Raw genomic sequence first — 141,502 nt, 5'->3', positions numbered from 1 at the left:
GGAGAGGGACGGGGGCTTGAGACCCTGGAGAGCCACTGCTGGTCAGGGGAGGGACGGTGGCTCAGTGGTAGACAATCTGCTTGGGAAGCAGAAGGTCCCAGGTTCAATCCCTGGCATCTCCAAAAAAGGGTCCAGGCAAATAGGTGTGAAAAACCTCAGCTTGAGACCCTGGAGAGCCGCTGCCAGTCTGAGTCGCCGACAGGTCGAGCAGCAGCAATACCGCTGAGCCGCCCCGATCCAGTTGCCGCTGGAGGTCATCCATGAGGGCCAGTCTATATGGCCGAGGACCTGCCTACCTTAGGGACCGCCTCTCCTCATATATCCCCAGGAGAGCGTTAAGATCTAGCTCCCAAAACCTCCTACAAATCCCTGGGCCAAGAGAGGCCAGAATGAAGATAACTCGGGAGCAAGCCTTTTCATTAGTGGCCCCTCGCTGGTGGAACCAACTCCCAGAGGGGGTGCGAGCCCTGCGGGACCTGAACCAGTTCCGCAGGGCTTGCAAAACCTCTCTTTTCCAGCTCGCATTTGAATTAGGACCAGACTAAACTGATTAAATCATCGTAACTTTAGCCATCTTATGTGCAATTGTAACTGATGTTTGATAGTATGTAATTGGGACGACAGAATTTATAGCACCTATTTTTATCTATTTTAATCTATTTATGTAACTGTATTATATTAAAATGTTGTTTATTTGTTTTAATTGAAATCATGACGTGTCATGTCTGTGAGCCGCCCTGAGCCCGCCTTCTGGTGGGGGAGGGCGGGATATAAGAATAAAATTTGATTTGATTTGATTTGAGTAGACAATACTGACTTTGATGGACCAAGTGGGTCTGATTCAGTATAAGGCAGCCTCATATGTTCATATATGTTCAACACCACCTACACACAGTCACGCCACCTATATAGCGTAGCCTGGATATCACTATTGCCTTTGAACCGTGACTCTAGAATTCACTTCGGTCTTTAAGATAAGCCCCCTCAGGCTTCCGTCACCGCTTGCCCTACTGTGTCGCTGCTCCGTCCGCTCCAACGCTGCTTTCTAGGGCAAGGCCGACTGCTCCGGCCCCCTTCTTCCCCGCACCTCAGCGCCCCCTTCCGGGCCACTTCAACGCAACACCTCCTGCGCGGCGCGGCTCTCGCACCCTCGTCGGGCAGCTGCCTCAACCGTACCGAAGGCCGGATCGTGACTCACCTGAGCACGCGGTTAGGTCGCCGCGGGTCCGCCATGTTATTGCTGGACATCCCAGCCCGTCCCAAGCGGCTCCAGACAGCCTCTCCAGCCGCTCCCACTTCCGCTTCCGGTCAGCGCGTGGGGGGCGACAAACGTTGTAACACCTCAGCGCTCCAGAGCTTTGGTTCCGCGAAGGTGACGCGACCTCGGACGCCGACGCCCCCGGAGTCCCGGTTCGTTTCATTCCCTCGCCGCTACCGATCCAGATAACTTTGGAACAGGCTTTTCTGGGGAAAAGATCCGCGGTTGCTCTACTGAAACGAAAGGAGGGGAGAGAGAAGAGCCGCGGAGGAAAAGCGGAAGTGGTCCTTGCGCCCTCTAAGGAGCCGCGGAGGAAAAGCGGAAGTGGTCCTTGCGCCCTCTAAGGAGCCTTGTGGGCTTCCTGGAGTTCCCCTCGCTCCTTGGTTAGAGATGGGTTGCAGAAGGCATTAAAGGTTTAAGAAAGCCTTTTAGAAAGGTGGCAATTAGAATATTCTCTACTAGAGCTTGGGTCTGTTGGAAAATATCTGTAGAAAGGTCATATAGTTGGCTTCAGCTGGTTATAGAGTGGGGAAATTGGGGTAAAGGGAGAGTTCTCAGGGAATTCCCGAAAAATATAAGAAGACATCCTAGATATGTATGAAATGTGTACAAAAATGTTGTAAACTAGTTTGGAGCAGGATGGTGGGAAGAGGATCTAGATGACTGACCGATATAAGGCAACATGAGGCGATCTGGAGGAGAGATGTGAAAGCAGGGGGGGGGGGACCTGAAAACCGGTTTTTTCCCCCCGTTTTTTCCCCTGAAACCTTTTTTTTTCTGGAAAAATTTTAAAAGTAAAAAAAAAAAAATGGTTATGGGGTGTTTAATTTTAACATGATGAATAAAATGTTTTAAGACAAGATGTTCAAATATTTTCCAAATCATTTCTAAAAAATCTGTATGGTATCAGATTATTCTAATTTCTGTGCACTGAGGACAAGCAAGTTGTAGGTCATGCCCATTCATTGAAACTACACTCCCTTCTATACAGGCCCCCGCCCCCTCTGCAATTCGTTTTATGAGAATGAGGTGTTTTTTTAAATTTAATACTCTGGAGAGGAAATATGAATAATTGTTACTTCTGGATTTTTAAAAATTGTTTTGTGGAGGTTTTCTGGGTCTTTTCCACAAACTAGTTAACAGTTCAGGAGATTGTTGCTCCATTTGTTACAATTACAAATAAATATTCTTTTAAAAAGTAAATTCTGTTTGTAATAATTGTTTGGATGCACTGTATTTTTAATATGCTAGTTGTGATAATTTCATGCCAAGTAAAATTGTCCATAGTCATATTTTATGTTCCTAAAGTAACAGAATGTCTTTTAATCTGGAAAAGAAAAAAGAAGTGCTAATGTAGCATTTTTTCAAATTTTTCCAAAATTTTTCAGTTTTTCCCAGAAAATTCCAGAAATTTTACATCTCTAGTCTGGAGCAGATACTCCTTTGCCATTTTTACTTTCTTGAGATGCATTGCCTCTAATCCTATTCACCACTGTAAGGAAAATTGTAGCTTGATTGGGGGTTAGAGCTGAGGATTTATTTTGATCCCTGTGGTATGTTTGTTTTGTAATAAGGTGGTGTTCCAAGATGAAAAATCTACCAGAAGCAAAACATTCCTAACCGTTCGATCCAGTCTGAGATATTCATGGTGCATGAAACTTTCGTGGATGTTGCTTTGTCATCAAGTGTATGGGAGCATCGCTCGCAACGTATGTGTGAAACCAGTCACTTTTCTTCCTAATGGCTTTTCCAGAGCCAAAACCAAAGAAACCTGAGCTGCCTAAGAAACTGCTGGGCACATTGCAATGTAAACAGGGAGCTGTCAGAGCTATAAGGTTTAATGGTGAGTGCATTCTTCAATCCTGCATTCATACATAATTGTTAGGGCTGAAGAAGCTAGGAAAGAGAGGCTTTTTTATGGTCTACAAGGAAACTGAGATCTACTGTGTGATGTGACCCCAGGTTTTTAGTGATTTGTCCAAGAAAGCTATTGCAATGGATGGGAGGAGATGCTGAGAAAAAGGTTTTTGACTGTGTGGGAATGGTTCGGTCTGTGTAACTCAAATAATATTGTAGGCTGTAACATGACTTGTGGTGTTCTTAGTAATAACAGCTGTGGACGTACTCCGTATTGGGAGACAAGTCTGGTAGCACAGAAATGAGGAAGTAAAAGGGAGGAGATTTGACCTGGGCCTAGTTTATTTTGCCAAGCGATGCAGCATTTGTTTTGTTTTGCTTGTTTAACTTAAACGACAAAGCTGGTTTTGAACTTGTACTCAGTTGCTTGATGTAGCAGAAACGTAGTGATTCTTAGCCCTTGTCTCTCTTTCCCCAAGTGGATGGGAATTATTGTCTTAGTTGTGGCAGTGACAAGTCACTCAAGCTCTGGAACCCCCACAAAGGGACTCTCCTCAAGACATACAGTGGCCATGGCTACGAGGTGCTGGATGCAGCAGGGTAAGAGATCAACTTCTGTTAGAGAAGGAAAGGACATTTGCTGTGGAATAATGAGATGTTCAGCATCCCCTTGTTTAGGTTAAATCATCGTTTTTGTGCTTTGTCCATAGCTTCGAGAGGACAGGGCTGTGTATAAAAATCTGCAGTGTTAAAAAGCCGAAACCTGTGATCTTAGTATTGGGCAAATTAAGCAGATATATGTTCATAGGCTTGGATCCCACTTAAAATTTCCATAGTGCCCCCACCACCCATATGAAACACCAGATTCACCTGTCTCTCAGGAGCAGCATCTTTAGGATTGCTTTGGTCTGCTGCAGGGGAAGGGAATCTGCAAAAACTGCACTTCCTTTTGTACCTGCAGAAATTATAGACAGGATCCAATCTTTATTTTTACTTTGAAAAATATGTTTTATCCCTGCTATTTAACCAGGTGAGACAGACAGCTGTGAAAATAGGCGGGACTGTTGTAATCAGGGCTTTTTATTGGTCGCCCTGATTCATGCAAGTGAGTTTTCCCACTGAGGGAGCAGGAGGATTGGTAAGCCTTTCCTTCATAATTGTGTGGATCTGTATTGCACACCTGTGCACCACCTTCCCAGTTCTTCATTTGGAGCAAGGGCTTCATCTCCTGCAGGAGCCAATGAGGTTTTTTCTCACCCTCCTGTGGCAGCCATTTTGAGATGGCTCCTTACCCCCTTCTCAAAATGCCAAACGTATCTGCAGGCTCAAAAGGTTTGGAACCCTTGCCCTAATGCTACCCACTGATCACCAAAAAAGGAAGTCCTGTTTTGCTTTTAAGACTAACAAATTAATTGACTAATTAATTTAAGACTAACAAATTGTAACAAGCATTATCAGATACAGTAAAATGTACTTTTGCTATGCAGGATTCACCAAGAGAAAATTAAAAAATATATATATATGAATGTTGTGTTAATATGCCTAATATGCCAATGTGGCCAAGTGCAAAGTAATGCACATTGGGGCCAAGAATCCCAGCTACAAATATAAGTTGATGGGGTGTGAACTGGCAGAGACTGACCAAGAGAGAGATCTTGGGGTCGTGGTAGATAACTCACTGAAAATGTCAAGACTGTGTGCGATTGCAATAAAAAAGGCCAACGCCATGCTGGGAATGATTAGGAAGGGAACTGAAAACAAATCAGCCAGCATCATAATGCCCCTGTATAAATCGATGGTGCGGTCTCATTTGGAGTACTGTGTGCAGTTCTGGTCGCCGCACCTCAAAAAGGATATTATAGCATTGGAGAAAGTCCAGAAAAGGGCAACTAGAATGATTAAAGGGCTGGAACACTTTCTCTATGAAGAAAGGTTGAAACGCTTGGGACTCTTTAGCTTGGAGAAACGTCGACTGCGGGGTGACATGATAGAGGTTTACAAGATAATGCATGGGATGGAGAAAGTAGAGAAAGAGGTACTTTTCTCCCTTTCTCACAATACAAGAACTCGTGGGCATTCGATGAAATTGCTGAGCAGACAGGTTAAAACGGATAAAAGGAAGTACTTCTTCACCCAAAGGGTGATTAACATGTGGAATTCACTGCCACAGGAGGTGGTGGCGGCCTCAAGTATAGCCACCTTCAAGAAGGGTTTAGATAAAAATATGGAGCACAGGTCCATCAGTGGCTATTAGCCACAGTGTATGTGTGTATATAAAATTTTTGCCACTGTGTGACACAGAGTGTTGGACTTGATGGGCCGTTGGCCTGATCCAACATGGCTTCTCTTATGTTCTTATGTTATGCCTAGTTTGTGATATAACCATTCGCTTTCTTCTGTGGGCCCCTCCATATACACATTCAAATCTATATTTCCTACTTTTGTGACTTTAAAAAAAATGATGCTCTGTCAGAATTTTGTACCTACTGCTGAATTCTGTGCTGTCTCTGTTCAGTTGAGAGAACTTTGGGACTTGGCTTCCTTTGAATTAGAGTAGGAGATGTTGAAACCCAAGAAATGACATTTCTGTTGGTGCTGTTACCCCTCCTCTGTTTCTCTTCTGCCATAGGTCATTTGACAACAGCCAGCTATGCTCATGCGGATCAGACAAGACTGTTGTGCTATGGGATGTGGCTACAGGTCAGGTGATTCGCAAGTTCCGTGGCCATGCAGGAGTAAGACGTGTTCTGTCCTTTTTGGGTTCTGGGAAATCTCCACTCTTATGTTTAAAGAAGTGAATTCCTCTGGCCTTTCCATGAAGGTTAATAGCTCTGTACCGTCTTGCTAGATCAGGCTGTGTTAGTGATTTTGTCTCTTTGAAAACCATAGCCTTAGAATGCACATGATATTGCTGACCCATTGTCCATTACCATGGAAGAGGTGTGTATGGAGGAGACAGAGAGAGTTTTAAGGATAATTTAAGCCTTTTGTGGGATTTCCAGGCTACTTAAACACACTGAGAGATTTAGACAATGAAACTGAGAACATAGGTACAGAGAGCATGGGCTATCTGTGACCATCTCCCCCACAAAAAAAGATACCAGTTGCTTTGCTAGTTGAGGGTGAAATTAAAAGTTACTCTGTGTTGCCTGTAAGAGTACTTTGTATGTTAACATTATGTAATGGGATGAGTACTGGTGGCTAGAGATCTGTAGGAATAACACAAGTATGAAGGGTTGAAGGGATCAGTGAGAAGGAAAGTAAGAAATGACTTTTACAAAAGGTCATACTCAAAAGTGTACTTGAGTCTGATTCGCAGGATAAGGAATTTCATATGTAGCCTTTGGGGAAGCACTTGTCCCTAATCTCTTCCTGTCTGTTGTTGGGCAGAAGGTAAACTGTGTCCAGTTCAATGAAGAGGCTACTGTGATCTTGTCAGGTAAAGAATGCTTCTTTCCTTGGCAGTTGTTTCCAGATAATTGGTTTCCTGGTTTTATCTAGTTGGGAGGTTTGCTTGTTTGTTTGTGGTCCTGCAGGATCTATTGACTCCAGCGTCCGCTGCTGGGACTGCCGTTCACGCAGACCGAATCCCATCCAGATACTCGATGAGGCCAAAGATGGCATCTCCAGTCTGAAAGTGTCCGATCATGAAATCCTTACAGGGTGAGGAGAAATAAGGTGGAAGAGCTGTCTGGAGCTGGAGAAAACAAATTGCTTGCTCTGCTGAGAACTAACCAAACTCTTAACTCTCATGGAACCTATGAAACACTCCCAGGCCCTTTTGGCTCATCTATAGCAGGCTAGGAGAACCAGGGGGTTGGGAGACAATGACTCATATGAGTGAAACTGGAATACAGCATTCAAAAGGGCAGTCGAGGGGCAGTGGCTCAGTGGTAGAGCTTCTGCTTGGTAGGCAGAAGGTCCCAGGTTCAATCCCCGGCATCTCCAAAAAAGGGTCCAGGCAAATAGGTGTGAAAAACCTCAGCTTGAGACCCTGGAGAGCCATGAATGGGACTGTGGCTCAGTGGTAGAGCATCTGCTTGGGAAGCAGAAGGTCGCAGGTTCAATCCCTGGCATCTCCAAAAAAAGGGTCCAGGCAAATAGGTGTGAAAATCCTCAGCTTGAGACCCTGGAGAGCCGCTGCCAGTCTGAGAAGACAAGACTGACTTTGATGGACCAGGGGTCTGATTCAGTATAAGGCAGCTTCATATGTTCAAAATATTATCTTTTAACATACAATTTTGTAGCATATACATATTTTAGAATTTTGGCTTTTTATGCAGGTCAGTTTCTACTAAATGCTAAGAAATCCGAGGAGATGAGTGCAGATCAGTAAACACCTTTAATGTATTTGTTGCTCTGTTGTTTTTTTACATTCCTTTCCAATAAAAAAGGTTACTTTAAATTTTTGTTCACATAATAAACCTTTGAACAACTTTTTAAACTACAAGCTCTTTTAAACAAAAGGCTTGATCCAATCCACCGTTTGCCCAGCCGTTACATGACAGGCTGTTTCCCCCTCTGCCCACTGTCAAAAACAAATTACTTCCGAATTTTAGCTGACAGTTCATGGCATTTGGGTACCAAATGGCCTCAGTTTTGTTACTTTCCTCCTTTGAGGAGGAAGCTGGAAAGAGTATTGAGGGAGCTTTTCTCTGGTGCACTCTTGCTCTCTTTTTCCTTCTCCCTTGCTTCCTCCTCAAAGGAGCGAAGAGAGGCTTGGCAATGCAGCAGCAGCAGCCCCAGAGGAGGAAGCAGGAGAGAACAGAGGGAGCTTTTTTCTGGTGTGCATGGCCTCTCTCTTTGTCCTAAAGGAGGAGTAGAGGTTTGACGACACAGCAGCAGTAGCAGCCAGGAGAAGGAAGCAGAAGAGAGCCAGCTTCTTGCGGAATGGATACCAACCCTGCAGGGGCCGGATCTGTCCCGCAGGCCACATGTTTGACAACTCTGGCCTAGTCCTTGGAGCAAATGTTTTGCTTTCTGGAATGTTCTTTGTTTCTTGTCTTCCGTTTTCAGGTTATCTATTCATGTTTATTATTTTCTGCTTTGCCATTCTTGACCAAGTAAAAAGTTTTCTCTCTATGCAGTGTTCCCTAGACTCAAGCCTGCGCCCTGCCCAAAATGCTCAGCTGAAGTCCCCACCCCTCCACATGGAGTAGTGGGAGAAGAACCAAGCAAAAAATAAAGATTCTGTTGCATTCTTTAGTGGTCCTTTAGGGGCTCTCTATTGGCAGGGCCCCACTCCTGCCTTCTGCCTGGCCAGCTTTGGCAACTCGCAGAAGATGCATTTTACTCACGTGAGGAATGAGTTGAACTGCAGTCTTGGGTGATCATGGGAATATTTTTACTTAGCAAGTGCTGCTCCTCCCTCCTCTTAGCTCCCCCCCCGCCCTTTCCGCTTAAATTGCTCAAAATGATCACAAAGACCTGTTATATTTCACCAACAGATTAGCTCTGCATGTAGACTTTTTGCAAAATTTGCAATTTATACACATTTGTATAAAAGTTGCAAACAGTAAATATATGCAGCAGTTTTTTTCCCCCATCTCAACATTTATGGTCTGTAATTTTAGAATTAGAGGGCTTATAGTACTGAATTTACTATCATATATATATATATATATAGAGAGAGAGAGAGAGAGAGAGAGAGAGATGCACGCACACGCACACACAGTATGTCACAGAAGTGAGTACACCCCCTCACATTTTGTAAATATTTAAGTATATCTTTTCATGTGACAACACTGAAGAAATGACACTTGGCTACAATGCAAAGTAGTGAGTCTACAGCTTGTATAACAGTGTAAATGTGCTGTCCCCTCAAAATTACGCAACTCACAGCCATTAATGTCTAAACTGCTGGCAACAAAAGTGAATACACCCCTAAGTGATAATGTCCAAATGGGCGCAAAGTTTTGGAGGTGTGTTGCTACAGAGGTTGAAGGGGTGGGGGGCCAGCCTGTCAGTGCTCAGACCGTACGCCACACGGTGCATCAAATTGGTCCGCAGGGCTGTCGTCCCAGAAGGAAGCCTCTTCTAAAGATGATGCACAAGAAAGCCCGCAAACGGTTTGCTGCAGACAAGCAGACTAAGGACATGGATTTCTGGAACCATGTCCTGTGGTCCGATGAGACCAAGATAAACTTATTTGGTTCAGATGGTGTCAAGCGTATCACCTGGCGGCAACCAGGTGTAAAAGGCAAGTGTGTCTTGCCTACATCAAGCATGGTGGTGGGAACGTCATGGTCTAGGGCTGCATGACTGCTGCCGGCGCTGGGGAGCTACAGTTCATTGAGGGAACCATGAATGCCAACATGTACTGTGATATACTGAAGCAAAGCATGATTCCCTCCCTTCGGAGACTGGGCCGCAGGGCAGTATTCCAACATGATTACGACCCCAAACACACCTCCAAAACGACCACTGCCTTGCTAAATAAGCTGAGGGTAAAGGTGATGGACTGGCCAAGCATGTCTCCAGACCTAAATCCTATTGAGCATCTGTGGGGCATCCTGAAACGGAAGGTGGAGGTGCGCAAGGTCTCTAACATCCACCAGCTACGTGACGTCATGGAGGAGTGGAAGAGGACTCCAGTGGCAACCTGTGAAGCCCTGGTGAACTCTATACCCAAGAGGGTTAAGGCAGTGCTGGAAAATAATGGTGGCCACACAAATTATTGACAATTTGGGCCCCATTTGGACATTATCACTTAGGGGTGTACTCAGTTTTGTTGCCAGCAGTTTAGACATTAATGGCTGTGAGTTGCGTAATTTTGAGGGGACAGCACATTTACACTGTTATGCAAGCTGTAGACTCACTACTTTACATTGTAGCCAAGTGTCATTTCTTCAGTGTTGTCACATGAAAAGATATACTTAAATATTTACAAAATGTGAGGGGGTGTACTCACTTCTGTGACATACTGTTTGTGTATATATATATGTGTGTGTGTGTGTGTGTGTGTGTGTGTATGAAGCTGCCTTATACTGACTCAGATCCTCAGTCAATCAAAGTCTTCTAGTTCTGGTTCTTATAGCCAGCTTCAAGAGGGGATTGGATAAACATTTGGAGCAGAGGTCCATCAGTGGCTATTAGCCACAGCGTATTGTTGGAACTCTGGGACAATTGATGCTCTGTATTCTTGGTGCTTGGAAGGGGCAACAGTATTCTAGTGTCCTGGCCCCACTGATGGACCTCCTGATGGCACCTGTTTTTTTGTTTTTGTTTTTTGGCCACTGTGTGACACAGAATGTTGGACTGGATGGGCCTTTGGCCTGATCCAACATGGCGGCTTCTCTTATATTCTTAGTCAGTATTGTTTACTCAGACTGGCAGCAGCTCTCCAGGGTCTCAAGCGGAGGTTTTTCACACCTACTTGCCTGGACCCTTTTTAGTTGGCGATGAGCCAGCATCCATCCTTGACTATCCTGGTTAATTACCAATGCATCTCCTTTCTTAGTTCTGTAGATGGACGTGTCCGACGTTATGACTTACACGCTGGGGAGCTCTGCTCAGACTACATTGGAAGTGAACCTGGGACTTTCTGCTTACCAAGCAAATGCTCCACCACTGTCCCTCCCAAAATCTTTAATATGAACATATGAAGCTGCCTTCTACTAAATCAGACCCTCCTGGGTCCATCAAAGTCAGTATTGTCTACTCAGACTGGCAGTGGCTCTCCAGGGTCTCAAGCTGAGGTTTTTCATGCCTATTTGCCTGGACCCTTTTTAGTTGGAGATCCCAGGGACTGAACCTGGGACCTTCTGCTTACCAAACAAATGCTCTACCGCTGAGCCACCGTTCATCCCTGACTATCCTGGTTAATTAACAATGCCTCTCCTTTCTCAGTTCTGTAGATGGACGTGTCCGACGTTATGACTTACGCGCTGGGGAGCTCTGCTCGGACTATATTGGAAGTGAGTACACTGAACTCCATCTGCAAATTTGGTGCCTCTTGTTATTTGTCTCTGACTCCGTGTTGTAGAAGCAGCACTGGCTGTCTCTGTTCTGTTCAGTAGACTTAGTGCAGATTCAGCATGAAGGGTTGTTGTGAAGCCACGTCTTTCATCTACTCCAGACAGAATGCAGTTGACTTGATCCCTGCAAGCCCCTATCCCTGTGTGTTTTCCTTTGAAATTTTTGGCCCTGGGCAAAATGCCATCACAGTCCTAGGAGCACATTTCAAAGGCTTTGCTCACTGTCTTTCTCCTCCCTACACGCACACATGTGTATACACACTTGAAATGATGGGACTCAACACCGTTAATTCTTATTATAGGTCCCATCACTTGCGTGTGTTTCAGCAAAGACGGACAATGTACGCTGACTGCTGCTTTGGACTCCACACTACGCTTGCTGGACAAGGACACCGGCGAGATGTTGGGAGAGTGAGTAATAAATGCAGAAGCCCTACTATTGTCAGGACACGATGCAGGGACTGGATCAGTCAATCCAGTGCTGAAAGATCTGCACTGCCTGCCAATTTAGTTCTTCTAAGCTGCTGAGCTCAGGCAGGTTTCTGAATAGGTGGCATAAAAATTTTCTAAAATCAATAATAAAGTCTGATGTTGCTCCCCATGTATCTTGACTTACGGGAACCGTAATTATATCAGATTGGCTGTCCTATATTGGAGAAATGTTCTTCTCATTCTCATTTGACCCCCCCCCCCCCCGCCCAATCTCTAGATACACAGGCCACAAGAACATAGCCTACAAGATGGACTGCTGCCTGAGCGAGAGAGATACGCATGTTGGGAGCTGCTCTGAGGATGGCAAAGTATATTTCTGGGACCTGGTTGAGGTGAGCATAATTGCTCAGGGACATTGTGGGCATTCTTTTAACACTTTTTTTTTTTTAAATCAGGGTACAGGAAAAAAGTAAATGGGAAATTGAAAAAATATAAAGAAAATATACAGTGTTTATAGCTATATATGAAAGCATACGTGTCAAATAACACATTTGAGAATGTTTCCTTTCTCAACCTTACAATTCTTATAATTGTAGCTGCATCAGAAATAGTGAGAGGGAAACAAGATGAAGTAAAAAAAAATTCAATTTCCATACACTATACCCGTTTATTTAAAAGACTATATTAGATTAAAATGAGTGATTTTATAATCTTCAATAATCTTTCAAGGTTAAACATTTAACCTTAAAATACCATTGCATTGCTTTCTTCTAAATTAAACCATATCATTTCTTAGATGATTTTAAAGTATTTTCTTAAACTATAACCGCAAAACTAGATATGTCAGTGAAACATTTTAGTAAAGTAGGCATATATAAGAAATATTGACTATATTGATATAGATAACTCTATATAGATAACAGATATTCAGTTACTTTGCACAGCTCAGACCCATTTTGATAGTTGTTTATAGCTCCTTTCTTCAAGCTTCATCTAATATAGACATGATAGGCTTTCTGGTTTTCCTTTAATTCTTTGGGGTTTTTATTTATATAGTTCAGTTTGAAATCCCATGGTCTGTGGGAAAGGACACATTTCTACTCCTTAGCCTGGTTGGGGGAAGGAACAGTAAGTAGGTGGTTTGTCTGACCTTTGCTGTCTTGGCAGGACTGCTAACAACATAAGTAGGTTGGCAGCAGAGTTTATGCAGAATATTTTTAATTCTAGGAGTTGCCAGTCATCCACCAGTTATGTTACAAAGCACTTGATTGTGGGTAAAGTCTTGTCAAGTCCACCGTTTTGATCCATGCAGGGCAAATAACATCTCCATAGCCATTGAGGTTCATGCACAAGTATGCATCACTTCTGTTGCCTGGCACTGGATATTTTAAATTTGGTTGCTTCTTCCCAATCTTGCTTGTTCAGTGATAACAGAGATTCTGCTTGGCTCTCTTCATCCTGTAAAATTATAGGGAGGGGAGAGAGGTGATAGCGTTGTGTGTTCTGGCTCCACTTTTGCCATGTTGAGGTGGCGGCCAGACATTGGAGATTGAGATGGTTTTCTTTACAAAATTCCTCCGATTTCACTAACTCCCTTCTAGTTACTGAGATGCCTTTGTCTGAATGGTTGAGGGATGTGGCCCTCTCAGGATGGGCTCCATTTTGTTTGAGTCTCTTACAACATTAACAGGTAATGGATGATCTCTCCTAGCATGTAAGCAATGACAACTGCAGCGTACGATTGGTGTCTCAATTTGAGTCTCTGTGAGGAAAGCAGACTATAAATGAGATAAATAGTCCAGATCTGGTGGCACGTGTAGCCTTCAGAGTTCGTGTCTTCCTAATGTCTGCAACTGTTTCGCTCACAGGGATCCTTGGCTATGAGTTTACCTGTCAGCAACAGTGCAGTCCAGTCTCTGTCCTTCCACCCAACTGAGGCTTGTTTACTCACTGCAGCAGAGGGCCTTGTGCAGCTTTGGAGGGAAGAATCGTATGTGGCAGAGGAGGAAAAGCCACCTGCTTGATCTTCATCGCTGGGTAGCTGGAAGAGAGAACTTCAGATGTGGGATTTGGGACGCTCTTAACATATTGCATGCAAAGTATTGCCCTGAGCTCACTGTCTTCGGAAAGGGGGGGTGGCATCAGACTATGGCTGTTCATACACGCTAGACATCACATCTTCAAGAGGGCTAGGCCTTTTGGTGGTTTAAGAAGAGAGGCCCCTTCCTTGGCTAAAGTTGAAATACGCCCTAAGGCTTTGGGCTGTCCCTGTATTACAACTATTAATTCAAGCACGTGTAGCTTACGTTGGTCTGTTACAAGAAAATTGAACAGGAGCCCAGCAGCACCTTTCAAACACTAACAGTCTGTATTCTAGTGTAAGCTTTTGTGTGTCGAAACTCACTTCACCAAATGTGATAAAGTTACTGTGACTCAAGAACGCTTATGCTGAAATATATAGCATTAGTCTTCGAGGTCCCCCTGGGCTCTTGCTTAGTCCCTCTTTGTGATGGGTTTGATTCTTGGGTCGTGCTGCAGCAAAGTCACTTGGCTAAAGTCAAAACACAGAAGCCCTATTAACTAGGTTGATACAAGTGAACATGCATTCCTTTGTATGACTTTTCACAATCAATGAGTTTAATATGCTAGAGAATGTAAGAGTCGTCTTTGAGCTACAGCTGTTTAGAACCGTCTCGTTCCTTAAAGGGTTGTAGTATTGAAATGATTAGAAAGAAACAACCTCTGTGCTTGGGGTCCTTTTGGGCTTACAAAACATACCATGGTGTAGTTTTCTGCATAATTTTAAATGTATTTTTTCAGTGCTACAGATAATTTTGCTATGTTAATATCCTACTTTTTTGTTTTTGAACAATACTAATAAAAATCAAATTGTTTATGAGGCAGAGAAGATTTTTTTTCTGTGGTGGAATTCAAAACCCACATGAATTACTGTGGAGAAAACAGGGATGTCTGCTATTAACGTGTAATTGTATATTTTCCCTTCCCTCACAAAAAACCCTGGAGGTGTTCTTCCCTCATCCAGGTTTTCTGTCTGCCAAATGAGCTGCCTGAGTGTTATGATCGGAGAAGCCATGCTTCCTTCCTTGTGTGCATTTGCCTGTCCAAAGGGTATGCATTTGCACAAAAGCATTCTACTGCCATATGTAGTATTCCCAGGTGTATGGGAATTAGAGGGCTCCTTCATAGAGGGATGGGTCCTGTGCCTTTGTTCCTTCCCATGTTTTATAACTAATGGAGATATTGGCGGCATGCCAGCTTCCATGTGTTTTGTTTCATCAAAACGTTATCCCACCTTTCTTGCCATAAACGATAACTTCAAGGTAGCATACAAAGCTAGCAAACAAAACAATATTCACAAAATTTTAACAATTTTATTAGCCACAGCGTGACACAGAGTGTTGGACTGGATGGGCCATTGACCTGATCCAACATGGCTTCTCTTATGTTCTTATGTGACACAGAGTGTTGGACTGGATGGGCCATTGGCCTGATCTAACATGGCTTCTCTTATGTTCTTATGTGACACAGAGTGTTGGACTGGAGGGGCCACTGGCCTGATCCAACAGGGCTTCTCTTATGTTCTTATGTGACACAGAGTGTTGGACTGGATGGGCCACTGGCCTGATCCAACATGGCTTCTCTTATGTTCTTATGTGACAGAGTGTTGGACTGGATGGGCCATTGGCCTGATCTAACATGGCTTCTCTTATGTTCTTATGTGACACAGAGTGTTGGACTGGAGGGGCCATTGGCCTGATCTAACATGGCTTCTCTTATGTTCTTATGTGACACAGAGTGTTGGACTGGAGGGGCCACTGGCCTGATCTAACATGGCTTCTCTTATGTTCTTATGTGACACAGAGTGTTGGACTGGAGGGGCCACTGGCCTGATCTAACATGGCTTCTCTTATGTTCTTATGTGACACAGAGTGTTGGACTGGAGGGGCCACTGGCCTGATCTAACATGGCTTCTCTTATGTTCTTATGTGACACAGAGTGTTGGACTGGAGGGGCCATTGGCCTGATCTAACATGGCTTCTCTTATGTGACACAGAGTGTTGGACTGGAGGGGCCATTGGCCTGATCTAACAGGGCTTCTCTTATGTACTTATGTGACACAGAGTGTTGGACTGGAGGGGCCACTGGCCTGATCCAACAGGGCTTCTCTTATGTTCTTATGTGACACAGAGTGTTGGACTGGATGGGCCACTGGCCTGATGCAACAGGGCTTCTCTTATATTCTTATGTTACACAGAGTGTTGGACTGGAGGGGCCACTGGCCTGATGCAACAGGGCTTCTCTTATGTTCTTATGTGACACAGAGTGTTGGACTGGAGGGGCCACTGGCCTGATCTAACATGGCTTCTCTTATGTTCTTATGTGACACAGAGTGTTGGACTGGATGGGCCTTTGGCCTGATCTAACATGGCTTCTCTTATGTTCTTAGGACTGGGACTCATAAATGTAAAGAGAGTGTTTTAGAGCAGAGTGCAGGGTGTGCAGTCAGGTTTGAAGAGCCTCCTGAAATGCCTTATGGGAGACAATTAAACAGAGAGACCTAAGCAAAATCCGGCTACCTTACAGAACTGCCCCATCTTGCCTATAATTCCGCCATAAAAACTAAAACTAGGAACTTCCTGAAGCACAGGAAGCACCATGCAAGTTCAGGTCATCAACAGAAAATACAGTAAAGATCAGAATGAGGTGGAGCCTGGAGATGAGGGCTCCCAAGTGGCCTTTGCTTGCTAGATTACCAAGAAAAATGTAGGCGTTCCAGTTGCCAGCATGTGCGGCAATACTTCATTTCCCCAACGAAGAATGAACCCTTGTTCCTCATTGCAGTAGGAATAGCTTAGAACGGAGGTGTCAAACTAGTTTGTTATGAGGGCTGGATTTGACATAAATATCACTTTGTCAGGCCCAGTCAGTGGACCATAAAATGTAATGCCAGGTGTAACGGTCCGACCCCTATGACCGAGACCAGGCGGGCCGTTAGAATGGTGGCTCAAACAAAAATCCAAATATCCAGGCCCAAAACCGGATCCTGGGGTAAACTGCCACCAGGCTGGATTACTTTTTACACTATGAGATCCCAGCCCAACCTCAGAGTTTTATCCTCTAAGACCAGGGAAAGCCCAACCACAGCAGATGTGGCCGGGAGTTCCCCAGACAAGGTATTTTTTCTTATTTGGTAGATTAGGCGACCTTCGGGGCGGTCGAGTAAGCTTTTGGCATGTTGCTACAACCCCCCACACAAAGCGACAAGAAAGCTCTTTTTTAAAACCAAAAAAGTTTATTTAAAGATAGGCTTAAAAATTATCATTAAGAGCAGTGAGCCAAAACAATAACGTTGCAAAATATACTTACCTAAAGGCACCATGTGGTTCCAAAGAAATCAGGCAACAAAGTCCATTGAATCCACAAACAGAGAGCCCCAGCGTAGAGTCTAGGGTTCCAGAGTCTAGTCCAATCGTCCCGTAGAGGGCCCACAGCAAAGAAAAAGGTAATCTTTTATTCTTAAGGAGCCCTCGTGGTTAGATTCGAAAAACCCAATCAGAACTCAACTTCACAAAATAACATTAATGAGACCCAGATAAGGGTGTCAGCCACAGGTGTCTCCCTTCAGTTCCCTGGGCAACAAATCTACAGGTGCACCAACTCAAGGCCCTCTCTAATGGGCCTGACCTTTAGGTTCTAGGGCTTTGCCAAAAGAAAAATTAAAACACTTAAAAATTTATAAGCAGGCCTCGAGCCTGCCCAAACTTAAAATTTAAGAGGAACCATATATAATCTTGGTCCACAGCATTACACCAGGTACCAGAGCTACACACTTTTTAAAGGACAGCAGCTGAATTGGTGTGTCCTCATTGCATGGCCTCAGGAGCTGCAGGTTTGCTACAGAAGAAAACCCGCATGGACAGTTTGGAGAGCCAGTGGTGCAGTGCTGGGCAGACACCCCCATGCTGCCTGGAGGGGGGACAAATCCCTTCCTCAGTCCTCTGCCAATGCTGTGAACCTGGGCCCCAGGGTAAAAACACAAAGCAGCTTGGTGCGAGCGCCCCCTGCCCGAGTCACCATAGAAGGGACCTGGGAAGATAAGTAGAACTAACTCCCCTGCCTGAGGAAGTGGAGAGGGGGGGTGGCCCAGGCCAAGCAAAGTCCAATAAGATGGAGATGCTCGTACAGCAACAGCCACCTCTGGCCAAGGCTGCCATGCAATCCATGGCGGGGCAATGTTGGGGGTTCACACCAGAGATCACCGGGAAACTGTCCATCCCCATGTAGTGGAAGTCGCCTCAGGCCAAAGGCTACTAGACTGTCTGATGGGGGAATGGACACAGCAGGCACAAGGTCATGCATGTGGCAGAGGCTGCAGGCAACTCAGTGACCAGTATAGCTGGAGATTGCTACCACTGCCCCACTCATGAGGCAGGAGCCATCTGTGGCTGAAGGCCACCAGGTATTCCATGGGGGAGGGAGGCCTAGCCACTGAGTTGCATGCTTGGTGGCAGGACTAGGCCCCCCGATGTATGGAAGAAACTGCCAAAGGATGCTCCCCATGGGCCAAAGCACAGCTGCTGCATTGGGGGGTGGGGTTTGAATATGGCAGAAGCACTGGCCACCAACAGAGGACCATCTATGCTCCACCCCCCCAAGTACAAACACCAGTCCTTGCAGCCATTCGGAACTGCATCTCTGGAGCTACAGGCTGAGCAGAGGCGTGCTTTTCCAGATCTTGTATATAGTTGACCAACATGATAGCCCCAAATCGTTCAACTCAAAGCACGGTTACAGTTTTCCTTCCTCTAACCAGAAAATTGGACACTGTAGATAACATCACATAAAAGTGAGTTACTAAACTATTTCAACTATTACTAAACTACTCCACATACTTTCCTGTTGCAGTGTGTGCATCTAGATATGTTATATTTAATATATATTTGTTCTGGATCGTGTTCTGGATTTTTAACTGTTATCTCCCATCACTGGTCTAGGGCAAGACAAAATGGAAGTGACTAAACACAAAATGTTTTCGCTAAAACCTCTACTGCTACTTAAAACATGTGGTAAGTTAGGGTTGCCAAGTCCAATTCAAGAAATATCTGAGGACTTTGGGGGTGGAGCCAGGAGACTTTGGGGATGGAGCCAGGAGCAAGAGTGTGATAAGCATAACTGAACTCCAAGGGAGTTCTGGCCATCACATTTAAAGGGACAGCACACCTTTTTAAATGCCTTCCTTCCATAGGAAATAATGAAGGATAGCAACTTGGAACTTGGGGGGTATTTTGGGGAGAGGCACTAGGTGCTATACTGAAAATTAGGTGCCTCTACCTCAAAAAATCAGGGGATCCCCCACTGGGGCCTGGGGATTGGGAAGCCAATGGTAAGTACTTCCATTATGAAAGCATGACTCTATAAAATCTTGCAGCCCTCCCTGCAATTTCTGCCTTGGGAAAGCATCAAGCATCATCAGCATATGGAAAGATATCCTAGCTATGTACTGTTCAGCTCCTCCAATCACTCCCCATCTCTAGCCATACAAAAGATAAAGCAGAGCCTTCCCCATTCCTCTAGGAGAGCCAGTTTGGTGTAGTGGTTAAGTGTGTGGACTCTTATCTGGGAGAACCGGGTTTGATTCCCCACTCCTCCACTTGCACCTGCTGGAATGGCCTTGGGGCAGCCATAGCTCTGGCAGAAGTTGTCCTTGAAAGGGCAGCTGCTGTGAGAGCCCTCTCCAGCCCCACCCACCTCACAGGGTGTTTGTTGTGGGGGAGGAAGGGAAAGGAGATTGTGAGCCGCTCTGAGACTCTTCGGAGTGGAGGGCGGGATATAAATCCAATATCTTCATCTACCTCACAGGGTGTCTGTTGTGGGGGAGGAAGGTAAAGGAGATTGTGAGCCGCTCTGAGACTCTTCGGAGTGGAGGGCGGGATATAAATCCAATATCTTCATCTCCCTCACAGGGTGTCTGTTGTGGGGGAGGAAGGTAAAGGAGATTGTGAGCCGCTCTGAGACTCTTCGGAGTGGAGGGCGGGATATAAATCCAATATCTTCTTCTTCTTCTTCTATGCCAGCAGTGGCTATGGAAAGGTAAGATGGCCAACCTCCAACATTCAGCTACTCAAGTTAGGTTAATACTGAGTGCTTCATTCGCCTCTTCTTTGAAAAACCACTATAATAAAAGTGGTTGTGCATCTACTAGGTGTGCACTAATAACCGCCAGCAGTTAGTGGGAGGAGAGCTTTCTTTTCCGGGGGGGGGGGGGGGATTGCACAAATGGTTATTGTGGTTATTTCCTTAGGGTTCTTGTCTCAGCTGGCTGCAGATGTATTTCCCAATTTTAAAAAAAATTGCTTTCACTGACATGCCATGACTAAAATCGTGCTCAAGCTTTCTGAAAGTGTCTGCAAGGTTTCAGTCTTGACTTGGGATGGATCACTAAAACCTGTTCCAGGAAAGAGCTCCAATGGACTTGCCAGAGTCAGGCAGACAGGACTGCTTCAGAATGAGAGCCAACAGGAATGGAACACAAGCATACTCAGCAGGGTCCGAGACATCTGCACTGTGGGGGTGCAATTTGATGAACTATTGGGTTGCATTAGACTAGTTATCCACTTAGTTCAATCATCTGTCTTAAACAGCAGCACACCTGGGTGCTTCACTGCAAACCTATAAGCAGGGCCACTCTTGGGTGCCCCCCAACACTCTGAGTCACATAAGAACATAAGAGAAGCCCTGTTGGATCAGGCCAGTGGCCCCTCCAGTCCAACACTCTGTGTCACATAAGAACCTAAGAGAAGCCCTGTTGGATCAGGCCAGTGGCCCCTCCAGTCCAACACTCTGTGTCACATTAGAACATAAGAGAAGCCCTGTTGGATCAGGCCAGTGGCCCATCCAGTCCAACACTCTGTGTCACATTAGAACATAAGAGAAGCCCTGTTGGATCAGGCCAGTGGCCCCTCCAATCCAACACTCTGTGTCACATAAGAACATAAGAGAAGCCCTGTTGGATCAGGCCAGTGGCCCCTCCAATCCAACACTCTGTGTCACATAAGAACATAAGAGAAGCCCTGTTGGATCAGGCCAGTGGCCCCTCCAGTCCAACACTCTGTGTCACATAAGAACATAAGAGAAGCCCTGTTGGATCAGGCCAGTGGCCCCTCCAATCCAACACTCTGTGTCACATAAGAACATAAGAGAAGCCCTGTTGGATCAGGCCAGTGGCCCCTCCAATCCAACACTCTGTGTCACATAAGAACATAAGAGAAGCCCTGTTGGATCAGGCCAGTGGCCCCTCCAGTCCAACACTCTGTGTCACATAAGAACCTAAGAGAAGCCCTGTTGGATCAGGCCAATGGCCCCTCCAGCCCAACACTCTGTGTCACATAAGAACATAAGAGAAGCCCTGTTGGATCAGGCCAATGGCCCATCCAGTCCAACACTCTGTGACACAGAGTGGCCAAAATTTTTTTTATATATATATTCATACACACACACACTGTGGCTAATAGCCACTGATGGACCTCTGCTCCATATTTTTATCTAACCCCCTCTTGAAGGTGGCTATGCTTGTGGCCACCACCACCTCCTGCGGCAGTGAATTCCACGTTAATCACCCTTTGGGTGAAGGACTTCCTTTTATCCGTTTTAACCAGTCTGCTCAGCAATTTCATCGAATGCCCACGAGTTCTTGTATTGTGAGAAAGGGAGAAAAGTACCTCTTTCTCTACTTTCTCCATCCCATGCATTATCTTGTAAACCTCTATCATGTCACCCCGCAGTCGACGTTTCTCCAAGCTAAAGAGTCGCAAGCGTTTCAACCTTTCTTCATAGGGAAAGTGTTCCAGCGCTTTAATCATTCTAGTTGCCCTTTTCTGCTATAATATCCTTTTTGAGGTGCGGCGACCAGAACTGCACACAGTACTCCAAATGAGACCGCACCATCGATTTATACAGGGGCATTATGATAACTGGCTGATTTGTTTTCAATTCCCTTCCTAATAACATTAAGTCTTATTTCTAAACCAAGAAAACATGAGACAGTGGCATTTAGGAAAGCAGGTTAAAAGCCATGAGAAATAAACTGCACCACCTCCATGGATCAACCACCACAAGAAAACACATTTAATTTAAACCGTAAACATGGATCAGTATTGGGTGGCTACAGAGTCATTTTTAGCTCCAGCCTCTATGTCACCCCTCCATCTCTTGTTCAAACTGATGCTCCCAGGGCTAGAGTGGTCCTTGGAATGTTGTAGCTGTTCAGCTGCAGGACCAGCTATGTGACTCAACTGGCAGCTCTCTTCCGGAATGTGCAGCCAGCTTAGCAGAAAGTGTCCACCCAGGAGAGGCAGAGAGCAAGTAAGCACCACACTAGGGAGACACAGTAGCTGGTAGCGGGGTGGGGCTTGGATGTGCACTGATCTGTGTACGAGTCTGGGACAAGCTCAGGCTGAAGCTTCAACCCCCTCTGACTGCACAAATACATACAGCAAACAGAACTAAAATCTCAACAGGCGCTGGGACTCTAGACCCCAGGAGATGTCCGAGGCAAAGAATTCAGCACCCCTGTAGTTGAAGACGTGGATCCGTAACTGGCTCTTCATCACACATGGAGCCTCCAGACTTCCAAAGAGAGACCACCTGAGGCAGCTACAGCTATGTTCCCTGCAACGCTGATCTGCAAGAGAAAAGGAGAGGGATGGTGGGAAGGAATCAGCCCAGTAGATGGTGCTAATATCACAGTCCCACATAGACTTGGGTGCCTAACCTCATGGGGAAAAGACAGCTGCAGACACTTCTGTCCACCACCTTCCCCAATTCTAAGTGCTCCTTGGTTCCTAGGTGGGGCTCTAACAGCATTGCCATTCCCCATCCAATTGTCCTTACCCCACTTAGCATGTAGCTGTGCGTCCGTGAACAGATAGCCTTTGGTGGATCTGTGGGGACATGGATCTGGGAAGAGAAACAAAAGGGATTCAGGGTTTGAAGCTGGAAGTCTGATAGAAATAGGTTGCTTTTACTGTAGGAAACACAAAGAGAGGAACAAGAAGTAATGGCAGATGAGTCCTGTATCACAAGAGGTTTGAACCAGCACAACTAGGACAGAGCTCAGCTCCACAAAAGGACATGAGACTGATGGAGTATGCTCTGGAGGCATCGGCCTGCAAACAGAGACGAGGTGGCCAGCTTAAGGTGGCCCATGCTCTCCTTTATGGTTTCTATTCTAAGTCAGTTGTCCTTAAACTCCTTTCACAATTCACCACTGGTGAACAAGGTTCTGGTTCTCTTCAGCCAAGGGACATCTTTCTTCCTGTACCAAGCTGAGGAAGATAGAGAAATTTATCTTTGCTCCCTCACATGCAGGATGAGGGGGACTAAGCCTGTCTATGGGTCACAAATCTGTAACGTAGTTCCCATTCTTACCCGCAGTGTCTTGTCAGTGGAAGCTGTGTACAAAGTGCCCAGTGAGTGTTGGACTCCAGTGATCTGAGAACGGTGGCCCACGTCAAAGTACTGTGGAGAGAAGGAACAGTGAGACTCTAAACGTGCCAAGGCAGCCAATATATGCAAACTTACAGAACCTGGATTGCCCACAGTAAGGTCCTTTCATTTTGAGGAAACTGTTTTCTAGTTTAGTTCTAGCTTCTGTTGCGGTTGGCAGAACAAAAACTGCCCCAACTGTTCAAAGCTCATGGTATTTCTATTGTGAATCTTAGTAGTGTTCTAAAATTCGGCCGCAGTCAACTTCAAGCAGTATCTTATCTAAGCTTATAGAGGCACAACTTATTTTGTGGCGGACAATGAAAAGCGTGCCATCTTTCCCTGCCTCCCTGAGATCCAGATTCTGCCAGCATACCCTTATATGCTGAAAGCTGCCTCCTCGATTCTGAAACACATACAGCCGCCCGTAGTTGTCTCCAGCCCACAGCTGACAACCCTGGTATGACATGGTGAGGAGATAGGAGTCCAGCTAGAAGGAAATAAACAGACGTCGCTGCCAAAAGTAGGAATAAAGAAGCTGTACAAAATATCTGCAGGTAATTTAGTAAAGCAACTAGATCAAGCCACACGTGGTGCAGTGGAAAATAAAAGATGCTCAGAAATACCTGCCAATACTAACTCGAGGGGAAATTTTGGCACTAAAAATGACAACCAGCAGGATTCGGAAGAAAACAGAAGACCTTCTCTCTACAGGGGACAAAACTCAGAATAGGGAACAGATGGGTGAGAGCACAAGCAAATACCACTGCACATATTCTTTCTGCCCAAACCACAACTGCAGTGCCACTGAATAATAACAACAACAGTTGCCAAGCTAGACACAACAGAGACAAAGCTTCGCTTTATGGCGGAACCCTTCCACGAGCTCAGAAATAATCCAACATCCAAATTTAGAAAGCAGGGCCAAAAATCCTCATTACAAGTTCAAGAGAAAACATGGACAAACCATTGAATGTTGGGCTATCCTCGTTAGGAAAACGAGAGCCATGGGTCTCTCTCTCTCACCTGTAGCCTCTGGAGGACACTGTTGGCCCGTCTGTCAAAACACACTAGAGTCCGATCCTCACTGCCAGAGATGATGAAGCGCTCGTCAGCTACAAGGGACAGGACTGCACTGGAATGGAGCTTGCGGCTCTTTACTAGGGGTTGAGAAGCTGTGGGAGAGGGTCCAACAGATGCATCACACGAGCGCAGCCACTGACAACAGGGCTTCACAGAACTAATGGCTTGATCAGCTAACACCTTCACATGTGGTCTCTCCCCAGGAGGCCAGAGTACTCCAGTTGACATTACTTTCTTTTCACTGGGAAGCAAACTGCAAGCAGAAGAGAGAATGGAGCTTCCTCTGGGTGAACTCTTGTAAGCTCCTCCCACCTAATTTGAGGCTAGCCCACAATAGAATGTTACCTTTTCCTAGCCCAAGCAAGGGCACTTAAGAACCACTATCTTCCCACATTAAATTTTCTAATTAAGAAAGAAGTGTGATAGAACTGAATGAGGGGAGGGACGGTGGCTCAGTGGTAGAGCATCTGCTTGGGAAGCAGAAGGTCCCAGGTTCAATCCCCGGCATCTCCAAAAAAGGGTCCAGGCAAGTAGGCATGAAGAACCTCAGCTTGAGACCCTGGAGAGCCATGAATGGGGCTGTGGCTCAGTGGTAGAGCATCTGCTTGGTAAGCAGAAGGTCCCAGGTTCAATCCCCGGCATCTCCAAAAAAGGGTCCAGGCAAATAGGTGTGAAAAACCTCCGCTTGAGACCCTGGAGAGCCGCTGCCAGTCTGAGAAGACAATACTGACTTTGATGGACCAAAGGTCTGATTCAATATAAGGCAGCTTCATATGTTCATATGTTCAATGCTAACTATGCACATTGCCTTAATGCAAAGAGACCCGGCTGGGAGGGGTACACCTCTGCCTTTTCTGGCTGCATTTGTTCTTCTCCTTCCCATCAAGGAAATAAATAGTTTCTTCCCTCTATACCCTCAGCTCCATCAGCTACTTGCAACTGAGTCTTACGTTTACCAAGCTCCTAATTCAAGCTGGGCAGATTTTGTGTTCATTCATAGCTGCCTAAAGGGATTAGGTGCATGGGACGGGGGGATGAAAGGGACAGAAAGTAAGAAGTACAACGCAAGGAGAAAATGCACCATGGAGTTCCTTTCCAAGGTATCAAACTAAAGGCACTGAAACAAGGTTGTGACAGATCAAGATACCAGTACCCCTGAACAGACGGCACTAACCTCGTGGGTCATATACTGTCACCTTCTTGTCATACGTTCCTGTGACAAGGATGTCAGGCAGGTAAGAAAGGCACAACACAGCTGCCTTCTCTCTAGGACGAGAAGGAAAAATCAGCGAAGGGCCAGAAACCTTTAAAGCCAAGAAACCTCCACTCAGCCACAGTTCTCTTCTGCTCGTCGTGGTTTACAAGGCTAGTGCCTGATGGATGTCAGCTTGAGCAAAAGCTTTAATGTCGTATTCTCTGAATGTTGCCGGAGAACCCAGAATGCTAAAATGGCTCCCTTTAGTGAGTGAAGCATGCAGCAAAATCCCAGGTTCTGCAGTTCTTATTTTAGATCCCCAAAATACAATAATCAGGGAAACATTACCTGATTTCTCCAAACTGCTGCCCATCAGCAGCCATGTCCCACAGCTTCACTGTACTGTCCCAGGAGCCTGAGCACACCCGGTTGTCTCTTGCAGCCAGTGCCCAGACCCATCCCTAAACAGCAAAAGAGTTCAGATCTGTTTCAGCATTCTCTTCCACTCTTTGGAAGCAACACAATCTCATTCCAGTGGCACACAAAACACATGGGGCAATTCCTTTCATCTACATCTTATCAACAGTAACTGCTCTAAAACAGATTATGAAGAAGAAGAAGATATTGGATTTATATCCCGCCCTCCACTCCGAAGAGTCTCAGAGCGGCTCACAATCTCCTTTACCTTCCTCCCCCACAACAGACACCCTGTGAGGTGGGTGGGGCTGGAGAGGGCTCTCACAGCAGCTGCCCTTTCAAAGACAACCTCTGCCAGAGCTATGGCTGACCCAAGGCCATTCCAGCAGGTGCAAGTGGAGGAGTGGGGAATCCAACCTGGTTCTCCCAGATAAGAGTCCGCTCACTTAACCACTACACCAAACGGGCAATATAAGGCAGCTTCAAAACAGGAAACAGTTCCACACAATATGAACAAATCTAGTGCTGACAGCTACCGTGCCGCAGCAGTTACGCTATTGGACTAGGACTCCAGAGACCAGAGTTCAAGGTCATGATGCCAGCGGGGTGCCCGCGGACCAACCACACATGCACAGCCGAATCAACCACACAGGACTGTTATAAAGACAAAACAGAGGGAGAACCATGTATGCCGCCCTGAGCTCTGAGGATGAAACCGGGATGAGAATGAGATATTGACAGAGAGAACAAAAGAGAATTCATCTTTTTTGCTGACCCCTCACACTGGAGAAATGGGGGGGGGGGGAAAGGGACTAGTGCAGCTGGGTAAGATCCTGGGCTGTTAAACTCTAAGGAATGCTGTTTTGAGTAATGAGAAACAGATGAGACCGCTCAACCCCATTTCTTCAGTGCAGTAACAGTTTGTTCTGTTTTTATGTTTTGATTTGGCGAGTAGGTGGAAATTAGATTGATGAGCTGCAATCCCTATTTGTAACACTTCATCTTATTTCTGGATATTGTAAGTAACAGTAAGAGTACTACCTTTGTGTACACAGATCACAGGCTGCAGATTCAGATTACCTTGTGCGTCCCATTGCGCTCCGTTCCCAGTGCCTTCACAAGCACTTTTTCTGGTGCTTTGCCTAACTGCCTCAGGTCCCACAAGTTGACATTTCGGTCTCGAGAGCCTGAGACACACAACTCCCCACCCTGGATAAGAGAACAAATGAGCATCTAGAAATATGCCAGTGTCCCTTCTGAAGTGGAAGGCAAGGGCAGCCAGCCAAAACCTGATCTCTGCCTGAAGAAAAATGATGTGGTGATGCATATACTTGGAATTAGTGGGCAAAGAACTCAGGGTGTTAAACAGCAAGGAAAGGAGTCATGGCTGCAGCACAGGCAGGGGCAGAAAGAGCTCAGCAGGACACAGCAGAGCCTTCAACAGAAGCTAACTGGATAACATTTCAAACTGACCGCAGCAAGCTCAAAGTCCAGCTATTTTGTAAAAGGCAGTCACTGCACCCCGGCTCAACATGTAGTACAACACATCTTAAAGATTAGAGCATCAGCCCTCTATTCCAAGGCCTCCAAAAGAAATGGAATGCAGTAGGTCAGAACAAGAATCTTTACTGTCAGTCTGCCTGGATTAAATCTACGGGAAAAGTCCCCTTCCATATGAATTACCACAGAGACATTTTGACCAGCCCAAAGGCAACATTCAGACTCTTGCTAACAAAACTCCATGACAGCCTGCCTACTCACGGAAGGACATATTACGTGGAAAAGTAATATTGTACTACTACAGCAGCAGAGAAATCTAGCAGCTTTTACCTGGAGGAGCAGTACCGAGTCAACTGAAGCAAAGTGCCCATCAGCGAGCGAAAAGTACTCTGTATTCTTGCCATCCTCTGCCCATTGCTGGAGATGTTCCTCTAGTTCAATGCAGACAGCTGGCCAGTTAAATTCATCATCTACTGAGACATGGATAAAGCAATGAGAAGACAATGCTGGCTTTGATGGACCGAGGGTCTGATTCAGTACAAGGCAGCTTCATATGTTCATATGCTTCATATGAATCCAGATTTTCTTTTAGACTATGCAGGACAATCTTAAGCAATGCAGGCAAATTTTGTTTCCAATAGTTATGCACCATTTTCCCAAACAAGTATTCTCAGAACCATTTGCAAAGGAAAAAAAGTAATAAAACTGACACACATAAAATATCAAGATAAGTAAAGGCAGCTGCTTCATTATGGAACTGGGTTGTGATCTAATCAGATGCATTACTTTTGGAACAGAAAGGACAATATCTAATTCCGGACTCAGTGTGGTGTCAAGCAATGCTACAATTCTCCCTAAAATAAAAAGGCATGGTTTTCCACTTACAACAGGAAATTGTAAGTGTAACAGGAAACTGTACCCCATTCCATTGTCTGATGAAGTCTGCCTGCATACAAAAGCTCACATTCTGAATAAAACTTTGTTGGTCTTAAAGGTGCCACTTGACTCCTGCTTTGTTCAACAGGAAATGGGAAGAACAATGGCAGAAAGGTTAAAAAGGTACTTCTTCACAGCCACCCAAGAATTTGTTCATTAAAAAAATGCATCTACACACAAACAAAGCTCAAAAACTTCCAAAGTGAGTTCCAAACATTAATCATAAAACCATAAACTGGTTTCTGGGAGAAACACATTCTAACTTCTCTCCCAAGGAAGATCACTGGGTGATCTCAGGCTAAACGCTCCCTCTTAGCCTATTGCACAAGGCTGCTGTGTGTTTGTTTATTTGCTCTTTAAATGTTCAGGCCGCCTTTCCCTGCATGCGGGGCTTAGGGCAGCTTACAACAGGATAAAACATTCAAAACAATTATTAGTCTAAAGCAGTCATATCAAATTACAATTAAAATACAGTTTCTAATTTAAAATAATCCAGATGGTGAAAGTGAAGTGTTGTGAGGATGAAGAGGAGGAGAAGAGAACAATATTTATAGCCAGTTTGGGTTCCCATTGGGGAGAATAGCTGGTTATAAACAAAAATAATGTGGCAATTGTGCAGCCATTAGTGGGTGAGAGAAAGAAACAGAAATTATAACTTCTAACTGTTTCAACCAACACACCTTTTCAAACAGAGGGATAGGAAAACCCTCTTCTACAACTTCTCCTGTATTTCAACTCTCCAGGCAAGTATTTCTCAAACTGTGTGAAATGGCCATGAAATACAGGCTGCAACTCAATAACGCTTCGTACTTATAAACGTTAAACAAGAAAGATATAATCTAGACTACTTTACAGTTAAGCAGCATTCTTGCATTTTATGCTGGGAGGACAAAGAAGCATAGAGTTACTTTGCAAGTGAGTCCTGAAAAGCAAAGTTTCAAAGCATGGATTCTGCTTCTCAAGAAGTCAGAGAACCACTGCTCTAGGCATTTCACAGTTGTATTCTTCCCAGGGGCTAAATTTTAGCAAACGTAAGAAGCTGCTTGGGGGGGGGGGGAGCACAGACTAGCTTAATATCTCATTAATACAACTGCAAAATGAGCACAACGGCCCACCTTCCACAACTGGGTAGCAGCCGCCAATCCTCTTCTGCAGGCGGATTTTCCAAGTGACGTTATCCTGCACAATGTTCCTCAGTGTCTGACAGACCAAAGGAAGGACGCTCAGGACAAACCTGGCCTGCAAGTAGGAACAGATCTCCAAGATCAGCTCTAGAGGAAGAGACAGCAGCCCGAAAACTGTGTCATCACTAACTGGAGACTTTTTTAGCTCTAAGAGAGGTGACTTCTGGTCAGACACTTGGGCCCGCCCGCCCATTGAGAGAAACTCCGGGGGCATAGACTGGGATGCCTGAGCAGACTGGCTTGAAGGATCAAGAACACGCGCAATGTACTCTTCAGCCTGGGCATCTGGATTGGTTTTGGTTTCTGCGTCAGAGCCATTGTCAGAGGCCTGGTGTGCAACAGAACAATCTGGATCATCATCCATGACTACATGGGGAACAGAAACAGAGAATTAAAAGCAACAGCCTCTGCAACTGAGATCACATGCAGTTTGTCACAACATTTTTCACCAGAGGTACAATAGTATTCTACAGGATAATAGGCAAGCTGTGTGCTGGAAATTATAACGAAGTATTTTGTGTGGCTTGCATAAGGGGCAGACGGGTAGAAAAGAACTCACAGGATTGTGTAGGTTTCCCACCCCCCCTGCTCACAATAAAGTTATCTTAGTATCATACATACAGCAATAGGTTAGAACTTATCAACTTATCAAAGCTTCCTAAAACAAAATCTTAAAAAATCCTGGAGGAAATAAGTGGATACAAAGTCAGAATCCTCATATGAAACAAGAAGAAGAAGAAATTGGATTTGTATCCCGCCCTCCACTCCGAAGAGTCTCAGAGCGGCTCACAATCTCCTTTACCTTCCTCCCCCACAACAGACACCCTGTGAGGTGGGTGGGGCTGGAGAGGGCTCTCACAGCAGCTGCCCTTTCAAGGACAACCTCTGCCAGAGCTATGGCGGACCCAAGGCCATTCCAGCAGGTGCAAGTGGAGGAGTGGGGAATCAAACCCAGTTCCCCCAGATAAGAGTCCGCACACTTAACCACTACACCAAACTGGATCTCCAACACAACACTTAACAATTCACATTACTGAGCATAACCCTCAGTAGGCGCATTCATTCCATAGTGGCAAGTACCACTTCTTAATTGTTGTAGATCTTAAAAGCAATCCAGTTCCTATGCAAAATCCATCATTAAAAAAGAAGTGACAAAGCACCTTTGGAGCCTTCCCTTCAACCCCATCATCCTACAAGAGGCAGACAGGTAGAAAAGAACTTGCAGCAATGTCAAGCCCCTCTTTTCAAATAGACAGGGCCGTAGCCAGCAGGGCATTGATTACAGGGGCGGAGCCCCCTATATAATCTGCAGCATCCTCACCCAATCATCTCTTTCACTGAAATAGAAAGATCAGGGAAGACTGGGTGGAAGTGCTGCAGATTTTATAGGAGGCACCACCTCTGTATCCCGCCCCCCCACACTGGATAAGTCCCTGAGTACAGATGGACTGGGAGTCAAAATGGTCCATCTTGCTACCAAGCTTCCTTCAACTTATCACCTTTAAAGCCCTATATGGCTTGGGACCTGTCTACCTGAAGGACCGTCTTTCCCCTCATGTTCCCCAGAGAGTACTGAGGTCGGGAACACAAAATCTCCTTACTGTCCCTGGGCCGAAAGAAGCCTGCTTGAAATCCACCAGAGAAAGGGCTTTCTCCGTTATGGCCCCCACATGGTGGAATCAGCTGCCGGAAGAGGTGAGGGCCCTGCGGGACCTTGTCCAGTTCCGCAGGGCCTGTAAGACGACCCTCTTCCGGCTAGCCTATACCTAGCTTGAGAATTTAATGCACTTGCCAGATCTCTTTTATATATATTTGGAATATTTATTAATCTTTAAGGTTTTACCTGTTTTAAATGTTTAATCCTTTACATGTTTAAATATTGTTTAATTTTATGTCGGATCTATTATTGGAAGCCGCCCTGAGCCACTCGTGGGAAGGGCGGGATATAAATTCTAAATAAATAAATAGATAAAAAATAAACTGGTCAGAGGACCAAAGAATGGCTGAGAAAAAGCAGCTCTGCCATTCTTCCCTATGCTGGTTGTAGTGCGGGCACTTAGAACAAACTAGACCAGCAGAGCAAACCCAGATGTCACAGGACAGTAGCCAGAATTTGGAATGTCAGGAGACATTTACATTTGGTGTGTGTGGGGGGGGACTGATGCCGCAGCACTCCACTCCCCCCCCCCCGCGCTCTGCTAGCAACCCCGTCCCCTGCCACCGCACTCAGCTCCCCTGCCACTGCAACGCTCCCCCGCTTGCTGCCCCTCCCATCCCACTTTCCATGACTGCTGCCAGCCTGTGCAGGCCAGCAGCAGAAGCAGGGCCCCCGTTTGAGTTAAGGGCCTACGAAAACAGCTGATCCACAGGCCCTTTAAGTAGGGGGGGGGCTGCTTCTGCTGCCAAGAGCGGCTCTAGGGCCAATAGGCCTTCCAGCTGCCACACTCTGCTCACCCCCACCCCACTGCTGTGGTGCTCTGCTCACCCCCCCTCCTCCCCTGCCCCCCACCCCGCTTCCCTCCCCCGCTTGCCGCCCTTCCTCCCCCTGCTCACCACTGCTGGCGGCCCACACGTTATTTTAGTGGCAGGGAAAGGAGGGCTGCGGCGAGCTCTTCCCCACCAGTAAAACAAGGCGCTGGCTGGCAGCAGAAGCAGCCCCCAGGCCTGCGGCTCAGCTGATCAATGGGCCCTTTTACTCAGGCCGGAGGCAGGGACTGCTTCTGCCCCCCCACTGTGCTCCACTAGCTTGCCCCCCCGCTGCACTCTGCTCCCCCACCCGCCACGACTGCTGCTGTTTGAGTGGCAGGGAAGGGAGGCCTGTGGCGAGCTCGCCGCCGCCCTCTCTTCCCCGCCTGCAAAATAATGCGGGGGCCGGCGGCAGAAGCAGCCCCCTGCTAGTTAAAGGGCCCGCGGCTCAGCTGATCAATGGGCCCTTCACTCAGGCCGGAGGCTGAGACTGCTTCTGCCCCCCGCACAAGAAGCGACCTCTCCACTGTGCTGGAGCCGTGGCAGGGCCTGGAGGGGGGCCTCTCCCAGGGGGCTGCGCCTCCACTTCCCTCCTTGCGGGGCGAGAGCTCTCAGCCCGGCCAGGCGCGTCCGAGCACCGCCCTGCTGCTCCTGGACAGCGGCCGGCGGTGGAGACGGAGGTGCAGCAGGGCCAGGCCGACCTTCCTACTCCGCAGCTGCCCCTCGCTCCCTCTCCGGCGCCGACCAGCTGGGGCGCGGCCCATCTCCGAGGGGGAAGCGCTTCCCGCGCGCGCTGATGACGCACCAGCCACCGCGCCCGCTGATGACGCACCAGTCACCGCGCGCGCTGATGACGCACCAGTCACCGCGCGCGCTGAGACGCACCAGCCACCGCGCCCGCCGATGACGCACCAGTCACCGCGCGCGCTGATGACGCACCAGCCACCGCGCCCGCTGCAGGAGGCGGAAGTGGCACCCGGAAGCTCCGCCCTCGAGGCAGCACGTGGCCGGGAGATCCCGGGCGCGGCTGCTCCTTCCCTGCAGATGGGGGAGGAGAGGCCCTCGCCGGAGCGCCTTCCTCTGGAGCCCGAAGGCGGCTGTGATGTGGCGCCTCCCTCTCTCCCTCGCCTTCTTGGGGGCGCCCAAGCCCAGGAGGGACGGAGAAGATTGACCCTGCAGCTGCAACACAACACACCGGCCCTCCCCTCCCCTCCGGGGGCATAGCTGGAAATCTCCCGCGCGGAGCCTCTCTCGTGTATCGCAGCAGAGGGGTTTCCAACACCTGCAGCAGGGCACAAGGTTGCGGGGGAGGGGAGTTCCCAGGACATCCCGTCCCATTTGGAAGAACTTGGATGCCTCTGCAGCTGCTTGGAGGCTCTCGCTCCTCTCCCCCCCAACACACACTCTGGGGCACTCCTCCTGTCGCACTCTGTTGCTCTCTCGCGCTGTCACTGTTTCCCTCTCTATCTTGCGCTCTCTCACCCTCCCTTCTCCCCCATCCGACGGAGGGAAGTGGGGGCTAATAAGAGGGGCCAAGCCCCCCCCCCCCCCCATAGCTACAGGCCTGCTTCAAGGGAAGGGCAAAAAGTTACACAATCCAATGGGGAAGCCACTGTGGACTCCGTCCCGGCTGCTGAAAGACCGTGTAAGGTCATGATTCACGCTTGGCATAAGCCCGACGGAAACTGTAGAATTTTGACGGAGTTCTCAGTCTCCATTGCGAGGGAAAATTGTCTAGACTGGTGGAAGTCCATTCCTTTGTGGCAATGCCGCCCAGTTAAGTCTGCGTAAATCCTGGGGTCGCAACTAGACCACAGAAAACGCAGAAATTGAGAAAGCTTGGTAGTAAACCAAATGGCGCTTTGAAATTGTACGTTCTCTTTATTAAATTTAGGGAGAATTAGACAACAGCTTTCTGCCGCTGCCCACAGCAAATACTTTGATGTAACCATTTAAACAGACTGGGAAGGAACAGTACATTGAACATGTGACTATCTCATGAGCTGTGCAGGTTTTTCAGTTACTCAGGGAAAAGTTCATTAAACAACTGCATTGATTCCTTAAACAGAAGTAAGACTACCATTTTAGCTAAATCAAAGGAGGTGCTTGTATACAACATTAAAGAGAAGCATAAATATGGCAATTGGTTGTAGAAGACCAGATGTCTAACAACTGAACTTACATGGTAGAGTTGGGACAAAAGCTTGAAGCTGCTATACACTTGAGTCAGATTTTGCTTTGTCTATTCTTAGTGAGTATAATTCTCTAAAGTCTTATCAAAGGCCTCCAGCACAGTATGCTACATAATCTAACTGGAGATCAACCTTTTGTATGAAAGCAGGTACTTTTCTACCCCCTGTAGCTTAATCAGCTTCCCCTACAAAGTGAAGACAATCGCCTCACAGCAGCAAAGGTCCTCTGCAAGATTCGTACAAACTGGATGTGTCGGATTATATGGAATTTAGAAGAAAATGTTCGCTTAGGAGACACTGCCAATAAAAATGGAAACTAGACTCACAAGAAATTGCTTTTAGTTGACAAAAATTATACATAAATGAGAAAAATCTCATCTGAGCAAGGTGCAAGCGGCTGCTTCGACACTAGGCACACTGCAGTTCCACCATTGGAAACATTACGGCACATTTACAAATATACAAATCCAGGATTAACAAACAGGAGGCAATACTAGAACCACTTGTACAAAAAAAAAAGAGAGACAAATTCCATTTCAAGAGGCAGTCATGGAAAGTAGCTTAAACTTCACTAGATGAAGAGTTCACAGCCTTTCTATATTCCTGGGCATGAAGTTTAGAAGCACAAAGTTAGGACACCACCTATGTACTATCTGTGCACATTTCTTGCCCATGCATTTAAAAACTAATTGTTGCTGTAAATAGAACCCTTTGGAGGTATGTAGTCCCCCCCCCCACTCTGATAAGGGGAAAGTGAGAATGAGGCCCAAGAGGGACCATTTATAAAACCATTAAAATGCAAGGAGCTGATTGCTTTCAGAGACCTGCTCAAGTCCACACTATTAAAAAGACAAATCGAGGAATGCATTTGCAAGTTTACTATCATTTCTTTGAACCATCTACTTCAGAGGAGTACAGCAGTGACCCCCCCCCCACCCCGTAGGCTTTAGGATGAAGAGAAAGCTCCCACCCCCACTAAACCTTTTCACTGCCTAAAGCCCGTACAACACCTCAGCATATTGTTTGACAAAGCTGAGAGAGCTTTAAGCACTGGAGCACATGAAACTGAGGCAAAGGTTGGAAATAACAATGGGAAAAGATGTCAGTGAGGTTTAAGTTACTGAGCAATCATCTCACAAATACTTTCAAAACTTCACCCGACTGTTCGCTAAGCACCACCACCTCCTTAACCCAAGAGGGGTGCAGCCACCTTCAGTACACATTCTTCAGCATTATCCACACATCACAGCAATGCAGGATATTAGGCACAGTTCAACCCAGTTGCCTGGCTATCAATCCTGACGCTTCCAAAGTTCCACTGGGCTCTGCTCTGAAGAATGCTGGGGATTGTAGTTCAGCTCACTGCTCATTCTCCTCGGCATGCTGCTTGCTGACATTTTCTTGCACAAGCACCATCAATGTTGGCTTCGTAGAACATTCCAGATGACTGTTTCTCTTCCAACATGTCTACCTTCTGCACAAGTTGCTTTTACTAGTAAAGCAGTTCTTCCCCCCCCCCCTCCTGCCCCTCCACCTAGCTGCCTTTGGGGGAAAAAACAGGCTTGCTTCCACATCACATGCTCTCCACTTACCATTAAAAAGCTATGGCTTCACTAAGATGAATGTATTCAGCAAAATCCTGGATTCTGTTTCCAGGGGATAAACTGATTTGGATCTAATGAGAATTCCTCAAGACAACAACCCTGTCAGGCATGCAGCAAAAGCTATGAGCTTCCACTGGCCATGCATGGAGGGCTCTGCTTTATTAGTTCCTCTATGTTGTCTTATATTTACTGCCCCTTTTGTAAACCAAAGAGGCAAATGTGGCACAGAACTCTCTTGAGACACAAAGTGTATCTAACCCTTATGCCACTCTGGCCACAAGAGTGCCAGACACAACAGGTCATGTGCTATATAAAACTCATCAAATGCACATTCGTTTCTGCACTGCAGGCCTTTGGGCCACTGACAGCCAGTCAGCCATACTGCCAGGTGGAATTCAATTTCCCTCCTTGCTCTCTCTCGCCTCCTACAGCTGAAGTAATGCAATAGCAGTGTCACAAAAATAACAGCTGAACAACAGGGTAACAGATTCATTGCACTGTGGCATCTTCTTAAAAAATAAAGACATGCTTCTCCAACAGTATTTCTTATGACAAGTACCGCTCCCTAGGTGACTGGCAGGTGCTCTACTAAGTCAGAGGCTCCCTTTGCTCTAAGCATCACATCCAGCACACAGTGCCATAGCAGCTATGGCAAAAAGGGCTTGTGGGTTTCCTTAGGATTCCTAGATGAAAATGCTTTACACTTAAGTCATTATGGGCTACTCACAGGTTTGCTAGTCTACTTCTTGGTCACCATGCAGTCTTTAAAAGGTGAATAGCTGATCTCTTGAACACCGGTGACTGGAAATACACAGTAGTATAATCCCCTTGGATTGAGTTTTAACCCTTCCCATTTCATCAACTAGGTTTTAAACCATTAGAGCTTTATAATCCCATTTTAGCATCTTAAACCATATCCTTTATTATTATTAGCTAGTCCTTTATGATGGCCCCTGGTTAGATCCCCTTCTCAAGTGTTGCAGTTTAAGATTGCTCCCCTTTCTCAGCCCTGGGCTGAGCCCCACCCCACCCCAGTCCACAAACGACAGTCTCCAAACAAAGAGACCTTTCCTTCTGCCAGCGAGATACTCTGGTTTTTGTTTAAATTGGTCACGGAGGCCCACCCTCCCCCCCAACTTTGTAAATTTCAGGAGATGAGGAGCTAAGTCGTTTTATGTCCCACAATGCTCTTCCCGTCCTCCCTAACCCCCCATTAACAGGGATCTGAAACACTGGGTTGTGGACATTCCCAGTATCCCTCCCAGCGCACACAGGAACCTGGAGGAAGAGACAAAAAGGTCAATATTAATAGAGGCAAGATTCTAAAAACATTAGTGACTGACCTGACCCCTATGTCACAGCAAGGCCTGTCCTCATCACTCTGAACTGCCATCCAAACTTGTAACAGCGCAATGCAACCAAGGTATTCTGCTTCTGCTCCATGCAACAATAGTAAGGTGCAGCCACAATTCATCAGCACAGACAAAGATCACACCACAGAATAGTGATGTATATCAAATATTAATATGGCAAAGGCTGAACCCTGATTATCAGGCTGACAAAGATTCTGCTTGGGGAATTTGTGCTGCGTGGTAGCAGTGGAATAACAGATCCTATAACAAAAGGAATCCTCTCCTGATGTAGAATACATTCGGGTATGCTTATGCTAGAATGGACCTCATTCTTCTTGCAGTTTCTGCAGCTAGAAAACAAAGCTACATAATTTCACAACAGTATCAGTCTGATCCATTTTCACATGCAAAATTAAAATTATGGACCAATTCAGACCTAAAAATTGCAAAGAAATCTTTTTATGGAAGGACTGGTAAGGGGGATTTTTACACTGGACAAACTAATACACTATGACGATAAGTTTGTAATTTTCTCAGCTGTGGTCTAGGTAAGACTTGTCAACTTCTGCTGAATGGCAATATTTACAACCGCAACATCTGCTGGTAATCGAAATATGCTCCTGCAGCATTAAGTATCTCAGAGTCCCCTTGGCTCTTGGAAACTTTAATTGAACTGATGCAGAAAACAAAACCTACAATATTTGTTTATAAATATTTGATGTTGTGATTAATAGAATATGCACTCAGCCCTTAAAGTTTGTACCTGCTCTCTCTATGAATCTTAAATTGCCAATTTATACAGAAATAATTATGTTTAGATGTTCAGAATATACTGGACATATGGCTAAGAGACTAGTTGTTGGCATTGTAACTTACAGGATGTGTCCCTTAAACAACTGCTCTGGGTGAGCCCAGTCATTCAGTTTTCCTGGGAAGAAGTTATTACTTATATCTTGCATTAGAATGTTCATTGATTTGAGGATGCTGATGTACTTTAAACTATCTGCCCATCTCTTGAAGGCTAATCAATGGTTAATAAAAAGGACTTGTATTACCACTAAAAGACTTGTATTACAACATTGGAGAGATAAATGCCCATCTCTTGTAAATCAATAGATTCAGGATCTTAGAACAGTATCAATATTTGAATGCATGTAATATAGACAATTATTTATGGACTTATTTTTAGATAACCTTTAATGGGTTATCTATATTACCTATATCTTTTAGGAAACTTTTAACAACAACTTGTGTAAGTTTTATATATTTTTTATTAAAACTTGTGTACGTCTACTCCCCCCCCCTTTTATTTAGTTGCTGGATTTTGAGTCCTCCCCTTGTTATTCCCCCTCCCTTTTTGAAAGAAAAAAACCCCTTCTGATCTATTTAATGGACAGTGGAATAATCCCTATACAGAAAGATCTGCTACTTGATCTATGCACTTATTCTTACATCCTCTGCTCAAATGTTATGAAGATGAAGAAGATATTGGATTTATATCCCGCTCTCCATTCCGAAGAGTCTCAGAGCGGCTCACAATCTCCTTTCCCTTCCTCCCCCACAACAGACACCCTGTGAGGTGGGTGGGGCTGGAGAGGGCTCTCACAGCAGCTGCCCTTTCAAGGACAACCTCTGCCAGAGCTATGGCTGACCCAAGGCCATTCCAGCAGCTGCAAGCGGAGGAGTGGGGAATCAAACCCGGTTCTCCCAGATAAGAGTCCGTGCACTTAACCACTACACCAAACTGGCTCTCGCAAAGACAGCTCTGCCAGAGTTATGGCTGACCCAAGGCCATTCCAGCAGGTGCAAGTGGAGGAGTGGGGAATCAAACCCGGTTCTCCCAGATAAGAGTTCACACACTTAACCACTACACCAAACTGGCTATGGAGATGGAGTATATACTCGTTAAACCTCTTCTGCAGTCACCACCCCATACTTCAATTCTTTCACCTCTAAGGACTCTATTTCATTAATACTTCCTTCCTTCTATCAATTTGTTGCTTCTCCCACCCAGTTCTTGGGTGTGTGGTGTTAGTTTTGTCCAGTATGCTCAGGGGCTCACCGAGTGCGGTTTTGCTGCTTCATCTAGACCCCATAGAACGCAGCCAACCTCTCCTTCAGAAGTGGAGGAAACTGCTCTGAGAACTGCTGCCAGTTGTCCTCCCCAACTTGATCTTTGAACCCATGAAGAATCTGAGAAGGAAGAAGAGGAGATTGCATTATGTCTTCATTCCTCATAAAGCAGGCTCTTTATGAGCCTAGGATCCCTGACTTTAGACACTACACAAAGAAAGGGTACATTGTTCATTCTACTGTAACATGTACAGGTGGCTACAAGGTTTGTTTTCAAGTATCAGCTGGATGTGAATGCAGCATTTGCATGTACATGTTAAATGCCAACATGTCTGGTAAAAATTTGAATCTGTAACCTATAACTGTGAAACATCCTGAATTTTAAAAAGTAAATGACTGGATGCAGGACTCCCTCTGAGTGATACTTGGAACTTAGAGAAACGTGTTTTTCTGACCAATAAGCTCTATCGTATCAGCATCATTTCTCCTCCTTACTATGGCTAAGACTTGTATTACAACACTGGAAAGCCAACCTCCAGTATATCAATGGATTAAGGACCTTAGAACGCTCCTCAGTTTTTGAATTCATGGCACATATGGCAATTGCACAGAGATTTTTAAATATCTGGAAATTGTTCATAAAAACTTGTGTCAATCTGCCACCACTGTTATATTTTTGTCTATGTATATCTTTTCTTACTTTTCCCCAATTTTATTTAGTTGCTAAACTTTGATTTCACCTCCCCTTGTTTTTTTGCTGCTCACAATTGGCCTATAAGCCACACTGACCACGCCCACTTTAAGAGCTATACTCAACCCCCATTGGAGCAAGTGAACTCAACAAGTATCCCTACCCAGCAATCTGAGTGAAGGAGAAATGAAATGTTCCCAAGACAAATAACGGGCAAGTGAAAGCCTATATTTCAACCCATTCCTAAGCAAGCCTTATCCCACTGCAGTACCATACCTTATAAAACATGTCTCTCAGGTCATCCTTTGGGTTCACCCAGGAAGCAACAGCATCACAGAAGAAAATAAAATCCTACAGAAGGATGAGAGTTCTTTAGAAAAAGCCAAACTACCCAAGTCTAAGCTCATCAAAATTAAGAGATATGCCATCCATTCTAAACCTGCACAAGACACGTGAATTGCACCTCAGGAATGTAACCTCTCTGCCAGTGGCAACTTAAAAACTAACATTTATTTCAATGAGGTTTCGTGATGTGCAGCTCACTTCTTCAGATATATGGAGGAAAAAATCATAATTGGAATTCATATGAGGAAGATTACAAGGCAAGAGAAGAGTTGCGGCAGGGAAGCTTGGGGTGAATCCTGTAATGAATCTTTCAAGTGTAAATTCTCATAATGATGGGGAAAGGGAGGCACAGTAGGTAGAACAGTTAGGTGTGAATCCCTCCATAAATCAACAGAATTAGCAGTTACAACTGACAGATGACAAGAGAGATCAGAGGTTCAAACAGATAAGCAAGTAATAAAGTAGGATAAATAGGGTTTGCAAATAGAGTGTGCATTCAGCTTCCTTGAGCCAAAAAACCTACCAAATAAATGCCTTATTAGTATTTTGGTATTCTCTAAACTGAATATAAATCCAGGAAACATTTCAGCTACCAAATAGTTTCCTGAATTCCTTTGGGGGTTTTTTTTTTTGGGGGGGGGGTGGAGTGGGATTTCCTGGAGGACTTTCCTCCTCCAGGAGCTGGCTGGGAGAGGAAGGCATTTAAATCTAACAGCCGATCAGCAGAAAGTCAGTTTCACACCCTGGCACTGGTCAGCTGCTCAATTTAAATGCCTTCCCCCTCCCCGCTGGCAGCAGGGGGAGGGGGAAGGCATTTAAACATGACTTTTCTCTGTTCCTTCCCTCCTGGAGTCACCCCACTGTGGTAGAGTTGACTGGGGGAGGCAAGGCACACAGAGAAGGCATGTTTATATGCCTTGCCTTCCCTCCCGAAGCCAGCCCAGCAGCTGGTGAAGCAAAGGGCATGTCTCCCATTTGTCCCTTCGCTTCTCTAGCCATTCGCAAGGGTGAGGTGGCTAGGGAAGTGAAGGAGAGGCGTTTTAACATGCCTCCCCTTTCTTCCTTTGGTTCCCCAGACACCCACCTCGGCAAACAGCTGGTGAAGTAAGGGGAGGCATTATAAATGTGACTTTTAACCACTACACCAAACTGGCATTTAAAACACCTCCCCTTCACTTCCCTACCCACCCACTGAGGTGAGGCATTTTAAATGCGTCCTCTTTCTCCCTTCGCCTCCTCAGCTATCCACCGCAGCAGGTGCCTAGGGAAGCAAAGGGGAGGCATTTTAAATGCCAGTTTAGTGTAGTGGTTAAGAGTGGCAGACTCTAATCTGGAGAACCAGGTTTGGTTCCCCACTCCTCTACATGCAGCTACTAGGTGACCATGGGCCAGTCACAATTCTCTGAGCTTTCTCAGCCCCACCTACCTCACAGGGTGTGGGGAGAGGAAGGGAAGGAGATTGTAAGCCACTCTAAGACTCTTGAGTAAAAGGTGGAGTATAAATCCAACTCTTCTTCTTCTCCCTTCATTTCCCTACCCACCTGCCTCAGCAGGTAGCTGGGGAAAGCGAAGGGGAGGTGTTTGAAATGCCTCCTCTTTCGCCCTTCGCTTCCCCAGCCACCTGCCACGGCGGATGGTTGGGAACTTAAGAGAAGGGAAAGCAAGACGGCATGTTTAAATACCTTCCCTCCCCAATCTGCCTGGCCGCATCCACTGGTCAGTTTTACTCCCCTCTACCAGTCAGCTGTTAGATTTAAATGGCCTAAACCCAGCTGACTGGTGGGGAGTGACCAGCGGAAGTGGCAGGAGGCTTGTGGAAGGAAGGGGAGGCATTTAAACATTTCTTCTTGTTCACCCCCTGGGTATAATATTTAGAAATACCAAATACTTCCCCAAACCCGACACTATACCGGTATTGTTAAGAAATTCGATATTTACTGATTTTTTTGAACCAATATACCAATTTTTTTTCTTGCACACCCCATTTTTAACTACTAAGGGAAAAATACAATAAAAGTGTAACTGATATTAAATGTTACTGTCTGATGAAGCATGTTAACAGCAAATTAACATTTCTTTTAAAAGTGGGTCCTGTAGAGCTAGAAATCAGTCTGTATAACCCAGGGTAACATGCAGTGTTTAAATCAAGGGTGTCAAATGTCTGCCCAGGGCTTCAATCAGGCTCATGGGGCTCTTTTCTCCCCCCTCCCCTTCTTGTCTTCACTCTTTGAAGCTCTGAGGTTGCCAAAGTTCCCTGATCTTTCTACCTTGTCTTTGCTGGTTGCAGCAAGAAGCAAACCTGTAAGAAAAATGTGGAATGGACTTTCCATTAAGATCTCTTTGCCCAGACAGATAGGCTCCAGAGACCTTAATGGAAAATCCATTCAGTTTTCCTTACAACTTTGTCTGTGCTGCAATGTGTTTCAATGGAGTAGAGATCAGTTTCACTTTTTCAGAGTTCCTATAACCAGCTGAAGCTCATGCTTCCTGGAGTTGTGTTGTTGCAAATAAAAGGTTGATGCTTTGAGCCAACTTGTCTCTGCTGAATGGAATTGACCTAGCGACTCTAACCTAGGGACCCATAGCCAAAAGGGGATATTATGCTGGAGAGCCACTACCAATCTGAGTAGACACGGGGGGAAGCTTGCAATGCCATTTCATTGTTTTCCCTGGCTCAAAGCGTTTTAAATTTTTAGTTTCTGCTGTGATCCTTTTTCTTTTTCTTGATGTTTTATTTTAAAAACTGCATTGCCAAATCCCACTACTCCCCCCTTTCCATTTCAAACAAAATATGTCAAGAGTTTTAAGCACGTTTGTATTTTAAGTTAAAAATAATATCTTTAATTGTGTTTGTGTCCTTTATAAAGTTTATATCTCTGCTACCTCACATTATATTTTATATCCCAGCCCCACGAAGTCCCATTGGTGTCATATCCGGCCCTCCTAACAAATGAGTTCAACATCCCCGATTTAAATTATTGAATTCTAATTCAGCATTTTCATGTTGTATATTTCCTTTGAAATCTTTTGTGGGTGTGGGTGTGCTTGCACACGTGAGTAAAACAATGGCTTTCGGTTTTTTTAAGGAATTGGCAACCACATACACAACACTCTCCAGAAGTTACCTGAACAACCCCACCAGGGTTTACTCCAATCATCATACAGATGCCACGGAAGGCAGAATCCTTCTCCTCATTATCACGTATGTTCCTCAGAGATGTACACCTATAAGCCAGAGCAAACACTTTTGTAACAATTGCATGATGGGGTGAGGTGGAGACAAAAGGAGAAAAGAATGACATGCCTTTGGCTTGGTCCTTCAAACTCAGACAACAATATAAACATGGAACAGAAGGGGTAGCAAAGTCTTTTAATACAGACAGGTTACAACACTTTGGTTAATGAACAAAGGGATGAAACTAGTATTACAATTTCTCTAGTATGTTTCTTCCACTGAATTTTTACTTGCTAATATTCAATTAGAGAATTCTTTTGGGAGTATTTGGAATTCAATTTAAGTTTAGATAATTAGAACACAAGTCTCTCCCTCTACATACTTTTAGTCACTGGCAAACCTCTAGTTGAGTACTGAGCCCGCAAGATAAACAAAATCATTACTACTCTTTGAGGTCTTTAATCAAAATACATAAGGTTCAAAGCCCTTTATCCTTTGGGCTGGATCTTATGTATTGCCAGCTGAGTGAAGTCTGGAGCCAAAGACTTCATCTTCCTTTTTGTTGCAGCAGTCCACTTAACTCCTTCATGTTCTGTTCTTCCAAGTGAATGGATCTCCAGGAACAGTGTGGGCCAAAAGCAAAGGTCTGCGATGGGAAAGGGGAAATCTGCAGAAATTCCCCTCTCCTGCCAACAGAAGGGGCCAGGAACAGTGTGGGCCAAAAGCAAAGGTCTGCGATGGGAAAGGGGAAATCTGCAGAAATTCCCCTCTCCTGCCAGTAACATTCCGAGTCCAGTACAAGGTGTTGGTCATTACCTTTAAAGCCCTATATGGCCTAGGACCTGCCTACCTTAGGGACCGTCTCTCCCCACACGTTCCCCAGAGAGTACTACGGTCGGGTTCACAAAACCTGCTGGTAATCCCCGGGCCAAAGGAGGCCCGTCTAAAATCCACCAGGGACCGGGCCTTCTCAATAACGGCACCTTACTGGTGGAACCAGCTGCCGGAGGAGGTGCGGGCCCTAGGACAGTTCCGCAGGGCCTGTAAGACAGCCCTCTTCCGGCAGGCCTATAACATCTAACTGACAATGAGGATACCTTCTGAATGGAATAAAATGCACATACAGACCGCTGGTTTTATTTTTATTTGTTTTATTAATTATGGTTTAAATTGTATCTGTAAATGCTTTTAAATTGAATCTGTGTAAATTATTATGTTGTAAGCCACCCTGAGACATTTCGGTGAGAAGGGCGGGATACAAGTCTAAATATAAATAAATTTCAACCTAGCTGACTGCTGTTATATCAATGGAACAAAGCTCTTTGTTCTAAAAATATCACTGACACACTACAGTATGGGAATATGTAGCCACCTGAAGTGTTGTGAGATAAGGCTGGAGAACGCCTGGGAAGACTTCAGCTGCTTGCAATTACATTACAGGGACGAGCCAGCGATCGAGCCTTACCCAAGCCACACTGCACGTGGCCATCACAACAGCAGTGAATGTGTTCCAGATTGCATTGCCGTCTCCCTATTTGTGAAATGTGATATCCTAATAAAGCAATAACTGCAAGGTACAGAGATTTCTATCTATTAGACAAAACAAATGTGCAAAAATGCCTACAGGTTTCCCGTGAGCATATAAGCGATACACGCAAGTAGTGAAAAGGGTGGCATCAGTGTGCCATCCCAAAGGGAGGGCCAAGATAGGGACTCCTGTCTCACGACGACACTAACCAGGGTCTGATAAACTGCTGCAGCATCGGTGCCACCTCCTGAGGGCAGACGTAACCCAAGCGTCCAATTGTGATGGCTAGAAAAGGGGAAAGAAACATAAAATCATAGAGTTGGAGGGACTCCAGGGTCATCTAGTCCAACCTTCTGCACAGTGCAGGAAATTCGCAACTACGCCCCCCCCCATGCCCCCCGGTTACCTTGTTCCATGCCCAGAAGACGGCCAAAAACCTCCAGGATACCTGGCCAAACTGGCATGGAGAAAAACTGCTTCCTGACTCAAGAGTGCTGATTGGCATTCCCCTGGGCATGGAAGAAAGCGCCACGAGAACTAAGCAACCCTTCTTACCCATGATCTGCCTAAGTCCACAGAATCAGCATTGCTGACAGATGGCCATCTAGCCTCTGTTTAAAATCTTCCAAAGGAGGAGAGCCCACCACCTCCTGAGGAAGCCTGTTCCACTGAGGTACTACTCTGTCTGGAAGTTCTTCCTAATGTTTAGCCAAAAACTCTTTGGGTTTAATTTCAATGTAATGCTTTTGGCCCAACCTTCTGGGGCAACAGAAAACAACTCCACACCATCCTCTCTATGACAGCCCTTCAGGTACTTGAAGATGGTGATCATATCATCTCTCAGTCATCTCCTCTCCAGTCTAAACATACCCAGCTCCTTCAACCTTTCCTCATAGGTCTTCGTCTCCAGACCCCTCACCATCTTCATTGCCCTCCTCTGGACATGTTCCAGCTTGTCTATATCCTTCTTAAATTGTAGTGCCCAAAACTGAACACAGTATTCTAGGTGAGGTCTAACCAGAACGATAGTAAAGCAATACCATCACTTATTGTGATCTGGACACTAATTACTTTGGTTGATACAGCCCAAAATCACATTTTAGCTACTACATCACACTGCTGACTCACGTTCAGTGTATGATCCACTAAGACCCCTAGATCCTTTTCACACATACTACTGTCGAGACAAGTCTGTCCCATCCTATAACTATGCACTGGATTTTTCTTACCTAAATGCAGAACATTATATTTATCCCATCAAAATTCATTTTATTTGTTTTAGCCCAGTTTTCAAGTCTAACACGATAATCCTGTATTCTATCTCTGTCTTCTACTCTATTTGCTACCTCTCCCAATTTAGTATCATCTGCACACTTAATAAGCATTCTCTCTATTTCTTCATCCAAATTATTTATAAGGTTGTTGAACAAAACAGGTCCCAGGACAGATCCTTGAGGCTCTCCACTTGTCACTCCTCTCCAGGAGGATGAGGAACCATTCACAAACACTCTTTGTGTGTGATCTGTCAACCAGTTACAGATCCACCTAACAGTAACAGGATCCAAACCACACTTTACCAACTTCTCAACAAGAATATTATGTGGACCCTCATCAAAAGCTTTACTGAAATCAAGATTAACTATGTCTACAGCATTCCTCTGATTCAGCAAGGTAGTATCTTTCTTAAAAAAAAAAGGTTAGTCTGACATGACTTGCTCTTGAAGAACCCTTGCTGGCCCTTACTATTCACAGCTGTTCTTTCTAAATGCTCAAAAACTGGCTGTTCGATGCCTTCTTCTAAAACTTTTCCAGGTACAGATGTCAAGTTGGCAGGCCAGTAGTTACCTGGATACAGGCCTGTCACAAATGCATGGAGAGCAGCCATGTGAACTCCGTAGCATCAAGGGGCTGACAGGAAGGATGGATGTGGCCTTATGGCCACAAGAACGAGGCCACATTATACCAAATGCACAGTGTGGTAGTAAGAAGGGTTAGAACAAAGTACACAACCCAAAATAGCACATACCTCCATAACCATGTTTAGCTACAGTGTGCACAGAAAACCAGGTTTCTAGAAAGCAAGCCAACTCTTTGATTCAGGACAAGAGAAACATTTAGGTTGATTTATGGAACCTGCTTACAGCTAACTGGAGGGCCAGCAAAGGAATAGCCCTAGAATCCTGAGACAAGAGTTTCTGAATAATGGATCATGTACTCCAGCAGAAACAGGCCAGATCCACTTTCCAAACGAGATGCATATAAGAAAATGCCCCCCAGTACCCTTTATAATGACTATAGCTAAGGAATGTGGGAACACTTAAAGATAGTGCAATTAGAGAAAACAAACCAGGATGTATCTCACCTGTATTCTCCAGAAGTGTTTTGGGAGTATTTGGGCGGTTGATGATCTCCACAAGGTTATTCAGAACCATCTGAACATATGGCTGCATTTCAGCTCCTGGTGTGAAGAAATTAGTTAGCTGAATCATGCATTTCTCTAATAGTCTGAGTCCTAAACCTTGACACTACACCCATCAATATGAACCTATGAAGCTGCCTTATACTAAATCAGACCCTCGGTCCATCAAAGTCAGTATTGTCTTCTCAGACTGGCAGCGGCTCTCCAGGGTCTAAAGCTGAGGTTTTCCACGCCTACTTGCCTGGACCCTTTTTGGAGATGCCAGGGATTGAACCTGGGACCTTCTGCTTCCCAAGCAGATGCTCTACCACTGAGCCACCATCCCTCCCCTGCTCTTTGCTCAGTATCCCTCATCCAAAAGAACCAAACTGAGTTTTGACCAGCTGGTTCACTAGCTAATGGAAAGTCAAAAGAAACTTGTGTCAACCTTGGTAGTAAAATATGAAGCAACAGGTTACCCACAGAAGGAAACAGGAAGCCACCATCAGAGGGCAAGTGTGGAGGGAAGAAATGGTTCATACTAAAACCTTGGTAGATATCACTACAGGATCTTGCTAAGGATACTTCAGACATGTAATAGGAACTGGTTTCAACCGCATCACAAAAAGCTTAGCAACACCTTGTAGAAACTCAAGAACTTTACCACTAGTACAGTCATCACATAGGGATTAATCATTTAAGCAGGCCAACCACTGCCTATTCTAACACCGTGAAGACATACAAGGAAGCAGAAGACACAACTGCCAAGTGACATGGCAGCACAAAGATAACACTCATGTTACTGCAGGTCCCCAGTACACTTACCCATCTGCATACAGATTTCTCCAATAGCCCAAGTGGCATTATTGCACACAGAAATGAATTCTGGATTCAAGTTGGTCCCTAAGATGGGCATGAATTCAGCTAAAGAAGGGGGAGAGAGAGTACTAGTCAGTTCCATCTAAATGGCCAAGAAAAGGAAAAACGGAGCAAGGTCTCATTATTTGATCACTCCCCAAATGAGACTTAAGTCTGCCGAACTGGGTTCTGCACAACGACAGGAGGCACTTCCAGCCACAGCACAGGACTTCCCCCATAATCTTAGACTGTTACAACAGCTCTTTTTAAAAAGTGTGGTGCTCACTCTGCTAAAAAGGACTGATGGTCAAAAGTGTTTCTCAAAAGCTGCAGCAAAATAAAGTGAAGAAATGATCTGTTCTCTGGAAACAGTTGCCATACTCAAGATCTAGTGAGACTTTTATAAAATACTACCAGTCTTTGCCAACATCTTTGGATTTCTGTCTAATTTTTACGCATATTACTGCAGTTCCCTTGATTCTGGCCAACCCCACCTATGTAAAGCCACAATGGAGGGATGGTACCACAAAATCCCATACAATTGTAACAGCTGTTGCCAATACTAGTAACTCTATGCCTTTCCCCCTCAGCTCAGGCAACGGTTTGGATTCATGGCAAAAAAAATTTTAGCAGAAGGGGTTTTTATAGATCCCACCTTACTCCTGCATACATGACTTGCGCCCTGTGCTGATCCGTGGGGTCCCTGGTCTCCCAGGAGTAGCCCTTCAGGGAGCTTTTCCTATTCCAACAACAGAAATACCTTCTAGTGGTAGAGATTTACCACAGGATCTAAGCCAGTATGAACACACAGGACACCACTATATCACATCCAGGATCAACGGACAATCTTAACAAGTACCTACCAATGCATGGCTTGACGTGCATGAAACAGGCTTTGGTAAGATCCCCCAGGAGTGCAAAAGAACTCTGCCGAACCTCTGGCATGGTATCCTACAAGGAGAGCAAGAAAGGTTAGAAAGACCAGTTTTGTCTGCACTCTTTTGAACCGTATCTCAAGATCTGGTACTATGACCAATGTCCAATCTCGTAACAGGTGGAAAAATAAAAGTGGATGATAGAAAAGCCACATATAGTTCATTATTTATTTATTCTATGACTTATATCCCGCCCTTCCCATAAAATGGCTCAGGGCGGCTCACAACAAACGATAAAACAATAAACAGAGTGCAAAGTTATTACATTTTAAAAAGTCGAAGCGTTTAAAAACCTAAAAACCTTAAAATCTTAACGTTAAAACTATACAGTATATTTCACTGAAGTCTGATAAGCTACATTTATCTAGTCAGGCGTAGGCTAACCGGAAGAGGTTATTATTCTTAAGTGCAGTTCAGAGTTTCATACTAAAAATTATCATTTTGGTTAATATCATTATTAAGGTGCTTTGTACAGATATTCTGGCTATTAATGGGCACAGATTGTATCTCAGACAACGAGAAAAGGAATCACCTTATCAGAGTGTCTAAGGTATATGGTCAGAGCGTTGTGCTAAGATCCCACAGCTTTCAGTCCCCACTCTGCCAAAGAAACTTTATGGGTGACCAAGGAACAGTCTCACTCACACAGCCTAACCTACCTCACAAGATTGTCGTGAAGATAAAATGAAGGAGAGGGGGATAATGTAAATTACTTTGGGTCCCCATTGGGGACAGAGGCATGGAACACATGAAATAAATGAATAATGTTCCCCAAATAGCAAATGCACATAAGAACAACATAAGAGCCCTGCTGGGTCAGACCAGTGCCACATCGACTAGTCCAGGACCCTGTCTCACAAAGTGGCTAACCAATTCCTCTGGAGGGCTAACAAAAGGGCATAGAGACCCAGATCTTCCTGTGATGTCGCTCCTGGCACATCACAGGAAGAGGTTGAGGCCTCTGAACATGGAGATTCCCCTTTTGAGTTCCAGGCCATCAGGATGCCTTTGGCTTCCCAATTCTAGTCTCTCATTGTTTCTGCAACAGAAATTCCCCGAGTCCACTTTATACTCTTGTGCTTCCTCACTAACTAGTCTCATACTGAGTTCGGAATTTTCTCCTACCAACCTGAACATAGTAAATACCAAATGAACTTTTTTCTCTCTAAGCCTGTGTTGGTAGCCATGCGGTTCACCCACTCCTGGAAGCATCTGTAACATGTCTGCAGTCCTACTGCCAATGTCTGTTTGTCTTCGGATTCTATGTTTTTTCCTACCAAAAACCTTCTGCTACCTATTTTAGGTGTTGGTTTTCCAAAATATGCTTCCTGCTTCTGCATGTAAGCCAATCGCTACACTTTTTAGTTCTTACGTCCCTTGTTTTCTCACATCATAGGCACTGGAGTTCCAAATTCTACCAACCTCAACACAGCATAGCCACAGGATCATTTTTAAAGAACACTTAGACCAAAAAACTTCGCTTCTCATGGACCGTTTAAAAAGAGTTCTGGAAACTAGTCTGGGCTTCAATGTACACTCTGTATGGCAACTTTATCCCACCTGCATGCACTGGAATAGCAGAGTCATGATATTGCTCCGCGCTACAAGCTGCTCCACATGACATCCCAGGCCTTCAGCCAAGCCACTCAGCAAGTCCAGAGCTACGATCATGAAGTCTTTATCCGGAGCCTCATATTGGTCTGGGTGTTGACTATACATCTGCAAATTGGAGGAAGGAAACCCATTTGCCTCATGCACTTCCCAACTCTACATAAAAATCCACCGAGCAATGGGATAGAAGGGCAGTGCTGTTAAAGCAACCGCTGGGCCAAGGGACAGAGCCCCGTGTGGTAGTTATGTCACCCTTTCATTTCTTCCAGGGGGTGGTGACTGTGCTTCCACCTCGAAGCCCGAGTGTTTTTACATTCCCTGCCACAACCACCCTGTCAATACCATAGCTTGAGCCAGGGTCTTCTGCACCAGAGTCACGCAGCGCTGGTAGACAGGTTCACAGTATGGTAGGAAGCCACTCTGGAGAGCAGTCGCTACAGAAGACAAACACTGCAGAAAGATAACAGATTGACTCGTAAGACATGAATGAAGGACCACCTGGTTTGCATTTCCTTGCATATGATCCCTGGTTTAATTCAGAACTGCTGAGCCCAATCCTGAAAGGAAAATGCTGCTGTGCACATTTCTTTTCAAGTGGCTAATGGTTCACCAGTGACCAGAAAGCATGCTGGACAGGTGAGAATAAGACAACCTATTTTCTTCCAAAATGAACAGATGATTCTCACTTCATTCTCAATTATAGATGCTATGATCCATTTTCTATTTCAGACACTGCCTTGGATTCTAACAAACACAGCCTTATCACCACAGAGGTCAGCACTTTCCAAGTGGATGAGCACATTCAAGCCAATAGCGCCTGTCCACTCACTTCCAGGAGAGGGAAAAGGTCCTTGTCCTCATCCTTCAACTCATTCCACTTCTGGATCAGTGGGGGCATCAGTTTCTGGATGTACTCCTGGGGGAGGAAAGAGCATGGTTACGACTGCCTCGATGTGAACCATCTCCAAACTGCAAACTTAACCCAGAAACCTTCAGAACTGCAATCATTCAACACACTGCTTCAGGATTCGAATGTCTTGAATTAGCACTCATCACAGTTTCTGGACTCAGAGTTACCAAGAGGCCACAATGATACTCGGATCTCATTTACTCTTAACTGACAGCAAAGGACAATTCTAAAATTTCCACTTACATGGGTAATATTTACAGGAAACTTATAAATGCTTCCAGCAACCCTGACTCACAGAAACCTGAGCATGATGGATAAGCAAAATTTAAACTAGAAGAAGCTGGCCTGTCTCATTGGGTCTGACTCTAAAAGGGGTGCTTTCAAACAACATTAAAAAAATCTGAGATGAGAAATTGGACAAGGTAAACATAGCTGGCAAGTAAAACTGCGAAGTGTGGCATCCTGTTGTTTGTGAAAGATTTCCTTAACCAAGGCAACACCAGCTTTTCCTTGCTGGAACTCAATAACAGTGTGTGCATCACCCTCAAGCCAACCGCTGCCTTCAGGTTCAGGACACCAAGGCCATTTATCTCACAGGCACTTCTTACCCACAGCAACAACTGAGGTCCTGATTTCAGGATGTTACAGCTCATGCCATAATACCTCCCCTGTTTTTGTAAATTTGATGCAGAAAATGGCCGAGCACTTGAACTGTAATGGTTCTGGTAAGTCTACATAGGAAGTAGGCCGTATCAGGTAAACATATGAAACTCCTTTATACCAAGTCAGATCATTAGTTCATTGACCTCAAATCCTAGTAAGATGTTGTCAGCCGTAAATCTTCCTCAGCTCTACTACCTAATAATGAAAACTGGAGGCATGAGAGATTGAACCCAACATCTTCCATGTGCAAACAAGGCACATGCCATCTGAACTGCAGTGCTTCCACATCACCATGACTCCCAGAAATAATGGCAAGAATTCTCCTATTTCTTTTGCAAACTCAGAAAGAGTAAGCTTTAACACGTTTTGGGACTTCCTTTCGCTAGAAATGTTACTCGTTGCGCCTTAGCTTCGGGGAGGGACGGTGGTTCAGTGGTAGAGCATCTGCTTGAGAAGCAGAAGGTCCCAGGTTCAATCCCTGGCATCTCCAAAAAAGGGTCTAGGCAAATAGGTGCGAAAAACCTCATCTTGAGTCCCTGGAGAGCCGCTGCCAGTCTGAGAAGACAATACTGACTTTGATGGACCAAAGGTCTGATTCAGTATAAGGCAGCTTCATATGTTCATATGTTAGCTTCAAGAACACTGACTTGCTGGGAGACTTCTGGTCTGTTTATTGATCACTCCCATTAGAAGGTCCAGAAGCTGACAAAACAGCACAGTTTGGTGCCAAAAGGAAGACCGTACATACCGGCTGGTTGAGGTGGTGGCCAACAGAATCAGCCAAAGTGCCAATTGCATCATACAGGATTAGCAGGTTCTTGTGCTGGTATTTCCCAAAGGCAAAAACCAAAGTATCCAGGATGAAGCTGAGATACGGGACCAGCTCAGTACAAGCCTCCTCCTCAAGGGTGGCAAATGCACTAAAATTTAAGTTGAAAGAGAACACGTGTTGATTAAAGAAGCACTAGAAACAGTAGGGGAGGAAGACTAAAACTCATAACAAGTCAATTTTTATATTCCAAAGAGCTTTGGTGAGCAGTCTCGTCATTTACAAGATTTATCTACAGCCTTCCAAGGTACTGCATTTGATCAGAAATATCAGGGCATTTCTCTGAATCAGACAGTATGAATACATGACCTATCATTGCAGAGATCAGCCTTCAAGTTCCTCATCACACCCAGAGAAAGCCTCGCATGCCTAAGAAGGCTCAGTGCCACTGATGATTATTTCGAACACATCAATTGAAGGGACCCTTGTGAACAAGCTACCTGCAAGCGGCCTCCTGCACTCTTTTATTGCTATCCAGAATCCGCTTCAGCAGCTCGGTCATTAGAGGCTTGAGATACATATCTGGGGGCTGGCTCACAACCCAGTGGGCGTAACGGCTCAGGGTCCAGCAGGCAATGGAACGCACTAAGGCCTTCTTGTCAGAGAGGCATTGGATCAGGTGTGGAATCAGCTCTGGGAGGTAGGGAACCATCCCTTGCATGCAGCCTAGAAAAGCAGAAAGTTTCTTTAGAAATACAAGGTTGTCAGTTCTCTGCTTATGTAAGGTGACTACTAAATGCAAACGCTGACTGAGTCGAAAGCTGTAGCTTTACCTTCAGCAATGGCTCCTAGAACAAGGATCCCTGACTCCTTGATGACCCACTCGGGGTGGAAGAGCAGTCCCTTGAGCAATGGGAGCAGGTGTGGGAGGAGCTCATCTCTGAAGACATTGGCTAAGACATCGAGGGCTGCAGCTGAGCACTTTCCTGAAGGAAAGAAATGGATTATGTGGTAGGGAGCTATCTACTATGGGTACAGAGCAACAGACAGTGCTCCCTGAGGACAGTATCTTTGAACCTTGATGTTAACTGTAGCATCCCCACACACGCCACAAACACTTTTCAATGTGAAACAATGTACCTGTGAATAAGCTAGGAGTTCCACCCCTCTCCCAACTCCAAACAACTAGGACTGCGGAGGGGGGGGTATTATACAAGAGAGCTAACCAGTTCTTAATAGTCAAAAGAGCTACATGAGAAAAATAACATTTTCCCATGGTATGAAAAGCAGCTGGCTGGAGAAAACCTGGAACAGTTTCATAATCACACAGACTGCACTTTCATTGGTCAGAGGATAACGGACAAGCTATGGGACATTCCTGCTTCCATCTTCTGCAGCATGTTCTTACCCTGTCCGATTGGCTCCTAGTACCACATTTGAAACCCCCCAATCTCAGGCCCCAAATACGCACTCAGATTCCAATCAGAAAGCGTATCATCGTCGTCGTCCTCGTCCTCTCCATCTTCGTCATCCTGTAGTCGCTCCTCTTCATGCTGCAGAGTAACTGTGCGTGATTTGTGAAAACGAGGCTTGATATCCTGCTCGCTGTCCGGGATGGCCTCATCTTCTTCTACATCACCCTGCAGTTAAGGGAAGGGTTAAGGCATAAGCCCATTAAGCCAGGAGCCTCACCTGCCAACAAAATGACACACTGCAAACCAGTATAGTACTCTATTTATCCGTCCACTACAGGTGCTGCTCTGTGCCTCTGAACATACATAGTTATACAGAAGGTAAATAAATGCAAGAACCAAGTAGGACAAGTACCACCTCTCCCCATGACTTCACATCCGGTCCCTGGATCCTTACCCCCCACCCAAGCACAAACCCACCTGATACTATTATGGCTTTCCAAAAAGCCACTCAATACAATTTTTAACCAGAACTGCCATAGACTTCATATCATTTCCAGCAGAAACTGTAAGCCACCCTGAGCCCGCTTGCGGGATATAAACCTAAAAATTAAATTAAATTAAATTAGAAAAGAAAGTCTCTGAAATTCTAAATGAGGGAGCCTGCTAAGATAGCTTGCAGTCCCATCTTCTGCTCCCCAAATGTAAGCACCATAAAAGCCTGCTTGGACCTTCAGACCATGCCTCTATGGATCAGACAGTATGAATACAGCAAAACATCATTGTTGTCAGGCTGAAGGTCATGCATCACTTCCATGAAGGCATGAACTCTAATTACTTGGTTTGTTCACCCATGTCTATCCCACTCTTCTTCCTGTGAACTCAGGGCAGCAAACCAATTTCTTCCCTCTTTATTTTATCCTTTAAGATAAGCCAGGCCGATACAAAGGGGAGTCGAACATCAGCCATAAAGTTCTGCAGAAGAGTTGGGTTTTGGAACAATTTCTGTGGTCTTTGTTGAACACTTGCATGCATTATGATACTACCTATATTTCCTTTTCAGCAACCATACTGGATTCTAACAGCTCCTTAACTATTAGCTCTATGCAGTGACACCACAGGGAGCTTTCACAGAACCATAGAATCACAGAGTCGGAAGCGACCTCCAGGGCCTTCAATCCAACCCCTTGCACAGTGCAGGAATTCACAGTTACCTCCTCCTAAGTTCATAGAATCACCATTACTGTCAGATGGCCATCTAGCCTCTGTTTAAAAACCTCCAAAGAAGGAGAGCCCACCACTTCCTGAGGAAGCCTGTTCCACTGAGGAATCACTCTAACGGTCAGGAAGTTCTTCCTAATGTTTAACCAAAAACTCTTTGGGTTTAATTTCAACCTACTGGTTCTGGTCGAAACTTCTAGTCTTACACCATCCTCTCTATGGTCTGACACCATCCTCTCTATGACAGTCCTTCAGGTACCGTCATACCTCTCTCTCATCTCCTCTCCAAGCTAAACATACCCAGCTCCTTTAACCTTTCTTTATAGGACTTGGGCTCCAGACCCCTCACCATCTTTGTTGCCCTCCTTCGGGCACATTCCAGTTTGTTTATATCCGTCTTAAATGGTGGTGTCCAAAACTGAATACAATACTTTAGGTGAAGTCTAAACAGAGCAGAGTAAAGTGATACCACTTTGCGTGACCTGGACACCATACTTCTGTTGATGCAGTCCAATAATGAATTTGCTTTTTTAGCTACTGCCTCACACTGCTGACTCATGTTCAGTGTTTGGTCCACTAAGACCCCTAAATCCCTTATGCGCATACTATTGCCAAGTCAAGTCTCACCCATTGGATTTTTCCTACCTAAATGTAGCACTTTACATTTATCCCTTTAGCTGCGCTGGGCAGGGCATATCTCCAGGATGGAAAACCACCGCCTTCCCAAGATTGCCCTGTATGGCGAACTTTCCACCGGCCATCGAAATAAGAGGGGCACCAAAGAAGAGGTACAAGGACTCCTTGAAGAAATCCCTTGGCGCCTGTCGCATCAACCATCACCAGTGGTCTGACCTAGCCTCAGATCGCAAAGCATGGAGGCACACCATCCACCAGGCTGTCTCCTCCTTTGAGAACGCACGCATAGCTGGTCTTGAGGACAAAAGGAGATTGAGGAAGAATCGCGCTGCTACAGCACCAACCCCGAATCAGACTTTTCCCTGCAGCCACTGTGGCCGGACCTGCCTGTCCCGCATTGGTCTTGTCAGCCACCAGCGAGCCTGCAGCAGACGTGGACTACTGCACCTTTCTTAAATCTTCGTTCGCGAAGTCAAGCCGAGAGAGAGACACATTTATTCCTATTAAAATCCATTTTATTTGTTTTAGCCCAGGCATTAAAACTCAACTGATCTGATCCATATACCTGAGCACTCTTCTTGTGAAGCAATACAGCTAGCATATGGGTGTGACTGATCAGGGAGTCGGCAGCAAGGAAGATCCCCTCCCAAGTGACTCACGTTCAGTGTATGGTCAAGTGAGCCACTGACCTATGGCAATTTCTGTCTCTGAACCCTCAGTAGAGTAGGACCATCCACAAAACACCAGACAGACAGAGACGGCCTAATGAAACCGAAAGTGCTCTGCCCATTCTTATATGCACAGGGCAAGCTATAGCTGCAGTCTTCCAGGCTGAATCTCTAAGTAACAGGTGTGGGAACAGAACGTACAATGCCCTAGCTGCACCAATGGAAGAAAACTGCTTGGCCTCCTCAGAATTACTACCACATACTATGTCGGGACCAATAATGATGTAAGGAAAAATGAAGTTAAAAATGTTATAAGTATAACCCAACAACTAAGAGGGGGATAATTTAATTTAAGGGGAAAGGGGCAACTAGTAATTCTAGTTTTTCCAAGCTGCTTGCATAATCAGAGAAGTACCTTTAGCAATATGATGTCAATTTCAGAATATTTCATTCCATTCACCAGTATTGGAATCAACCTGTCGAGAGAAGGCAGAGGGAAAAAAGATTCAGTAAATGGAACCCAAATACAGAATAACACCAATCTTAGCTGGTGACAATGCCTCCAATTACCAAACAGAAGCAAAAATATGGAGGTGGCGTTTTAATGACTGACATTCAGATATAAAGGCTCCCCACAGCAAACAAATCTACACAATTACGGCCTTCATTGTCAAGCAAATCCAACAGCAAGCTTCAAATCATTGTTCAAACACAAACGGCTATTGCCAGCACTGAAAGCCAAACATATTACTGCTACTTTAGACTGGAGAGCCAGTTTGGTGTGGAGAGCCAGTTTGGGGTAGTGGTTAAGTGTGCGGACTCTTATCTGGGAGAACCGGGTTTGATTCCCCACTCCTCCACTTGCACCTGCTAGCATGGCCTTGGGTCAGCCATAGCTCTGGCAGAGGTTGTCCTTGAAAGGGCAGCTGCTGTGAGAGCCCTCTCCAGCCCCACCCACCTCACAGGGTGTCTGTTGTGGGGGGGGGGGAAGGTAAAGGAGATTGTGAGCCGCTCTGAGACTCTTCTGAGTGGAGGGCGGGATATAAATCCAATATCTTCAATATCTTCTGAAAAGCATGCAAATGTAGGCATATAATACAACCCTGCAGCAGAGGTGGGGACAGAACCCACTCCTCAATCTCCTCACCCTGCCCCACTAAATGCCTTTGAGCAGATTGCATGATTCTGTCAGTTCCTTCTCAACTCAAGTACCAGCAGCTTGCCAAAAAAGCAGAAGCCAGGAATACTGAAGAACTCTACTTCTTCAATTATCTCATCGTGATTCTCCTGTTTGGCTCCCCTTTTGAGGGCAGCAGCACCTTTCTTTACTCTTCCTAGAGAAGACTTCAACTACGGAGGCATCTATGAATCACAATGAAGTCAACCTAGGCAGCAAACCAGTCCCACCGCCCTTCTTTTTGGTTTTTGGCGAAGAGCAACTACTTAAGGATGCAAGAGTTATATGACATTCACAAACAGAGAAGGTGCATGTAGACTGTTTAGCCCATTGGTGATCCTTCAAGTGCAAAACACGAACTAAAAATACATAAGGAACTCTGTGGCCCATCGAGCCTTCGACACGCATACAACCATGCTGCCCTTTAGCTGGAAGCAAATGAAACAGAAGCTTTAGAACTTGCATTCCAGATGACAAACATGGGGAGGGACGGTAGCTCAGTGGTAGATCATCTGCTTGGTAAGCAGAAGGTCCCAGGTTCAATCCCCGGCATCTCCAATAAAGGGTCCAGGCAAAATGGTGTGAAAAACCTCAGCTTGAGACCCTGGAGAGCCGCTGCCAGTCTGAGAAGACAATACTGACTTTGATGGACCAAGGGTCTGATTCAGTATAAGGCAGCTTCATATGTTCATATGTTCAAACAAACTGATCTTAAAGAAGGTAAGGTACTCACTGCACCAGATGTGAAGAGAGCACCTCCTTGCAGATGGGCTGCTCAGCCAAGGTTAGCCAGAATTCACATGCCTCCAATGCCACATTCTCATCACTGTCCTGGGTCCTTTGCAACATGTACTGGGGAAGAGACAAAAACAGAAACAAACTCTGCCTTAGTCCCAGTCACTGTCTATAGCGCAGAATTCCAGGGTCAGTAGTATACTATCCAAAGGACACAGCACCGGAGGTATGACCCGCCAGGTCAGCTGCAGAACTTCACAGCACAAAACCTCCTAAACAAGCAAGATGGCAGTGTAAAGCCACCCACTGGATCAGCAGTGGCCAAGCACCATGGAATGCTATCAGGAGGTGAAACCACGCCAGCTCAGTTCCACTTTTATTCCCCGCGGCACTTCTAGAATCCTAGAGGCTAAAGCAAAATGAAGGCAGCTAGCCCTGGCACAGAAGGCTTTCGATTACAAGGCTGCCAAGAAAGATGCAGGAAGCAGCAGCTGGAAAAACTCACCTGTGGCGTAAGCCATCTGGAATGCATCCTTATCCTCCTTTTGCATCAATCAGCTTGCGCCAACTTCCATTAGAGCTCTCAAAACACATTAAGACAGGATTTTACGGGGACCGGCTTGGCAGAGGAAGGCTGCTTACCTGAATGATGCTGTGCATGTGAGGGATTAATCGATCGATCCGCACCTCAAGCAGCATCACCAATGCCCTGCAAACGTTTTTCCGAACCTCAGGATCTTCGTCTACTGCCAGGGCGAAAAGATGCTGTCGAAACCAGGAAAAATTAATATTCAACGTTTATATATCACAAAAGCATTTTTAAAATATCCTTCAGACAAAATTCCCACCTCGTCCACACCCTCTACTCAACTGGCCCAAACCAACTATTTCCATGCCACTGGTTTTTCTGAAACTTGTAATGAAGTAAGATTTTAAAAAAAATACGTAGTGAAGCACTGTGGTCATAGTTTTCGGTCAATAAATACACTTAATAAACTGTGGGTAACAACTTAACTCCTCCATAAAAAAAATTTTTTGCAAGCAGAGGTGCAGTGACGGCATCATATACGGTGTCTAAGGGAAAGAACAGGGAAGCATTCAGCCAGCTATACAGGGCCTACAAGCTCTATCCTAAAGACACCTGAGGAGGTTTTCACAGAGACGATACCTTTATGTTTTCAAGTGCAGGGGCAGCACAAGACAAGGACAGATGCATCAGTCTCAAAAAACACAGTTAGGCCATATTGGCTTATATCCAACAAGATCAGCTTGTGGAGCAGATCTCCTAGTGCTGGACTTTTCTGATTTCTCCTGCTGCCGCCACCAATTGCGCCCCAGGAAATTTTTGTTCTCTGGAGTCAGTGGACCCTCAAGTATATTTTAGGGACCACGCTGAGGCCTGCAGCGGACAGGGAGATGCAGCAAAAATCATCACCCCCTCTTCCAAACACAGAATTGTGCTTAACTCCCCCGGAATTATATGGCAGGATACAAAACACTACATTTGTCTGGGCCTAGGACAGAGGAGCATGCAACCATTAAGAACCAAATATCTTAGTTCCTGTACTGGGGCCTGTATTTTCTAACGCTAATTGTGGCCATGCGTAGGCACTTAAGTCACTGAGACAAAGAAAGCAAAAAACCTCCCAGTAGAATGGTCGTGCAGCAGAGAAAAGCTCCAAGAGCTGACACTCACTGAAATTACCAAAGGAGGAAGCAACTGTTATGGCTACTTTGGAAAGGAAATGGCATGCCTCACTTCACAGCTCAGAGGATTCTATTAGCCTAATGCAACTGCTTTTCTAACAGCATTTTGCGGAACCAGGGGGAAAGTCATACCAGGCACTCCTCGTGGTGACCGGAAATTCTCAGTAACACTGCTATCCACCCACTACTAATCTTCCCCAACAGTATAGCTGCAAAAAAACGAAGGATGCATTTAAAAATACACCGCTCACCCCTGACAATAATGAAGCTCAACAGACCAGATCATGGGCAAGAGTGAACTGGGAATATCTCCTGGAACATGATCCAAAACCTGCTGCAATAGAAGGATTTCCATGGCAATGTTTCCTCGACAGATAAGATCATGTGGAAAGCCCCAGACCTAGTTCACAATGAGTCATGGGCTATGAGGCCTTCATTCCAAACAGGAACATCCACCTTACCTCAATGAAAGTGTCTATGTTATCCATCAGTGCTTGGGCCCTGTCCATGATGAACTGGTTAACACAGGCAATAGCATGGGACCTGATGAGGAAGGAGCACAAGCAGCTGAAACAACTGTTGATTACAGCTATTACTACACTCAGTACAGCTACTACAGTACTTATAAAAAGGTAAAGGTAGTCCCCTGTGCAAGCACCAGTTGTTTCCGTCTCTGGGACGATGTCGCATCGCGACATTTTCACAGCAGCCTTTTTTACCGGGTGGTTTCCCATTGCCTTCCCCAGTCATCTACGCTTTTCCCCCAGCAAGCTGGGTACTCATTTTACCGACCTTGGAAGGATGGAAGGCTGAGTCAACCTTGAGCTGGCTACCTGAACCCAGCTTCCACTGGGATCAAACTCAGATCGTAAGCAGAGAGCTCAGACTGCAGTACTGCAGCTTTACCACTCTGCGCCATGGGGTTTATACAACTGAATAATCAAACAATATATTCTCTGGGTTCAAACGCAGTTCCAGATAATTCAGAGTTCACGCTAGGGGGAAAAGCTGAGCTTAACAAAATATACCAAAGTTGTAATTCAGTTTCTGTGTATGCTACTGAATTTCTGAGGGAGAAAAAAAACCACAGTAATTTGTTTCCAAGTTTTGTACTTCACATCCCACAAAATGTCAATAGATTACGATTAAAAAACTATTCCCCATGCAAGCGCCATTCTAATCTTGATCAAACCAATATCATTTGTGATGGCTTTAAAAATCTTCATGTAATAAAATACTGCTGAAACTCCAGAAATTAGAACTTCTTTAAAAATTAAAGATATTTCCCAAAGTATGCAAATTAACAAGCTGAATTCTAAGAGTTAACAAAATTCTATTGAATCTATAAGTTTTATACATGTGAAACTAATTAAGATTGCTAACTCTAATGGGGGAAGGAAGTAACTTATAGTATTAACTTATTTATTTATTTATTTATTTATTCATTCTATAATTTATATCCCGCCCTTCCCACAGGGTGGCTCAGGGCGGCTCACAACAACGACAAAACAATAAAACAAGGTACAAAGTTAATACATTTAAAAGTCAAAACATTTAAAAAGCCTAAAAACATTAAAATCTTAACATTAAAACTATCCAGTATATTTCACTAAAATCTGATAAGCTACATTTATCTAGTCGGCATAAGCTAACCGGAAGAGGGTTGTCTTACAGGCCCTGCAGAACTGAGTAAGATTATAGTATTATAGTGTTGGTATTAACCTTTAAAGCCCTTTATGGTCAGGGACCTGTCTATCTACGGGACCGCCTTTCCCCATATATCCGCCAGAGAGCACTGCGATCAGGGACAAAAAATCTGTTGTCCGTCCCTGGGCCAAAAGAAGCCAGGTTGTGTGTAACGAGATCCAGGGCTTTTTCGGTGGCAGCACCAGAACTTTGGAACACTCTTCCAGAAGCCGTAAGGGCCCTGCGGGATTTGTCTGCGTTCCGCAGGGCCTGTAAGACCGAATTGTTTAAACAGGCTTTTGCTGTTTGATTGAAAAGGGGCTGCCACCGGACACCTTATAGAATGCTGGTGATCACAGTCGAGAATTCAATACCGCTTACATTGTACCGAAGCAGCGCCATAGAATGGTTTTAAAACTGAAATAAGTAAATTACGGTTTTATATGTTTTATTGGACTGATTGTATAATGTTGTGAGCCGCCCTGAGTCCGCTTGCGGAGAGGGCGGGATATAAATTGAATGTAATAAATAAATAAATAAATAATAAATAAAATAACTCAGTGACATTTCTTCAGAATCTTGATTTCTTAACTAGAGAGAAGACTATAAAACTCCTCCTTATCCAGGGGACAGTATCACCCCCGCCCCAGAAAAATGGGAGGGGTAGGATGACTTGCCACTTCAGAGTTCGCATAAAAAAGTTGATCTTAGCTGAACTGATGGAACATATAATAGGAATTAGTAATGAAGGCACAGACCTAATTTTGGGGCTGCAGTGCTTGAAAAACTGTAGGAACTTTGGGATCATGACATTAAGTGGCCGATTGAGAGCATCACTGTCCAGGAGCTCAGAGGAATCTTCGCAGATCTTCTGTAAGGCACCAAAAGCCCCCTAGAGAGCACAACATCAGTTAGCACCAAACACCCCGGATTAGGGAAACAGGAAAAGGGCATTCAAGCTTCATTCAAAAGCCTACCAACCCTGCCAAGCTAGGGTGTTCCAACTGTTCTGGCATGAGCTGCATTCATTCTGATAAGAGCTGCACTGATGGGAAGATTTCTAGGTGACAGGCTGCCAATTTGAAAGAACGTGTTGTCCTCTTACCCTCAGCCAGACATCCCACACAAAAGCCTGAGATGTGCCAACTAATTGCCTAAATAATTAGATACTGGAAGAGAAGCAGGAACAGTTTTAAAGAGAAAACCCCATCAGAAGCATTCTTGTCAACAGAAAATGGGGAGCCCTCTGTAGCTAAGGATGCTCTAGGAAATATACAAACTGGGAAGAAGAGTTGGCTTGTATTCCCCACTTTTCTCTACCTTAAGGAGACTCAGAGCAGCTTACAATCACATTCCCGTCACCTCTCCACAACAGGCACCCTGTGAGGTAAATGGGGCTGAGAGAGTTCTGAGATAACTGTGACTGGCTCAAGGTTACCCAACAAGCTTCATGTGAAGGAGCGGAGAATCAAACCCTGTTCTCTGGATTAGAGTCCGCCACTCTTAAGCACTACATCACGCTAGCTCTCAACTGGGGATTTCAAATTGATAACATTAGATCAGTATTTTGATCTCCGCCTACCACACAGCCCAAACACTCTTCCACATAACTCTTTCTATCAACATAATTTTACCCAGGCTTCTTACAGTATAGGTTGAAGCAATGTCACTCCCGGTGAAACAGAAATGTTATTTGAACAGAACAATGCAGAGCAGAAGTGTCTGCTGCTATAGGAATCAACTGTATTTTCATTAGGCTGGAAGAACAGCCATCTAATTTTAAACTCCCATTTATCCATGCTCAGTGCAAGCTAATACAAATTTACTCAGAAGAAAATCTCATTTTGTGCAACAGTCCTTATGTCCAGATAAACATATGCCTGCAGAATTAGTCTTGCTAATAAACTAAAATGCTGTGCAATGCTGCGCTGTGTTACAGCCAGCAATGCTTGAGGAATCCAGAACACACCACTGAGTACACACCACCACACTACATTCCCAAGAGATCTTATTGTGAGAAGTACTGTCAGCTCTAAACTCAAAAGTTTACTGCTGGCTGCAAATATGCTTTCAGTTCAGGCTCAGCACTTTCCCACTCACCTCACAAGTGTTGTAGTCCTCAGAGTTGAGCAGGTTGCAGAGCTGGGGCAGAAGTTCTGGCCACATCTGCAGCTCTCCCTTAGATGCAATGGTGGTAATAAGAATTCCTGGCAGCGGGGGTGGGGGGGCAGGGTGGGAAGCAACAAGCTGTAGTTTAATATTAGTCCACAAGTCCATTTTGGGCTCATTAATTTAAGCAGTTTAACTCTGGATGCAGTCAGATAGGGATTCAGCCCCAAAGGCCTCCAGACTGAGGCCACCACAGCGATCAGATGCCCCTGCAACAGGGACAAGCAGCACGAGTGCCGAGGAGCAGCATTAACAGCTCCTCCATGTGCAGGGCGTGTGCATAGCTCACTCCGGCTGTTCAGACGGCCATGCCATGCACGTGCTTCAGCAATTCACTACTGGGAAGTTCATGGTGGCCGTTTGCTCCGGTCCCAGCCCATCTTACTACCGGGTAAGGACAGGCAGGCTGCAGGGGACAGATGTGTGTGTGTGAATGCACGCATTAAATCTGAGGCCGGGGTGGCGATGGCGGATCAAATCCGCTGTGTGATCACACCCCCTCTTAGCTTCAAATGCCAAAGGCAAGAGGTCTTAATAATTCAAACTAATGTGCCCTAATAGTGTTGTGTAGTGTCAGTGTTGGGACTAGAATTGGGAGAGAGGCTCAAATCCCCACTCTACCATGGAAGCTCACTGGAAGACCTTGGGGTCAATCACTCTCAAACTAACACAGGGCTGTTGCTGTAGGGATAAAACAGGAAAAAGAAAAGTGTTGTAAGCTGCTTGGGTCCCCAATGGGTATAACTATCTAAAGTAGGGTATAACTATTTAAAGGCAACAAGGCACTCCCCATACACCCCTGCCACTCATCTATTATGCCACAACTTGAAAACTTACAAATAGTATATGTACAGAATTCTGAAATATATTCCATCCAGCACACAGATTTTGCATGTTAAGTTTTGGAGACCTCTGAGAGAGGAATCCCATTTTGCCGTTTAAATATATCTACCACAACACAGATGTCTTCAATCAACACCATGATCTTTTCTTATCTTGGTTTTACACATCTTATAAACATCACCATGTAATCCTTGCCAATGTACCAGCATATAAACAGGTCCTTACACACAGACTTATAGGTGATCTGAAAAAATCTGTAAAATTAGCTTTTTTATTTCGTAACAAGCAAGAACATAAATGGCTATTAGAAAAGGCTTCATTGGGAATGTAAATAGTCAAAGGATTAGTTTTAAGATTCAACTATAATGCCACTCATCATGCCCACACTCTATAAGCTTTACTGAGTGGAAGTCATCTGTCTAACGCTGCTCCAAAATACAAATCTAGCTTTTCAAGATTAGATATAAACCCATTTCCTCTGACACTCACCAATGGTAGCTCTGATAAGAGAAGAAGCATCTCCTATGTTGTTAAGACATTCTTGCTTAATAAACTCTGCAACAGGCTGAGGGAAACTCTGGTAATGAGCCTTCACATTGTTCTTCAAGATTAGACCACTCAAAGAACGTGTTGGCTCATCTGTTTAAAAGAGAACAAAAATATTTGTAAGACCTGTTATGGCTCACCCCAGGGAAGATACACAAACAGGGGAGGGAAGAAGAGGTAATGGTGACCTGACAACATACGCTAAAAAAAAAAAAAAAATAGAGCCACCAAGATAGGTTACTTAGTTGTCAGAACTGAAGCACTTGTTTATATCCATATGCAGTTTTCTAACATGCTTTACTCATGATCCTCTCTCCCAACCCTCTTATACAAGAATTTTAGATACACCTTTGTTTGCAGAAACCTGACTGGCATATTGTAATTATCAGGTCCAGATGTGAGGCATAGAACAGCATTTTATTTACCCAAGGAGCTGAACGAGGTGTCAAACCTTGGGCCGTGCAATGATGCAGAACAGCCAACATTCATATAAGATCTGATTTTGTGTGACATTAATCATCCAAGCACAGATTTCGGGAGGTTCAAGCATGAAATCTGTTCATTCATGAAATCTGTTACATATTAATATACGTTATGTCCATTTACCAGAGGTATTTGAATGTATCTTATTTTTATGTTATGTACTTCTCAGATAGGGCATAAACACACTGCAATCAGAATTTTTGGGGATAATCCTCATTTGCTCAATTCACTTCTATGAGACAGGACATACTTTCCAATTACACTAATTTAGTGGGGCTGGTGGGATACCAGAGCACAGGAAGAACTGAGGTAGCAGATTTTTGTATGATTTGCTCACATCAGACTCATAGTAACCACACCTCTCACCTTAGCTTCTCATATTAGTCAACAACAGAGAAATAGGCACAAACCCAGTACTATATTAGTGACAGGAAGAACAAAATCAGACAAACTAACTGCTGCCACTTCCCTTTTTTGTGAAGTGAATTTTTGTTACAAACCTCAGATGCAGTAAAAATATATGCATGGATTCAATGAATAAGCCATGATGCTGTGTTAGATTTTTACTAGGCAAGTCCTGATGAAACAGACTTTAACAGGGCACATTTGTTGCCTGCACCCCAAAGTCCATAAAATAGCTAACTGGATTTCTTACTGAGTCTACTAACTATGGCAAGCTCTTTTATTTTACAGATTACTTACTCAAGAGAATGAAAGTACTTGGTTCTCAGCTAAACCAATGCAGTCCCACAAAAAACAAAGAAAAGTTTTCTCCCAAAGTCACTTCAGACAGAAAAAGGTTTACTCAAAGTTGTAGCACACAAACAGCTGCAATTTTAAAGTCATAAATAAAATACAGAAAAACTGCTAGAGAACTTTGGTCGCCATGGTCAGACAGCACTCATCTTCAGGGTCCCTCCCTTCTCATTTGTTCAATTACAATGGGATTGCATTCCTTACCCTTGCACAGACTCTGAGACAGTCCCACTCCAAAACGCAGCACCTGAAAATTAACCCTTGTGCTTCTGTCTTGAATAAAACTGTATAACCTTAATTTTACTAAGATTAGAAGCAGCAGTCACCAAATGAAACCTGCTGGAATGACTTTCAGTGACCCACTTTCCTCCATCCATGGCTATCGAATTTTAGCTCTAAACACAGCTCTTCCAAAGAGAAACAGGGCAGCCAACTACTAGTTCAAGACCAGAAGGACAGAGAACCTCTTCCAGACCAGTAAACTGAGCATTGCTTACCGCTCAAAACTCAAGTACGATGAATTACGCTGGCCTATACTTTTGGTGAGAGAACGTTCTAATGACAGTGTCACTGGACACCAACTTTTTGTTTGAACATAGATTTGATTAATTCTATAGGACCAAACTTGATCCACGGTATTAGACAATCAAGAAGAGGCACCCAAGCACATAAAATCCTTAAACTTCCTTTGTAACATACCCTCAGATTTCAGCCGTGTCAAGACAAATATCAAGTAGTTATTGAAATCGGGAAACTGGTTGAGCTGTTTCAATTTCTGCAACATTTGTTAAGTTCTATCAGTGTCCTGCAAACATAAGTTTCCAAATCCACATCTATACACAACCATACGTCATACTTAAATAGTTTTCAGAGGCTTTTTCACATTTTTAGAAAATTAAAATGCTATCAGTAGAAACATCCCATTGAAAAGATAGTTACATAAACACGTGAACAAGTCTAAATTTGATCACATGTTCAAACAATGTTCAAACAAGAAGCAATCTCTCTTGCTTAACATTTTCGATTGGATGAATCCTATTCCATCAAGAAACAAATGGATACTGGAGTTCTCCATTCATATGTAATTCACCTTACTAAAACATGATTACACATAGTATCCTTATTCATCAACATAATGTTCCAAATCCTATGTAGCCAAACATGTATCTCTTGTAAACAATCCTTATAGCCGTTGGTATTTTCTTCCACCAAAAATGGTGGGGGTTTACTGTTTGGATAGCCAACTTCTGGTCACTCAAAGGCCACAGTATCACAGTATCCAAAACCAAGGCATCATAACCCCAGAAATATAATATTGCTAGCTAGCAACATTTTGCAGTAGCTACTTATTTCACTAATAGTTTAGCCTTGATTGTAGTGTCATAATAAACATGACACATCTTGGACATTACTTTGGTTCTTTGAAGTACAGTCAAGTGTTCAGAGATTATCCCTAGCACTTTCTGTAGTAACCTTGACTATTCCAAGGATACATCTTGTACAATACGTTGGGTTGCTGTGTTTGGAGACTGAGAGTCTTTGAGTAACTGAAGTACTTGCTGGAGGCCTTGCTCATCTGGCTGCCAGTCCATGATGGAAGCCGACTACCTGTAGAACAAAAAAAAAAATTACTAGCATGACAGAATTAATCATCAACTCACTGCCTAAGATTGCTTCTCAAGACACTTCAAGATGTATGTTTTGTGCATGCCTGACCATCATTCTTGCAATCAAATATATGTAATCCAGAGCACATTGCTTTGTCTGCCCTGGCTAGGCTAAACTCAGGCAAACAGAAAAATATCTGAAGGCCGCAAAAATCAGGTACATTGCCAATGGACTCTAAAGAAACATACTCTTTCAAAGAACTCTAAGTGCAGTTCATCATCACAATTCTGCAAGGTAGTTTAGGTTGAGAAAGGAACTTGCCCAAAGGCAGCTAGTGAACTAGATTTCCTGTGCTCAAATGAAACACCCAACCACACTTTGCTTTTGTAGCAGCTTCAGCATGAGCTTCACATGTTGAAGTTGCTGTATTCCTTTATGTGTAAAGAACAATGGCTAAGATAATATAAATAAAGCCTATAAAGGTCTAGTAGAATGTCTCGATACCATCTGCAAAAGCATGCTTCTTCATCAAAAGGCATTTAGAAACTACCAGAATGCCAGAACAACCATTTGTGGCAGCACAGTCAAGATACATGACTCATCACAGAGATATTCAGTGATTGGGGAAACTTGCATAAAGCTCCTACACGGCAGAGGGGTTAGTCTGAAGTACACAGGAATTGTTTGTTCAGACAGCAAAAGAGGATGAAGAGAGGTTTTATTTGGCAGGCAGCGAAACTTAACCAGCTTCCTTAATTTTACCACTTTGGGCAATTGAATTGAATATACAGCTTTAAAGTCCACAGAGGTAAGAAAAGGTAAATACTGTACCATGAGGAAAAGGTTTTTCCAGGATTCTATTTCAGACCTACAGGAAATATGCTTCTTGTCCAGTCCCTTTCCTAGCCTCTCTATGTTCTAAGGTGACAGCAAAGTAGCCCTGTGATTAGTTGCATGAGATAAAGCAACTACTACTAAAAGTACTTCTCTGACATATCATGAACTCCAAATCTTAAATTGCTATTTATTAGTAAAGTACAGCTCAAATACCTTCTATCACAGATTTGTTGTTTGGTACTCTGTCTTTCCAGGTCCAAGTGCAACTGGGGAAACAATCTTTCCTCTATTGCCTTGTAACTACACAGTGATGTCAGATATCTATTTAGCACTGTATGTTGTCAAACCATTCAGAGCAACACAGACCATGACTGTACCATTTCATGGCTTTTGTTGTATGCTCTTCTTCCTCTCCATTACCATCCAAGCACAGGTATCTATTGTTTAGGAAGTGACTAACACTTTATAATAATGTCTGATCATTAATTTTTAAAATGTTTTTGCTCTTATTCACTTACTGCTCCCTTGGCCATTTTAAAGCCCATTCCTATTACAAGTGCACTTTTTCAGGTGTATGAAATGCAATGAAGCTAGCAACAAAAGCGTGGTTAATCTCTTATTCCCTGAATTTGCCCTCTTATTTTACAAATGGTGATTTGTAAGAAGACACAGTTGGAAGCCAGGCACATTACTCCACCCCAGGAAACAGAATACTGGAACTAGAGGGGCATCTAAGCAGCATATGAACATATGAAGCTGCCTTATACTGAATCAGATCCTCGGCCCATCAAAGTCAGTATTGTCTCCTCAGATTGGCAGTGGCTCTCAAGGGTCTCAAGCGGAGGTTTTTCACGCCTCCTTGCCTGGACCCTTTTGAGTTGGAGATGCCGGGGATTGAACCTGGGACCTTCTGCATACCAAGCAGATGCTCTGCCACTGAGCCATTGTCCCTCACTTAAAGAACATATGAAGCTGCCTTCTACTGAATCAGACCCTCCTGGGCCCATCAAAGTCAGTATTGTCTCCTCAGACTGGCAGCGGCTCTCCAGGGTCTTCAGCTGAGGTTTTTCACACCTACTTGCCTGGACCCTTTTTAGTTGGAGATGCCGGGGATTGAACCTGGGACCTTCTGCTTCCCAAGTAGATGCTCTGCCACCGAGCCACCATCCCTCCCCTGCTCTCCAGGGTCTCAAGCTGAGGTTTTTCACACCTACTTGCCTGGACCCTTTTTAGTTGGAGATGCTGGGGACTGAATCTGGGACCTTCTGCTTGCCAAGCAGATGCTCTACCAACTGAGCCACCGTCCCTCCCCTAACTGGCAGCGGCTCTCCAGGGTCTCAAGCTTGAGGTTTTTCACACCTACTTGCCTGGACCCTTTTTAGTTGGAGATGCCAGGGATTGAACCTGGGACCTTCTGCTTGCCAAGCAGATGCTCTGCCACTGAGCCACCGTCCCTCCCCTAACTGGCAGCGGCTCTCCAGGGTCTCAAGCGTGAGGTTTTTCACACCTACTTGCCTGGACCCTTTTTAGTTGGAGATGCCGGGGATTGAACCTGGGACCTTCTGCTTGCCAAGCAGATGCTCTGCCACTGAGCCACCGTCCCTCCCCTAACTGGCAGCGGCTCTCCAGGGTCTCAAGCTTGAGGTTTTTCACACCTATTTGCCTGGACCCTTTTTAGTTGGAGATGCCGGGAATTGAACCTGGGACCTTCTGCTTCCCAAGCAGATGCTCTGCCACTGAGCCACCGTCCCTCCCCTAACTGGCAGCGGCTCTCCAGGGTCTCAAGCTTGAGGTTTTTCACAGCTATTACCTGGACCCTTTTTAGTTGGAGATGCCAGAGATTAAACCTGGGACCTTCTGCTTGCCAAGCAGATGCTCTACCACTGAGCCACCGTCCCTCCCCTAACTGGCAGCGGCTCTCCAGGGTCTCAAGCTTGAGGTTTTTCACACCTACTTGCCTGGACCCTTTTGAGTTGGAGATGCTGGGGATTGATTCTGGGACCTTCTGCTTGCCAAGCAGATGCTCTACCACTGAGCCACCGTCCCTCCCCTAACTGGCAGCGGCTCTCCAGGGTCTCAAGCGTGAGGTTTTTCACACCTATTTGCCTGGACCCTTTTTAGTTGGAGATGCCAGGGATTGAACCTGGGACCTTCTGCTTGCCAAGCAGATGCTCTGCCACTGAGCCACCGTCCCTCCCCTAACTGGCAGCGGCTCTCCAGGGTCTCAAGCGTGAGGTTTTTCACACCTACTTGCCTGGACCCTTTTTAGTTGGAGATGCCGGGGATTGAACCTGGGACCTTCTGCTTGCCAAGCAGATGCTCTGCCACTGAGCCACCGTCCCTCCCCTAACTGGCAGCGGCTCTCCAGGGTCTCAAGCTTGAGGTTTTTCACACCTACTTGCCTGGACCCTTTTGAGTTGGAGATGCTGGGGATTGATTCTGGGACCTTCTGCTTGCCAAGCAGATGCTCTACCACTGAGCCACCGTCCCTCCCCTAACTGGCAGCGGCTCTCCAGGGTCTCAAGCGTGAGGTTTTTCACACCTATTTGCCTGGACCCTTTTTAGTTGGAGATGCCGGGGATTGAACCCGGGACCTTCTGCTTGCCAAGCAGATGCTCTGCCACTGAGCCACAGTCCCTCCCCTGCTCTCCAGGGTCTCAAGCTTGAGGTTTTTCACACCTACTTGCCTGGACCCTTTTTAGTTGGAGATGCCGGGAATTGAACCTGGGACCTTCTGCTTGCCAAGCAGATGCTCTGCCACTGAGCCCCACCGTCCCTCCCCTAACTGGCAGCGGCTCTCCAGGGTCTCAAGCGTGAGGTTTTTCACACCTATTTGCCTGGACCCTTTTTAGTTGGAGATGCCGGGGACTGAACCCGGGACCTTCTGCTTGCCAAGCAGATGCTCTGCCACCGAGCCACCCGCAGATCTTACCGTCTGTCTCATCATCCCATTCAGGGAAAATAAGCACCAAAATTCACAGCATGTAAGTCTACCTGGGGCTAACAGCCATGCTCGAACCTCCACGCTGCAAGGCAGTATATCTGCGACTAAGAAACAGGGCAATCACAAAAACGGGGAGGGGCTACTGCAGGCTGCCGAATACCCTCCTGAAAGCACGATGCGGGCCTGCCCTTCAGCTTCTGGAGCCGGCGCCGGCCGCCCCGTGCCGTACAGCCCTGCTCCCTCCCGGCTTCTGCAGCTCCCCCAAGCCAGGCCCGGATGCCGCCCCCCTGCAGGCTAGGCCTCTCCCCCGCACACCCCCGGCCTTCCCTGCTTCCCCGGCCCGGCTCCTTCCAGGATTCCCGTTTAGGCCCAAGCTCCCTCCCTCCCTCCCGGCACGGTACCTGCCCGCTCCCCGCGTGCCCACGGACAGGCCGCGGCGTCAGCTCCGAGGGAGGGAGGGGGCGCCAGCGGAAGACGAACGCGACACGCGCGCGATGAGCTGCGCCGGCCGCCGTCTCCCCTGCTCACGTGACGGTGAAAAGGAAAGGGAGGCTGCGCCTGCGCACGTGGGGGGGGTAAGGACAGCGCGTCACGTGGTGCCGGGGAAGAGCGGCTCCGCCTCCTTCCTCCAGCCCTGAATCAGTTCAGCTGCTCGGCCCCCACGAGCCCCGCCCACTTTTTTTTGCGGAGGCTTCCCAATCCCCAGGTCCCAACTGGCCGGGGGGAAGCTCCACCCCCACAGCCCTCATGCGCCTCCCTGAACGATTCCCATAGGGAATGATGGGGAATTGATCTGCGGGTATCGGGGGCTCTGGGGGGGCTGTTTTTTGAGGTAGGGGCACCAAATTTTCAGTATAGCATCTAGTGCCTCTCCCCAAAATACCCCCCAAGTTTCAAAAAGATTGGACCAGGGGGTCCAATTCTGTGAGCCCCAAAAGAAGGTGCCCCATCCTTCATTATTTCCTATGGAAGGAAGGCATTTAAAAAGATGTGCCGTCCCTTTAAATGTGAGGGCCAGAACTCCCTTTGGAGTTCAATTATGCTTGTCACACCCTTGTTTCTGGCTCCATCCCTAATGTCTCCGGGCTCTACCCCCAAAGTCTCCTGGCTCCAACCCTAATGTCTCCTGGCTCCACCCCCAAAGTCTCCTGGCTCCACCCCCAAAGTCCCCAGATATTTCTTGAATTGGACTTGGCAACCCTAGGCGGGTGTTATTTCCGAACGGACTTAAAAATCTAAACATGGGGAAAAGGTTTATTTCTTCTGCCCGGAGTTGGAAGTTACTTCCATTAAACATAGTAGGACTTACTTTTGAGTAAACATGCATAAGGTTAGGCTGTGAATCTCCCAGCAGCTATGCAGAAGTGTAGCAGTGGCTAGATATTTACACCCGGACCTGGATGTCATAGACTAGCCCATTTTCCTCAGACCTCGGGACCGAAATGGGTAGAGTATTGTGATGGGATGAAGAAACCAGTCAATTGTTGAGGTTCTATGAATTCTTGAAGGCTACAGAAGAGTTTCACCAGCAAAGAACTGAAGATTTGAAAGCAGGTTTCTAGTCCTTATGACTGTAGATAACAGTGATATCTGTGAAGGCAGTATATCTAGGGAAATCTCTAATACAGAAAGGAGCTGAGCAAGAATTCTAGTAGACAAACTGTGTGTCTTCATTGCCAATATCCCTTCTCTCTCTTTGGCTCCCTCAGAGGCCAAATCTTCAATATACTAAAGATATGTAACAGAGCAATCCTATCCAATAATTATCTTGAGGACAAGATAACACCTTAGTCTTCCTACAGTAGCAGAATCCTGGATTGGATGGTACCACTGAGTGATTTTTTGTTGTTGCAGTATATTGATCGGCACCTTCTCTGAGTAACTGATATGACTTTTATTCTCACTCTTATGTTTAGATTCTTTAAAATACTTAAAGGTATTAACAGAGTCAAAATAAATTTAAGTTATTCTGTGAACAAAGCCAAGTGCTATATTCTTCACAGAAATGATAACATGGCTCATTATTCAGGAAGAGCCCGCCTAGATTCTGAGCCACTTGTGGGAAGGGCGGGATATAAATCTTAAATAAATAAATAAATAAATTCATCTGGTTAGTACTTGGACAGGAGGCCTCCAGGGAAGTCCAGGCACTCTTATGTTTATTTTATTATATTTTTATCCCGCCCCCTCTCCTGACGGGCTCAGTGCGGCTTCGCAGAAGCAGGCGTGTTCATTTCTTGCCTTGAAAATCCCCAGGGTCACCATAAGTCAGCTGTGGCTGGGTGGCACTTTACATACACTGGTGCTGACATACATTTCATGGGGAGAAGAGCAGAGTGCCATGAGAGCATGATGCAGCTTATCGCATATAGCAGCCTTTGCATCAAAAGCACATTTCAGAACTGCAATTCTGCTCTACAGAAGTGTTCCAGAGGTGTATACGTCTGGAGGAAAGAAGCACATACTGTGTTTCATGAGCTTTTACACTGGTGTTAGGGAAGAGGAACAAACTGCATGTCTTTGTGGAAGTAACTTTCACTTATTTAAGTAGATCTTACTTAGATCTATCCACATTGATTGCGACAGTATGTGGAAAATTGCTGCCAAAGGGATAAAATATTGGGAACAGCTTTTAAGCAAATCTACAAAGTGAATACCTTGTATATTGAGTATGACATGGTGACATAGGTTCACTAACTGTCACGCAGATTCACTACCTGCCTTAGTGTCCAGATCATGTGAAGTGATGGTATCACTTTGCTCTGCTCTGGTAAGACCTCGCCTGGAGTATTGTGTTCAGTTTTGGGCACCGCATTTGAAGAAGGATATAGACAAGCTGGAACGGGTCCAGAGGAGAGCAACAAAGATGGTAAGAGGTCTGGAGACCAAGTCCTATGAGGAAAGGCTGAAGAAGTTGGACATGTTTAGCCTGGAGAGGAGGCGTCTGAGAGGTGATATGATCGTCTTCAAGTATTTGAAAGGCTGTCATATAGAAGATGGTACAGAATTGTTTTCCATGGCCCCAGAAGGTAGGACCAGAACCAGCAGGTTGAAATTAAATAAAAGAGTTTGTGGCTCAACATTAGGAAGAACTTCCTGACAGAGCGGTTCCTCAGTGGAACAGGCTTCCTCGGGAGGTGGTGGGCTCTCCTTCTTTGGAGGTTTTTAAACAGAGGCTGGATGGCCATCTGACAGCAATGTGGATCCTGTGAATTTGGGGGGGTGGGGTTGGCAGTATTTGTGAGTTTCCTGCTTTGTGCAGGGGGTTGGACTAGATGATCCTGGAGGCCCCTTCCAACTCTACGATTCTACCTGTCACACAGCCAACAATCTTCAGGCCTTGTCAAGCAATATTTTGCCCTGCAACTGAATCTTCTGATGGTAATGAGAATGTTGTTGCCTTTGACATACAGTTATAGAAGTTGTGTAGTTTTGTTTGGATATGCTACGGTTTATTTCCCAGGAAAAGGGGTGGCCTGCATTTGCTATCCATATTGATTATGACAGATTTTATAGTGGGTTCAGTGCGTAGAAGATGCAGTAAATGATGCTATTCAGGTTAGTGGCAGACACACTTGCTATTATTCACCTTCGATTAGCTTATCTTTGGGTGATTTGTTCTTGCATTTATTTTAGTGGCACATAAGCAAGAGACAAGTGCCTGTGCAGATGCTGAAAACCAGTTTGGTGTAATGGTTAAGTGCATGGATTCTAATCTGGAAGAACTGGGTTTGATTCCCCACTCCTCCACATATACCTGCTGATGTGACCTTGAGTCAACAACAAGTTCTCACAGAGCTGTTTCTCTCAAAGAGTAGTTTCTGTCAGAGCTCTCTCAGCTCCACCTATCTCACAGGGTGTTTGTTTTGAGGAGGGGAAGGGAAAGGAGATTATAAGCAACGGGGTATAAATCCAGTCTCCTCCTCCTTCTCTTCTTCATCTCCTCCTCATCGAATCTGGTGAACCTGGTTTGATTCCTCACTTGTCCGCATGTGAGTTTCCTGGGACCATCTCTCATAACTCTCTCAGTCCCACCTGTGTCACTAGCTGGCTGTTGTGGGGAGACAAAGGGAAGGAGATTACAAACCACTATGAAACTCCTTAAAAAGTAGAGAATAGCAGGGTGTAAAAACCATTATGACTTTCGTGGGCCTTAGGCCTTTGTGGGCCTGCTCCCTTCCATTAAAAAAAAACATTTTAAATTATTCTGGATATACCTTTAAATACTTCAACATTTTTTTCCCTGTTTCAGGCAAAATCTAATAATTGTAGTGAGCCCTAAACATTTCATTTTTTTCTGATGTGAGAGAAAAATTAAACTTTTTATTTACCCTAAATGCTCTCTCCCCCCACCCCCGGACTATAAATTAAAACATTTGCATTGACCCGGAAACTATCTGGGCCCTAGCACTGTGCTTGCTGTGCCTAATGGATACGTTGGCCCTGGGTCTGCAGTAGGAGAGCTAGATTAAAGTCCTGTGGTACCATAGAGACCAAGACGGACGGTGGAGGAGGGACGGTGGCTCAGTGGCAGAGCATCTGCTTGGTAGCAGAAGGTCCCAGGTTCAATCTCTGGCATCTCCAACTAAAAAGGATCCAGGCAGTAGGTGATGGAGGGACGGTGGCTCAGTGGCTGAGCATCTGCTTGGGAAGCAGAAGGTCCCAGGTTCAATCCCCAGCATCTCCAATTCAAAAGGGTCCAGGCAGTAAGTGATGGAGATGGAGGGACGGTGGCTCAGTGGCAGAGCATCTGCTTGGTAGCAGAAGGTCCCAGGTTCAATCTCTGGCATCTCCAACTAAAAAGGGTCCAGGCAGTAGGTGATGGAGGGACGGTGGCTCAGTGGCAGAGCATCTGCTTGGGAAGCAGAAGGTCCCAGGTTCAATCCCCGGCATCTCCAACTCAAAAGGGTGCAGGCAGTAGGTGATGGAGATGGAGGGACGGTGGCTCAGTGGCAGAGCATCTGCTTGGTAGCAGAAGGTCCCAGGTTCAATCTCTGGCATCTCCAACTCAAAAGGGTCCAGGCAGTAGGTGATGGAGGGACGGTGGCTCAGTGGCTGAGCAGCTGCTTGGTAAGCAGAAGGTCCCAGGTTCAATCTCTGGCATCTCCAACTCAAAAGGGTCCAGGCAGTAGGTGATGGAGGGACGGTGGCTCAGTGGCAGAGCATCTGCTTAGTAGCAGAAGGTCCCAGGTTCAATCTCTGGCATCTCCAACTCAAAAGGGTCCAGGTAAATAGGCGTGAAAAACCTCCTTGAGACCCTGGAGAGCCGCTGCCAGTCTGAGTAGACAAGACTGACTTTGATGGACCCAGGAGGGTCTGATTCAGTAGAAGGCAGCTTCATAGGTTCAAGACTTTCGAGGGTCAAAGCTCTCTTCGTCGGAATCACTTTCCTTTTGCTATTTACTTCGATGGGAGGAAGACCACCCTGGCCTGAAGCCCGAGAGATCACTGCAAATGAACAACTGACATTGTAACCCTTAACTCTACAGTATATGAAACCCTACATTAAAACGAAGCAATGAAAGCAAAGAACGCGCCCTCTGAGACGGCGCCTGTCGTGCAGCTTCTCCTAGAAAGCGAACGTGGGGTGTGTGTGTGTGTGTGTCTTAACAGGCTGCCTTTCTCGCCCTCCCATTGCCCTGCAGCCCCGCTTGACAGTGCGCAAGCGCGGAGTGCTGGGTAGCCGAACTACAACTCCCGACGAGCCCCGCGCACTCTTCCGGAGCTGGCGACGGAGGCCGCCCGGGTCTGTCCCGGTGGCGGCTGCGGCCCGAGCGGGGGTGGGGGGCATGGGGGGCTGCCTTTCCTCGCAGGCGGCGGACGACCTCTCGCTGCTCAACGACTCCACGGGCGACGGAGCGAGCCTCGGGCCTGGGGATCAAGCCCCGCCGCCCCCTTACCAGGTAGTGCCGAGGGCTCGGCGGCTTCTCTCCAGGACTGGGTTTGCTGCACTGAAGGGCAGCGAGGGTTGCCAATCCCCAGGTGGGGGCAGGGGATCCCCCGGGTTGGAGGCCCCCCCCCCCCGCTCCAGGGCCGTCAGAAAGCGGGGGAAGGGTCTGCTGGACACTCCATTATTCCCCAGGGAGACTTATTCCCATAGAAAATAATGGAGAATTGATCCACGGTTATCTGGGGCTCTGGGGGGGCTGTGTTTTTTTTGAGGCAGAGGCACCAAATTTTCAGCATAGCATCTAGTGCCGCTCCCCAAAATACCCCCCAAGTTTCAAAATGATTGGACCAGGGGGTCCAATTCTATGAGCCCCCAAAGAAGGTGCCCCTATCCTTCATTATTTCCTATGGAAGGAAGGCATTGAAAAGATGTGCAGTCCCTTGAAATGTGAGGGCCAGAACTCCCTTTGGAATTCAATTATGCTTGTCACAGCCTTGATCTTGGCTCCACCCCCAAAGTCTCCTGGCTCCACCCCCGAAGTCTCCTGGCTCCACCCCCGAAGTCCAGGCAAGGAGGTGTGAAAAATCTCAGCTTGAGACCCCGGAGAGCCGCTGCCAGTCTGAGAAGACAATACTGACTTTGATGGACCGACGGTCTGATTCAGTATAAGGCAGCTTCGTATGTTCATATATGTTCAAGTCTCCTCGCTCCACCAGATATTTCTTGAATTGGACTTGGCAACCCTAACCTTGTGAGCTGATACTGGGGAAAGAATGCAGCTAGATCTCCCTCTGCACCATGAATTTTTGGGCTGCTGGGACAAAAGGGTAGGGTTACTGGTCTAGCTACTACTCTGTCGGCAGAGTTTAAACATTTGGATTGAGGGTCAGAGGCTGAGACCATGGAGTGCAGTTTCATTCGAGGCATAAGGTTTGTCCATCAGTTGTGGAAGGTGCCGCCTCATATTGAGAAACTAAATCATCCTAATTAGTGTGATTTATTGGACAATGGTAAACTTGGATTGCAAAACTCTAAACTGAAATTCCTGTTCAGATGTAGAAGCTAAGGGGTGCCTCATCTTTTAAAAAATGTACACCTGACATGTTTATGAACATTCTTTTAAAATGTAAGTTGCGAATATGACAAACATGTGCATTCACTGTTATCTTCAGGAAGGCAGGATCAACCGCAGCTCCCTATTGAAAATAAAATCAGAAGACAAATCTGGGTCACTGTGTAAAAATGCTCTCACTGGGCAGCTTTGGGCAAAGAAGAGACAGCTGTATTTACCTCACAGATTGGTTAGCTGTTTAGTTAAAACAGATAATCCCATCTTCATCACCTGAATTTTCTTAAGGAAGGGCAAGATTCCAAGGAAAGAAATGAAAATAATAACAAGTATTCTTTCTTTGAGGGGGTGAACAAACACGTGGACAAAGGAGACCCGATAGATGTTGTTTACCTTGACTTCCAGAAAGCTTTTGATAAAGTTCCTCATCAAAGGCTCCTTAGAAAGCTTGAGAGTCATGGAGTAAAAGGACAGGTCCTCTTGTGGATCAAAAACTGGCTGAGTAATAGGAAGCAGAGAGTGAGTATAAATGGGCAGTCTTTGCAGTGGAGGACGGTAAGCAGTGGGGTGCCGCAGGGCTCGGTACTGGGTCCCATGCTCTTTATCGTGTTCATAAATGATTTAGAGTTGGGAGTGAGCAGTGAAGTGGCTAAGTTTGTGGATGTCACTAAATTGTTCAGGGTAGTGAGAACCAGAGAGGATTGTGAGGAACTCCAAAGGGACCTGTTGAGGCTGGGTGAGTGGGCGTCAACGTGGCAGATGCAGTTCAGTGTGGCCAAGTGCAAAGTAATGCACATTGGAGCCAAGAATCCCAGCTACAAATACAAGTTGATGGGGTGTGAACTGGCAGAGACTGACCAAGAGAAAGATCTTGGGGTCGTGGTAGATAACTCACTGAAAATGTCAAGACAGTGTGCGTTTGCAATAAAAAAGGCCAACGCCATGCTGGGAATTATTAGGAAGGGAATTGAAAACAAATCAGCCAGTATCATAATGCCCCTGTATAAATCGATGGCGCGCTCTCATTTGGAGTACTGTGTGCAGTTCTGGTTGCCGCACCTCAAAAAGGATATTATAGCATTGGAGAAAGTCCAGAAAAGGGCAACCAGAATGATTAAAGGGCTGGCACACTTTCCCTATGAAGAAAGGTTGAAACGCTTTGGACTCTTTAGCTTGGAGAAATGTCGACTGCGGGGTGACATGATAGAGGTTTACAAGATAATGCATGGGATGGAGAAAGTAGAGAAAGAGGTACTTTTCTCCCTTTCTCACAATACAAGAACTCGTGGGCATTCGATGAAATTGCGGCGCAGACAGGTTAAAACGGATAAAAGGAAGTACTTCTTCACCCAAAGGGTGATTAACATGTGGAATTCACTGCCACAGGAGGTGGTGGCGGCCACAAGCATGGCCACCTTCAAGAGGGGTTTAGATAAAAATACGGAGCAGAGGTCCATCAGTGGCTATTAGCCACAGTGTGTGTGTGTGTGTATATATATATATATATATATATATATATATATATATAAAAATTTGGCCACTGTGTGACACAGAGTGTTGGACTGGATGGGCCATTGGCCTGATCCAACAGGGCTTCTCTTATGTTCTTATGTGACACAGAGTGTTGGACTGGATGGGCCATTGGCCTGATCCAACATGGCTTCTCTTATGTTCTTATTTGTGAGAAAGAGCTATGCTGTACTGGGACAGAAGATGCACGACTCTCCCCAATGCTGTTTAACATCTGTAAGCACCTCCTCACCATGCTGGTGCAGAGTTTCAAGCTGGGTTGTCACCAGTATGCTGATAACACCCATCTATATCTGTTGATGGGTGGCTGGCCAGGTACCACCTCAGAAAATCTGACAAAAGGATTGGATGCTTTGGCTGAAACAGAGCAGGCTGAAGTTAAATCCACCAAAGACAGAGGTCCTGTGGCTCGGGAAGGGAATCTGAGATTGAGTATCCAGCTCCCGACTCGGGATAATGCTCCTTTAATACCAGCACCAACAGTAAAGAGTCTCCTTTAGGAACTGGAAGGAGGGCCTTATAACCAGGGATAAATATAAACAAATCACCAGTGCTTGCAGAGAAAATGTTAGGAAAGCTAAATCTCAGTATGAGCTTAGGCTGGCCAAAGATGCTAAAAACAACAAAAAAGGGTTCCTTTCTTATGTTCAGAGTAAGAAAAAGAGCAAGGACGTGGTAGGCCCATTGCGAGGGCAGGAAAGTGAAATTGTAACAGGTAATGAAGAAAAGGCAGAACTGCTCAATTCCTACTTTTCCTCAGTTCTGAAGGAAACAGTGTTCAACATGACAAAAACAGAACATATAATGAGGGTATAAAGTTCCAACCTGGGATCAGGTTAAATGAAACTAAGTCCTCGAGGCTAGATGAACTGCATTCAAGGGTTCTAAAAGAGCTCACGGATGTAATTTCTGGGCCTCTGGCTATTATTTTTGAGAATTCTTGGAGAACAGGAGAGGTGCTGGAAGATAGGAGGCGGGCGAATGTTGTCCCCATCTTCAAGAAGGGGAAAAAGAAGGATCCAGGAAACTACCAACCCATCAGCTTGACGTCTATACCTGGAAAAGTTTTAGAACAAATCAGTCAGTTCTGAAACATTTAGAAAGGATAGCTGTGATTACTAAGAGCCAGCATGGGTTTCTCAAGAACAAGTCATGTCAAACTAACCTGATCTCTTTTTTTGAGAAAGTGACTACCTTGCTGGATCAGGGGGATGCTGTAGACATAGTTTACTTTGATTTCAGTAAGGCTTTTGATAAGGCTCCACATACTATTTTTGTTGACAAGTTGGTAAAATGTGGTTTAGATTCTGTTACCATTAGGTGGATCTGTAACTGGTTGACAGGTTGCACCCAAAGAGTGCTTGTGAATGGTTCCTCATCCTCTTGAGGAGTGACAAGTGGAGTGCCTGAAGGATCTGTCCTGGGACCTGTTTTGTTCAGGATCTTTATAAATGATTTGGATGAAGGAATAGAGGGAATGCTTATTAAATTTGTAGATGATGCTAAATTGGGAGGGGCTGGAAATACAGGAGAAGACAGAAACAGGATACAGGGTGACCTTGACAGGCTGAAAAACTGGGCTAAAACCAATAACATGAATTTTAACAGGGATAAATATAAAATTATGCATGTAGGAAAAATCCAATGCATGGTTATAGAATGGGGGGTACTTAGCAGTGGCAAAAAGGATCTAGGGGTCTTAGTGGATTATATGCTGAACATGAGTCAACAGCGTGATGTGGTGTCTAAAAAGGCAAATGCAATTTTGAGCTGTATCAACAGAAGTATAGTGTCCAGATCACGTGAAGTGATGGTATTGCTTTACTCTGCTCTGGTAAGACCTCACCTGTTCAGTTTTGGGCACCGCATTTTAAAAAGGATATAGACAAGCTGGAACAGGCCCAAAGGAGGGTGACGAAGATGCTGAGGGGTCTGGAGACCAAGTCCTATGGAGAAAGGTTGAAGGAGCTGGGTATGTTTAGCCTGGGGAAGAGGCAGTTGAGAGGTGATATGATCACCATCTTCAAGCACTTAAAGGGCTGTCATATAGATGGTGTGGGATTGTTTTCTGTGGCCCCAGAAGGTAGGACCAGAACTTATGGGTTGAAATTAAATCAAAAGAGTTTCCAGCTCAACATTAGGAAGATCTTCCTGACAGAGCAATTCCTCAGTGGAACGGGCTTCCTCGGGAGGTGATGGGCTCTCCTTCCTTGGAGGTTTTTAAACAGAGGCCAGATAGCCATCTGACAGCAATGAAGATCCTGTTAATTTAGGGGGAGGTATCTGAGTTTCCTGCATTGTGCAGGGGGTTGGACTAGATGACCCTGGAGATCCCTTCCAACTCTATGATTCTATGGGTGTGATTCTGGATACCTCCTTGTCAATGGAAGCCCAGATCACAAATAAGGCTAGATCAGCGTTTTTCTATCTATGCCAGGTCCAGCAACTGGCGTCTTTCCTATCTCACCCTGATCTAGCCATTGTGATTCCTGCAATAGTCACCTCCGGACTAGAATACTTTAATTCACTCTACAAAGGGCTACCCTTGAGACTGACCCGGAATCTTCAACTGATCCAGAATGCAGTGGTGTGGGTCCTTAGAGGAATCCCTGATAGAGCCCATATCCAACCGGTGCTCCACCAGCTGCACTGGCTTCGAATTGAATACTAGATTAAGTTTCAGGTGTTGGTTTTGACCAAGAAGAAGAAGATGATGTTGGATTTATACCCCTGGATTTATACGCAAAATCTCAGAGTGGCTTACAATCTCCTTTACCTTCCTCCCCCATAACAAGCACCCTGTAAAGTAGGTGAGGCTGAGAGAACTCTCACAGAAACTGCCCTTTCAAGGTCAAATCTGTGAGAGCTATAGCTGATGCAAGGCCATTCCAGCAGCTACAAGTGGAGAATCAAGAGTCCACACACTTAACCACTACACCAGACTGGCTCTCTTCAGTCTGAGACCAACACATAGTCAGGACCACTTCTCCTGAAGGTCCCAGGGCCAAGGAATATTCACCCAACCTCAGCTAGAGCTGGAGCCTTTTGGGCAGTAGCTCCAGTTTTGTGAACGCACTTCTGAGCAAGATCCGGGGCCCTGGAGGACTTAGGTAAATTCTGCAGGGCCTGTAAAACAGATGTATTCGGTAAATAAGGAAACTTGTGTGGAGTTTAGGAAAAGCAAGAAAAACACAGTGCACCAAATGTTGCCATATAAGTGCAAAACACTCTTACTCAACCACTTTATCACTGTAATTCTTAAACGTCCTTCAGAGCAAGTAAACAGTCCTTGGTAGAAACTCAAACTTTAAATGTTGCCAAGTATGAAAATCTGCTGTCGTCTTGTCTTTCTGTTGAGAGATGCAGATAGCCCGGCTGTTCCTCTTGGAAGAGTGATTCAACAGGTGTAGTAGCAGCAACACGAGTCCTAGGTTCAAGCTCGTGTTTCCTTTACACTTCCTCTGGCCGCTATTTTTATACTCCGGACCTTAACATGCAAAATATAAATAAAATAAATATATAGAGTATGTTTTTACAGAAGTTAACCTTTAACATTTTCAGTGCATGTAGTTACACAGCATCTAATTTACCCGGTGCTTAAGCAACAGCTCACAGTCATATCTTATCAGTATGCACAAACGGTTCTTGCCATAGAGCAATCCAAGCATGAGTTATACAGGCTATCCCAGCTGATGTCAATTACATTCTGATTCATGTGGTACAACTTACAGTTATTACACAAACATAACAATCTAAGGAAGCATTCAAACCCCACGCGGACATGGTCCAGGATTTGTGAATAAAAAAGGCTTCTTTTTGTAATACAATTTTAGATACATTCTCAGCATTGTAACGATGGCCCTTAAAGGCATACACCACAGTACATTGTATCTCCTCACAGGAGTGCTGGAAATCAACACAGTGTTGCATGGTCGGCGCATCTGTATTTGACTGACGAATTCTAGACTTATGTTCAAAAAACGTGCCCTTAGGCTACGCATTCTAGAACCGACATAGAATCTCGGACATGGACACCTTAAAATATAAATTATTCTAGATGTACTGCAGGTTGAAAAATGTGTAAATTTCCAATGAAAACCATTAATGGTAATTTCACTCTATTCCAAAGTATTAGCACAGATTGAACAATTTTTACGTTTTACCTATGGGCATATCCTGTACATTGGAAGCCTCTTCTGCAATATCTGAACATATTAACATGTCCCTTAACGTTCTGCACTTCTCCAGCCAGTTATTGGAAATGAAGAACATCCTGGCAGATCCTCTGTCAGATGCCAGTACTTTTTCAGTATCTTAGTTATTTGTGTGGCTCTAGTTGAATATTGGAAAGCACAGGCAAACCTACGGTCCGAATTCTGTTCTGACTCCTTTTTGTCCTGCAACACTTCTTTCCTATCTTTATCCTGAGCCCTGATCATGGCATTTTGTGAAACTTCTTTAGGATAGCTTTGTCGTTCTAATTGTTTACAGAGGTTGCTGCTAGCCTCTACATAATCTGACTCTCTAGTACAATTATGCTTAATTCTCATTAGTTGCCCATAAGGCAAACTGGTCCTAACATGAGGAGGAAGGAAGAGTCAAATTGAAGGAGGAAATTTCTATCTGTGGGTTTAGAGTACAATCTGATGCCGAATCTGTCATTTGTGTCTCTAAATACAACAGTATCTAGGAAATTAATTTCATTCGGGTTACAATAAACTTCAAACTTGATGGTTGGGTGAAGATCATTACACCAAGTTGTGAATGCATCTATAGTACTTTGGTCTCTGTACACAAGACACAAGTTGTCGATGTATCGATAATATTGTACTATATTCTCATAGAATGGATTTACTTGCGCATTCATAAAAAATGTCGTTTCAAAGTATTCCATGAACAGGTTTGCCGCATCTGGTGCACATGGAGAACCCTTGGCCACTCCTGACATTTGCAAATAAAAATCATCCAAAAACCTAAAAAAATTATGTTCAAAGACCAGATCAAGTATGTCCAACAAAAAGGGGGATGCATTTTGTCTATCCTTCTATTCAAGCACCCTTCAACTGCTATTCTTGATTCTTCATGCAGTACGTTAGTATATAACGCAGACACATCCATGGTTACTAAGACTTCATCAGGGTGAATTGCTATGCCTTCCCCTTTCTGGATAAAATCCTTAGTGTCTTTAATGAATGACTTAATACAAGGCACAAATGGGTGCAGAAAAATACTCAGATACTGTGCTAGTGGATCTAGACCTTGGACGGACTCAAAATAGGGCGATTTTTGGGAGCACAACTATAACTGGGCATCGCGGAAACTCATTATATAGAAACTTAGCTGCCTGCTCATTTATATAACCCAGCATCATTGCTACTGTCACCATCATTTTAACTATATTCATCACTGACTCTGTTGGATCTCCTGCCAGTTTTTTATAATGTCCAGGAACCTCTAACAATTTTTTTACCATATTACAATAATCAATTTTGTTCATTGAAATTACCTCACCGCCTTTATGCGTGCTATTGCCTCCTTCTTCTCTAAGTCCCTAAGAACTATTTTTTTCAAATGCTACAAGGAGGGGTTCACTTACATTTAGTATAAATGATGATTGGGGTTGAAATTGACCCTTACAGAGGTCTGGCTGTTCCACTAGTGGATAAATACTTTTTGGCCGCACAATTGAGAGTTATTGTTTTATATGCTTCCCCATACTCTAACCCGGCATGGGTACAAGTTGAAAAGGCTAGCATACCTAACTTACTCTTACATGAGTTCATTTGGTGCTCGAGAGCAGACAGAAGAGAGTATACCATCTCAAACCCTTTTCTGAAGTTCACCCTACAGCTTTGGGACCAATGGAGGAATGTTATTTCTCCAGCTTCATCACCAGTTATGGCATTCCTAGGCCAATCTTGGTTCCCCCCGGGTAGAGACAAGACTCAATTTAGAATTTGGAGGGAGAATAACATTTTTAAACTCACGGATATTACAATCAATGGGAAATTGTGTTCTCACCCTCAATTGGAAAATAAAATCAAGACCTCTATTCCGTGGTTTCAGTATCTTCAGGTGCACCATGCATTGCATCAAGTAATACCTATTGTAATGCACAACAGACCACTAAACCCGGTTGAGAAACTGATAAAAAAAGGCATCTCCTCTATTAAAGGTGTTATTTCTTTGCTATATACCCTTTTAAATCAAAATATTTGGAACTGCTCCTCCAACCAGCAAAACAATTGGCAAAAAGACTGTCTAATTTCAATCAATGACGACCAATGGAGTAAGCTCTGGTTATCTCCTTTATTTAAATCCAAATCACTTTATTTTCGACTTCAAAATTATAAAATATTCGCAAGATGGTATGCGACTCCCCATAGACTTTTTAAGGGCAAGGCAAAGGCTGATCCATTATGTTGGAAAGGTTGCGGTCAACTGGGTACATTCGTCCACTGTTGGTGGGAATGTCCGATGGTAAATAAATTCTGGAAATCTATCCTGGAAATAATATCGAAAATAATAGGGGTTAGTATTCCATTTACGCCCGCAGTGGTTCTATTAAATCTATGGCCTGACCAGGAGCTTTCTACCTTAAAGCAGGAACTAGTCGCATTACTTTTACTTGCTGGTAAGATAACTATAGCCACTTATTGGAAACAACCTAATTGCCCCCCACTCCAGAATTGGTGTAACAAGGTGTGGGATGTACTAATCCATGACAAGATGACAACAACTATAATATTGCTAGACAATGTAAGGGCGGGTGACTGGTTCTTACAAAAATGGTTTGACTTCCTTGAGTACGTGAATAGTGCTGATACCATATTTGGGAAACTACCGGCTAAATATTTGAACTTTATGATTTATTAACCTTTGACTGTCTGTAACCCTCGGCCTAATGACTTACTGGCATTTATACAGCATTTGTTGTATTTGTATCCAAATGCTAACTAGAAATATCTGATGTGACGGTTCATACAAAGTTTTTGTTGTGATTCCCTATGATAGGGAATGTTATTTGTAAAAAATTCCTTTTTTTTCAATAAAATTTAAATTATAAAAAAAGAAATTGACCCTTACACTAGTACCAAACAAAATTTCAGTTTTAAAGAATGCATGAACTTGTAAAAATCAATTCTGGTCTGAAATGAATCATAAGTCTCGAATGGAGCAAAGCCCAAGCCTAAATTAAAAACCTGGTGCTCCTTTTGTGTAAGCATTTTGAAAGAAAGATTAATAACTAAGTTTTCTTCTTTGCCTTCCTGGCCTGTTCCTTGGAGTTGTTTGATTCCTCTATTTTCCTTTTAGAATTACGGTCCACAATGGGTCTCCTGAATCTGTAGAACATGCCCTCATCCCCTGAAGTTACTGTAGTGACATCACCTATTTCATTTTCAGAATTAGGTGTCGTGAGATCTGCCCACGAGACTCTTTTCCTATTGAACTGATTTCCCATTGAAAACCATCTGTAAACCTTTGAGTTCTCATAATCCCTAGCATCACGTTTACATTCCTTAATTTTCACCTCCTTAATTTTAGACACAGATTCCTTTAACATACTCTGAAGGTCTACTATTTTCTATTCTAGTGTATCTTTGGCTAGCGTTCCCTCTATCTTTTTTTTGTAAAGCCTCTATCTCCTCATCTGTTTTAACAATTTCCTCTTGAGACTTCTGTATAATCAGTAACATGAAGTCAGTTGAATATTTGTTAACAATCGCTATCCATCGTTTTTTAAAATCATTGGAGTCTAAAAACATGGCAGTGCCTTGTGGAATCTAAGACCCCACGGAATCCTGGAAGCCCGACAATAGTCTATTAAAGACGCAGCAAGTAACTGCATGCGTATCTTTTTCTTATTTAACATAGTTACTTTATTCCATTCCTCATCCTGTGTATTACCACCTGTGTCCATAATTGGGGACATAGTGGCCAAAATACTCGCTTTATCAGCTTCACTAAAAGAGAACAAATAATTAAACATTGACATGTTTCCAAAATAGGAATGTGGTAAATAAGGAAACTTGGTAAATAAGGAAAAAGTTTGAATGCTTCCTTAGATTTTTTTTATGTTTGTGTAATAACTGTTAAGTTGTACCACATGAATCAGAATGTAATTGACATCAGCTGGGATAGCCGGTATAACGCATGCTTGGATTGCTCTATGGCAAGAACCGTTTGTGCAAACTGATAAGATATGGCTGTGAGCTGTTGCCTAAGCACGGGGTGTTAGATGCTGTGCGACTACATGCACTGAAAATGTTGGAAGGTTAACTTCTGTAAAAACATACTCTATATATTTATTTTATTTACATGTTTATTTGCATGTTAAGTTCCAGAGTGTAAAAATAGCGGCCAGAGGAAGTGTAAAGGAAACACGAATTTGAACCTAGGACTCGTGTTGCTGCTACTACACCTATTGAATTACTTCAAAGAGGAACAACCGGGCTCTCTGTGTCTCTCAACAGAAAAACAAGACGATAGCAGATTTTCATACTTGGCAACATTTAAAGTTTGAGTTTCTACTAAGGACTGTTTACTTGCTTTGAAGGACATTTAAGAATTACAGGGATAAATTGGTTGAGAAAAACAGATGTATTGCCAAGCATACAGGTGTATCCAAGGTAGTTCCTATGTATATAGTTCCTCATGCCTCTTCTCCCTCCTTTTTTATTTCCCTTGGGATAGTGATAATGTCGTTATATATCATCTGATTACTTGTACATGCCTGAATTTGATGTATGTTTTAAACTATATTTTAAACTGTTTATTATATGCGCTAATCTGCTCTGAGTCCCACAATAGTGGGGGAGAGTGGAATAGAAACAGAAAGAATAAATCTCCATTCCGTCACAGTGTGAAAAATATCGAGTCTGACTTGTTCGTAGAGGAACAGCTGCGTGCGTAGGGCTGCTTGCATTTAGTCATTAGCACTTCAAATTGCTAGGCTTCGTACAGCAGCTTAAAATATGAGATGTCCTGCCTGCAGCATAAAACGTCACTTTAGAGAAGGAAGGAAGGAAGGAAGGGAAATCCAAGTATGAGATTTTGTTTGTTTGTTTTTGGCCGTCGAGTCACTTCTGACTTATGGTGACCAGTACTCCCGCTAAGCTGTGGAATCCTGTGAGCAAAAATTCTACTTTGTGAGCTACTGACATTAAAATAGTGAGCAAGTGATTTGGCTACTGCATAAATTAGCTTGCTGTGGGGCCATCCTTCCTGAGCTAAGACAAAGATGTGTGAGCTGGAGGCTACAAAACTGTGAGCTAGCTCACATTAACTCAGTTGAGAAAGAACATTGATGGTGACCCTGTATGATGTTCAAGGCAAAAGATGTTCAGGGGTGGATTGCCATTGACCCTGGTATTCCTTGGAGGTCTCCCATCCAACTACCAGCCAGGGTTGACTCTGCTTAGCTTCTAAGAGCTTAAAAGAATAGCCTAGCATTGGCTATCCATGTCAGGGCCAGGTGGTCAATTAGAGGAAGGTAGTGTGGTAAGCTGCAGTACTGTAGTCCAAACTCTGTTCACAACCTGAGTTCAATCTCAGCAGAAGCTGGGTTCAGGTGGCCGGCCCAAGGTTGACTCAGGCTTCCATCCTTCCGAGGTCTGTAAAATGAGTTCCCAGCTTGCTGGGGGGAAAAGTGTAGATGACTGGGGAAGGCAATGGCAAACCACCCCGTAAAAAGTCTGCCAAGAAAATGTTGTGATGTGACATCACCCCACAGGTTGGTAATGCATTGGGGCTTGCACAGAGAACCAGCTTTACCTTTATCTTTTTTCAAAGTTGGCTGGCTGTTCTTCTATGAAGAAAGAAGTAGGATTGGGTTTTTATGGTTTTGTCCTTTCGTGTTACCACAGAACCTGCTTCAAGCTATATGCATGTGAGAGGCAGCACAATGTTTCTCAGGCAAGGGAGTGGAATAAAATAGGCTTCTATTTCATTTATTTATTGTTTTTACTGTTTAATTTTTTTTTTTAAATTTAAAATTTTTATTAACATTTTAAATAACATTTCAACAACTACAACACACCCCAACACGGGGTCCAAGACCTAACCTTACATGAGCCGTCACGTTCATTGTTGTTAAACAGCTTTTACAGCAAAGAGAAGTCTCTCACACAGTGCAAATATAACAGAGTTAGTGATCAATGGGTTGTGTCCAATTCAGTGTTAATAGATCGTGAAGTTCACATATTTTGCCGGCATTTTCCCAAACATAGCGTCAGCGCTATTCACGTGTTCAAGGAAGTCAAACCATTTTTGTAGGAACCAATCTCCCTCTTTGGTATTGTCTAGCATAGCGATAGCCGTTGTCAGTTTATCCTGTATCAAGATATCCCATACCTTTTTGCACCAGTTCTGGAGTGGTGGGCTATCAGGTTGTTTCCAGTATGAGGCTATAGTTATTTTGCCTGCTAGGAAAAGCAATGCAGCTAGCTCCTGTTTCAAGGTCGGGGGCTTCTGATCCGGCCATAGGTTTAACAGGGCTACTGTGGGTGTGCAAGGGATACTAACCCCTATTATTTTTGATGTCGTTTCCAGGATAGACTTCCAGAATTTGTGTATCTTCGGACACTCCCACCAACAGTGGATAAATGTGCCTGGTAGCCCACACCCCCTCCAGCATAGAGGGTCGGCTTTCACCCTGGCCTTAAACTGTTTAATTTTAATATGGTGTTTTAACTTTGACGTGTAGGGGTTTTTTTTTACTGTTATTATTATATGTTGTGATCCGCCTTGAATCCATTTATGGGAAAAGGCAGGATATAAGCCTACTAAATAAAGAAATAAAATAAATTCTGTGCCCAGAAAATACTGCAGGTCTTAGAAGAAACAAACATGGACAGACTACTTTGGCGAGGGGAGAGAAACCAAGGACAGGAGAAATTATTCATACTAATAAAAAAACCTTTTGGGGACAGCACTTTATACTGCCACATGCCATAGAGGTATGTACACTTCAGTACAGAGTAGTTTATGGCTAGCTAAAACAGTGCCATGGCTCTGGAGCAAAGGCACACCAGTGTGTGAAAGGAACTGGGATGTGATCTTCGCACTCTTAACAGTATACTACTATTGGCTCACTGTCCCTATCTAGATGCATCCCTGGGTAGGAGGAGTTTATTGGTTCCTCAAAGATTTTATCACTATAGTGGTTAGAGTGTCAGATTAGGATTTGGGTGACCTAGGTTCAAATCCCCACTTTGCCATGGAGTTCGATGAGTAACCTTGAGCCAGCCTCACCTGCCTCAACAGGATTATTATGAAAATAAAATGGAAGAGAAAATAGCTATTTAAGTCCGTTTGAGTTCCCAGTGGGGAGAAAGGCAGGGTATAGATGAAGTAAATAAATACATTTATCCAGGATTGCTTCTTTTTTTTTTAGCAGGAACGCACAGGAACACAGTTCCAGTTGGCTTGGTGTCAGGAGGTGTGGCCTAATATGCAAATGAATTCCCGCTAGGCTTTTCTGTAGAAAAAGCCCTATGTTAAACAATGATGACGTCAGGGGATGTGGTTTAATATGCTATTGAGTTCCTGCTGGGCTTTTTCCACAAAAAAAGAGCCCTGCATTTATCTTCTACACATTCAAATATAACATTGCTGCAGAGCCACAGTACTAGTGACGCGCATGGCGCACATGCCACAGAGGCAAGGATGTTTGCATGCGGCAATACACAGCATTGCCCTTAGACCAAGAACTGTCACGAACCAGGTTTTTTATCAGCATGAATCATTTCTCCAATGCCCTGTTATTGAGTGCTCATGCAGGAAGGTCGTTTTTCTTCTAAGACTCTCTGCACCTGCAAATTACACCCTTGTTGAGTGAGTGTATGTTCTGAAAAAACCTGAACTGAGAGTCTGAAACAGGTAGCAGTATTCCAGTTTACCCTTATGGGTGTTCAGCAGAGCAGCTCTTACCTGACGTTTTCAGCCCTCCATATACCAAAATGTTAAATTTGCACGCGTGAGCTCAAGATTATGTAATTATATGTACTTCCGCATTTGCAAAAATATTACACAAGTTGCAAATCTTTCGAAAGGTCAAAGTGGCTAATAAGAAGAGGGATCTGTTGCTGACAGGGTCGCTGTATGCGTACATCGGCGTGTGATTGGCTAAAAGAGCTGATTGGTCTTTTGACTTTCTAGGAACATGCACCGATTCCAGTGTATCATCCAACGCCCAGCCAGGCGCGTCTCGCCACACAACTGACGGAAGAGGAGCAGATCCGTATTGCGCAGAGGATTGGGCTAATCCAACACCTTCCCAAAGGAATCTTTGATCCGGGTTCGGAGCCCTCAGAAAAGAAAATTAAAGAGTATGTTCTTCACATGCCATGCCTTGTATTTACCCTGCTAGCTCCATTGCCGTTATTTGCTAATAGTGCCTAGAGGCTGTACACTTCATTGGCTTGTGTGCAGCGTGTTGTTCTACGCACCTGTATAGGCCCTGTCCACTTATTTTAGATCCCTTAAAGCTATATGGCATCCCACTTCCTAAATGAAGCAAGTGTCTTCTTCTCAAGATGCATTGATGACTGGCTGAACTTATTGAGGAGATAGCAAGATTCTCCAATTATAGAAGAAATATGAAAAAAAGCAGGAAGTCAGATGGGGGGGGGGCAGCAGTTGTTGTTGATCAAAATGCTCCTTTAGAGAAATGTGTGAGGCCGTTCTGACTGAAAGAATGATCTCTGCATGTACAAACACAAATGCCCTCTGGATTTGGCTTCTTTCACCTCAGGAACTATGGCTTAGAATCTGTAATCTGCAGATGCAATGGCTGTAGATTTTTCCTGCATTCCCCTCTCCCCAGCAGCTCTATTCCAACACTGGGGAAGTTTATTCTTGTGGTCATCGGGCCCATATGGAGTAATAGCCACCAAGGGTCAAGAGACTGTAGCGAAGAGGAAGAATGGGGCAAACTTCTGTGTCTACTGAAGAAGAAGAAAGCCAGTTTGTCCCCTTCTCCCTCCCCACTGCAGTCTTCCAACCACTGTGGCTACTTGTCCATTCAGGCAATGTGGTGCCTCCTTTCCAGTAACCACTCCTCCATAGCATGGCCCATCTCTTATTTTCTAGGACTGTCATGCTAGGCTGGTGGTTCCCAGCCTGGGTTCCCTGAGGAGCTCTAGAGTTTGTGCAAGGGGCCTGCAAATCCATGGGGCTGTTCAGACGCACAGTATAATCAGTTGTCACTGCTGTTTCATACCGGATTAAAAGTGGCCGATCAGACAGCAACATCTACCTCCCAGTATTAACTCTTAGTAGCCCCCCCCCCCCCCAAATCCTTCTCGGAACTGGGGTATTTTGTTACCTGCTCCTTTGTGGTGTTTTTAATTCTCCGGTTTCACCTCGTAGTTTCCCCGTCTGGATAGTTCTCGACCAACTTCTGGATGTCTGAAGGGTGTCCCGGAACAAAAGGAGCCTCAGACACCCGGTTTATGGTCGCCAATTTTTTTTACTACTTAGCGATATGCGCATAACTGCATAACCACATAATGTTTTAACCTATGCGCATAACGCACACATACGCATAATGCACATAAAAGTGGAGGAAAAAAAGAACTGCATGGTGCCATCATGTGGACGGCAAAGGACAGTTTCACCGCGGAGTGATTCGAATTGCAGCATGGCAGTCTGATTGATAATATCCGGAACAAAGATATTCGGAACAGAACCGGGTCAGTTTGACACGGACTCAACACGCTGTGTGAACAGGGCCCAGGTGTACCAAACAATGTTATTTTGATCTTTTTGTCATTACATATTTTCTCAATCAACAGATACTGATAGTGCAACTAATATTGGGTGGGGTGTGGGAGATGCAAATTTCTCCTTATACTTGAAAAGGTGGGGAACCAGTGCTCTTAACCAGTAAGCTCAGATGGAGTCTGGAAGAGGACTTCTGCAGAAAGTAGCTGATTCCTAAGGGGAGCACAGAGATGAGTTACATTATTACCCAGATGAGTTTATTCCATTGGGTTTTTCCCGCTCCAAGGAAGACTGGGCTGTTTATGATTATGGAAGTCACATCTAGATAACTTTGCCTTTTTGCTTTTTGAAATGGAGATTTTTTTTTCTGGAGAGTTATCATAGCGTTTGGATGTGTCTAAACTTCTGTTCCCCCGCTGTGCATCTATTCTCCCCCAGCTGGGAGCCATTATTTTCTCCTCAAAAGCCAACATACTTAAAATGAAATAAAATTTTCTTTTGCTTTCTTCTCCATCTACATACATTTAATCTCTGGAATTGTTTGCTATCTAGATACTAATACTGGTTGTTAAAAAAAACACCCCAAAGACACATAACATTTCTGCTTTGGAAGACAGGAGGGAACAAGTTGTGATGGAGGAATTTTCTGATTTGCAGTAGATTAACAATTGCTGGCCCCCGTAAGAAATGGGATTTTGGACAAAATGGATGTTGGCTGGCAGTGATTCGCTTGCTGTATAGCAAGTGTTGTCACATAGTCATTTGGCCATGGAAATATTTGGGAGGCGGGGAAGAATGAGTAGATCATACCTCCGTCCCCTCCAAACTAAGTGTGTTGTTTTCTTATCTCAGCTTATGAACAACAAAGGAGCTGATGCCAGAATACCAAGACTGTAGGGTACAGAAAATATTCCCTTGAAAACCTCACTTTCTGGGGATTCTTTGGGTGGAGAATCCTGAATGTGCTAGATCTTGGATCCCTAGTCTTGTATAATCTGTGGGCTCTTTTGGCATTTTGGTAACAAGAGGCACTACAACAAAGTGGCTGCCATGCCGGAAGTAGGAGTGATCATAAAATGGCTGAGATGAGGGCTGGACCTCACGACAATGTTCGGAGGTTCCAAAAAATGTTAGCAGTGCCAAGCGCAAACACGCTGCTATGATAGAGACAGCTATATCCAAATGAGTGCTTGCTAGTTACCAAGGTGAGGCCTCTTGGGCTTCTCTAAAATGCCTTCTGCTCTAGGGAAGTGGAGGAAAGGCAAGATTGGCTCTTTGCTTTAGGGAACCATTAAGTAGGTGCCAGAGAGCGCATCAGCAAGCACCGCATTTGGGGCATGCTGCATGCTTAGTGTTGCCAGAAGGGAAATGATGCAGTACCTTCAGTTCACTACTCTAAAATATAGAATTAAGAGTGGGTAGGGACCTCCAAGGCCATCTAGTCCAACCCCTGCACAATGCAGGAAATTTACAAATACCTCTCCCCCCCCCCCCCCGCATATACATTCCCAGTGACCCCTGCTCTATGCTCAGAAGATGGCAAAAACCTCCAGAATCCTGGCCTGGAGAAAAATTGCTAACCAACTCTAAAGTGGCGATCAGCATTTCCCTGGGTAAGAAAGGGCTACAAGAACTAAGCATCGATGCAACCCTTCCCACCCTCCTTCTCATGATCTGCCTAATTCACAGAATCAGCATTGCTGTCAAATGGCCAGATAGCCTGTTTAAAAACCTCCAAAGAAGGAGAGCCCACCACCTCCCGAGGAAGCCTGTTCCACTGAGGAACCACTCTGTCGGGAAGTTCTTCTTAATGTTTAGCTGGAAACTCTTTTGGTTTAATCTCAACCCATTGGTTCTGGTCTGACCTTCTGAGGCCACAGAAAACCATTCTGCACTCTGTAAGGCAGCCCTTCAAGCACTTGAAGATGGTGATCATATCACCTCTCAGTTAAATTATCTCCAGGCTAAACATACCCAGCTCCTTCAGCCTTTCTTCATAGGACTTGGTCTCCAGATCCCTCACCATGTTTGTTGCTGCCCTCTGAACATGTTCCAGCCTGTCCGTATCCTTAAATTGGAGTGCCAAAACTGAACACTATATTCTACCTGAGGCACTTCCCATGATTGGGACACTATACTTTGATACAGCCCAGTTGAATTTGCCTTTTTAGCCATCGCATCACACTGCTGACCCATGATCAGTGTATGGTCCACTAAAACCCTTAGATCCTTTTCGCACATACTACTGAGAAGACAAGTCCCCCCCCAATTATGATTTTTCCTACAGAACTTTATATTTATCCCTGTTAAAAGTAATTTTATTGGTTTTAGCCCAGTTTTCCAGCCTGTCAAGACCATCCAGTAAACTGTTTCTGTCTTCTACTGTATTTGCAACCCCTCCCAATTTAGTATCATCTGCAAATATAGTAAGCATTCCCTCTATTCCTTCATCCAAATCATTTATGAAGATGTTTAACAAAACAGGTCATAGGTCAGATCCTTCAGGCACTCCATTTGTCACTCCAAGAGTATAAGGAAACATTCACAAGCACTTTTTTGGGTGCAATCTGTCAACCAGTTAGATTCACCTCACAGTAACAGAATCCAAACCACATTTTACCAACTTGTCAACAAAAACAGTATGTGGAACCTTATCAGAAGCTTTACTGAAATCAAGATAAACTATCAGCACTTTCCTGATCCAGCAAGGCAGTAACTTTCTAAAAAAAAAAAAGATCAGGTTAGTCTGACATGACTTGTTCTTTTGAAACCCATGCTGGCTCTTAGTAATCGCAGCCATCTTTTCTAACTGTTCCAGAGCTGACTGATGATTTGTTCTAAAACTTTCCTAGGTATAGACATCAAGCTGATGAGTCAGCTGGATCCTCCTTTTTCCCCTTCTTGAAGATGGGGATATTTGCCTACCTCCAATCTTTTGGCACCTCACCTGTTCTCCAAGAATGCTAAAAATAATGGACAGAGGCTCAGAAATTACATCTGCAAGTTCTTTTAGTATCCTTGGATGCAGTTCATGTGGCTCTGAGGACTTAGTTTCATTTAAAGAAACTAGGTATTTATGTACTGTCCCTATGCTGATCTTAGGCTGCAACTCTCTTCTCTCATCATATGTTCTGTTTTTGCCATGTTGAGCACTGTCTCTCACAAGAGAAGACTGAGGAAAAGTAAGAAGTGAGCAGTTCTGCCCTTTCATCATCTGTTACAATTTCACTTTCCTGTCCTTGTAATGGGGCTGCCATGCCCTTGTTCTTTTTCTTACTTTGTACATAAGAACCCTTTTTTGTTTTTGTTTTTAGCATCTCTTGCTAGCCTAAGCTCATACCGAGCTTTAGTTTTCCTAACTTTTTCTATAAGCACTGGTTGTTTATATTCATCGTTGACTATAAGACCTCTTTCCATTCCACCTGTACTTCTTTAGGCTCCTCCCAGTTTTCCTTCTCATAAGAATTGTTTGTGATTGTGCCTTCAGTATTTCACTTTTAATAAACTCCTACCCCTCTTGAACTCCCTTAAGTATTTATGACCATGGAATTTTACCCAGCATCACTCCAAGTTTGTCAAAATTTGCTTTCCTGAAGTCCAACCTATGTGTCTATGTAGTTTTTCCTTTCTCCAAGACTGTAAATTCCCAAATCACATTGTCAACCCAGGGTGCCCACTATTCCCACCTCATCAACCAGTTCTTCCCTATTGGTGAGACTCAAGGTATCAGATCCCCTTGTTTCCCTCTCCACTTTCTGGAAAATGAAATTGTCAGCAAGACAAGTCTGGAAATTATTTGACCTTTCATTTTTAGCAGAGCTGGACTTCCAACAGATGTCCAGGTAACTGAAATCTCTCATGACCACTGTGTCCTTTCTCTTTGAGAACTTTGCAATATTACTTGTTACAAATGGAGTTTAATGTTAATGGCTTTGGGGACTAGTTTTTAAAGTTTTATAAGCATCGGGCAAGATAGCAAGTAACTAGTGCTGCTTTCTAGTGGCTCTGAATTGTTACGATGTAATTTGGGCAGGGGATGTAGAAGACTAGAAACCTATTTGTGGCTTTCATCTGCTAATGCCATCTTTCCCCCACTTTTTTTCTCTGCCTGGCTCCAGGTGTGTGATCTGCATGCTGGATTTTGTATATGGAGACCCCATTCGGTTCCTGCCATGCTTGCACATCTACCATGTACACTGCATTGATGACTGGCTGATGCGATCATTCACATGTCCTTCGTGCATGGAGCCAGTTGATGCTGCTCTGCTGTCCTCCTATGAGACTAACTGAGGTGGATCCATGCCCTACTCATGTTTATGCTTCCAGGCTAGGGTTATGTGGGAGGCTGGGAGGTGGCACACACTTTTATTTGCACACTTCCGGGATACACCAAAGAATTCTGTGTTGAAGAACCCTGATCCCAGATCTCAAAGACAACACAGAGCCATTTCGGCTTGACTGGCTGTGCTAAAGGTTGACTTGTGCCATAACTGAGCATTTGTACCCAATGACAATTAAGGAAAAAAGGCAATGCTGGAGCTGTCCATTCACTCCTTCCCCAACTATTTTTTTTAGGTTAAGATTCTCTGAAATAATTCTTAGCTCTCATGTCCTAATTCCTCGCTGAGTTTGCGAGTAGGGTTTTATTCACTGATCTCAGAGGCAGAAACCTTGGGATTTCAAATTAGTTAGAGGAACTCTAGGGTTTTGGTTGGTTTGTGGTGGAAACTGGGGCTTTCTCAAAGCATTCTGAGCACTCTCATTGATTGAAAGGGATGGTGCTTAGAATAACTGGGTGGCAACGGCAGCAGTGTTTATGTTGACCACTATTGAAGTATATGTGCTGCACTGCAGAAAACCTACAGAACAGTTCTTTGTGAGACACTTTGTGGAGCAGAAACATTGGGGTGGGGCTATAGCTTGATCCGGGGTCAGCTGGAGGAAGAGTGGTTCTCTTTGAAAGCTGATGTTTCAGCTAAGGAGACTGCCTAGAGGAACACTTCCTTCTCTTTCCTGCTTTTAAAGTGTTTTTCTCAATCAGGATGGGTTATTTTAATATTTTCTGAAGTACCGTATTTGCAGGTTAGGCTCCAGTACTAATATTCTAAAGTTCATAGGAATAAAAAGTGCACAGGGTCAATAGAGAATGATTTCATCTCGTCACATGACTAGAACGGATTTAGTGAAGCAAAGGGTATTTTCTCACCCACACTCAAGTACTCATTCAGGTGTAGCTAACAGGGTTTTGCTTGACAAGTGAAGATGGCTCGAAGTTCAGAATTTCTCCATGAAATTATTAAAAGCAGCATTGACACTTTTTAGACCATTTGAGCGTGTACAGTGAGAGTTTGCAAAGTTATTTGTAAATAAGAATTTTTATAGAAGGTTGGTGCTTCAGTGCAGTGAAGTCCTTTCAAGAGACCTGCCTGTGGGTTAAGGCGTTTAAGTGCACTACTATAAAGAGTGACGGCATTCTTGCTTGGCTGTTTTCCCAGTGTTTGCCTTACACAAGCTCAAGTAAAAAGCTCTTGTCTCATAGGAAACTGCCAGCGCAGCCCATTGTTTAGTGCCAAGCAGCAATCCACCCCATTTGGAAAGGCTGTCCTTAGTTATACTTTGTTGTTTATTGCCTTGCAAGTGGAGAGGCGTGAAAGTGCTTTTCTTATTATGTATTATCCTTAACAAGGATTTAGCACTTGAAAGTAAAACCAATGTATATTGCATTCAATTAAATAAAACAGATTGCCTATAACCTCTTGGATTCTCCCCCCCCCCCCTCCGCTTTTCTTATTAAAATGACCATTCCCATCCCTTCCATCATTTTTTTTTTATTACAGTGAACCAGTTTTTCTAATGGTGAATCCTTAGGGACTCCGTTCTGCTCTGCTTTTCTGTTTCTCGGGAGTGATAAGAATCAGTTGTAGTCCTGAATACAGTGTGTTGCCATCAGGGATAATGAGAGGATAAAGTCTGACGTTGGCCCCTGAACTACTAATCCTCCTGCAGCTCCTCCCTCCCCCACACCTAATACATTTCAGTTCTTAGGCAATTCAGACATCCAAATGTAAGTGATTACTACCATTCAGGCAAGGCTTTGTCTGCTGTGGTACCAAAAAATTCCAGAGCATTTCTAGCCATTCTCCTTTACTATGATGGGGAAGAAATGCTAGACAATAAAAAGCATCAAACAGGGTAAAGGAAGGGATGAAGTACAAGAAATACATGAGAAGCTGAATACAGCAAAAGAGTAAACAGAAGAGACTATACTTAAAAAAAGCTATTTCTCAGATTTTCGAGGGAAGTTTGACTCCTATAGAATCACAGAACTTCTGAGACTCCATGGACTAAGTCCATTCAGGAGGAAGCCCTAAATTACAAATTAGCAGGATTAAAGGAGTTAGTGGGTAAAGTATCAATCAAATGTTTAATGCTCACATGCAAATACACTTGGAAAGAAATCATTTTAAGGGAAGGGCAACAGCTCAGTGGTAGAGAATCAGCTTGGCTTGTAAAAGTTCCAATCCTCAGCATCTCCAGGTGAAAGGATCAGATAGTAGGTGATGTGAAAGACCTTTGCCTGAGACCCTGGAAAGCGAATGCCAGTTTGAGTAGACAGTACTGACCTTGATGGACTAATGCTCTGATTCATTATAAAGCAGATATATCTAAAATATTCTGTTAGTGTTTCAATGCAAAATACAATTGCTTCTTTAAACATTTCTACCCGTCATTAAAGAAATCTAGTTTGTTCACACAAGCAGCATTTACTTTTTCCCGCTCTACAACATACATTAATATTAGTATGAACTGGCTGCTTACAGTGGACTCAGTGGACCTGTTAAGAGCCCCGTAGCGCAAAGTGGTAAAACTGCAGTACTACAGTCAGAGCCCTCTGCTCACGACCTGAGTTTGATCCCTGGGGGAAGCTGGGTCTTCATGTAGCCGGCTCGAGGTCGACTCAGCCTTCCATCCTTCTGAGGTCGGTAAAATGAGTCCCCAGCTTGCTGCGGGGAAAGTGTAGATGACTGGGGAAGGCAATGGCAAACCACCCCGTAAAAAGTCTGCCGTGAAAGCAACATCACCCCAGAGTCAAAAATGACTGGTGCTTGCACAGGGGACTACCTTTACCCTTTTTTTTTTTTAACTGTACCTATTTATATGTCAGTTTTTTCTTAGCTACTTGTCATACAAATGATAACCCTATAAACAGTAAGTTTATGTAAAAGTTTCTCCATACGGTAATGTACCCAGAACAGATAAAATAAGTGCTAGTTGCTTGTGTGAAACAACTGTATCAATTTGGATCACCTAGAACAAATAGGTAAATGAATAGCTGCATGGCTGATAGCCATTCTTTTCATCAATAAGCTGAACTGCCCCTGCACTGCAGGCAACTGATACCGTCTCTGACACTATCTGGTGATTATGTTAAAAATACATCTCAAAGACAGTTGTACTGGGACTAATCTCAGTGAGTTACAGGTAGGTTAACAGCTGTTTCTTTTTGCTTGAACTATAAGAGGAGTTTAGCCTACGTAATTGCATAATTTATGATAAACTACACATGTAGGACAGTCAGACTGCTCCTTTTCCTACCCTTCTAGTGCATGTTTGTTATTCAGTAATGATCCTGGACCAACAGTTATCCTACACTGGCTATTTCCATCCAAAAATATTACGGCTTACCCAATTGTGGGACTTTGAGAAGTAACTACTACCAATTATTGTAAGGGAGATAATTAGTCCCCTAATAGGAGATGCCCCATGCTGTGCTTCCAACTGTGGGGTAAAAAGACTGCAGTTAAAACTGACAAATATCCACAATACGTTTTTATTTTTAAAAGTCAGTATTCTGAGTGATTTTCGGCATTGAATGCTGACCTGTGTAGGTCAAAAGCAATAACGTGAGCCTAACCATATAACAGGGAAGCAAACTGCCACTGCTTATAACCAAACACTAGTGAAATATTCAAGCCTCTACTGCTGCTTCAGACATTCAACAGCAGATAGTGCCTCCAACTGGCTGAAATCCCATCAAGTGTTCTTAATGTTTTCTTTTTAAAAAAGAACATTGTTCTCGCCACTTCAAGGATCTTTAAGTATCCTACATAGGTTCCAAAGATGTTCTAAGAGCCAGAAACCAGTGACATTTTGTAAAAGAGTGTATATAGAATATCTGGGATGTATGCTCTTTTATAAACACTTTGATTTATTAACCATCCAGATAGCCTTATCACAGCAGATGGTAGATTAGCTCAAATGGTGCTCCTGTAGTATATGAGTTGCACATTTAACACTTACAGGTATTTTTCTGTCCTCAACAAAGGTGCCTGTTCCATTAAAAAGCCCTAAAACAAAGGAGCAATTCAGAAGTTGTTCCCGTTGCACCCCAGAATAAAACTGGAAGTGATATAATTAGATCTCTGGAAGATCTAATTAATATTCTCATTTTTCAGTTTCATTACAATTGCAAGGAATATACCAGAGGCTTTTCTACAAAGCTGTCGAGTCCAGCCACTCACAGCAACAATACAATTCATGGCTGTCTGTGCCAGGGATTACATCTCAGCACTCAGAACACTTAACAAGAATAGCATACAGAATCCAATTGGCAGCACTAAGGATAGATAAAAAAGCAGGTCATGTCCACAGCAGGCTATTACCAAGCCAACAGCCACAGACCTGTGGTTGCAGTCCAAGAACTCTAGGCACACAATTCAAAACAAGGACATAAGGGCTGGTCAAAGGCTAAAATCATGATACTTGGAGTTCCATTTGTCCTAGGCAAGCCTTTGGTAATTTTAACCAGTTTTTCTCTAATATGCTGATGGTACAGAATTAAGTGCAGAATAAGTTTCTACCTCCTTAGCTAGGAAAGAGGCACAGAATAATCCCTGGTGCTGGATTGGAGCATGCACAGCAGAAAACTAGAACAGGTTTAAGCAACAGCAACTGGAATTCAAAATGAAACCCCCACAACCCACTGCAATATTAAAGAGAAATGGGTAAAAAAAAAGGCAGAAATGCAGTCACAAACTTGCTGCATACCAAGAAACTCCACAGCAGTCATTTTTCATCAGCTACAGATAAGGAAAGCTGAAAGTGGGTTACTACAGCCAGCAGCACAGATCAGCTAGCTGTGACTGCATCTAAGTTCACCTTCAATAGGAAGATATCATTTGGCAGAGATGAAGTCAGTTGGATGACCCCATGGCGGAAACTTCAGGAGTAATGTTAAGCAAAGGCTGTGTGCCTTGTGGTGCAATAGGAGAGGTATATTGCTGGGTGATTCAAGGAAAAACATGACAGACCACTTCCACTATTTGGGGATTACAGGTTTAAAAAAAATCAGCAACTAAGTCAAAGTTCTTAGTTCTCAGGATGGGGGGAAGAAAACAATAAATGAACCAATGAAGGAAGCTCTCCCAGGTATAAAAGTATGGCAAGTCACCTGCTGCCATGGCAGCACTCAGTCTGTGGGCAGAGCTATTTTCCTTCTCTGTTTTAAATAATTATGTACATCAGAGACAGTCCAGCCGAAGGTTATTTCACCAAGGGGCGGGTTTTATCATCGTCACTGCACTGGTGGGCTTTGTACTTTTTCACTTCAGCCATATATTTGGCCCATGCATCTCCTTTACTTGTCAAAACCTACAAGAGACAAGAATGGGAAGGAAAAACAGAAATTATACAGAATACTTGCATTTTCATAGTTAAGAGCCCATACATAGCCTAGGGCCTCTGCCTAGGAAAGCAAGTTACAGTATACTCCTTGTTGGGACTTCAACTGGAGAAGCCCCTTGCTCAGCAACTGGCTAGACTCTTAGCATAACAGGCCACACAAGACTGCCGTGAAGATTAAATGCTTTCTCCATTGGTAAAGCATGAAGGAAGGGTTTGTCTTACGATCCTCTGACAACAAAGTCTGCTGCTGACCAGAGCAGGAGTGGGAACTTCAGTACACTGTCATTTGCTAACCCACAGAAAACAGGCTTTCATGCAACACGGTTGTTCAACTATTCTCTTTCACAAGACAATCTTTGCAGACAGTCTTTTTGAACTGATTGGTCCTCAAAATTCAACTACTCAGCAGCTATTCAAACAGAAAAAATACGGCTTTCTTCATGAACAGGTGCAACACAACCACCAATCTTGGATGGCATGAGGGCAGAAATGCCATAGCTTAACCTTCCACCCTCATTAAAGCTGGCTGGAAAAAACAGGAGGTTCTCAGTCACACTTTTATGAGGCTGATGCTGCGCTATGGCCTGTCAGTCGGCTGTCTTTAAAACTTACCACAAGCCTTCTCCCAACTTACCTCATCCTCTGTCTTTTGTTTCTTGGCTACCACTCCTGTCTTCAGGGCTAGCTTGCTGCCCCCTCTCCGCTTGCCCACCTGGGTGAAGGGATAGAAGACTGCAACCGTTATAGGAGCCCTGGAAGCTGCAAGGGGAATGTTGCCCACTATATAACGGTATAGGGAGTCCTTCAATTAGATCATCTTAACTCGCCATCACACCTGTCAGTCTGTACAGAGCTGCCGAGCGTTATTTACACCGTTGCGCTAGGAGGGTAAAATGGCACCTTAGCAGTGTTCAGCAATACATCTGTACAGTTAAGCCCAAACATAAAAACACATGACAAATAGCAAGAAAAGGGAAGTATCCAAACTGTTTCCACACTTGCTTCTACTTATGAAATAATATCACTGAACTTTCACTGACTCCCTTTCAACATCACTGTCTTACTGTGGCATATATATGAAATGGTTTGATTATCTGATAATTAAGTCAATGGAACTGTGCCCCATAGACTAATAAAATTCGCGCGAGCCAAATGCAGACTGCTAAAGAATGAGCTGTTCATTTATATACCCAGTGCTGTGCATGCTAATGTCACTCTACATCAGGAGTGGCCAAACTGCGGCTTGGGAGCCACATGTGGCTCTTTCACACGTATTGTGTGGCTCTCAAAGCCCCAACTGCTCTTCTGGGTGGCTTGGAGAACACATTTAAAGTTGCTTTCTTTCCACTTTTCTCCCTCCCTCCTGCCTTGCCTCCATCTATTTACCTTCTTTCCTTCCAGCTCTCAAACATCTGATGTTTATTCTATGTAGCTCTTACATCAAGCGAGTTTGGCCACCCCTGCTCCACATGATCTCCATGCATCAAGCAACCTGGATTCCCAACAGCATTTGAAAACTTAAAATTCAAAGTTTCATATTTCATTTTTAAAAAGATAATTTCTATTCCAAAGGGGGGAAAAATACACGATCCAAAATAAGAAACATAAGAAATTAAGAGTAGAATTCAGTGATCACAAACAGGTGCCACAGCATCCCGCTTGCCTCTTAAACCCGTGAACTGTTGTTTTACGTCCCATACTCTGCCTATCTATTCCCTGCTAATGTCACTTCAATGATGTTTCCACCTCCATATCACAAATAAATAAAATACACACACATTCTGTTAGAATGGCAATCAAATCATGTCAGGAAAGGTAGCTTATTTTCTGGCTATTCCATTAGAACAGGATGCCCTCCCTGAGTTATTAAAATCTCACCAGAGACTGTGCAATCACGTCTGCATTGGCTACCATGAAGACTGGTAGCTTACCAGCAGAATCTAGAAACAGTACCCCAGTTAGTACAATGAAAGGGGTTAATTTCCATTCCAGAAACTATACTGGAATAAAACTTTCTACAATAGCTCTTCTACCTGGGATAGGCAGGAACAGTGTGTCATATTCTCCAGCAACAGCAGTTGAGAAAGGAAAAATATGTCTGCTTTCACATAACTACAAGCAAGTTATTATTGTCTTCCTCTAACCGCTTTTCAAAGCCTGTATCCATCCAAAAGACATTTCTCCAGAAGCCAGGTAAAATAACGCATTAGGCTGTGGCATCTGCATGTAAACAGCAAAAAATCCTTGCACATCTACTGCTTTTGTTTTAAAGCAATCTTCTATACATGTCATTATAACTAACTTTCTTTGATCCACAGAAGAAAAGCATTTGACACCGGTGGTTTGTTTTGTTATTTGGGCTTTCTTTTTTTTAAAAAAAAATGTATTAAGTTACAGCCCCGAATACTGAAAAATTTTGCCTCAATCAAGTAGTAGAGGCCGGGGCAGAATTACCTGGACCCAGAGAGAACTGACTAAAATTACAATCAAATTGGAAACAAGTTGCAACGGAATAAGTAGGCACGATATAATTAAAACCTGTAAATGAATTGCACATTTAGACTTGATAGTAGAGCTAACTAAACAAATGTGGTATCCGAGCACATTACATTTTCTCCTTATATACAGTAACTTCCCTAAACCTCAGCAACTGTGACAGCAGCACCCCCCCCCCCCCCCAGTTACCGATTCCAAACTTTGCACTCACTTCAAAGCCAATAGTAAGAAACCCAGGCAAGGTATTAACTTGCACAGCAGTTACTCTTACTGAACACAACAGCATTATAAGCACGTCGGTGGGTTTAAAAACAAAACAAACACTCAAAAGCATCTATGCTTTAAAGAAAACCAGAAGAGAGGCATTGAATGCCCTCTCTCCCTTGCTAGAATCCTGCTGTGAACAACTGGGCCCTTCAAAACAAAGAACCCCTCAGCAGAGGAGAGCGAGAGATGGAGGAAGCGGAAGAGTCCGCATGTGCTTAAGGGCAGGCAGGGTGCCAACCGGACGGGAGGATAACCGAAGCCGACTCATGTGCTGGATTCCTACCTTCTTCTTCTTCTACCTACACAGAGCAAAGCGACTATTTGCTAAAGAGAGCAACCTGAGAGAAGCCACCGGGTCATTTATTAGAAAGCGGCGGCTCCCCAAAGAAAGCAGCTAGAGGCTACAAGGGAAAGGAAGGAAGGTCAGTGCCCGGGTCCCTTACGAAGCTAAGGGCGCTCCCGCTCCGCTTCTTCCCCGCAGGCTCCTGCTCCCCAGGCGGCTCCGTCCGCGGCTCGGCCTCTTTCTCGGTCCCCTGCGCTCCCGCACCACTCCTCCCGCCGGCCGCTGCGGCCTCTTCCATGTGCCGCTTGAAGAGCTCCAGGAAGGAGCCGTCGTTGGCGAAGACGTTCACCCCGCCCGCGGCCGCCTCAGCGCCTGGCCCACCGCCTCGCGCCGCCATCTTGCGCCGTCCCCCCCTCCTACTTGAGGCGGCGCGCCGCAGAGCACGATGGGGGAATAGGGCGACGCCGCGGGGCACGCCGGGATGCCCACGGGGTTCGGAGGAGCCGCCGCAGACGTCAGGAGGGGAGACGTCGCTGCGTCACGGACGTCACGCTTCGTCCGAGATGATTGACAGGTCCCCTGCACCAACCAGAGAAGACCGTGTGGAAAACGTTCCTTAGAAATCCGAGAGGCGGGGTTCTGAAGCGCTCCCAACCAATCAAGGCGGGAAGCTGTGGGGTTTAGGCGGTACCATAGCAGCCGGTCAGTTAGGGGTGTCCTTTATGGCTGAGCTTCCCCCCCTTTTTGAGACTCACCGGCTACATCCGTCGTTTTCCAAGCAGCTGAGAAAAGGGCCCGCGGGAGGGAAGGCCGGAGCTCCTGCTCGCGTTTGCCGCCGCCGGTAAGCGCTTCTCTCCGCTCGCCCCTCGCGATGGTGTAGCCGGGAGTCGCGTCACGTGACTTCGTTCTAAGATGGCGGCGTCGGGGTCTGCGCTGCTCGCGGAGGCGGACGAGTTCGAGGACGCGCCTGACGTGGAGCCGCTGGAGCCGACGCTGAGCAACATCATCGAGCAGCGAAGCCTGAAGTGGATCTTCGTCGGAGGGAAGGGAGGCGTCGGCAAGACCACCTGCAGGTCAGCTGGAGGAGGAGGAGGGTGTCTTCCTCCCGCTGCGGGGCGGGCAAGGATGCTCGGGCGGGAGCTCCTCCACCTGTGGAACTTCTGCACTGGCAGAGGCAGGCTAGGAAGGCGTCGCTGGATCCGTCCAGTGGGATCTGTTGGCCGAGTAGGGCCGCTACACACGTGCTCTAGACTAGAGTGTAGCTGTCTCATGCGATGAGAGGGAGTCCTTTTCGTTTCAAGGAAGGAAGCCTACTGAAAGAGCTAGAAACTTGCTTCCCACTTAGTTCTAACTTGTGTTTTTAATGCTGGTTATTCATGACTTTGTGAGTCGAAGGTGAAATTCAGCGGAGTCTGCTGGTTTGCATAGAAGAAGATGATGATGATGATATTGGATTTATATCCCGCCCTCCACTCCGAAGAGTCTCAGAGCGGCTCACAATCTCCTTTCCCTTCCTCCCCCACAACAGACACCCTGTGAGGGAGATGAAGATATTGGATTTATATCCCACCCTCCACTCCGAAAGAGTCTCAGAGCGGCTCACAATCTCCTTTACCTTCCTCCCCACAACAGACACCCTGTGAGGTAGATGAAGATATTGGATTTATATCCCGCCCTCCACTCTGAAGAGTCTCAGAGCGGCTCACAATCTCCTTTACCTTCCTCCCCCACAACAGACACCCTGTGAGGTAGATGAAGATATTGGATTTATATCCCGCCCTCCACTCCGAAGAGTCTCAGAGGGGCTCACAATCTCCTTTCCCTTCCTCCCCCACAACAGACACCCTGTGAGGTGGGTGAGGCTGAGAGGGCTCTCACAGCAGCTGCCCTTTCAAGGACAACCTCTGCCAGAGCTATGGCTGACCCAAGGCCATGCCAGCAGGTGCAAGTGGAGGAGTGGGGAATCAAACCCGGTTCTCCCAGATAAGAGTCCGCACACTTAACCACTACACCAAACTGGCATAGGTGCTCCACTAGCAGATTGTCTTCTAGATATTCCTTAAAGGGCTAGTTTTGTTTGATACACACCCCAAATGAGTTGGATCAGCGGGCCTTAAAGTCAGCCTTCTCTCTTGTACCCTCATCACAGCCTTCTATCCCTGTAGATATTGCCTTCTTGATTGTAAGGAATAGGGTTCTTGTTGGCTTGTAAGATCATGAGCCTGAACGTTCATGTAGAAATAGTAGACTTTGTCGTTATTAAGCTTCCTTTTGGCGACTGTGCTTTTGAAGGCCAGGGCTCTTAGTATGTTTTAACCTGATTTATTATGGCATGTAATGATAACATGAGCTTTTTATTATGGTGTCTTTTGTATTGAAGATTTCATGCTGTTTAGGACATAAGGGATGGGGCAGGACTGGAGGCTAAAGTGTTAAGTCTAACTGAATTTTATGGAACTTACTTCTGAGTAAATATGCATGGGTTCATAGTACATATGAATGTAACTACAGCACGCTTGTGAGTAGCTTCTAATTCGTTGTGAAGAATCACTTTCAGGTGACCAAGTAGGGAAGTATTTGTAAATTAGAAAACAGCTGGTGGGTTGATTTGTTTTGCCACTGGTGTGAAGGAGTAGGCGAACTATGGAAACATTTGTGGCTTGGTAACTTTTGTGAACTTACTTAAAAACGGAAATTGAGATGGCTGAATCCTCTAATGTATCTGTTTTTTTCCTCTTTGATGGTTTTTGGACACAAACCATGTCAGTAGCCTTGGTTTCATAAACTTTAGAGCGGACAGACCACTGTGGCCACTGGACACCTTAAGCTATTTTCTTGACAGAACTTTAATAACTGACAAAAATACGTAATCTTTCATTAAAATCTGCCTCCATTCTTGAGGACTGGAAGGTAGCAAATGTCACCCCATCTTTAAAAAGGATTCCAGAGGAGATCCGTGAAATTACAGGCCGGTCAGTTTGACTTCAATATTGGGAAAGCTGGTGGAAACCATTATTAAAAAGAGAATTAGCATGCACATCGATGAACAAAAGCTATTGAGGAAGACTCAGCATAGGCTCTGGTCACCACATCTCAAAAAGATATTATAGCATTGGAAAAAGTGAAGAAAAGGGCAACTAGAATGATTAAGGGTTGGAACACTTTCCCCATGAAGAAAAGCTAAAACATTTGGGTTTCTTTAGCTTGGAGAAATGTTGACTGAGGGGTGACATGATAGAGGTTTACAAGATTATGCATGGGATAGAGAAGGTAGAGAAAGAAGTACTTTTCTCCCTTTCTCACAGTACAAGAACTCGTGGACTCTCAATGAAATTGCTGAGCAGTTGGGTTAGAACGGATAAAAGAAAGTATTTCTTCACCCAAGGAGTGATTAACAAATGGAATTCATTGCCACAGGTGGTGGCGGCAGCTACAAGCATAGACAGCTTCAAGAGGGGATTGGATAAACATATGGAGCAGAGGTTCATCAGTGGCTGTTACCTACAGGGTATTGTTGGAATTCTCTGTCTGGGACAATGAAGCTCTATATTCTTGGTGCTGGGGGCGGGGTGACAGTGGGAGGGCTTCTAGTGTCCTGGCCCCACGGATGGACTTCCTGATGGCACCTGGGGGGTTTTTGGCCACTGTGTGACGCAGAGTGTTGGACTGGATGGGCCATTGGCCTGATCCAATATGGCTTCTCTTACCTTCTTAACTGCTATGCCTTTAATAACTGCACCTTTCTTCACTTTCTGAACCCAGTTGCAGCCTAGCTGTGCAGCTTTCCAAAGTACGTGAGAGTGTTCTCATCATCTCCACTGATCCTGCTCATAACATTTCAGATGCCTTTGATCAGAAATTTTCCAAGGTTCCCACCAAAGTAAAGGGCTATGACAACCTTTTTGCTATGGTGAGTAACTAATTCCTTCTAATAGTGTAGTCAAAGGGCTGTTTTTATGTAAAATTTGTGGTTACTTCTTTTTTGTGTTGTGTGCTATGGTATGATATTTCTTTTCCTGGCTCTGTTCCACTGGCAGTATAGAAGAGGGAGAAAAGGTTATACCTGTTTTCTAACTATGAATAAATTTTAAAAATGTTTATCTTCTTCCTAACACCATTCTAAATGAAAAAGTCTTATTTTTGGTCTCTCTTCACAGGGAAACTGCTAAAGACTGAGATAAAAAGATTTTCTGTGGTAGTTAGGAAAGTATTTTTGAAGAACATAAATTCTGTTTATTAGCTTAATATTAAAATTTGGATAATCCCAATTTGCCAATTCTTACGAGAAAATGTCAGTAAAATGAATATTAAGGCCATGATGATACCAGTATTAGGCATTTTTGATCTCATTAATGGAGATTACAGAGACTTTTTCAGTTGCTCTAACAGATGATATCCGTAGACAGCTGGATAGACGCAGGTTGGTGCTGCTGTTATTAGACCTTACAGCAGTATTCGACACAGTTGAGAATGATTGGTTGACTCACTGAATATGTGGTGTAGCAATTCAGAGGCTTTCCTCCTTCCACAATGTCCAGGGACAAACGGTGGTGCAGCATGCGGAGATGTCCACCAGATACCCCTATTGTGTGGGATTCCTCAGGAGCACTCCTCTCCTCAATGTTGTTTAACATGTGTATGTGCCTCATTGCCCAGCTGGCATGGAGTTTCAGACTTGGGTGCCATCCAGTATGCGGATGACACCCAGCTGGGTGACCAATCAGTCTGTCCTGTGAGATCTGGCCAAGGGATTAGAGGCCATGGCAGGTGTCACGGGCTGGAGCCGGGTCAGGCAAAGTCCAAGGTCTGTAGCTGGTGAGCAAAGAGGGTCCAAGGTGCCAAAACCGAATCACAGTCCAGGTATCGCAGGTCAGAGGTTCAGAAGCCAAAGTCAGGGGGTCCAGAAGTCAAAGCCAAAGTCAGGGGGTCCAGAAGCCAAAGTCAAAAGCCGAAGTGGATGCTAGAACGTCAGGTAAGTGACTAGTTGCTTCCACAAAGCCTTCTCTCAAAGCCCACAGCTATATAGCCCTCTGCTGTCTGTTGCCCATTTGGGCTAATTGCTGGCTCAGAGAGGCAGCCAGGATCCTGCTGAGACTCAAGCATCCTCACTCCTAGAAGGGCCAGAATCCTTTCAAAACTCAGGGCTCAGGGAGCGTCTTGCTCGTGAGCGTGCCGCCCTCCTCCGATCCCTGATGTCCTGACGAAGGCGGTCACGCACACGAGCCACCCGAGAGGGCGAGGCAGGGGGGCTTGGATCTTCTCCAGCAGGAGGCAGGGGCACTGGTGCAGGTGGCAGGGGCACAGTTTATTCTGCAGGCTCAGCTTCTTCTGCAGGGTCCCCAGTACCCTTGACAGCAGGCTGGTTAAGAAAGAGCAGATTGAAGTGGAACCTGTCAAAGACGGAGGTTCTATGGCTGGGGGGAATGGGGATGAAGTTGGAGCGCAGCTTATTGGTTCTTGATGAGGTGCCACTGATACCAGCATGCATCAGGAGCCTGGGTGTGACACTGGATGCCTCCCTTTCAGTGGAGGCCTAGATCATGCATATTGCCAAGGTGGCATTTTTCAATCTTCATCAAACTTGGCAACGGGCTCCCTTCCTGTTCTGTTTGTACCCAGCCACAGTAGTTCATGTGATGGTCACCTCCAGATTAAACTACTATAACTCACTCTACACTGGCCTACCCTTGAGGCTGACTTGGAAACTCCAATGAGTTCAGAATGCAGCTGCTTGAGTTCTGTCAGGAACGCCACGGACAGCATACATACAGCCAGTGTTGCGCCTGCTGCATTGGCTTCCAGTTGAGGACCAAATCAGATTCAGGGTTTTAGTTTTGACCTTTAAGGCTTTTAATGGTCTGGGACCAACATATCTGCAAGGCTGCCTCCTCTGTTATGACCCTATTAGTTACACTCTGCCGGTAACAATTTGCTGTTGATCCCTGGCCCTGAAGAGGCCCACCTGTGAGCAACAAGAGCTAGGGCTTTTTCAGTCCTGTCCTCAACCTGGTGGAACTCTTTGCCGGATAACACCCAGACTCTGTGGGACCTTAGGCAATTCCGCAGGGCCTGAAAGGCAGGGATGTTTCACCAGGCTTTTGATTGAGGACAGTGATGGCTGGCACCTTTCTTTTCCTGGCCCCCCTCCCTCTCCAAAGGTTTCCTCCCTCCCATATGCTCCAGTATTCTGGAAGAATAACTCAATTAGCAAGACGCCATCAGGGGAATTGTATTGTAACTTTATTGCTTATTTTATATTGTTATTTTGTTTTAACTGTGTGTTGTGTTTTGACTTGTATTTTACTTGCTGTACATTGCCCAGAGCCTGGCCTAGGCCAGGATGGTGCAATTAAGCTAATCATAATAATAATCATCATCACTTGGGAAGTTAAGAATGTTGTTAACTCTCCCCTTTAATACCAAAATAACTTCTGTATGTAATTTTTGGCTAGATTGTGCCTTTTGTTTTGTGTACAGTTTGGTGTAGTGGTTAAGTGTGTGGACTCTTATCTGGGAGAACCGGGTTTGATTCCCCACTCCTCCACTTGCACCTGCTGGAATGGTCTTGGGTCAGCCATAGCTCTGGCAGAGGTTGTCCTTGAAAGGGCAGCTGCTGTGAGAGCCCTCTCCAGCCCCACCCACCTCACAGGGTGTCTGTTGTGGGGGAGGAAGGGAAAGGAGATTGTGAGCCGCTCTGAGACTCTTTGGAGTGGAGGGTGGGATATAAATCCAATAGCTTCTTCATCTTCTTCTACAGTTGCATGTGGTGGGTTACATAAATACCTATATCGTCTATAGATCCAGTCCAATTGTTACTTTCCAGGATGCCTAAGCATGCACAATACCACTGCAGCATATTTGATAAATAATTTTAGTTTCAAATCATAGAGTCAGTATTGTGCAATTTCTTATAATTTTGAGTATGAAGTGATTAATGTGAGAGTTTGACAGGGTTGCGTTCATAATGTCCAAGAACTATTATTAGTTGTACAAACCAGAAATTCTGTTTTTATATTTTTTTAGTCATCACTGCTTCTTGTTGAACAGTCAAATTGACCTTGCCACTGTTTTGTGAATGTTAAACATATTTCTTCTGTCCTTGCTTGTTCCAGGAGATTGATCCTAGCTTGGGTGTGGCAGAACTTCCAGATGAATTCTTTGAAGAGGATAACATGCTAAGTATGGGCAAGAAAATGATGCAGGAGGCAATGAGTGCCTTCCCTGGTATTGATGAAGCCATGAGCTATGCTGAAGTGATGAGGTGAGGGTTATATTTTTGGACATTTGGCTTATTGTCACCCTTCTGCCTATCTAAGTCTTATTTCAGAAGCAGAAGAACAAAGGTCTGTTGTGGGATTGGACGTAGTAGAAGTGAGAAAAACTCAGCTGTATTGATCTCAAGTAAAGACGTCCAGAGTTGCATTATTGTATGATTCCTGCAAATCCTGCAGCTTGGTCTTATTTGTGCATGCACTTTTTATTGAGGACAAGTCAGATTTTGTACACACACATACTCTTTTTTCCCCCTCACAGTAGAGGAAGCAGTAGCATTTACTGAATGCTAGGGAAATAGGGGCTCAAGGTGCAATTGCATCTTTGCTGGATACCACCTTCTGTACTGTATTTTCAGTTAAAAATTTGTGCAAGTTCAGGCTGATAGAATTGTGCTGGAGTTCCCGGAGCCCATGTGTGATAGCCAAGCCAATCTGTAGTACAACGGTACCTGTGATGGGTTTCTTAGACCTTATCACTGTAGCAAGGAACAACATCTGATTGTGTGCGATGCTTTTTTGTCTCCCAACAAGGAGAGACTAGTCTTCCACTGCAGTAGAATTGCAAGTTCGCTTCAACAGAAGTAAGAGCTATGGGAAGGCCCTCCTTAGTGTCCCAAAAAGGGGCAGAGTAGAATATTAAGAAACAAAGCAATTTCGCGTGTTCTTGCCTCCAAGGGCTGCTCATGGTTCTCTGCCTGGTCTGCACAGGTTGGTGAAAGGGATGAATTTTTCCGTGGTGGTGTTTGACACAGCACCCACAGGGCACACGTTACGACTGCTCAACTTCCCTACCATTGTGGAGCGGGGTCTAGGCCGCCTGATGCAAATAAAGAATCAGATCAGCCCCTTCATATCACAGGTAAAAACAGAGGGATCAGAATCACCATGCTCTCCTGTTGAAAAGACCCTGTTACGCACTTATCATAAATTCCTTCAAACGCCACTCTACCCTAGTCCCCAGAGTTTTTGCAGCCCTTGGGATCAATATAAAAATGCCCAGTTTGGGGGGTGGTTAACTTGTTCGTCAAGTGTGGTGTTGAGTACTTCTACCACTTATCATGCATAGTCCACAATATATGGGCCCAGGACTTCAGTCTGAATTAAGCTGCTCTACCAGAGCCCTGTGGTGCAGAGTGGTAAAGCTGCACTACTGCAGTCGGAACTCTCTGCTCACGACCTGAGTTCGATTCTAGCAGAAGCTGGTTCAGGTAGCCGGCTCGAGGTCGACTCAGCCTTCCATCCTTCCGAGGTTGGTAAAATGAGTCCCCAGCTTGCTGGGGGGAAAGTGTAATGACTGGGGAAGGCAATGGCAAACCACCCCTTAAAAGTCTACCGGGAAAACATTGTGAAAGCAGCGTCACCCCAGAGTCGAAAACGACTGGTGCTTGCACAGGGGGCCTTTGCTTACCAGTTCAATGCTTTCCCCTTTTCTCTTAGCTTTTCTGGTCATACAATTCTGGTAGGGCCTCTGTTGGTAGAAGCCCTTCATTGCACCTTCCTGAAGCCTGTCTGTCTGTTCTTCACTAGATGTGCAACATGCTTGGCTTGGGAGACATGAATGCTGACCAGCTGGCCTCCAAGCTGGAAGAGACTCTCCCGGTCATCCGCTCAGTGAGCGAGCAATTCAAGGATCCGGCAAGTACTCTGTAAAGATGGGGGTGCAAAAAGTAGGAGGTGGTGCAAAGGGTAGGAGGAACTGTGGAGAAGGAGCCAAGTGTCATATCTTGCCCCAGGAAAGCAGAAGTTGAGTGAAGTTTGGTGCAAGTTCTTGATCCAGAGTACTCATAGTTGGCGGTAAAAGCTGGGAGCTGCTTCGCATAGGCTAAATACAGGATTGTGCCTCGAGGCCCTGGATGGTTTTTATCCTAAGGAGCTTACAGTAAACTTTTGGTTGGTGTCTGGGATAGATGACTAGTGAGGGGATGAACACACAAATGGAAGGTTTTCTTATAGAAACGCACAATTGTATCTTTGTGCTCCATCTGGCACTTCCAGCTGTGGAATGAATTGATCTGGAAAACGGAAAGAATCCTCTGATTAGAATGCACGTTGTATGTGCTGGGAAGAAAGTGCCTTGAAACAAGGATCCTCTTCGTTTCACATCCGCCTCGTCCTGAGCAGCATTGGGATTCCACATTCCTTGAGTCTAAATGATTTTTCCATTCATGGCAGGGAAATGCAATGACCGCTTGAGGTTATCTGTGGAGCTACCTAGTAGAGTTGAGAGTCGAACTTGAGTCTTTGGCATCCTAGTTCAGCCTTCCTTTCCTTTGTAACCTCTCTCACTGAGGCTGGCAAGGTCCTAGAAGCCAAGCAATAAGTGCATCGGTCAGTCTCACTCATTTTTCTAGCGATACATTCCAGCTTTGATTGCTAGGTGTAGGCTGTAATTTTGGGGGCAAGTTGAATCTTGACTAGCGGACAGCATCTGCTGCACTCTTGCTGTCAAGGTTCTTAGCCACTCTTTCCAATCCACGTGGAAAGAACTGAGCTTTGTTGAAGATTTATAGAAGATTGTGCTCCTCTTTGCTGCGTTATAGCAAACGTGCCTGGAGAAATCTGTCAACATTTACTGTCTGGACACCTCTTCTTAGGTGTCGTTTTGTAATTGTTGGTGTGGCAGAACTGGCACACCTCCAGCTGGCCCAGTCTCATTAAGTTTTGGACTCATCCCTTGTAAAAGAGGGGAATTACTGCAGCTCAAAGGAGTTATAACAGCTCATGGTCCTGGGAATTTTCAGTTAGAAATATGCCAATGCCTCAGAAGCTTTATGTAGAGCAATTGGGTGTGTGTGTCTGTCTTGGTATCCTTTGTATCTTTCATGCTAGAGCAGGTAAGGGATAGGATTCGTGTCTTTTCGCATTGCCACCAATTGCACAAGTGTGCTAGTTGCTTAGATAGGAAGTATGTTATCCAAAAGCGGTCGGAAGAGACACTACGCATGTCAGTGGATGAACTAGTTAGTTCAGGCTTGCAAATAGCCAGTTTCCTGGCCTCTTGGGACAGGGAGCGATTGTCTCCAGGCAGTACTCAAGCCTGAAGGAGCTTCAAGTGATTCCTTGCTAGATGGCTGCACATCAGGCAGTTCCCTTCTTCCTGGGGAGGGGAAAAACAGCTTTGAACCCTCTTCCAAAATCCAGCTTTGGGTTAAAAGCTACTTGAGAGTGTAAAACCAGGATTTACTCCTTCCAGCCTAAAACTGAATGTGAGGCAAAGAGGGAGTATATACCTGCCACTGGCCCCGCAGTCTTCCTCTCTGTCCCACTGGTAAGAAGACAGGAAAAAACACAAAACTCACTGGCTGCCTAGAGGGCCAGCTGTTTGCAGGGGTGGGGCTTAGGCAGCATGGCTGGAGACTGAAGTGTCTGGTTATGGTTTTTTTCTTCTCCATCTTTTGGCTAGAAAAAGCACCAAGGGAGATGCAGAAACTAGTAACGTTCTGAATATTCTTCTGCATACTTTGCAGCCCTCCATTGGCTGGGGCAGTGAGATATATGTTATGATCCACCCCAAGCCCACTTGCGCAGAGGGCGGAATATACATTTGAATAAATAAATAAATAAAATATATGGAGCAGGCAGCAAGGCACTCCCGCAGCTATCAGCCTGTGAGTATCCGCATCTGGCACCCTGTATGATCAGGTAAAGGCTAGAAGGCTCCTCGATTGCTAGCACTAGCTTCAGACGTACAGCACAAGTAAGCAGGAGTACTGCGGCTGTTTAGAGGCTACCAGCCGTGCTCCACAGCCATCCCTTCTCCCTCTGCTGTTAAAGCAAAAGGATGACATGCAGCAGGGGGTGCTGTTGGGGGTTAGGGTGAGAAACTTAGAAGGGAACTCTGCGGGCAAGGTGAATAGAACAAGGAATGAGTCCCTAACAGTGTTCCTCTAAGCTGGGTTAGTGTTAGCTAGCTCATAGTTTTTTAGCCTCTGGCTCAGCCATCTTTGTCTCAGTTCAGGAAGGATGGCCCCAGAGCAAAATGGTTTATACAGTAGCCAAATCGCTCGCTCACAACTTAAATTCCAGTAGCTCGCAGCTTAGAGGGAGCATTGGCTAACCCTGTATTCTTGGGTCGCTGAACTTGTGGTACATTTAACTCTCCCATTTCCTTCCTTCAGGAGCAAACTACATTTATCTGTGTTTGCATCGCTGAGTTCCTCTCCCTGTATGAAACAGAGCGGCTCATCCAGGAACTGGCCAAGTGCAAGATTGACACCCACAACATAATCGTCAATCAGTTGGTCTTTCCTGACCCAGAGAAGCCATGCAAGATGTGTGAGGCCCGGCACAAGATCCAGTCCAAATACCTTGACCAGGTACGGTTATAAGCAAATGGTGCTCCAATTCTACTGCCTCTTTCATGTCCTTCAAGCGAGGTAGCAGGAGCAGGATATACAATATGTCGCAGAAGTGAGTACAGGAGATCATGGCCTTCTCCATTGTACCAGAGGCAGCAATTCAACAACTCAATCTGCAAAAAAATAGGCAGATTTACAGTACGTCACAGAAGTGAGTACACCCCCTCACATTTTGTAAATATTTAAGTATATCTTTTCATGTGACAACACTGAAGAAACGACACTTGGCTACAATGTAAAGTAGTGAGTCTACAGCTTGTTTAACAATGTGCTGTCCCCTCAGAATTACGCAACACACAGCCATTAATGTCTAAACTGCTGGCAACAAAAGTGAGTGCACCCCTAAGTGATAATGTCCAAATGGGGCCCAAGCAGCCGTTTTCCCTCCCTGGTGTCATGTGACTTGTTAGTGGTACAAGGTATCAGGTGTGAAGGGGGAGCAGGTTATCGCTCTCACTGCCTCATACTGGTCACTGGAAGTTCCACGTGGCACCTCATGGCAATGAACTCTCTGAGGATCTGGAAAAACGACTTGTTGCTCTACATAAAGATGACCTAGGCCATGGGTGGCCAATGGTAGCTCTCCAGATGTTTTTTGCCTACAACTCACATCAGCCCCAGCCAGCATGACCAATGGCTGGAGCTGATGGGAGTTGTAGGCAAAAAACATCTGGAGAGCTACCATTGGCCACCCCTAACCTAGGCTATAAGAAGATTGCCAAGACCCTGAAACAGCTGCAGCACGGTGGCCAAGACCATACAGCAGTTTAACAGGACAGGTTCCACTCAGAACAGGCCTCGCCATGGTCAACCAAAGAAGTTGAGTGCCCATGCTCAGCATCATATCCAGAGGTTTGCTTTGGGAAATAGACGTATGAGTGTTGCCAGCATTGCTGCAGAGGCTGAAGGGGGGGGTGTCAGCCTGTCACTGCTCAGACCATACACTGCATCAAATTGGTCTGCAGGGCTGTCGTCCCAGAAGGAAGCCTCTTCTAAAGATGATGCACAAGAAAGCCCGCCAACGGTTTGCTGCAGACAAGCAGACTAAGGACATGGATTTCTGGAACCATGTCCTGTGGTCCGATGAGACCAAGATAAACTTATTTGGTTCAGATGGTGTCAAGCATGTGTGGCGGCAACCAGGTGAGGAGTACAAAGACAAGTGTGTCTTGCCTACATCAAGCATGGTGGTGGAATGTCATGGTCTGGGGCTGCATGACTGCTGCCGGCACTGGGGAGCTACAGTTCATTGAGGGAACCATGAATGCCAACATGTACTGTGACATACTGAAGCAAAGCATGATCCCCTCCCTTCGGAGACTGGTCCGCAGGGCAGTATTTCAACATAACGACCCCGAACACACCTCCAAAACGACCACTGCCTTGCTAAAGAAGCTGAGGGTAAAAATGATGGACTGGCCAAGCATGTCTCCAGACCTAAACCCTATTGAGCATCTGTGGGGCATCGTGAAACGGAAGGTGGAGGTGCGCAAGGTCTCTAACATCCACCAGCTACGTGACGTCATGGAGGAGTGGAAGAGGACTCCAGTGGCAACCTGTGAAGCCCTGGTGAACTCTATGCCCAAGAGGGTTAAGGCAGTGCTGGAAAATAATGGTGGCCACACAAAATATTGAAACTTTGGGCCCCATTTGGATGTTATCACTTAGGGGTGTACTCACTTTTGTTGCCAGCAGTTTAGACATTAATGGCTGTGAGTTGTGTAATTTTGAGGGGACAGCACAGTTACACTGTTATACAAGCTGTGGACTCACTACTTTACATTGTAGCCAAGTGTCATTTCTTCAGTGTTGTCACATGAAAAGATATACTTAAATATTTACAAAATGTGACGGGGTGTACTCACTCCTGTGACATACTGTAAATCTGCCTATTTTTTTGCAGATTGAGTTGTTGAATTGCTGCCTCTGGTACAATGGAGAAGGCCATGATCTCCTGTATAGGTGGAACTTTGGTATGCTCTGTTTGCTGCTGTTTTCAGTATCCATGTACTGTGAAAGTACATGTGTGTGAAAGAGCCGCATATGACTTCCATGCTGCAGTTTGGCTACCCCTGTCCTTCTAGCCCCATTTCTCCTACTGCTTTATAGTCTCAATATTTTATTTTCTGTCTTTCCCCCCCTTTTTCTCTCCTCTCTTTATTTACCTTTCTTCCTCATAAGAACATAAGAGAAGCCATGTTGGATCAAGCCAATGGCCCATCCAACGCTCTGTGTCACACAGTGGCCAAAAAACCCCAGGTGCCAGCAGGAGGTCCATCAGTGGAGCCAGGACATTAGAATCCCTCCCCAGCACCAAGAATACAGAGCACCACTTCCCCAGACAGAGAGTTCCAAAAATACACTGTGGCTAATAGCCACTGATGGACCTCTGCTCCATATGTTTATCCAATCCCCTCTTGAAGCTGTCTATGCTTGCAGGTGCCACCACCTCCTGTGACAGTGAATTCCATGTGCTAACCTGACTGCTCAGTAACTTCATTGAGTGTCCACGAATTCTTTATTTGTGAGAAAGGGAGAAGAGTACTTCTTTCTCTACCTTCTCCATCCCACGCATAGTCTTGTAAACCTCTATCATGTCACCCCTCAGTCAACATTTCTCCAAGCTAAAGAAACCCAAATGTTTTAGCCTTTCTTCATGGGAAAAGTGTTCCAACCCTTTAATCATTCTAGTTGCCCTTTTCTGCACTTTTTCCAATATAATATATTTTTTGAGGTGTGACCAGAATTGTGCACAGTATTCCAAATGAAGCTGCAGCCTTGATTTATACAGGGGCAGTATGATACTGGCTGATTTTCAGTTCTCTTCCTAATAATTCCCAGCATGGAGTTGACCTTTTTTATTGCAGTCGCACACTGTCTCAACATTTTCAATGAGTTATTTACCACGACCTCAAGATTTCTCTCTTGGTCAGTCTCTGCCAGTTCACACCCAAACAGCTTGTATTTATAGTTAGGATCTTTGGCCCCAATGTACATTACTTTGCACTTGGCCACGTTGAACTTCATTTGCCATGTTGACGCACACTGCCCCAGCCTCGACAGATCCCTTTGGAGTACCTCACAATCCTCTCTGGTTGTTACTGCCATGAACAATTTAGTGTCATCCACAAACTTAGCCACTCCACTGCTTACTCACAGGAAGCCCAGCTTCCTGGAGTCCTGCTTCAGAACGTCTTTAAACGTTAAGCTGAACTCTGGAAGGTCCATAATAGTAATAGTATAAAGAATGTGTGAGTGACTGGAAGATTCTGGTTTGCAGATATGCTTCAACCTTTAAACCAGCAATTCCCAGGTTGGTGGCCATGGTACCTGCCAGTGGCTTCCCTGGTGCCCATTTATTTTTTTCCCAGCAGCTAATCCTGGCTTTTCTTTGCCTCATTGGAGCAGGAGAATCCTAAACAGCTGTCTTTATAGGAGAAGGAAGGGGATTGACTTGCAGCTTCCGAACATGTTGTGATTGATCCCACTAGTATACCTCATGGCAGCTGTTTTTTAATTGCCTCTAGCCCTGCATGGCAGTGATTTGTTTGGTGGTGCCCATTCCCTGGTCCTCAGAATTCTAGTGCACACATGTTCAGCAAGATTGGAGACCCCTGCTCTTAGCCAAGCACTGCCAAGAAATAGGAAAATAAAAGGAAATAAGAAGAGCGACTGCTCCAGCAAGAACATGATTCTCTTCCCTTTCTTTCATCATCTGTCCCTCCTTCCTAGCTAGTGGATAGGTTGCATCCCTGTCTTTTTGAAACAACTTTGGGCTCGACATTGAAATAATCTTCTATTTGGAAATTGTGTGGGGGAGTTGGCCAGGATGTTCCTGTGTTCTTTGAACATGTCTGCAGTGCAGACAGAAGTCAGTGTAGATGTCATGGCAGTCAGCCTAGCAAGTGCTGGATGGTGAGAGAGCTAATGTTCTCGTAACAGTGAATTCTTCCCATAATGAAATTCAAGCTGTGCTTGTTGTATATTTCTTTTGGGGGTACATAACAGCTCCTTGGTACTAGTTTAAGATTGTGGGGTAGATCTGCCATTGATTAAGGGAGGCTGCATGTGATAGTCCTTGTGTAAGAAACCTTCTTTCAGCAAACAGGAATGCAGTCTGCATTAGGCAGTGGTGTAAGAGGTTGCTGCTGCCCTTTCCTGCTGCAAAAGATGAAGTTCCCTTACTTCACAGGGCAGGTTGTTGGAGTAAGCAATGTCTGGTATACAAAAGAAGAGAAGAAAAACCCTGCAGAGGGACAGCAAAAGGAAAGGCCAGTTAGATAGAGTAGTGGAGTCAGCAGCTTCTTTCCTGGTAAGTGTCATTCCTTGTCAGTCTTCAAACTGACTCTTAAGGCAATATCCTGCTTCTCTAAAGTTCCACAGCTCGCTCTCTCAGCTAGTGATGTAGCTAGAAGCTTATCTCTGTCTCTGCTCTTCACTATCAAGTGTGTTAATTCCTGAGTAAAACTTCGTCTACATTTCAGTCAGTTTGTGCACTTCTCTTGGGTAAACAGTCAACAGGGTTATGGGCCCTGGTTAAGCACGTCTGATTAAAGGTAGAAAATTGCCAGAGGCTCTTTGAGTGCTCTCAAGGTAGGAGCAGGTAAGACAAAGGATCAAAGATGGTAATCTGCTTTGGTGCACTGTATGGCCATTGGAGAGAGAGGCTCAGAGAAAATTCTCAAATTTGGAAAGAAATGATGAAGACTCATTTAATCGAGAGACCTATAGCATGTCACCCAGATTGGATAGCCAGTCAACAGAGATGAGAGGCAAACAGCTTGGGACTCTGTAAACAGTAAGGCAATATCAGCCATGGTGTTGAGTCTAACAGATCATCAATTGAACAAAGTTTGAGTCCCCTGGCACCTTTAAGACTAACTAAGTTTTATTCTGGGTATAAGCTTTTGTGTGCATCTCAGCAATCTCCCATTTTAGTCTGTTTCTGAAATTCTTTTGCAATAAAACAGCTACTTTGAGATTCCCCCATTGAGTCTCCTGGGAGGTTGAAGTATTCTCCTACAGATTTCTCAGTTTTGTGATTCTGAGAAATCTGTAAGAGATCACTTCAACCTCCCAGATAACTCAACGGGGGACCTCAAAGTAGCTGTTCTATTGCAAAAGAATTTCAGAAACAAACTGAAGTGGGAGATTCCTGAGTTACAAGTTATTACAACACTCAGTGCAATGGAACTCCCGGCGTTTAACAGTTCTGCACATGCTCATGTCATTCAGTTCTCACATCTGTTTGTAAACTTTTATTATGCTCTATGCTAATCTGCTGCTGTTCACAGGTCTTACCAATTGCAAGCTTTTACACAAAAGCTTATACCGAGAATAAAACTTCGTTGCGCTCAAAAGGTGCCACTGGGCTGTTCTGCTTCAAACCAACATGGCGACCCACCTGAGATGATCAGCTATGAAGGGGTCCTTAATATGCAAACTGCCAAAGAGATGTGAGAGGAATCCTAAAGACCGTCCCTTTTTTTATGCAGGAACGTATAAGAATGCAGTTTCAGCTGGCTTGGTGTCGGGTGGTGTGGCCTAATATGCAAATGTGTCTTCTGGGCTTTTTCTACAAAAAAAACCCTGTGTGAAAAAATGGTGATGTTGGGGGTGTGGCCTACTATGCAAATGAGTTCCTGCGGGGCTTTCCCTGCAGTAAAAGCCCCGCTAAAGACTACATATTAGATCTTCCCTAAAGTGTCACATGTATATTCAGAAACACAGGTTCAATTGAAGAATGAAAGAGAATGATAACTTGAGAAATCACTTGGATGACATGCTGAATTTAGTTCAACTATTGAGAGCTGTAGAAAAGGAAATTCTAGATCAGGGTAGGTTCATTTTACTTCTAATCAGCCTATCAGAATCCTATGAAAATGTGATCCATGTAATAGTAGCTAAACATCACTTATCCCTGAAGTAAATTATTGGTCAGCTAAAGGAGGAGGAAGCTAGAAGAAAACATAAAAGACCTGAGACTGGGTCAAATAGCTCTGAATAACAAAGGCAGGTTAATTTACTATTCTTGCAGCAAACCAGGACATATCAAGTGAGTAGTGACCTCAGATATTACTCAGAGAAAAAAGTTTTCCCCGAAAGTGAGAGGGAAGCCGAAAAGCTTCCTTAATGAACAACCAACAAAGAAAAACTTCTTAGTGTCACAAAGGAACACAAAATTGCATATTGCAGATGGAAATCTGGGCTGAAAGCATTGGCTCTGGGACGTTACATTGCAAGCTTCCAAATGGTGAAAATCAAAAAGCCCTTGTTACAGATTGTTTGTTATGTCTCAAGGTTGGAGAATAATCCTATCTCTGTAAAAGTAATGGCAAAGAAAGGAATAAAAGTCATTGTTGGAGATAAATGTTTTTATCAGAGACACAGGTGAATTAATTGCACTGGCGATAGAAGTGAGGATTTCACTCACTCCAGTGTCACGTAAAGAAAATAAACTTTGCAAAGCAGTGTAATTGCAGGAATTGTAACCGATTGTGGCAAATAAGGTTGGGTCACAGAGACAATTATGCAGTAAGACAACTTGAAAGCAAGAATTTAACAAAAGGAGTATTAATGACCAAATGTGCTGATGCAGAGAAGTGTGTGCACTGCGTCAAAGTAAAGGGAACTAGACCAAGCTTCCCCCCACTCGATTTTTGTAATTTTTATTGGTTTTAACTACAAAAGAAAAAGCATACGCACAGATACAAAAAAAAAGAGGGGGGAGGGCATATACAGAATGGGAAAGGCGGGGGGGGGGAAGGAAAAATACAAATATATCAATTTTAAATCTACCTCCAAATAAAATATCCAATTTGTTCTACCTGCAAGTATAAAATTCTCCATATATTTTGCCATCTTTATCTTCCGTTATAAAACATTTTTACCAAGCTATTATTTGCAATACAAGTCTAAACCGTTTTTCAACACACACAAATATGAACAAGTCAGAGGAGTCTCAGCACGAAACTAACTACTTTGGCTTAATCTTGTTAAAAAACATAAGAACATAAGAGAAGCCATGTTGGATCAGGCCAACGGCCCATCAAGTCCAACACTCTGTGTCACACAGTGGCAAAAAATTTTATATACACACATACACTGTGGCTTATAGCCACTGATGGACCTGTGCTCCATATTTTTATCTAAACCCTTCTTGAAGGTGGCTATACTTGTGGCCGCCACCACCTCCTGTGGCAGTGAATTCCACATGTTAATCACCCTTTGGGTGAAGAAGTACTTCCTTTTATCCGTTTTAACCTTTCTGCTCAGCAATTTCATCGAATGCCCACGAGTTCTTGTATTGTGAGAAAGGGAGAAAAGTACTTCTTTCTCTACTTTCTCCATCCCATGCATTATCTTGTAAACCTCTATCATGTCACCCCTCAGTCAACGTTTGTCCAAGCTAAAGAGTCCCAAGCGTTTCAACCTTTCTTCATAGGGAAAGTGCTCCAGCCCTTTAATCATTCTAGTTGCCCTTCTCTGGACTTTCTCCAACGCTATAATATCCTTTTGAGGTGCACACAGTACTCCAAATGAGACCGCACCATCGATTTATACAGGGGCATTATGATACTGGCTGATTTGTTTTCAATTCCCTTCCTAATAATTCCCAGCATGGCGTTGGCCTTTTTTATTGCAGACGCACACTGTCTTGACATTTTCAGTGAGTTATCCACCACGACCCCAAGATCTCTCTCTTGGTCAGTCTCTGCCAGTTCACACCCCATCAACTTGTATTTGTAGCTGGGATTCTTGGCCCCAATGTGCATTACTTTGCACTTGGCCACATTGAACCGCATCTGCCACGTTGACGCCCACTCACTAACACAAACTAATTTGTTGGTTTATCACTATCATTAACAGAGACACGAAAAATTCATATCTTTATCCTTAAAAAAAAACTAAAAAGAACTACAACCTGGTATTATGTCTATTTCAATATAAACAGTTTCTCCTGGGGGACATTATTAAAAAAACAAATCTAGCAGTTTTCATAACATCTGTGTTGTCTGCCTTTTTTAACAATTAATGCACCTCTTGTATCCCTATTGGCCTAGAGCAAACAACTTTTTATGACCCAAAAATGAAAGTCTCAAACCTGTTCTTATTGAGAGTTATCTACCCAACTATCCAAGATAAAAACATTTCAGAAAACCCTTCTTTGCTAAAAAGAAATTTATCTCCTGAGTTATAGATTAACTTGTAGAATTTACCCATATCTATAACAAACATAGAAACTAATATTATCTATTAAAAAACAAGTTCAGCAATTTGTCAGGAAATTACGTTATCTGCCTTCTTAAAAATTAATCTAAAATAACTTTTTACATAAAATTCTTTTCAAACACTTTTTAGCCCTTTTAAATCCATATTGTTTTAAACAAGACAGCTTATTATAGCCCAAAACAAACAAAAACAAAATAAAAGAAGTCTCACTTAGCCTTCTAATTTCACATGTCGGAATTTCTTACAAAATCCATGTCCAGCTATCCACTGAGAAAAATCTAGTTCAGGAGACTCTTCTTTCTGAAAGATTTCCACAAATGCATCTTCTTACTACTTAATGCAGTCATCCTTCTCAAAGGAGATGAGAAAAATTCCACAGCCTTTGTTCCTCTCAACTAGCTTGAGTCAGTCTCTATTTCCGGTCCTCTTTTTAAAGTGCGCCACAAGATTCCAATTTAATTTTCTTTTATTGATTTCCCAACTTCTCAGTCTCCCATTTTGATTCCACAGGCATCACCAGGTTCTCTTTAGCACTCTGCTCATGTAGATTTGAGGTTCCGCTAGTTTTCAGCAAAAAAGCTGCCATTTGCTTCTTAACCAAGTCAGCCAATAAACCAAGATCTTGCTTCAGAGATTTTAAACTGCTCAAAATGTCTTTTTTATAAGAAATTTTGCTTAGCAAAGCCATTTTTCTCTGTCAGCGAACTCAGTCCATTAATCCTGATTAAAAAGTAGCTCAGAGTCCTAGATAGCCCGTCCTTCTCAGTCTCCTCCAACTGAAGTTTTAGATGTTAATGTATGAATTTCAGATCAGACAACAAGGAAAAATCCCTCTAACAGGTATCTCATTTTGTTCAGACTGTATTGCAGTCAAATAATAGTCTCTTTAACAAATATCCAATTATGATCTTGCTCGATTTAAATGTCCATATTCCGATTAATTTAAATTGTTTCCAGTATTTAAAGATGTTCTTTGACTTTACACAGCTTCATTCACAGGAAAATTAGAGATATCGATCTCTTTCCCTTCCTTTGAACTACTAAGTCATTAGAATGTAAAAAGGATCCATTAGCCCTTGGCAATTGAAAGCAAACTTACTTGCGTTGCAGATTTGTCATGCTTGAGATAGAGGGGTGATAGATCAAAAGCTTGTTAAAGAAAAGAAAGGCAAGCAATCAAGCGTTCGCCTCTTGCTGCTGTATTAGTGGTCGCCTCTTGCTGCTGTATTAGCGGGAAGAACTTCAGAGCACACAGAAGAAACAGGAGCAACTGCCGTTGCACCCCTGTTCCACTGTGAAAGCCCCATGCCTAAGACTCTATTGATTTTTTTTTTCTTGAAAGAAAAGATTTGGTCCCCTATAGACCTATATCCATTCTTTCTTTCTTGGGTCAAATCGTGTAGCAGGTGGCAACAAAACAGTGTTGGGTTTACTCGAATGACTCCTTTGGTCTTGACCGATTTCACTTGGGTTTCAAGCCTGGTTCTAGAACAAGGGCGGCTTTGATTGCTGTGGATAATACTTACTTGCAGTGGGATTCAAGCTGTGCCTTAGTCTTGATTCTTCTTGATCTGTCAGTGGCTTTGGACACTCCGGATAATTCAGTTTTGTTGAGACACTTGGAAAAGGAGATGGGATTTTCAGGGACATTTTGGGTCATTTCGGTCCTAGAGGATATGGACATTTACCGTGGAGTCATCTCCCAGTACTCTCACCAGTGATTTTCAGCTTTTATGTCAAACTACTAAATGAGGCCAACTGCACCATTGAAGGTGGGTGCCCTCAACATGCTAATAACCTCTAGTTATTTATGCTATTTGTTAAGCCCCTGAAAGCAGTTCTCAGTCCTAAACCAGTGTCCCAAAGCAGCAGTCAAGTGGAGGGGCACAAGCCAAAACCAAATCCAGATAAGGTGGAGGTAATACTGGTTGAGAAAACAGATGTTTTGGAGGGGATTCTTTTACTAACTTTGGATAATAATGAAGTTACTATTATCAGGTCACATGAAGAGTTTTAGAGTGCACTTGGATCCAGCCTATTTAATTTTTTTAAAAAGGCTGGCGCTACTAGGAAGGTGTTTTCACCTACATTTGTTTCAGAAAGTCCTCCCTTTGAAATGCTGCTGACTTTCCTACTTTGGACCATGGTACTGTAGACTGGATTATTGCAGCACACTGCAGTCCTATCACTAGATTTATTGGGTTGCCCTTGAAGAAGACCAGAAGCTTCAGTGAGTGCAGAAGGTAGCTGGCTGCCTACTTGCTTACAAGATTTAGCTGCTGTGCGTGCATAACACCAGTCTTGAAGCACTTGCAGGTGGCTTCCTTTTTGCTTCTGGTTTTGAGATTTTTTTAAAGCTGTTCATGAATTGGTAATATCTGAAGGATCATCTCTGCCTTTCTCAGCCTTGTGCTACCTGTACTCCTTGTCAGTGAGCATGTTCTGCCTTTGTGATTTTTCTGTGTGGATTTGTATTCTCTTTAACTGTTGTGTGCAAGTAGTTTGACCAGTCATAACTGTGAGCTGCCTTGAGCTAAGCAGAAATAGGATATAAGCATCTTTAGGGGTGCAGTGCTTCGGTGCTCCTGTGACTATCCTGTTCTTTCCCTCCCCAGATGGAAGACCTCTATGAAGATTTCCACATTGTAAAGCTGCCACTTCTGCCCCATGAAGTCCGAGGAGCTGACAAAGTCAACACTTTCTCAACTCTGCTCCTGGAGCCCTACAAGCCGCCTAGCGCAAAATGAAGCCTTGTGGACTGGCTCCCATTAACTCCCCTGTCAACCATTCCATGTGTGCCCTTCCCTCACCCCTGACCTGCTGGGATTCCTCCCCTTCCAGTAGCCTCATTTGCGTCTTGCAGTTGATTGATGGGCTTGTGGTGGGGTTGGAAGAGGTAGGATTTGGAGGTCCTACTTTTCTCTCCTGTCATGCTGATACTTCATGGGACATCCTCAACCCAGCCACAGCATCGCATCTTTATCTCTCACTGACCAGCTAGCTGTTTTAAACATGGGTCATATTTTCTGTCTGTCACTCCAGCTTCTCCTTTTGATCATCTCCTGGGACTAAGGCCTTTTTTGGTTGAGGTTCCAGTCAGGAGCTTTGGTAAAAGACTGTCACTGTTTACCCCAAAGCCATCAATCCTAATGGGTGGTATTTAAATAAACAGTAAGGGAAACTAATTTGCTGCTGTCCTTCAGCCAGGTCATAGTTTTCACTTCTGGTGGGAGATCTCAGCAGAGTTTGGAGGACATATGGGAGTGCCGTAGGGGGTCCTTTTGTTGTAGGGAAAGCTTAAAGCATCTTTGGACGTCTGCTTGAAAGCTTTGTTTTCCTAAGGCTAGGGAAGCATGAAGAACGGAGATGCCTTTGGTTTCTTTTCAGCTTTCCCCAGAAGTCGATCAGAAATGTGGATTTGTAATCATCACGAGTCCCCGACTTTTCAGGAGCTATACAAGGTTTTCCAAGTTCCATATATCTTCAGTAAATGCAATATGAGAGGCCTGTGGTCAGATCTTCTGCAGTCTTTAATTTAAAAGCACCTATGGTATAACTTGGAGCGGAACAGGAGGAGTTTCCTATATGGAAACAGCACAGGGAGAAAAATAGTACTTTCTCTCTCCAAGGCTATTAGATCTGTTGGAGACAAAAGATGAACACCTCAGCAAGAATATAGTTCTGATCCCGTAACTGACGGGTCTGCTAAGAAATCCATCCTACAAACCATCAATTTTGTTATAATTCAAGCTATAAACTGATACGTAAGGATCTAGCAACTCTGCATGGTAGTTGATGGCAATATCTCCTGTTACTGTTTCCAGTGTGAAGATGAATGTGTGAGAGAGAGCTTAGAAGCACATTAATACAATAAAGTATTATATCTGCAGCCCTCTTTCTAATTAAATGGAGAAATTTGCTCTTCAGAAAATAAATAGGATTTATACAGGGTGTATAGTTAGGTGAGAATGAATATTTACGGAGTATCAAGTGAGTTTCAGGTGATATTTACAAATTACATTTTTCCTTTTTGCCCTGTTTATGAGCGGGGGGGGTGATTTTTTTTTTGCGAAAAACACAGAGGAGGGGAGTTAAATTTTACCCTGTTCCCTGATGCATCACTGTGTCCCGTTGCCTGACATATGTTTCTTTCAGCCCAGTTCTGATATAGGACAAGCAGGGAGGGGAGAAAAGTGCTCTATCATCTTTCAGTGCACTGTTGCCTTGCAGTTGTACATTTCTAGAGTGAGAGGTAGTTGGCAAGGTACTGTTCAGAACAAGAGAGCTGGGAAGCCAACAACCATTGTTCTGAATGGAAGTGAAAAGGAAGTCACAGTTTGGAACCTGATGCACTAGGTATGTGTGGTTGATAGGCTACTTGTGCAATGAATATTTACTGAGTATCAAGTGAGTTTCAGGTGATATTTACACACTACATTTTACAAATTACAGGCAACAGGTGAATTTTTCACAGATCAGCTGTTTGGGTTTGACCTCAAAAACTTTCCTCAGTGTTTTTAGAACTGCAGCATTTCTGTGTGTGAATTTGTAATACACTATGAAAGTAATTCAGCTGATATATTATTCAGGCTCCTGAATGAAGGATCTCAGGAGTTACTTTTACTTAAGTGAATCAATATTTGCAAAAATGGTACAGAGCTGGGCACATCTAATTAGCAAAGAAGGGGACAGGGAAGGAATGACTTATGACAAAGACATCTGCAGCCCATTTAAGAGATATATCATCCAGGCAGCTCTTAACTGCTGCCAACAGGATCTCTCTCAGGCCCACAGCCAAGGGGAAAAGTTGAACAGCAGCAGGCTAGGGCCCAAGTTTTCTTATGTTTGCAGGATTCCTAGCATAAAGCAAACGTGCAAATCAACATTGTGTCCCTCTGCATGGACTCTTGCTTCTGTGACAGTAATTTGAGAGGCAGGGGTCAGGATCTTGATTTCTAGTCTACCATTTGCTCTGACCAGATATCACCAGAGTAGAAATGTGTTACCTCTCCCATCTCCTTTTTCTGTCATCTGTAGGATTGTAGGGTCTTGATGTGTTAATTTAGAGGCCTGTTTTAGATCTAGAAATAAACGTGTTTTCTTAGTTTGCAGCACCCCAGTTTTCCTGTTGAAATATCTCCTGACAGACTGAACCCATGTAGTTCTCTCAATGCAGTTATTTCATGAGACATCAGGTAAACTGGGTTTTAAAAACTTTTATTCACTACCAGTGATAGAGGAAATGAAGATGTTGAGTAAAGAGACTTAAAACTATATAGGTAACACATAGCTTTTGCTGGGCGTACTAAACAATAAAATTTTAGTTAGCCAGACTTTTTATTCTTGAGGTGAACATTGGCCTTCCCTTAGTCTCCAAATTCTCACAGGGTAGACGTGAGCTCCTCACAGAAACCACAAATCTGTAGCCAATTTCCCTCAGAAAATAGACTCTGAGACAGATATATTCTCTTCCTAAAGCATTCACTATGTGATTCTGCTTCTCAAAAATACAGCCTTGGGTATCCAAAGTATTCTGAGAGAGGATTTTGAGCCTACCCCTTCTGTAAGCACAAACTTCTGCTGAGCTGACAGTAACAGAATTTTCTCTCACATTCCCTTCCTATTTGTTTTTTTTTTTCAGCCATTCACACGGGATAGGTGACTTGCAGGAAAAAGGCTGGACCTTTTCCCATCCATCACCTCCCACCCTAGCATATGTGTATTTATTCTTATAAAAGTCCTTTATACCAGGCTAAGTTTAGAGAGGATAGCAAGGGACAATAATAAAAACTTTAATTGCAGTATGTTTAAAGATGGAGTGAAATATGTGGACTGGTACAGAGATTATACTTTGGCAAACCTGTTGCATAACTGACAGTACAATCCTGAATTTCACCGGAACTATTTATATTGAGATGCTGATCTAATATGACCCTTTTCATTCAGAAATAGGGCACAGGGCCAAGCTTCTCAAGCCAACAATGCTTTGTAAATGGTACTGTAGACATCTGAGAAATAAAAGAAAGTCTACCAAAAGGTAGTAGAGTAGCTTTGTCTTAACAACTTGATGCAAACCTGAGATCCTTTGGAAGATGCCTTATCTTGTCACTTACTACTCCCCTGGAAAAGTTAAAGCAATTGTTCCTGTTTTTGTCTTTTAGATGGAGAAGGATACACAAAGGCAAGGATAAGTTTGTTCAACATTTGTGTTTTCAATTTCTAGGCAAGGAGTAGAACTCCATTTTTGGTAACATCTGTGTTTGGCAAGATTCACCTCTGTTCTCCACAGAATTGCGACTCCTTCCCTCTCCCAGAACTGATTGGCCTTAGCATTTGCACTACTTGATTATGAAACGCACAATCTTGCAGGGGTGGGTGGATGGGTGTGCTGCTGTGTGTGTGCGTGGAAGGGCTCAGACAGGCACCCAGGGGTTATGTAAGTTGCTTTCTGGCACTGTCTGGAACTCAAGTCTGCCCCAGTAAGGGGCTGAAGAACTCATTAGCATTAGCTGCTCAGTCAAGCATCCAAAAGCCTGGTATAGCCACAGGAGACTATACTTTTCAAAGGAAAATGCAGTTTTCCCATTAAGTAAAACAGCTTATCAGTAGTAACTGCTGGCTGTTAATGCATTTTGTTTGTGATGTGCCCCCCCCCCCCCCCCAAATCTGACAATCTGAAATGCAAAATTGCCTGGATTTTTTTTTTTAATAATTAGAGCCAATTAAGGTTTTGGAGAAATCAGTTTCTGATATATGTAGATCAGTTTTAGAATATATTGTGTAAGTGTAAGGCACAGCATTTTAATCTGAATAGCATCATCTTCCCATTGTGAAATGCTGTGGAAAAAAGAAAGTGTTTCTTTTTTTCTTCAACATCACCAAAGATCAAAGCAGCATAACTGGATCTAAGCAATGGTCCTTCTATGCCAGTGATTTTCTCTGCAAACTTTAAGGATTTGACAATACAGAAGCCCTGTACCCATGCCACCCTGAACACACAAAGTCCTTGTAGAGCACGCCCAAGATCTTTCTTTGTATCTGTATTGATTAACTCTTGCATCAATGGGTATGCTGCTGAAGAATGATTTTGCCCACACATTTCACCCAGGTACTGGTCATGGTTTTCTTTTTGAAGTAAATTGTGTTGGCTCCACCTTACAAGCAGATGTTACAGTCGCGCATAGCTTCCCTCAAGCAGTTGCTCATCCGTTATGCTGTGATGTCAGCTGCTACAAGGCCCAAGGACAAGTTGCTAGAGGAGACAAACCAGCTGATGACAGAACGAAACACTACATTGTGAAAAGCACGTTATTGGGACAATGAGTGACTGAGTCTGGATAAGCTTTTGTTTCAAGAGGGACTTCAAAAGCTAAAGCAAACAGCCAGGAGCAAAGATTTCTGGGTGTGGTTGTGGTTGAAACAACTAGTGGGATATGGCCCATCCAGTCCCAAGGCTTGTACAGATCAAGCTGTACGAGTTTATGCCAATAGATTCTGTCATGCAAACATAAACAACTTCACTTGTTTTGAGTTTAGAGTTGCTGTCTTGGGGTTGGGAAATATCTGGTTTTGGAGGTTAGAGCCTAGGTATAATAATGCCACAGAGTATATGAGCCTTAGCTCATAATTTAGTTTTATCCCTTCTTGACAGCTACCATCCTCATCAGACCCGAATAGTTCTGGCTTGCCACAAACTCTTGCATGTCAAATAAAGAAGGTCTGACCTGATGCCTAGCCTCAGAGTCAATATCAGAGGCTGCCATGCTGGGTCAATCACTTGAAGAGCACTTAGCAGGAGTTCTCATAGATGCATCCACTCAACTGCCAGGGTTGGGCTCCAGCAGGTATCTGCCCAGTTTACGCCTACTTGGAGCTGCACAGTCACCACAATAAGCAGAAATCTGGAGCTGCCGCACACATGCATCTCAAGGAGTTTTTAAAGGTTTGGAATTACCACTGCGCATATGAGCTAGAAGGGAACTCCAGGCAACTGGCAGGGTCCGCATTGCTGTTTGTTCTTTTCTGTACGGATGCTGGTGCTAAACGTTCCGTCAGTCCTCTGGTCAAACCACTTATTTGAACAGTGAATTAATTTTAGAGAAGGGATTACTGAATTCAGAGGAGGGAAGAGATAATCTAGCATTTTTTCCGTGTCCTAGAAGTGGTATAGTGGCTTGGCTGTTCAGACAACTCTATACAAACACAAACACTGTGAATTATACTTTCCTCCCTGGACTAACTAAAATGTCTGTCTGGTTTAGGAAGATGGGAGGCTAGTTCTTTTCTAGGTCTGAGAAGCCAAAAGGAAGGCTTAATCTGTGTTCTGTTAACTAGGCCCTGTGTATCACAGATGGCCTTTGCTAACAGAGATGAAGTTGCTTCCAAAATTGGGGACTTTTGTCAGTCTGGTGTCCTTGGTCCGTGCCTGTTTCAAAACCACACACACACTGCTACTCAAAGGGACTGCTTGTGGGCAGCACAGTTGAGTGCAGTTTGCTACTGAAGGTTTATTTGCTGTGTAGGTCACTCATGAATACTAGGTAGGAAGGGCACAGCCAGGCCACAACGTCTGGGAATGTAACAGTAGAATTAATCCTGCTCACCTAGCAGAGAATGCAGCCAAGTTGGAGATGGTCTGGAAGAAGACAGGAATTCTGATAATCTGTTTGCTCAGGATTTTAATCTCAACAAACACATCACCTCCTTCACTGAGCTGGAAATAGAACCCAGCGTTTATAGCTTCCATGCAGAACTATCCAAGCAATTACAGGAAGAAGAGAACAGATCTTCTGTACTAGTTCCCTCTACAGTAGGACTGTTTGCCTAATCATTTGCTTGGTTTGTAGCTGCTTGAGAAGCCAAACCCTGAGGTTGTTGACTTGTCAAAAAGTGGAAAAGGAAAAAGCCCAACGGGTAAAGTAGTGGTTCCATTAGGTGTACAGAGGCTTAAGAATGTTTTTACAAACAGAACAATGGGCAGGCTCTAGTACTTTATGGGACTTGCAGCCAAAGACAAAAAAACCCCAAAACCCTGGTAGGATTTCTGGGACAAGTGCAGGCTCTAGTAGAATAAACCTTGGGCAGATAGGAGATACGCAATGCCTGCATATCGGATATCCATTTACCCAACTCAGTGTTAGCCTACACTTCCCCTACTAAGCTTAGAACCCAGAAACCAATTTTAGATATTTGTGCTCGTCTGCGAAAGATAAAATCATCCTGTGTCCTAGGAAAGGGGAGAGCTAGCACTCCAAATTAGAAATAAGCAGACTCTTGAATCTTCTCCTGCTAACTGGCTCCTCTTTTTTTTCCCCAATGAAGCCCCAACCCTCCTGACCGCTCCCAACTCCTACTCTGACTGCATTATCTGACCTGAAGGCAACTGGATATCCCATGCCCTTGCCAGAGTTGGAAATTAAATGTTAGTTTCATATCAAGGCATTTTTTCCATCTTCTCTCCAGACTCAATGAAATAAGCCCCATTCTGCTTGTACGGTTGAGGGCAGAATGTGGGAGCGATTCTGGTCCCTAAGTCACACAGTAATGCTGCAAGCGTACCTGGAATATCCCCTTTGTATCTTACACTGGATAATCTCCCTCCTCTCTTGCATTATTCCCACCTAGGGTTTCCAGATCCTGGTTGGGAACTTTCTGGATATTTGGGGATGGCAGGACAGGGACTTAAGTGGAGTTACAGTGCCAGAGTTCCCCTTCCAAAGCATCCCATTTCTTTCAGGGGAACTGATCTCTGTAGTCTAGAGAGAGCTGTAATTCCACCTGGAGGCTGGCATCTCTATTTCCCCCACTCTCTAGGCCTGCTAGATCTGACAAGTTAGTTTTCTAGATGCTTTCAGCTTGAATCTCTTTCCCCTTCCAATTATAACTGGGGAAGAGAACTCTGCATCCGCCCTGCCCGTGAAGCCCTTCCAGGCTCTTCATGCCTGCCTCCCACACCTTCCATTTCAATCCTCCCTTCAGGTTCTGATGCCAAACATTGGGAAGAAGTGCAAAAGGTCAGCAGCACAGGGAACAGCAGACTAATCTCCTGGGTATTTAAACACCAGCAGGGGCTGCCTGAGTTGTTTTTAAACACCGCGCCTTACCTAAGAGCAGCTTTCCAAGTGGCATTTGGATTCTGGGGAGAAAGGGTGTTGGCACTCTGGATTTTCTCAGTGAAGGTGAAGCTGCACTTCTGTACAGGTTAGTGTCATGTTAAACTTCTTCTCTTCATATCCATGGATAAGGACATGTTCACTGTATCCTAGTATGGGATGGAGCGTCTTTTCTTACCATTAGCATCTCTGGCATTTGGTTTCCCTAAAAATCTTTGTAAAACCTCAGTTTCTTTATGGGATGGAGCGTCTTTTCTTACCATTAGCATCTCTGGCATTTGGTTTCCCTAAAAATATCATTAGAAAATGTTACCTACTGAGAGATGATGTGAAGGCCTGGGAGGGGGAATCTAGAAGAATATTTGAACATTGTGTTCTCTCCTCTTTTTCAAAGAAAAAGTTGAGAGAATTTGGGGGACAACTAAAAAACCATGAAATATTTTTTTTCCTTCTTCAAAATGAATGAAATGCTTTTTAAGGCAAGGTTTTCTTCACTCAAAATGAATAGCATATCAAGTCTGGGGACTTTTTCAGTTTTTTCTTGGAAAAACTGGGGAATGTAGGAGAGTACTCAAATTCTATGATATAGATTTGTTGTCATTGCAGTTAGTGAAATGTGCTAAGATAGCATCGACTGCAGTGGTTTGGAACTTCCTCCTGCGTTAGTATTAGATATATCTGCAGTTTTGCTTGTAGGAAGGTAAAAATGTATACTTTCAAATTCCATAAATATATCAATTAAAACAAATTTGTATTTTTTGCTGTGAAAGCCACAAAATAGGTTTAGGCTTGATAGGGAAGTAAATATTACATATATTTAAATTTCCCATCAACGTTTTAAGAATGCTTTTAAACTGTCTTTTCTCCATGGTTTCAGAATTAAAAAAAAAATTTTTTCATAGATCTTCTGAAAGATGACTTTTGGTATATTTTGCTTGCATGAGGGCCAGAAATGAATAGGAAGAGTCTGCACTTTTGAATCAGAGGTGATTTGCCTCAATCTCATCCTATAGAGTGCCTTGGACAAATATGCTGGTAACCTCAATTTTCCAATCTGGAAAACTGATATATTGACAGTGATCTCTTTTGAAATCTATCCTTGCAGTGGGATGATAAGGATTGCAAAGTGATAAAAGAAAGGTTTTTGGTTTTTAATGGGTCAGTGGTGGAAGCAAGGAAGAATAGCCAAACTGTACTTGGCTGATTTTAGTATAAAAGAAGATCTTACAGCCAAGTCCTTACAAATTTTTAATCAGAAATAAGTTCCATATTAAGTACATTTAGCTTTCTAAGTTTTCAGTCACAGAAAAACATGAATAATTTTGTTCCAAATGGACTGGTCAAAGCAACACAAACAAATGTACAAGTAACAGTAAGTTGATGCCATTAGTAGGATCTACAATTTCAATAACCATAAATAATTTTTTCTGTGGTACTATGATGGTTTTGTTGTGGCTGTTGTACATTATTTAAAAGCAAGATATAATTGCTATTATTCATAAACCATTTTTATTATGCTTGAAACAAAACAAACCACTATTTTGTTTAAGAGATGGTTAACTAAGGCAGAATTAAGAGTCGTACTTTCTGTTCCATGACTCTGGTGAGAATCTATGGAAAGAACGGAGAGGGGCCATAGGCCTTTAACAAGTTCTCAGAAAAAGTGGCCACTCGTAATTCTGGATTTATTTTAACCTATGTGTGCATGATCATTGTGTTGTGGAGAATGTGAATCCACCAGGGATCTGCCTTCTGCCCTGCTCATAGAGCTCTTACCGGCTTGCTGTAATGTAGACAGCTGAAGCTCAGTCCTAGAGGTAGCGAAGAATCCTATATCCTTGGAAAATTCCGTTGCAAGGACTCCAGCATGATTTTCTTCTGGTAAACATTTGCCTCAGGCAGACCAAGCCTGTTAACCAGAATACATTAATAACCTCAGTTCAGAGCAGTTAATACTTTATGGTCATTTGGGCCTGAAGACATCTCCCCATACAACACTGGTACATACTACTTTTAGGGTTACCAACAGCCTGGAGAGAAAGCATCTTGTCCCTTTAATAAAGGCTTAATAGGATGCTAGTTTTCAGGTTATGCTGTTTGCCTCCATGCCATAAGCCACTTACCCCATTTCAGTCTGGTTTCAGATCTGAGTTTGGTACCAAATCAGCTTTAGTAGGATTGGCAGATGATTTTTGTTTAAAGTTGGACAGGGAACAATTTTCCCTGTTCATACTGTTAGACCTGGGGAGGGAGGGGGGGGAGGGGGGCTCCCTCTTGGGTATCCTGCCCCTCCAGGGAAAGTGTATGCGCAATACATAGCCTCTCCTTTCCCGGTGTAGTGAACGCCGCGTGGTCACTGTCCGGCTATGCCTGGCAGATGGTCACTGCAATGGCCTCTCCTGCATTACTGCATCCGTGGCAACACCTTCCCACTGGTCCCCCCCCCCCGTTTCTCACAGAGTTTGCCACATCATGGTGCGACCGAATGTCCGGCGGTATAACCGGATGGGCAGGCTGGGCTCACCAACGTCGCCAGCCAAGAGAAGGAAAACTCTATCATCAAACCCGGGCAGATAGAGCTCGTTAATGTAACACCTACCACCTGGAGGACTCGCGGCCGGCGTCCCGGCTTACTGGGCCATGGCAGATGACCCCAAGGTGAAAGGGTGGAGCCAGTACCGCACACACTGCGCTTCACCTAAAAATTCCTCTGCGCAGGCCGGAAGGGGCATCCACTGTTAGACCTCTCAGCAGCCTTTGAAACAGTTAACCACTCCATTCTTTGACACGAATATGGAGTTGGTATTAAGGGCGTAGCTCTTTGATGGTTTCAGCCTTTCCTGTCTGAACAGACCCAGAGAGACTCCACCAGAGCTGAGGAATCAACTAGGTGGACTTCGTCTTGTGGAATGCCACCGAGTTCTATTCTTTCATCAATGCCCTTTAATATATATATATGAGGCCACTGAATGAGATGCTGCAGAGTTTGGGGCTGGGTGTCATCAGTGTGCAGGTGTGCATTATCCAAGCCTCCAGATGCAGCAGCCTTGGTTCTAAACTGGTACTTTGAGGCTATGGGCAGGTGGCTAAGGAAGAACCAGCTGAATCTGAATCCAGACAAGGCAGGCAATGATGGTAAGGAAGGTGGATATTCTAGAGGGCTTGGATTCACTTGTCCAAATGGAATCAAGTTGGCTTTTTGAGGGCAGGTTAAGAGTGTGGGAGTTCTAATGGATCCAGCCCTATTCTTCAAAATGCAGGTTGGCATGGTGACCTGGAGCATCTTATAACAACTGTATTTGATTTGCCAACTCTCGTTGCTTTGACTCAGCTGATCTGGCTACCTTGATCCATGCTTCTGTAACCTCATGATTGGATTACTGCAATGTGCTCTGTGTGGGCTTCCCTTGAAGAGAACTCAAAAACTACAATTGGTCCAGAATTGGCAGTTGAGCTATTGTCCGTGACTGGTTTCTGGAACCATACGTTACCTGTTTTGAAGCAGCTACATTGGCTGCCAGTCTGTTTCTGAGTTTAATTAAATGAGCTGATTATGACTTTTACAAACCTTCGTGAGCTTGGACCCACATATTTGAAGGGCCAATCCTTCCATATGTCCCTGTGCACCAGCTATGGTCCTCAGGAAGTCTATTCCCATAGGAAAGGTATCCCACCACTTAGGCTTGCCCAACTGGGGCATTGACTAGAGCAAGGGTGGCCAAACTTGCTCAACTTAAGAACCACATAGAATAAATGTCTGATGTTTGAGAGTTGCGATATATTAATGAGGCAGGCAGGCCGGAAGGAAGGAAAAAATAGGAAGGGAGGGGGAAGTGGAAAAAAATCAACTTTAACTTCAGATGCATTTTCTGAGCTGCCAGCTGGCTTGGCTTGGAGAAGTGATTAAAGAGACAAATGCCTTCTCCAAGCTGGCCAGTGGATGGATAGGAGCTTTTGTGGCTCCTCAGTTTGGCCACCCCTGGACTAGAGCACTGGCTTTCTCCATTGTAGCTCCAGCTCTGTGGAATGGGCTCCCTGAAGAGGGGAGGCGGGGGGATCCCTCTTTGGAGATCTTCGGGAAGAGCTGTAAGGCATGCTTATTTGCCAGGGCTTTTGAGGGGGGGGGGGGGTTGAATGGCAGGCATCTTTTAAGGGGGGAGAGATTTGGGGTTTGCTATTTTATTTTGGTTTTAACTGAACATTTTCAACTATTATTGTAAGCTACCTTGAACCATGAGGAA

General features: G+C 44.5%; 7 protein-coding genes and 3 non-coding genes across 11 annotated transcripts in view; 3 read left to right on the top strand and 7 right to left on the bottom strand.

Annotated features, from left to right (window-relative positions):
- WDR83OS (WD repeat domain 83 opposite strand) overlaps positions 1-1,323 on the bottom strand; it is a 12,275-nt gene extending 10,952 nt beyond the window's left edge. The window contains exon 1 of the mRNA XM_060240669.1: positions 1,199-1,323. Within this exon, the coding sequence (XP_060096652.1) occupies positions 1,199-1,248 (50 nt within the window). The 5' untranslated portion in view covers positions 1,249-1,323. The remainder of the gene's footprint in view (positions 1-1,198) is intronic.
- WDR83 (WD repeat domain 83) lies at positions 1,108-14,426 on the top strand. Of its 2 annotated transcripts, none has more exons than XM_060240664.1 (10): positions 1,108-1,410; positions 2,833-3,101; positions 3,595-3,715; positions 5,745-5,850; positions 6,506-6,554; positions 6,652-6,778; positions 10,964-11,031; positions 11,394-11,502; positions 11,801-11,915; positions 13,392-14,426. In XM_060240664.1, exons 2-10 carry the CDS (start codon positions 2,999-3,001, stop codon positions 13,545-13,547), a joined length of 954 nt encoding a protein of 317 aa, XP_060096647.1. In that variant the 5' UTR covers positions 1,108-1,410; positions 2,833-2,998; the 3' UTR covers positions 13,548-14,426. The 2 variants fall into 2 exon arrangements, with proteins under 2 accessions (XP_060096647.1, XP_060096646.1); XM_060240663.1 differs by lacking the exon at positions 1,108-1,410 and adding an exon at positions 1,622-1,694.
- Positions 14,427-21,646: 7,220 nt separating this feature from the next.
- FBXW9 (F-box and WD repeat domain containing 9) lies at positions 21,647-29,745 on the bottom strand. The gene is made up of 10 exons (XM_060240660.1): positions 29,275-29,745; positions 27,554-27,693; positions 26,804-26,932; positions 25,655-25,767; positions 25,286-25,377; positions 24,055-24,203; positions 23,405-23,518; positions 22,972-23,061; positions 22,435-22,500; positions 21,647-22,225 (listed from the first exon to the last, which is right to left on the bottom strand). The coding sequence occupies exons 1-10, from the start codon at positions 29,705-29,707 to the stop codon at positions 22,151-22,153; spliced, it is 1,401 nt and encodes a 466-aa protein (XP_060096643.1). The 5' UTR covers positions 29,708-29,745; the 3' UTR covers positions 21,647-22,150.
- A 4,578-nt stretch (positions 29,746-34,323) lies between these two features.
- On the bottom strand, positions 34,324-72,841 carry TNPO2 (transportin 2). The gene is made up of 25 exons (XM_060240659.1): positions 72,738-72,841; positions 68,446-68,556; positions 67,652-67,727; positions 65,657-65,806; positions 64,256-64,362; positions 62,914-63,047; positions 60,931-61,012; positions 59,405-59,527; positions 58,761-58,879; positions 57,266-57,326; positions 54,385-54,553; positions 53,747-53,899; positions 53,414-53,639; positions 52,893-53,064; positions 51,401-51,487; positions 50,914-51,021; positions 50,521-50,679; positions 48,889-48,976; positions 47,993-48,091; positions 47,132-47,227; positions 44,979-45,054; positions 43,192-43,291; positions 39,998-40,072; positions 39,020-39,150; positions 34,324-36,883 (listed from the first exon to the last, which is right to left on the bottom strand). The coding sequence occupies exons 2-24, from the start codon at positions 68,542-68,544 to the stop codon at positions 39,043-39,045; spliced, it is 2,667 nt and encodes an 888-aa protein (XP_060096642.1). The 5' UTR covers positions 68,545-68,556; positions 72,738-72,841; the 3' UTR covers positions 34,324-36,883; positions 39,020-39,042.
- Positions 53,256-53,326, bottom strand: LOC132573094 (small nucleolar RNA SNORD41). Its single transcript, XR_009555498.1, has one exon. It is a non-coding gene; the product is annotated as a small nucleolar RNA SNORD41 (small nucleolar RNA).
- On the bottom strand, positions 55,074-55,142 carry LOC132573095 (small nucleolar RNA SNORD41). Its single transcript, XR_009555499.1, has one exon. It is a non-coding gene; the product is annotated as a small nucleolar RNA SNORD41 (small nucleolar RNA).
- TRNAA-GGC (transfer RNA alanine (anticodon GGC)) lies at positions 71,964-72,038 on the bottom strand. Its single transcript has one exon. It is a non-coding gene; the product is annotated as a tRNA-Ala (tRNA).
- A 5,260-nt stretch (positions 72,842-78,101) lies between the features above and the next one.
- Positions 78,102-100,307, top strand: LOC132573008 (RING finger protein 11-like). Its single transcript, XM_060240658.1, has 3 exons — positions 78,102-78,244; positions 92,990-93,159; positions 98,674-100,307. The coding sequence occupies exons 1-3, from the start codon at positions 78,131-78,133 to the stop codon at positions 98,843-98,845; spliced, it is 456 nt and encodes a 151-aa protein (XP_060096641.1). The 5' UTR covers positions 78,102-78,130; the 3' UTR covers positions 98,846-100,307.
- A 2,063-nt stretch (positions 100,308-102,370) lies between these two features.
- TRIR (telomerase RNA component interacting RNase) lies at positions 102,371-107,768 on the bottom strand. Its single transcript, XM_060240657.1, has 3 exons — positions 107,446-107,768; positions 104,874-104,951; positions 102,371-104,206 (listed from the first exon to the last, which is right to left on the bottom strand). Exons 1-3 carry the CDS (start codon positions 107,680-107,682, stop codon positions 104,099-104,101), a joined length of 423 nt encoding a protein of 140 aa, XP_060096640.1. The 5' UTR covers positions 107,683-107,768; the 3' UTR covers positions 102,371-104,098.
- Positions 107,769-107,994: 226 nt separating this feature from the next.
- On the top strand, positions 107,995-131,038 carry GET3 (guided entry of tail-anchored proteins factor 3, ATPase). Its single transcript, XM_060240656.1, has 7 exons — positions 107,995-108,358; positions 111,048-111,195; positions 114,398-114,546; positions 115,268-115,418; positions 116,087-116,194; positions 118,678-118,875; positions 129,765-131,038. The coding sequence occupies exons 1-7, from the start codon at positions 108,198-108,200 to the stop codon at positions 129,894-129,896; spliced, it is 1,047 nt and encodes a 348-aa protein (XP_060096639.1). The 5' UTR covers positions 107,995-108,197; the 3' UTR covers positions 129,897-131,038.
- The last annotated feature ends 10,464 nt before the right edge of the window (positions 131,039-141,502 follow it).

This window comes from Heteronotia binoei, chromosome 5, assembly GCF_032191835.1.
Source record: "Heteronotia binoei isolate CCM8104 ecotype False Entrance Well chromosome 5, APGP_CSIRO_Hbin_v1, whole genome shotgun sequence".
Taxonomy (NCBI): Eukaryota; Metazoa; Chordata; class Lepidosauria; order Squamata; family Gekkonidae; genus Heteronotia; species Heteronotia binoei.
The sequence above is the reverse complement of the archived record's forward strand: the minus strand, read 5'-3'. Positions and strand labels throughout refer to the sequence as shown.

What these genes read in the sequence shown, in the direction of transcription:
- TRIR (XM_060240657.1), bottom strand. Translation starts at nt 107,682, where the DNA reads ATGGCGGCGCGAGGCGGTGGGCCAGGCGCTGAGGCGGCCGCGGGCGGG. An exon ending in GCGGGAGCGCCCTTAGCTTC is followed by an intron (nt 104,952 to 107,445) that starts GTAAGGGACCCG and finishes CCCTTCACCCAG; the next exon opens with GTGGGCAAGCGGAGAGGGGG. An exon ending in AACAAAAGACAGAGGATGAG is followed by an intron (nt 104,207 to 104,873) that starts GTAAGTTGGGAG and finishes TGTCTCTTGTAG; the next exon opens with GTTTTGACAAGTAAAGGAGA.
- FBXW9 (XM_060240660.1), bottom strand. Translation starts at nt 29,707, where the DNA reads ATGGATGATGATCCAGATTGTTCTGTTGCACACCAGGCCTCTGACAAT. An exon ending in AGCGCAATGGGACGCACAAG is followed by an intron (nt 25,768 to 26,803) that starts GTAATCTGAATC and finishes TTTGCTGTTTAG; the next exon opens with GGATGGGTCTGGGCACTGGC. An exon ending in CAGCAGTTTGGAGAAATCAG is followed by an intron (nt 25,378 to 25,654) that starts GTAATGTTTCCC and finishes TTCTCGTCCTAG; the next exon opens with AGAGAAGGCAGCTGTGTTGT.
- WDR83 (XM_060240664.1), top strand. Translation starts at nt 2,999, where the DNA reads ATGGCTTTTCCAGAGCCAAAACCAAAGAAACCTGAGCTGCCTAAGAAA. An exon ending in GAGGTGCTGGATGCAGCAGG is followed by an intron (nt 3,716 to 5,744) that starts GTAAGAGATCAA and finishes CTTCTGCCATAG; the next exon opens with GTCATTTGACAACAGCCAGC. An exon ending in GGCTACTGTGATCTTGTCAG is followed by an intron (nt 6,555 to 6,651) that starts GTAAAGAATGCT and finishes GTGGTCCTGCAG; the next exon opens with GATCTATTGACTCCAGCGTC.
- GET3 (XM_060240656.1), top strand. Translation starts at nt 108,198, where the DNA reads ATGGCGGCGTCGGGGTCTGCGCTGCTCGCGGAGGCGGACGAGTTCGAG. An exon ending in GTCGGCAAGACCACCTGCAG is followed by an intron (nt 108,359 to 111,047) that starts GTCAGCTGGAGG and finishes TTCTGAACCCAG; the next exon opens with TTGCAGCCTAGCTGTGCAGC. An exon ending in TCAGCCCCTTCATATCACAG is followed by an intron (nt 115,419 to 116,086) that starts GTAAAAACAGAG and finishes GTTCTTCACTAG; the next exon opens with ATGTGCAACATGCTTGGCTT.
- TNPO2 (XM_060240659.1), bottom strand. Translation starts at nt 68,544, where the DNA reads ATGGACTGGCAGCCAGATGAGCAAGGCCTCCAGCAAGTACTTCAGTTA. An exon ending in ACATGCACAGCATCATTCAG is followed by an intron (nt 58,880 to 59,404) that starts GTAAGCAGCCTT and finishes TCTCTTCCCCAG; the next exon opens with TACATGTTGCAAAGGACCCA. An exon ending in GCACGTCAAGCCATGCATTG is followed by an intron (nt 48,092 to 48,888) that starts GTAGGTACTTGT and finishes CCCCTTCTTTAG; the next exon opens with CTGAATTCATGCCCATCTTA.
- LOC132573008 (XM_060240658.1), top strand. Translation starts at nt 78,131, where the DNA reads ATGGGGGGCTGCCTTTCCTCGCAGGCGGCGGACGACCTCTCGCTGCTC. An exon ending in CCCCGCCGCCCCCTTACCAG is followed by an intron (nt 78,245 to 92,989) that starts GTAGTGCCGAGG and finishes TTGACTTTCTAG; the next exon opens with GAACATGCACCGATTCCAGT. An exon ending in TCAGAAAAGAAAATTAAAGA is followed by an intron (nt 93,160 to 98,673) that starts GTATGTTCTTCA and finishes GCCTGGCTCCAG; the next exon opens with GTGTGTGATCTGCATGCTGG.